We start from the raw sequence: 144,179 nt of genomic DNA on the forward strand, positions 1-144,179 counted from the left end.
CAATTTCATTTCTGCGGCTGTTCTACCATTCATGCCATTGACTCTCCTACATGTGGCTTCTAAATCTGTCATTTATTACAGGCTAATAATTTTCTTAGTGCAGCACGGTAGCGAAAACAAACATTGGCATACCAGCTAGGCTGCAGGAATGCTGATTGGGTCTTGCTAGTAGTCAAAGTACAGTGTATGAAAGCTGTGAGCTGCTAAAAGTTTGAAGCATTTTCTCATGCTGTATGTATTTAATTCCACAATGTGCAGGAGATCCAGCTGTCACAAGAAGAAGCTCGGAACCTCGAGCTGAATCAAGCAGCAGTGGCTCAGCAAACGCTGGCGACATGCATGGGCCAATCGGCTGACTGCATCAACTTTCGGCCAAGTCGTCAGACGGCAAGCATGAACGGAGAAGGGTCTCCGTAACCTCATTGAGCCGAAAGACGTCACGCACGTCCGTCCGGTGCAATACGGCATAAGGAATAAAACATGACCAAGATAGGTATATAGCTGTCATGAACAGCTACGGGCACAAAGTGTCAGTGCAGCATTGCGGTCTTGTGGTAGACTCTGTGTGCCCTTGCTTGGTTGGGTGCAACAGAAGACGGACTCGTGTACTACTCGGAAGAACTTTCATATGGTGTGTTGGAGGTCACGTGCCTCCATTCCCTGAGATACTCTGAGCCAGAGGAAGCGAAGAAAAGAAAGTTTTTCTTGGTGTTCAGAGAAAATCGTGAACCGCAGCTGTACAGAGAACATGAGTATTACGCTCACGTGCTTGGGCAGATGGCCTTCACTGGCTGCTTTTGGGGTGATTTTGTCTCGTGTTCGGAAAAGTGGATTGGCATTGAGAGCAATTGGTTCGACAGGATCGAGCAGGAGGATATTCTCAAAAAGATTGATGCCTTCTTTTTTGAGCACACGCTGCCCCATCTTGCCAGGCGGTAATCAGTGAAGCTTCCAGATTTTGGCTGCTTAGTGCGCCAAAGCTACACCTAACCTAAGAGGCGTGCTGTAGTGGAGGGCCCCAAATAACTTAGACGATCTGCACTTCTTTAATATTTGCCAAAATCTTGACACACTGGGGTTTTCGCTTTTCACTTGCAACTGCAAAGCAGCCCAAAAACTGAAAAAGGACCCACGTCGTAAGGCACATCAGCGCATGGCCTTAGCCATTGTGCCATCATGGCAGGTACCAGGCAGAAGGGCACTTGCTAGTGCATTGATAATTATTTCTGATAGTTTGTGTGGTAAGTCGAGTTTAATTTTGCATGTTTTGTTTATGTTCATAGAGGTCTATATTTAGAAGTCACATTGTAGAGTTAAGAAAGATGTACAAAAGTATTTTTGAGGTGCACAGAAATAAACTAAAAGTTTTCAATATTACAAACCCGTTCCTGGTGTGTTCTGTGTATTTGTACCCACTTATATCAGAATATTTTGTATTGCCGCCTAATATATCTATAAGAGTTCTTTGGAAAAGCTTACAAGAGATACAAATACTCAAATGTATTGTGGTGCTCAAAACTAAGCTGCAACCTTCTTCGAGTGGCAAAAGCTTGGCACTCAAAGAAGCTTTTCCACTTTGCCTATGTTCAAAGGCATCTGGAAGAGAAGCAGTTTAGCTTTGTAATCAAAGCACATGTCAAAATGTATTTTAAAAGCTTCCCACTGCACAGACACCTTTTTGTCAGTTTTGTCACAGCTTGTTCACCTTAAGTTCCTGCTTTTTTATCGTTTTGATTGATGCTTTGCTGCAGCCATGTATAATTAGTATTATTTCGAGCAACATGTGTGTCACACGGCTATGTCATATATACAAACAAAATAATGGTGCGCTGCCTCCCTTTAGGGAGTAGGCAGGAAAGGGAGGGCGAATTCAGCTTCGATAAATAGAGAATCAAAAAAAGCCTAGGGCAATTTGAAGCAAAACGGCCCAGGCAGTAGTTATCTCTCAATTTTTATTAACGGAAGGCACAGCTAGCCAACAGCTTACTCTAACTAGCTGTTCGAAACTTCCCTACGCATCACAATCCTTAGTTTAGTCACATCACAGCTGTCCCTCACAAGTAATCAGTAAGCTCTATTCATTGTTTTAAGAAACCTCATCCGCCAGATAACGTTTTTTTGTTGTTAAAACTGTTGTGTTCTGGAGGGTTCATAAAAAGAAAACACCACTGTTCATTGCGGGTGTATTTGATTTGAAATAGGACTAACTGAGGATCGAAAGACACGACAAGCACGGCAGCGCGATTCACTGCGCACAGCACAGGAGGCCGCCTATGGGCAGCTACCGGTGCACAGCGCAGAGCCACTTTATTGCTGGACATCGCTATAAAATGATCACCACAAGCCTTCAACCCTCGTGGGCACGGCGGACCCGGCGCGACCATGGCACTTAGGTCTACTATGTTCTGCCTCATGCAGGGCATTCTCGGATTCGCCATATTCCCAACAGCTGACCGTCTGCGAATCAGCAAACTTTGTATCAGCGGTGCGGACCAACGGATGCGAATGCCTCATCGCAAGGAGCCATTATCAATGAATGACATGACAAGCACGACAGCGCAATTTATAGTGCACAGCACAGGAGGCCGCCTATGGGTAGCTAGCTACCTGTGGACAGCGCAGAGCCACTTCATCGCTGGACATCGCTATAAAAGAATCACCGCAAGCCGTCGACCCTTGTGGGCACGGCGCACCCGGCGCGACCATTGCACTTACGTCAATTTTCTGCCTCATGCAGGTTAGTTCAAACGTGGGTTCGTTTCGTAGTGATTATCGCTGTATCTTGGTCTTGCCGTGCCCTCGGCGTTGTCGGAATATAGCATATGAGTGTTTTCGTGCTTGTCGGTTGATTTTATGCGGTGACTTGGAAACAAACCCTGGCCTCACCCAGAAAGAACTATATGAAGAAGTTCTCAACGGCCAAGCGAAAATTCACGATGAAGTGCTTGAACTAAAGAAACAGTTTATTGAATGAAAAAACGTGGTACATGATTTCATTACAGAACAAAAGGATTCCCAAGAAAGCAGCATTCCCAGTGAAAAGGTGGGAAGTACGGTACAATCACTGAAACACATTGTAAACTTTCAAAACAAAAAGCTTACCGACCTCGAAGACCATTCCAGACGGTCTAATTTAATTATTCACGGTATTCTTGAGTGCTCTAAGAAACTGATGCAACCCTGAGGGAAAAAGTGGTTAAGGAATTATTCACAGAAAACCTTGGTGTGAAATGTGGTTCCATCGGACATATACACCGACTAAGGAAACAAACTGGTAAAAGACCTATCATCCTTCACGTTCAAAACTTTAATGAAAAGAAAGTAATATTAGAAATTGCCAAAAACTTAAAGGATTGATGGTATCTATTCAGAATGATTATTCGCAGTTGACACTTACGAAACAAAAATTGCTGCGGGACAGTACTAAGAACAACAATCGACAAGAAAAAAAGTATCCTTAGTACACGACAGGCTTATAGTAGATAAAGATACATTCATTGGGATGAATAGCAAAACAGGTGAGTAAAAGCAGGAGACCATCAATCTTCCAAGCCGCACTCGTGACCTATTCCAGCACTATGTAACAAATAGTTAAGGCTACTAAATATCAATACCCGAAGCCTTGGGAATAAAACTGAAGCGTTCGAAGTGATTCTGCTGCAACATGACCCACACATTACGGTTGTTACCGAGACTTGGCTACACGAGCATTTGCCTAATAACGACGCCTTCCCCCCCATCCCACACAGTTTTTCGTAAAGACAGACACACTAGGGGAAGAGAAGTGGCTATGTTGGTAAAACAGTGTATCGATGCTGTTTTGATGGATGATCTTGTTGACATAGAACGCTTATGAATTAGGGCTACATGCTGGAGTCATTGTCTTGTTGTAATTAGGTTGCACGGGCCCGCAGACATTGCTCCTGAATACCTTAGCACACTGAAAAATTATATGGCCGAATTTGAGAGTAAAAAAGTCTTACTGATTGGTGACCTGAACCTACCTGGAGTTGACTGGGAGCGCCTTCACGCCGGCATTAACACTTCAAAACACGTTAACATAGTGTTTGACATCACGCTTATACATGACCTATTGCAGGTAGTTCAGATACCTACGCCCGTACAGAAGGATTCCACCTCAATATTAAATCTTGTGTTTCTGAACCGCAATTTCTGCGAATATACAGTAGAAGTAGGATAAGGTCTTTCTGATCATAGCTATGTCTTCGCTTCCTTTCCTCTTGTTCCACTAACTGACAACAGAAACCCAGTATTTTGCTGCTTTAAAGACATTTCCAGGGCTGATGATGCAGACATAATTAAACACCTAGAAACCATGTCTTACAAATTTTGATGACGTAAATGTTAGCGTGCTCTGGGCACGATTTAAACAAATGTGTCATTTTTGTTTAGGTAAGTTTGTGCCTTCCAAGCACAAAAAAGTTACCAAACACCATGGATAATTTGCAACATCATTCATATGAAGAGCAAAGTTAAGCGACTGAAAAAAAGGCGGGCAGCGACTGATTGATACATGATGCGCACAACAGTCTCGCTCAAACTGTGCGCAGGTATAGAGATTATTACTTTAAAACCTCATTACCTAACTTTATTGCAAATGACCCCAGTAAATTCTCAAATTTTATCAGTGAAAAGAAAAACACCTGTATCACAAATGTCAATTGATGAAACCAACGTCACTGATCAGAGAGACATTGACCGGCATTTTAATCAATATTTTTTAGTGTGTTCAACACTTCTGATTTCAACTGTATATGTAACTACAGCCTTTCTTTATGCTGAAGCACTGTATATTTCTTATCCAGGCGTGGTGTCTATGTTGCTAAATTTAAAAGCTAAGGCATCGTGTGGTCCTGATAACATACCAAACGTATTTCTACGACGGTGTGCTTTATCTCTAGCAAAGATTTTGGTTATCATTTTTCGCTGTTGTTTATTGTTGTGTTCCCAGCTGCCCGGTGACTGGAGGACAGCCCGCGTTGTACCCATCTTTAAAAAGGGGGACTGCTTAGCACTCGAAAATTACCGTCGAATCTCACTAACTTCACAATGTTGTAAATCTATTTAACTCATCATAGCTACTAGTATATACAAGTATGTTGAAGAACGCTATATATTAACCGTGTATCAACATGGTTATCGGAAAAGATTACCTAACGTAACTCAACTCGTCACACTGTTTCACTCTCTTGCAATAAACATCGATAGACACGGTAGGACAGATATGCTCTTCTTAGATTTCTGCAAATCCTTCCATAAAGTACCCCATACTAAACTCATTTCCAAACTTAGAACAATAAGTATACCCGAAATATTCGTTTGTTGCATTTCTGTGTATTTAAATAATCGCGAACAGTACGTTGATGTAGGGCGTCAATATTCGGACTGTTTTCCGGTCACATCGGGCGTACCACAGAGCAGTGTTTTGGGCTCTTTGCTGTTTCTATTATATATCAATTATATTGTTGATGTAATTCACCATAGTGTGGAAATAAGTTTGTTTGCAGATGATTGTGTTTTGTTCAATCAAATACGTTCCACTAACGATTTCAACAATCTGAGCACTAGTCTTTGCAATATATAAGAATGGTGCAACAAATGGGAAATGTGTCTCAACGCGAACAGATGTATGTGCCTTCCATTGACACGCCAAAAGAATCCACAATAGTATACATACATATTAGGGTCTTCACCACTGCAACAAGTAAACTCCAACAAATAACTTGGTGTGACACTCACTTCTAATTTATGCTGGTATCTCCATAATGATAATGTTTGTTCATCTGCCTTTCGCAAACTATGTCTTTTTAAACAAACTTCAAAATGCTTCCACGAATGTTAAACTACTTTGTTACGCAGCCCTTGTGCGACCAAAACTAGAGTACGCAGGCATAGTATGGGATCCGTATACAAAACGTAATATATACACTCTTGAGCGTATTCAAAGAAAAGCTGTTAGATTTATATTCAACAAGTACCCCAAGTTAGACTCACCCTCAGATTTAATGCTAGCCAACAACAATCCCTTACTGCAGATGCGAAGACAAAAAGCTAAATTAGAATTCCTTGATCAACTTTTGAACAAAAAAATTGCTCTAGACCCATCCCCATATTTGACACCACTTAGTAGCCGGCCCAGTCGAAACCACCACCCAAAGGCCTTGATCCCATATTTTGCCCGCACAGACCAACTGAAGTATCCGTACTTTCAAAGAACCACATGTGAATGGAACTGTCTTACTTATACAAGTGATGAATGAACTATCCTACTAAGCAACCTTCTTCGCTCTTTATTGTTTCGTTTGGCAATTATTTTATTTATAGTTGTATATGTATTACCACCCTGTTTGGACCTCGAATCTGTAGCATTGAATAAATAAAATAATGGAACTTAGTACAGTAAAAACTAGTTAATTCGAACATAAAGGTGGCCATAAAATTGTTCAAAAGAAGGGGAGTTTGAAATCGTGGCAAGGCAATAGAATGAATGAGCAACGTGCGCACGGGAAGACGCCGGCAACACTGTGGCTTCAGCAGCCATCTCATGATCCGGGCTCGTGCCAGCCCAGGAAGACACCAGCAACACTGTCGCTTCAGAGCTCTTAAAGTTAAAGCAGGCTCGTCTCTTGAAAGCAAGTGCGTGTGTTGAAAAAACCCCTTGCGCTTCATTGGTGCAGTGCAAAAATATATACTTTGTGATAAGTAGTAAATTGCAGTTTAGATGGAGCCGCGTTGCGCTCCGCATCCTTCGCAGGCATTCCGTCGTAGGAAAGTGGGCGTAATTGTTTAGCTTGCCACATCTAAAGCTCTTCTTGCGGTTCGCCACTCGACTGTTAATTGAGAGAAGACAGGAAGTTACTCAGGTTTGCCGTCACAGTCCAAATTTGATTAATCAGTGGAGCCAAGGTTAACGGTATGGCTCTATCAAAAATGTAGAATGCCTGTATCCGCTGTATCTGCCGCTCCACCTGTATCCGCAAAGCAGCCAAATCCTTTGTAGATTTCACTTCTTCAGGCGAGAATTTGCCATCCTTCAGGAATGGCAGCAGGTTCAATTTCACTTCAATCGTTTCCAAGAGATCATCGATGAAAAGCCCTCATCTGCCATAACAACAACGTCGTCAAACTTCAAGTCTAAAAAACCACTCCTGATCGCACACTCTCTGTCTCAGATGGATCCTGTGAAAAGCTCCGACACAAAGAGGACAAGGCCATTAGGCAGGATGCCGATGAGTTCCTTCATTATGTTTCTCTACTTGTAAGGGGTGTACGTTGTAAACTGTAGAGACAAGGATGACGGCACCTCGCATTGTATTGCCATGGCGTCCAGGATTACTCGCGTCGATGACTACTTTTCCTTAAACTCGGGTGGCATTGTAGCATTTACAATTCTTATGGGAGCTCACACAGGTAACAGGCTTAGTTTGGCATACTGGAAGTTAATCCACTATGTGTAAATTTGGGACACAGTTAACTGGGCAATGCAAAACCTGTGAGCGAAATCATCTTCAAACAGGCCGAGGCGCAGTCGCACTAGCACCAAAACCAGCTCATTTTCTGTGATTAGTTTTCTCTTCCGCCCTCGCGAAGATCTGGGTTCACGAATTTCTGATCGTTCTGAGCGTAAAAATTTGCACCTATCATCACCGAGGTTTAAGTATACCAGAAGTTTCTTAAAGTGGTTGTAGCTTGGCACCCAGTGTAAAATAACATGTCTTCGGCGCAATCCTTGAAGCATTCCACGGTGAAGACAGCCGTTCGTTCTCTTTCAGCAGCAAGCTGGCAACTCAAGTACGCCTTTTCTAAGCCCACTTGCCCGATCATTCCTTTTGCTGCAACAAGCTACTGCTTGATTTGACAGCACTCGTGTCGGGGCCGCGCTATTTCGTTGTTTTTCTGTTTTATCGTTTCGGCCAAACGTGCAATTTTACCTTCAAGTGACTTGTTTAGCCAAGTGGGTTCCTCTAAACCGACCTGTGCTGCCTCCACTTCGTCTGGGCTATGCATAGGCTCATCGCCTAGCCCTCCTGGGCCTAGAGCCGGATTTTGGCTTGTTACTCGTGGTGAAGCAGGTGGCCTTGGGGGCTTCCGTTCTTTGTTTTTCTTGGGAAGATAAAAAAAAACTGACGGAACTGTTAGGGTTAGGGTGTACAGTGGTGGTGCATTTAGGAAGGTGATGCACATGCAAACTCACCCAGCTCTTTTTGGTAAAGAGAGTGAGATACTCGCTTATGGTTCTGCATGTCAGGACAAATCTATCAGCGTGCAAATTAAGGAATGTTTTCTTATACGTTATGTTTTTAGTCAAACCTCTAGTACTGTTGCAACCGGTATTAAAATCGCAATTGCTTGCATTTGTAAAAATCATTTGATTGTAACTGCAACATGCATCTCTTCTGGCTTCAAAATATCTCAATCTCAGACTAGTTCGCCTTACGATGAACACAGCAAATACCTTATCAAAATTATTCAAAAAACAAAGTAAGGTAAAATCTTTTTTTGAGCAGTCGTTATCCTAGTGCACTTCTTAAGACTTACCTTAAAGGGGCAAAAAGGCAGGCTGTCCGGAGAACTTCTTTATTCAGTCGACGCCGACATGCCATGCGCAAGTTTAAGTTTGAGAAAGCGCATTGCAGTTTAAAAAGTTTCCTCATGACATGAACTGTTTACTCTAGAAAATACGTTTTATTTCTCATTTTTAGGGCAATAACTTGGGTACTTGGTGTAAACTGGATCATTGCAAACTGCGTAAAAATAAGCCAATGTAGTCGGGTCTACGTTCTCTGTGTGATCATACTTCGCCCAAATAGAACACATCGGTTTTTCTGTAAAGAAGTAAATGAATGTTTGCGTACCACATAATGTAGCATTGATGATTGATATGTGGGGTATTACGTCCCAAAACCACCATATGATTATGAGAGACGCCGTAGTGGAGGGCTCCGGAAATTTCGACCACCTGGGGTTCTTTAACGTGCACCCAAATCTGAGCACACGGGCCTACAACATTTCCGCCTCCATCGGGAATGCAGCCGCCGCAGCCGGGATTCAAACCCGCGACCTGCGGGTCAGCAGACGAGTACCTTAGCACGTAATGTAGCATACGTAAAAAATGACCAGTATCTACGAGCTCTGTAGTGAAGGACGTCGAAAAATGACAGTCTTCTCTCCGGAGGTGCTGTGTAGAGTTAGTCCATATGCTACCTTCCTACCTAAAGGTAGCGTATACGCCCTGCCGCGGTAGTGTAGTGGTTAAGTTACTCGTCTGCTGACCCGCAGGTCGTGGGATCTAATCCCGGCTGTGGAGGCTGCATTTTCTATGGAGGCGGAAATGTTGTAGGCCCATGTGTTCAGATTTAGATGCACGTTAAAAAACCTCAGGTGGTCGACTATTTTCGGAGCCCGCCAATACGGCGTCTCTCATAATCATATGGTGGTTTTGGGACATTCAACCCCAAAAATAAATCAAAGGTAGCATATAGAGTAACTGTAGTGCTATATGAGGCGACGCCATCTGGCAGTAGTGTGATGAAAGAAAAGTTTTTAGAACACAGAGCTACAGATAGGAAGCAGCACAAAGTCTCTTCAGCTAGAGTTACTGTATATGCTACAGTAGATACCTTGCGGTAGCATATAGAGTAACTCTAGCTTTAGCGAAGGTCCCTAGACAAAATAGGTTTTCAAGGTAGCGTTACTCATAGTTCTAGACGTCGTCTTCATCACTCTATCGCTTAGCCCTCTTTTTTTTACAATCCGTGCATTTAATTGGTGCATTCCTTGCACGTGATTTCGCAAATGGCTGGTGGTGTTATTTGGAGTTATGCAAAAGGATGAAAACGAGTACGTATGCTCATATGGCTCCAGCTGAATTCTCGCCTTGACGAAAGGCAAAATCGCAGCCAGGACACAAACTTGCAGAGGAGGAGTATTTCAAATGGCGACAAGGCCCCCAAGATTGCTTTGCGGTGCACATTCAAAGCAACAGCCGAGTTTTTCAAAAATGCTGGGTTGCAGTAAAATACCAGTAAACGATTTCGCTCTCTTCAACGCACCCGGCGATATTAGAGGTGGTGCACACCGCTAAGTCTAGCTATGAGTCATTTCACACGAAATCTTTCCTGGAACACCATCGACGTACGTCGACGTGGCTCTGCGAAGCGAGTTTATATGTCGGTTTTCATTGAAACACCGGGAGTGCGTCTAATGCATGTCTAATGCATGTCTAATGCCTGTCGTTAAAAATGTTTGTGTGTATACACGTACAGAACAGCTGAAGAGTTTAATGATTGCACTTTCAGAAATATTTCACGCTTGACCAATTCAAGCCACTTGTTCTTAAAAGCAGCATAAACAAGGGTAAACGCACTGCTTTGGGGTACCTCTCAGGTATAATTCTCACTTTCATAAAATGCCGCGCACTATGTCAGAAATACCTGGCATCAAGGTTGTCAAAATGTTTGCATTTTTTCAGAAAAAAAACTGTTATCGCAGTGCTGATAGTCAAGCGCACCAGTCTGGTCATAGTTTTTTCTTTTGCACAAGTTGGTTGTGACCAATCGTCATAACGTCACGCCTAGTGGTCGTTGATATGATCCAGCAAGAGGCACGTTCACTGTGTCACGTCATAAGCACGAGCAAAACACATTCGGAGACCCAGACCAACTATGATGTACGATGCGAGACGCCATGGGTAGTTGTGTGAAGTTTAGAACTGCATAACGTTGCTAGTTCAGTAGCACACATCTCACTTGCACTTGTGTTGTACCGTTTGTATTCAAATTGGTATTCATTGACTGTACCACTCACCTTTCTCATTTTGTTTCATTTACTTATATTCGCCGTAGCAACGGAACTAAAATATTCCCTTTTCCATGAAAGTTTTGAACCTTCTAGGGGGCTCTGCAGGAACATAAGCTGGAAAAGATACCTAATGACGAACAGCACCAGGATTGCAGCTGTAATGAAAAATAGGGCACTGTAGAACTACAATAGGCATGACGTCGTGAGAGAGATTCTGAAAAATTGGCATGGTACCGGGTTTGGTTTGACGTTCGGCAATGCGGTCTTGTGCGTGGAACCAGAAGTTTAAACAAGATTGGAAATTAAACAACGTTGCATAGGTAGACTTGCTTTAGGGGCGCACGGGGATACTCCAAATCTGGTGGTACAGGGAGACATGGGATGGACATCATTTGAATGCAGGGAAGTTAGCAGCAAGGTAGAGTATGAGGAGCGATTGAGAAAATGGGAGAGGAGCGTTGGGCTAGGAAAGTTTCAAGTACCTGTACAATAGGAATCTCGTTGCTAAATGGAGGAAACTAACTCAAAAATTATCAAGCAAGTATTTAGACAACAGCAGAATACCAAGCCAAAAGAAAACATCGATTAGGAAGAAGTTGAAAAAAACAGAGGGGGACAAGTGGAAGATGGGAATGCTTAACAAATCATCACTGGAGATCTACCAAACTTTTAAGCAAGATATTGCAGGAAAATCATCTACAAAATTTCTCGGGGTAGTTCTCTGCTCTTCGAGGCAAAAACGGTAGTATTGCGGACCAAGACGTACCGAGACAAATGTGAAGGCACAGGCACGGTATGTAGTGCGTATGGAGAGCCCCGCCGCGGTGGTCTAGTGGCTAAGGTACTCGGCTGCTGACCCGCTGGGCGCGGGTTCGAATCCCGGCTGTGGCGGCTGCATTTCCGATGGAGGCGGAAATGTTGTAGGCCCGTGTGCTCAGATTTGGGTGCACGTTAAAGAACCCCAGGTGGTCTAAATTTCCGGAGCCCTCCACGGCGGCGTCTCTCATAGTCATATAGTGGTTTTGGGACGTTAAACCCCACATATCAATCAATCAATCAGTGCGTGTGGAGAGGAAGAGGAAACGGCTTAACATTTGATACTGTTCTGTAAAAGGCTCCGCCTATAGTCGAAGATAATGGTGTCGAATTTTTCGAAGAATTGAAGTTTAGGGACAAAGAGGGCAAAATAGAGTCTTAACGGGTAGAAATAACCAGGAGGAAGCTAATTGATTTGTGGCTACAATCGATGCGCGAGTGACATTCAATGCTTGAACACAAAGTGATAGTACTTAACCTAATGGCTAGCTCTCGTGAGGCACCGCCTAATCTAAAGGGCACAGCCGGATACATCTATCGATCCATCCATCCTAGGAGGAAAGGTGAAGGTGTCGCTACCTTGGAAACTCATTTTAGCTTGGGACCTTAGCTTTAGCTATAGAGCCTATATGAGTGGTGATGTAGGCTCCCTGGCTTTAGTGATTTTTAGGAAACACTCCCTTAAATGTTCGTAGCGTCGCATGGTCAGCGAAGCGTAATAAATTCTTTTAAATAAAGAAGACCAGTTTAATAAAGAAGCCCACAACCTACTTTTTATGCATTGATGCTACACCTACAATACGCGCAATATATATTTGCTTTTGAGTGATATTGTCTTAAGGTTAAAAGCAGTCCCCAGATCAAAACGGGTGGGCGTTAAGGTTGGGATAGATATTCGGCGGGTGGCTGAATCGTTGCACGGGGTCACCAACACACAAACAAACGACTCAAAATTTCTGCATTGCGGTATTTAGAGAAAGGCTATAGTCTTGAAAAACTCTACAGCAGTGTTTCACCATCCAGATTGTTCTAGCTGAAAAATATTTAGGCGTAGTCACATTTACATGGCGAATTATGTGACTCTGCCACATAGGATAGATAGATAGATAGATAGATAGACAGATAGATAGATAGATAGATAGATAGATAGATAGATAGATAGCTAGATGAACGGACGGACGGATAGACGGATCCGTCCGCAGGCGCTACCCTGCTTGACCGACCGCAGGCGGTAACCCTACGTTTGTTACAAACTAATATGTACCCAAACCTGGCCAAGCTTCATGTTTACTATCCTAATCCGTACACCTGCGACACGAGCCCCTCATTTGGACACATGGCGACACTCGCGCACATGCTCTCGGAGTCTAAAACCCTTCTCCCGACTCTACCTCAATCAAGTAGGAGAGGCCCTCAGAAGCTGACTTCTTGCCGACCAGCGATGGGCCGTCCAGCAGGCCCATAAAGCGGCCGCAATGTACTCCCTGTGGGTTCCTACAATGGACACGCCCAATACACGCTAGGCTAGTTCTGCATGAGAAAAATATTTTTTCCATTTTGTTACATCACAAGTCTCATTAGCGTCTGCAGCACAAACCACGCCTCGTGGAGGCGGTGCTCTCAATAACATAAGAGGCGACTACGAGCGGGCCTAACGCGCGCTCGTCCCGCCATCTCGCTACAGATGACCAAAACACGCTGAATCTGTGGAGCTCTTGCTACCGTCAAAAGGTCTTTTATGTGTATAAATGTCTTGCCGTTAGCTTTGTTGGCTACATGCGCATCGTCGGACGATAAGCGCGATGAAAAGAAGTCAACAAGGCGCACATTGAGCGACTTATCGTTGCTATCGTGAACGCACGTGCTCCTAGGTCTTCGCAGAAGTGGGCACAGCTATGTAGGCTTTTCAATCGAAGGTAACCCGACCTTGTCGTCATTCAATAGACAAAAATTGAGAGCGAGGAAGAGACTTAGGAGGCCCTTCGGCCTTTTCTGACTGATTATAACGTGTCTGTTTCAGATGCGAAAGGTCTGTCTGAGGGCTGTTTGGTTGTTTCTGAGAAAGAGCTCACCCTTTTCAGCGTTCTTCACTACTCTTGATGATGAGGACAGGTGTATATCCTGTGATGTTTTGTTACTAGGAGCACCATGGCGGATTATCAATCAATGTGCGTTAAATGAGGTTCCAGTGTGTAATTTATCTGACGCGGACAGATTCACGGTACTCATGGAAGATTTCAACTGCGTATGTGATGCTAATGATCGTAATAATCCTTGTGGAAAGATACAGAGGAGGGACGAGCTTATATCCGGTATTGGCAATGAATAATTGACATCGAGGTTTCGAGTCGAGAAACGCCATATAGAAGAGTACAGGCCAGTTGTCGTGCTCGCCTTGACCAGATTTACGTGTCTTTATTACTCCTCTCTCGTAAAATATTGTGCAGCACCGAAGCTGTATTATTCTATGACCATTGTATTGTTCTTGTGCAAATTGGTGAAAATAATAACTCATGATTCCGCCACCAGTGGGCTTTTTGGAAATTGAACGTTAAACTCATGTGTGATCAGGAATTCATGAGTCGTGTCCTGATGGCAATGAGACAATATTTTTTACCTGGTTTGCATGTCTTGGCTGCTCGGAAGCTTTTTGAACAAGTTCGTATTATAGCCACAAAATTTGGCGCTTTTAAAGTCTTCTTATAGAATGATGAAAAGACACTTATTAAATGTCTCTGCGATCTTTGTGAGATGAAATGCGAAACGTCAAGAAACTACATTAACGATATTGAGAATATAAAATGCCAACTTCAAAGATATGATGCTGGTTGCTACAAGAACACGTATTTTATATGCAAACTCGCTAATTTTTAATTCTGAGCAGCCGACGCACAAAGCTTTACTTGATAAGCAACTCCGAGCAACTTTTAAAGTTATTTGGGACTTTTAATCTTACGGCGTGCTCAAAAAAGGTAAAAAAATGCATTACTTTGGCGTTCAAAAGGTACTATAACAGTTATTTAGCTTTCCTTCTGCTGATCCTGATGCTCACGTCAGAGCTAGTTTTGGTTTTCTTATGAACCTGTTGAAGGTCTATGATTGTGCAGTCAATAATGGACCTACTGCTATACAGGAAATTAAGCAGACAATTGACAACTTGCCTTTATTCAAGACACCTGGCCCTGATGGCATCTCAGGCGAACTTAAAAAGCTTTTTTTAAAAACAACGCTTGCTTCTATAGTGCTGGATATTTTTTCAAATGAGCTACGACATTGATGCACTCCCACAATCTTTTTGCGAAATTCACACTGTATGAATACCGACCCCAAATGATAACAACAAACTTCACTCCATCGAGGGACACTGACCTATAACACTGTCAGACGTGGACTAGAATTTTTTTTCAAAATTATTAACAAATAGGTTGTAATTAGCGATGTAAAACCTTAATGGGTCTGTGGAGTTAGGGATCGATCTCTGTGGAATCAGGGATCGAACATGTGGAATCAGGGATCGATTCACACAAAACAATATGCATGTCGCTCGTAAGGTGCTTCAATACTGTCGTAGTTACCTAAAACATCTTGCAAGGCTGCAGGTAGACCTTGCAGAAGCTTTTGATTGTGTTAGTCGTTACTTCCTTTTTTCTGTTCTCGAGGATGGCGATGTTGGCAAAGTTGTCTATAAAGGCGTTAAACTTTGCTGTAATGGATGCTCAACTCGTCTGATTGTTAATGTCTACTCTCCAAGCCTGCTTCCATTCGCTCCTTTGTAAAACAGGGATGCCCAATGTTACCTCTTCTGTTCGAACTTTATCAAGAACTACTGTGGCTAAGCATAATACGGTCGAGTTGCATTAGTGGCTCCAGTATATTAGGCAGTGAAGTTGAAGTATCAGCTTGTGCACGCGATGTCGCGTTATTTCGCACAGATAAGCCGAGTGTCATACTAGGTATTTACTAACAAAAAATTCGGCGTAGTATCCAGAGCTCGTTTAAATGCCTCTAAGCGTTTAGGACTATGGTTTGGCTTTTGGGGTAGCACGCCGAATCAGTTTGTAGGGATTAACTTGAAAGGAACTCCTCCAACATACCTCTGTGTGCTATTGCCTGCGTATAGATTCGGTGTTCATTACACGAGATAGCGTGTCGCTAAGCTTAAACGATTGGCCAGACATTTGTTCCCTATTGACTGTCAATCTTTGGGAGAGCTGAAGCTTGCAATAATTTCCTAGCAACAAAGCTTTACTATGTATTGCAGCTAATTCATTACGGAAGATTTGATATACAATGCATTTATCTCACTTTCGCTAATTTCATACGGTCTTCGACTTTCCAGGCCATGCGTCGTGACAACATATTCAAGCCAGGTAGTGAGGGTGGGCTATTGTTAAAACACCTTAGCTATGGCAATCAGTGTCTTGAGTCTTCTTTTTCGAATCATTTTCCGCCCTGCAATGCATTCACTCTTGCAGGTTACACTTGTTGATTGCTTACCAGACCTAATTGCTGCATAAAATATTTCCGAACGCCCGTGTTTGCGGGGATTCATGCAGGAAGTTTACTTCGCAGTTCTTTTCCTTAAAGTTCGATTTTCTGTCGAATACATGTACAAAGTATCGCGCAAGGCGCTGTATAAGGATCTACTAAGTATAATCTTCCCATCTCTGTCGTACCGTTTATTGTACTTTCAGGCCACGATGTGTTGAAGCGTGTGCAAAAAAAATGTACATTCCACCGAATTCAAAAACGTTCTTCCATAAACACCACTCTGAAACATTGCCGGAAAACACATGGTTAAAAACCCGCCGCGGTGGTCTAGTGGCTAAGGTACTCGGCTACTGACCTGCAGCTCACTGGATCGAGTATCGGCCACGGCAGCTGCATTTCCGATGGAGGCGGAAATGTATTAGGCCTGTGTGCTCAGATTTGAGTGCGCGTTAAAGAGCCCCAGGTGGTCGAAATATCTGAAGCCCTCCACTACGGCGTCTCTCATAATCATATGATGAGTTTAGGACGTTAAACCCCACATATCAATCAATCAACAAGGTTAACAAAAAGGTTTTTCGGTGCTTTTTTTAACTGCTATCTATATAATGTGCCGAAAACAAATTAACATTGCTCTGTTAACAGCAAAAATGTCATTCTGTTTTCGACGTCCTTCAACGAGCGCCGAAGAAACGTTTCATCCTTAATTCGCCCACTATACGTTATCTCCTACCAGCATCACTTGATGAAGTGCCATATGACAGGTTTTTCCTGATGGCTATGCACATCTTATGAAAGACACGAATACAGGACCGCAATGCCGAACCCATCACTTCTTTACGCATACTCCTCATTCAAATAGATTTACGTCGACCGGGACTTTAGACTGGACTGGTACTCTATCGTGAAGAGGTGTTTGGCCTCACCCCATCCTTGTTTGTATAACACGGTGTGATAAACTCTCGTTTTGAAGAATGCACGCTGTGTTAGCAATTGAGTGTTTATCAGTATCGCTTGAGCGCTTTTTGTCACCATTTGATTGTAGTTTTATTTGCATGATTTTTTTTCTTTATTACGCAAATAATTTGATAAATACCATGCAAGAAAAATTCGGCAGATCCTAGGTACCTGGGAATCAACGTTATGCAATACAGGCGGAGGGAATGTGACCGTTTTGCATTTTTATTGAGCGTCACGTCATGAAATGACATAAATGATATTTACAATTGATGCACGCACATATATATGTTGAAGAGTTGCAGATGTTTACATAACCAGCTGTTTCCACTTGCGCAAGGATGCCAACTGGAATGCGTATTAGCAACACCAGAAGCTGAAGGGCTGATGCTCGCGAGGATGCGAGCAACGATGCTAACTGGAATGCGCGTTAGCAACACTAGAAGCTGTTATGAAGCGCTGATGCTCACGAGGATGCTTGCCCTGGACTCTGCTACATGAATCAACTTCAGCGCATGGCAAATAACTACAAATGACATCAACCCGACGTGACGGCTGTACCAAAGCAGCACAGTGGCGATCAAAAATTTGGAGACCATGGGGGCGCGTGGCGAACAGCAACGCGGCGGCTTCCCATGGCTACCAGAAAAGCTCGAGGGCGCACACTGCGCAACCGCATATTTTTATACCTGCTAGCCTGCGCTTTCGCTCCCTTTAACTGCGCACATAGGAGAACGCCAGAAAAATCGCAAGATGTCACTTTCGCAGTTCCTGCGAAAGCCCTGAGAGATATCATGAGCAAAGTGTAGTGACAGTGCTCTGTGCGCGCCGCTCCTCAACTTTCGTTCCAGTCGTTCTATGCTGGCGAGAACAGATATGGCGTGGTTCGCCAAGAGGCACCATTGCTTGGTAATCTTATGATATACGTAGAATAAAACAACTGGCTCAAGGTGTGTTTTTGCCAAAGCGGGGCGTCAGAAACCAAGGCGTGGAAGCGACGCACACCAAACATTTTCACTATGAACTCAATTGCTAGATTCCGTACACAACTGTTGTGCACCCACGATCTCCGACTACAGCACAGCTCTGGCCGACCGGCACACCCTCCGCTATCTCCTGACGCCATGATGCTCTCGCTGAGTGGTACCCGCTTCTCGGACTCCTTCGACCATGTCCTTATCATTTCTATGTCATCTTTGCTTCTGTATGTGGGTGTTCTCATCTCTATTTCTGTCCCTTGAATTCCTCCTGATCCCCCTCCTTCGTGAGCCACTTGATGTATTTAAAAAAAAAAGATCAGGATGAGCACGGGGGATTGCCGAATAAAGAGAGTGATGTCAAGGCATCGGATGCAGCGTTTCTGTATGTTCTAAATACAACATAGTGGTGATGCGATTTCAACCCTTGCAAGAGCAACGTTCTTGATGATTTCTGCTATATAATCACAATGAGCGTTCCGTGATTACAACCACAACCACCTTTCTTGCCTTCGCCTTGTCATCCGGCTGTCCCATAGGACCAGTGGAAGCAGGCCTTTCAGTCGTACATGGTGGCTTCTGAAGCGTCAGATGTTCCAGCCGACCACCAGAAAGCGATCCTGTTCACCTGTCTTGGCATGGAAGAGCAGTGAATCTTCTTCCCATTGAAGGCAACGGGCTTCCAGTCTGGCTCTGCAACCGCAGTTATTCCCAGCTCTTTGGGTACAGGCGACACCGACTCGACAAACGAAGCGTATGACTGCAATCGCCATGCTTTCGAACCATCTCAAGCGTTCTCTCAACGTCATTGTGGCTCGACAAATGTTCAGTCGCCGTGCTCAGCATGCAGGTGAGACAGTGGAAAATTACCTCACTGCTTTGCAAGTTCTCATCACTGACTGTAATTTGGGAAGTCTCACTGATGAGATGTTATGTGACTAGCTCGTCTGGATGAATATCAATCATTAGTTACGTGAAAGTTTACTTTCTTAAGGCTTCTCACTGACGTTCTTACGAGCTATTACACTCGCTAACCAGTACGACCGAGTCGTAAGCCAAGCTGAAAAATTTTGCGACGATGCTTCTGTTCGCTACGTTAAAACATGCAAAGCTCTTCTCTGCCTCCAGAATGAAGAAATGAATGTACATATTGTGCTAAGTGCAAAGCCAAACCAATGGGGTATCCTGTACAAGGCACCACATACTTTCGAGATTGTTATCGTTGTGGGCAGCTGATCACCTTGCAAACAACCCTGGATGTAAGACTCGTCGGCGCAGATGTCATCTCTGCGAGAAGATTGGGTACTTATACGTTATGTGCAGGTCGCCTGGATACTCTGATAAAGTTCGACAAGTTGATGACGATGCTGACACTAGCACTCAGTGTAGCGGCAAAAGAGTTTGTGTTGTCAACAAGGGCCACAAGCATGGCATTTGCGCATTAATCGTAGTAGAAGGTCACACTATCCCGTTTTTAGCAGAGATAGAATCTTCTGTCACTATTTCGGTTGAATACCTCTATCGTCCGTTTTTTTTCGAGCACTTGCCTTTTGAAGTCGACTTGAGTGCAACGTTTCGACTACTACAAGTCAAAGATAACAGTTTTTGGATGTTGTGTCGTCTCAGCTGCGTTTCAAGACAGAACTGCTTGCATTCTTACGTATCTTGTATCTGAAGGCACAACTGTATTGGGCTTGGACGCCATTGCGGAAATACAGATGAACATTGAAGGTAAATCATTCCAGTGCCTTGCATTGTCTTCCAGCACTCCTACATTGCCAACTGAGCTACATTTCGAGTATGAACATCTCTTTGACCAACAGCTCGGATTGCCAAAAGATTCAAGCACAAATTCAAGGTTGGTGAGTTCATTCCAGCCGTTTCCAGCAAATTACAATGGCTTACGTTTACCCTACGTGAGCACGTGTCAGCTGAGTTGCAGATACTTCAAGCTCAAGACATACTCTAACGCGTTGATGCCTCTCAGTGGATTTCCACTACTGTAGTTGTTCGGAAAAAGGATGGTTAAAAAATTGTGTGTTGGTCTGTGAGAGCCTGATAAAGCTATACTTGTCAATTGTTTTTTACTACCACAGGCAGATGAGCTGTTGCACTGCTAAGCTGGCACCAAGCAATTCTCGAAGCTGGATTTGGCAAGTGCTTACTATCAACTTGAACTCTAGATCCTGAAAGTTGTGACCTGACTACTTTTATTACGCATGACGGTATTTTTGGCTTTAAAAGAGTATGCTTCGGCTTGGCTTCAGCGCTGTCGGCGCTTCAGAAAATAATGCATCTCATACTGAAAGAATGCAGAAGTGTACTTTTGCACATAAACGACATTATTGTCTATGACCGTTCTTGAGTAGACCTACCTGCAAACCTTCACAACGTTTTGCGGCGATTTTCTAAAGCAGACCTGAAACTAAATCAGAACTGCGTTTTCGACGTCACGGAACTCACGTTCCTGAGGCATGTTGCGAATGGCAAACGTCTGTTTCTGTTAGCGTCATCTATCCAAGCGATTAAAAAAGCTCCGGCGTCTTCAAACATTAAGGAACTTCGTTCCCAGCTCGGCCTGGCTGGAATTTACGCTAAGTTCATTCTCCATTATTCGGATGTTGCGGAACATCTAAGGGCATTGCATCGAGGCAACAAACCATTTGCTTGGACGTCAACTGCTGAAAAGAGTTTCGTCAGTTTGAAATTACTGCTGACAACTTGAAACGTTCTACATTTCTTTGATCTGAACCTTCCAGTCATCGTCACGACCGATGGCTCTGGATATTAGCTAGGCGCTGTGCTACAATAGGAGAGGAGGGGATTTCTACAGACGGTTTCCCTTGCCTCCCAGACATTGAGCCAACAAGAACAAAAATATTCTGCAGTTGAATGCGAAGCCTTAGCATGTGTTTGGGCTTGTGAACACTGGAAAGTGTACCTTTGGGGTTGCCTCTTCATACTGCGAACTGACGAAAGTGCCCTTGTTAGCTTGTTGTCTACTAGGGGTGCCGGACTTCGACAATTACGCATTTCACGTAGGTCAGCGCGACTGCTGTGCTACAACTACACTGTGGAGTACCGCAAAAAAAGTGATAATGTGGTGACTTATGCACTCCCTCGACAGCTTTTACCCGGAAAAACTGGTCAACTCACTGACGATCAATTGGTTTGCCTGCTTTTTCATATGTTAACCCTGGCAGAAATAAAAGCAGCGACTGCCTCTGAAGAGATAATCACAAAAGTCATGAAATTTGTTTTGTCATCTTGGCCTAAATAATCTCTGGAAACGGTGCGAATGACATCTTTTCATGAGCATGACAAACTACTCATTGTGCAGAACTTGCTTTACTGTGTTGAAACGATCGTAGCTGCAAGTAGCCTGACTCGTCGTTTGATGAAAGTCGCCCACGAATCCCATCCGCGGATCAGTCGTTCGAAAAGCAGACCGCGAGAGGTGTACTGGTGAACTCGAATGAATGTCCATGTAGAAAAACTGGTTAATACATGTCTTGCTTGCCAGTCGTGTGACAAATCTGCACGGCCTACTGAAGCCCCTATAAAGCCAGTAACTTTCTCTGACAAGGTTTGGGAGAAAAGTGTCATTGATATTGCTCGCCCTTTTGAGCGAGCTCTGATCGATCGCCATTATGTGATGACACTTATTGATTATCATAGGTATTGGCCAGAAGTTTTTTTTTTCATGACAAGTTTCTACAGCGACGATCACGAACTTCTTCTTACAAGTGTTGCCCATTCTGGCTACACGAATGAAATAATTTGGGATCACGGACCACAACTCAGCTCAGCTGAATTTGAGGAGTTCATTCGGGAACGCTGCATACGGCATTGCTTTTCTTCTGTCTACCACCCGCAAGCAAATGGTGTTTAAAAAAGGTTCAACAGAGCTTTCAATTGTGTTGTCCGGATGGCAGTATACGAGCGGCATGATATTCGTGTCGCCGTGATGGACTGTTTGAGCGTCTACCGCTGCACACCTCATGCCATAACGAGAGTGGCACCCACCGTTTTCCTGCACACACGACTGCCACCAATTCACTTAAGTGTTGTTGAATTACCGGATTGTTCATTTCACGAAAATACAGCACAGTCAATGAAACAGCTGCGTCAGCGTGTCCAACAGAAACAAGCTTCTTCCAAACTTTACACTGACTTCCGTCGTTGAGCTCGGACTAGAAACTTTGCCGTAGGTGACTACGCCCTTGTGATAAAGCTATCTGTTCACGGGAAAATATCCTCGCACTTTTCGAAACCGAAGAAAATCATTAGGAAACGAGGGCCAGCTTCATTTCTTTTGGAAGACGGTCGCACATAGAACTCGGCTAATTTTCAAGCAGTTCACCCAGAAGCCACGGGGAAGCTGATACACAGTCGGCCTGGAATTCTAAATTGGAATCTGCCCTCATCGGATGAACCTTTTCTAGGTTACGCACCTGCGAGTGAACAACACAACTGTCCACCTACGCCGGGGCAAGCGACAGCAGCCCAAACCAAAAACCATCTTCACTGCATTCAGAGCCATCTTCACTTCAGTTAGAACCATCTTCACTGCAGAACAAAAAGTCCAGCCAGCCGCCACGGAAGAGTCGACAAGTGAAAAAAAATCTCTATCAAAGCTAAGGGACTATTTGCAACACACGCGACTGTTATTTTTAATCAGCCGGGGAAATGATGTATATAGGAAAGATAGGAATGAGATCGTGGGATAGGAGAATAAAGAGAATAATGTCGATGCATAGTTTCTGTGTGTTTTGAATACAACACCACTGTAGAGGTGTCGCACTCCGATGCAGACAGTTAAGAGGCAAACTTTTATCTACTTTCTCTCACCTATAGATCACTTGCCCTTGCCACTACAACTCAGATTTATCAAGATAATATCGCTAAGCGCTTCGGCGGTGGCTACGAAAGCGAAACCCTGCGATTTTTCTGGCATTCGAGTGCGTGTGCAATTGAAGGGAGCGAAAGCGCCGGCTGGAAGATAGGAAAGAATCCACAATGTGAGTGCGTGCTCTCGAGCTTCGTTTTATAATAGCCTTGAGATTGTACCGTGGTGTTGTTCTCCATGCGCTCCCATAATATTCAGGTTTTTGATCGCCTCTGTACATATGCAATGTTTATCAAATTGGGTAGACAGCACTGCAACCACTAATTGGCGTTTCACGAATATTGGCGTTTATTTGAACCGTAGTTCTGAGACTTGGCGTATCTCTGTGGTAAAATGCTTCGTTGCCACGAAAAAGACTTCGGTTCGATTCCAGCTAGGACCGTGACATTTTTATTTGCATTCGTCAGTTTTAGGCTACCAATGTCGGATATTTCTTAACGCCCGCGCGTTAAAATTGTTCTTGTGTGTTCTCGTCGTTACTGAGTATATACAAAAGGTGTCAATCACCTGTGGCACATACCCACATACTAGCGGCACATACCCGTGGGTATGTACCACTGTATCGCGGGAAGTGGTTGACGACGTATGCGACGGGATTGTTACATTAGTCATGTCTTGACCAGCGCGTCTTATTCGTGAAACGATCTTACCCTCTCATGCTAATTTTGGTTGATGCCTACTTGAGGGGGTGACGACGAAAGCACCAAACCTAAGCAGATATAGATAGATAGATAGATAGATAAATAGATAGATAGATAGATAGATTGATATGTTCAAAGTCGCCAAAATTCGCTACGAAATGCTTCGCATTAAAAACAAACTGCGGTTCATGGAGCAATGATTGGCGCCGTGCGGTGCTGTTGAAAAGGTAGCTGGTTCGACGCCAACGGAGGAGCTTTTGCATATGGTTTCTTTTTTTTGCAATCTGCTGTATATATTCCAGAACTTGTAAGAATCGTGTTATTCGGGAGAGTTTCCGCAAGAGCCGCGAAGGCAAGCAAGACAGCTGAAGCACAGAAAAAAGAGACTGGGAGCTCAAAAGATGATCATCGTTGTCTTTTCTTTCACTGGCACAGAGCTGAAACCGATGTGCACCAGTAAAACTTCTGACGGCACATAGAGAAGTCATCCTGGCGACCTAAAGAAAAGACGCCATATGGCGGTCGTAGCACGGTTTAGGTCACGGGACATAAACTGTTTCGCGGTATCGGCAGCGACTATTGGGCGATAGGTGGGCCGTCTCGACGACATAGTTGACGGGAGATATCCGCTCCAGTGCGCGGTAAGGACTCTGGTACAGCGACAAAAGCTTGGTGGAAAGTCTGGGAGTTGTGGACAGGACCTGAAGCCAAATCAGCTTTCCTGTTCCTGGAGAGTATGGGCAGCCGACGCAGAAGCGTCATGACGGAAGCCTGATCTTGCGTGGTGAACGAGCGAGCCAGTTTAGGGCATTCTTCGGCGTAAGCGGCAGCTTGCGAGACGGGTTTGGCTTCAAAAATGTATGGTTGGTAGGACAGAATCGCATCCACGGAACATGGAGGCTCTCGACCATACAGGAGAAAGAAGGGAAAGAAGCCAGTGGTAGTTTGTGACGCAGAGTTTTAAGCATAGGTGACCAAAGAGAGTACGTGGTCCAAGTTGGTGTGGTCTTCTGACGTGTAAATTGCCAGCATGTCGGCAAAGGTACGATTGAAGCGTTCCGTCATGCTGTTAGCTTGAGGATGGTACGCGGAAGTGGTGCGCTGTACAATGCAGCATTCTTTGATCCGAACCTCGATGGCATTTGAGAGGAAGACGTGGCCATAGTCACTAAGTAATTCACGTGGGGCGTCATGACGCACAATGAGATGACGAAGAAGGGAACCACGTGACGTCTTTCGCAGTGGTGGCTGGTAGGTCAGATGTTTCTGCGTACCGCGTGAGGTGGTCGATGGCGGCTATTATCCAGCGGTTGCCCTCAAAATGGGTTGGGAGTGGAGCAAAGATATTGGCTCCGACGCTGCCGAATGGTCATACTGGGCAGGGCAGTTCCTGTAGAGGCCAAGTGGTGCTGTGAGTAGAAAACCTTGCGGGGTTGATATACAGCGCATGACTGAACGTACTGGAGAACGTCTCGACACAGGCCTCGCCTGTAGTACCTAAGCTGAAGACAAGAGTACGTCTTGAACGTGCCAGCATGACCGCACTGAGGGTCATCGTGAAAGGCGCTGAAAATGTCGGGGGATAAATAGGAGTCACCTGCGGCCTTCGGTTAGGTAATTGTGACAATACAACAACCCTTCAAGAAGTGCTAAGTGTTAGACTTGACGACGATGAGTTTATGAGATGGAGTTGGGAAATGTGAAGACAAAATGTCAAGCAGAGAAGCAATCCAATGATCTTTGCGCTGTTCCGCTGGCATGTTGGCGATTTTCAGTGATGATGAATGACAAGTGGAAGCTGGTGTGCCGGCAGAGTCGGAAGGCAGTGGCGATTTAGACGGGGCGTCAGCGTCTGAGTGTTTTTGAGCAGAGCAATGTATGCCACACATATCATATTCCTGTAGTCGTAAAACGCAGCGAGTGAGGCGTCCTGTCAGGTCTTTCAAAGACGACAGCCCGCATAGCGCCTGGTAGTCGGTAACAACATCAAACTGACGGCCATAGAGGTAGGTGTAAAATGTACCAATTGCTCAAACATTTGGCAAACACTCTTCTTCTGTGACGGAGTACCTGGACTCCGCCTTTGTGAGGGTACGACTGGCATATGCTAGAATGTACTTGTCAAAGTCGGGTTTTCACTGAACGAGTACCGCGCCAAAGCCAACACCTCTAGCGTTCATGTGTATTTCTGCAGGCGCCTGGGGATCGTAGTGGCGCTGAACTGGAGGAGACGGGAGAAGTAGGTGGAGCGTCGTAAATGACTAATCACAGTCGGCATTCCAAACTGAGATGTCGTTACTGCCGGCGATAATCTTTGCCAACCAGGTAGTCGCAATTTCCGGAGTCCTTCACTACGGCGTCTCATAGTCATATGGTGGTTTTGGGGCGTTAAACCCCCATATCAATCAAATAAGTAAACTTAGACAGGGTGGATATAATGGAGGCGAAATTGCAGATGAAGCACCGAAAATGTGAACGCAGCCGTATGAAGCTTCGGACTTTCCTTTGAGTGCTTGCCTTGGGATATTCGGCAACTGCGCGACGTTTGGCAGCATCTGGCGAAATTTCTTCTTTGGAGACGACGTGGCTTGAGATGGTAAACTGATGGGCGCCAAAATGACATTTATTTAGGCTTACCTGCAAGCCGGTGTTAGCGAGGAACTTGAGAACTTGCTCATAGCGAGCGATATGAGATGAAAAACTTGCAGAAAAAGTCATTACGCCATCTTAGTAGCATAGACAGTTCTGCCATTTGAGGCCTCTGACAATACTGTTCATCAATCTCTCGAAGGTAACAGGCACGTCGCAAAGGCTGAAGGACATGACGTTAAACTCGTATAAAGTGTCAGGGACAACGAACGCTATGTTCGGAAGGTCAGCTTCAGCCATGGGCACTTGCCAGTTGCCTGAGCGCAGATCCAGTAATGAGAAATTTTCGGCTCCTTGAATGCAGTTCAGGGCGTCGTCAATGCGGGGTAGAGATTAACATTCTTCTCTATAATCGTGCTTAGTCTGCGGTAATCAGCACAAAATGTTATTGAACCGTTTTCATTCCTCAGCAGAGCGACAGAAGAGGCCCAGGATTTTTTCGTTTCCTGAATCACGCCAGGTTGCAGCATTTAATAGACTTGTCTCTAATACCACGGCGTTCAGCCTTCGATCCTCGGGAGGGATGCTGTCGCAAAAGGGCATGGCGACCAGTGTAAATACAATGAACCACTGCAGACGTGCACCCCAATGATGGCTAGCCGACGTCGAAAGAGTCACGAAAGCGTTGAAGCAGCTGAACAGCCTTTGTTCACTGGACTGTCGTAAGCGCGTTATCATTGCTACGCAGGAGAATGTCTTTGACAGGGGATGTGGTAGCTGCGGCGCAAGTGATGGAATTTATCGTCAATGGTGCCTTATGACACGTTGCATCCAAATTGAAGGTGGTGTCAAAATTGTCCAAACTCTTAACACATTTGCCGCGTAACAAAGTTGCCGAGAAAGAAAAAGGATTGCACGCATAGACCACACCGGGACCATTCAGAAGGGTAACGATGGCAAATGAAAGTCTGAGGTTCCGTCGGCGTGCACCGTCTTCAGATGGTGTAAACAGGGCGGTCAATTCACAACGTCGAAGGAAACTAACACTAGGCTGGCAGAGAACGGAGAAATGATGGCGTCAGCAGTGACAACCAGGCACTCGGCAGGGTTTGTCGACGACTGTGGTACTAAAAGAGGACAAAGTGAGTCGAGCTCCAGCGCAGTCAACGACCGCATAATGTGTAGAAAGGAAGTCCAAACCGAGGGTCATGTCATGGGACATATGCGGTACGGTAGAACAATGAATCCCACAACGTAGAAAGCGTCATCAATAAAAAGACGTGCCGTGCAGACTAGCGAAGGTTTAACATGTTGCGAGCTCACCATCCATAATAAAAGATTAGAAATGGGTATCGTCACTTTCTGCAGTCTGCGGTACAAAAGTTCACTTCAAACAGAAACGGCAGCCCCTGTGTTGACAAAAGCGTTTGTCGTAACACAATCAATAATAACAGCGATTTCGTTTGGAGGTTAAAATTGAGGAGTTGAAATTTTTCATAAGGGTCAAGTTCATGCCTCAGGAACTGCGGCTCTTAGTTTTCCTCTTGCGTGGGGTTGGAACGGCGGTGCATAGGAGAAGTGGAGCGGCGCCGGGAGAGATGAGATTGACGTGATAGGGAACGGGCGTGGCGCTAATAAGTGCCTCATCAGTCGGCAGAAACAGGGTGTGCTGCTGTGGCATGTAGCCGAGGTTGGGGATGTCATTGCTTTCATGAAGACTGCGCTGACGACGACAGTGACGCGCAATACGACCAGACATAATGCAGGCTTCAGATAGGCCTGTTCTCTAGAGTTCGCCAAGGGTTGTGAGGCGGTCCGGGAGGAGAGAGGGGTTGCGCGAAAAAAGGGCGTATTGGGTGAGTAGGGCATGGCGGCGAGTAGAAGTTGGGGACTGCGTAGATGGTGCTGGCGTCGATCAAGCATAGGAACGAGCAACGGCCTCAGCATAAGTGAGAGCTGCCGCAAGCTGCGTTGATGATACAGGAAGTGGGAGCAACTCAGCAACTTGAGCCTGAACGACAAGACGCAGCGAGTGATCCAGTGCTGTGGGAATCTAAGCGACAGATGTGACAATAGAGAGCTGACGAGCCACTTCTTCCTCACGAATGTATTGCTTATTTGTGGCAGCAAGATGGATCTGTCACATCTTGTTGGGAGGTAGTGACTCTTCCTTCTGGTTCCTTAGTTGAAAATGAACACAGTGGTGATCAATCCAGACAGGGGTCGCAACACATCCAGGACACTGATTAGAAAAATATTGTAGTCATTTCTTTCGCGTATTCTGACAATGGCGAATCGGAAAGTTATCTAAAGAATTCGGAGATACAAGTACAGTCGTGGGTGTTACAGAGGTTATCACGTGAGCGTCAAGCCTGCCCATCGTACCAGAACGGTGAGAATCAAGATTGCTCATTCTTTCCTCCTTCATTGGCTGTCTCATGTCTGAACAATTGCCCTTAGACGAACTCTGAGCCCTATTTCTGAATTTCGAGCCGTCAGTTTGTCGCAATCAAGTGCATTTTCGTGGGCTCTAATCGACGCAGGTGAATGCAAAACTGCTGATAAAGATGTGGTAAATAAAGCTGGTGCACTCGGCACTGCCCTTTTGAAAGAGCTTCCTCAGGTACGAGTGATCAAAGCTTCAGGAACAGCAAAAAGAATGAGTGACGCTTATGTGAGATCAACCTTTCCCTCTAAAGGAAAAGTATTTTGCATAAGTCGGGGCGTTGTTGTATAGTTCTTGGTTCATGCTAGTGCGATAACCTTCAAATCGAGCTCGAATGTACACTCCAATAGCTACCTTGGGACTCTTTGTTTTCGTGAAAGGAGGAAGCAAGTGTTCTGAAAACTTCTATTGAATTTGGTGTCCTTAAATGCATTATATACATAAACATATAAAGAAAGCTTGCACTGAATAGAGAAGGTTCGCCCAACATTTATTAAATATTGGTACTGTGCTTTGCGTAGTTTACTGTAAAACTGAACAAGAGAGTTGCATGGTTCACAAAACAAAACTAATTGAAAGACAAGTATCTGACGAACAGTTTCTGAAGCCTCTAAAGTTATATATATTCGCCACCAGGGATGTCAGGTGTGACTCTTGTGTGTACATTTAACTACATTTCTAGGCTGGCGTCAGGATGAAATCGTCTTTGTTAGTTAGTTGCTTCATAGGCCACTTTCCGTATCCTCGATTCAAGAAGTGATCAAAATCTGGTGACGTCACAGCCAGCAGTGTTCAAATATAGGACGGCAATAACAGGCAGTACAAACAATTTTACAATTCCTAAAATGCAGCTTCGTGCTTTTAATACGCAGATAACAAATTTAATTCTGGCCTTAGCAGGAATGATGCTGAATGGTGGTGATCATACTAGAATTATAAAAAGATAAAGAATTTTAGCCATGCACTAAGACGTGCCTCGCAGACACTAAGGCAAAATCATTCTCGACACCTGGCAGCCTGTCTCGGTGGATACATGGCTAAGGTGCCCTGCTGCTGATTCGAAGGTTCATTTTAATCGAAGAAAAATGGTAGACGCACGTTTACTATACGATGTCAGTGCACCTTAAGAAACAACAGGTGATGAAAATTTCCGCAGCCCTGCACTCCGGCATGATTCATAATGATACCGTGGTTTTAGCATGTAAATAAAATACCATTGCTTTTATTACCTTACTGAGTCTCTGAGAGAACTGTTGAATAAGACCACATTTTGCGAACCATTGACGCCCTAACGCGGTCTCAAACCACAATTTTTGCTAGCATAAACAATTTCACCACATATTGAGACGTTCCGCACTACTTTACATTGGGAACAGGGCATTCGCCACTTCAAGTAAGCTCATAAATACCTGTGCACGGGACACCAAGGCGGCACTCACAGCACTCACTAATAATTGTTAAAAAGCCATGTGCGTCCAACATTGCCTCTTGTGTAACAATTTTTTAAATAAGGAACTTTTTTGCGTGAGTAGCCATTTTGAGCATCTATCTATCTATCTATCTATCTATCTATCTATCTATCTATCTATCTATCTATCTATCTTTATATCCAATTATCTGGTCATCTAGTTATCTAGTTATCTACCGATATAATTATCTAATTTTCTCTACGTGTAATTAGTTATTTATGTATTTATCTATCTGTTTATGTGTCTGTCTCTTTCTCTCTCTCTGTCTCTCTCTCTCTCTCTCTCTCTCTCTCTGTGTGTGTGTGTGTGTGTGTGTGTGTGTGTGTGAGTAGCCGCCTTCGTCGGTGTGCTCCTACAATCACCTGCTAAAGCAGGGGTAGCTATAATTATTATGCGAGAGCCTCAGGGCGTGAGGATATAGAAAGTCATGTCTTGGCACGAGCAATATGAAAATCTTGTCGTGTACGATGACAAGCTCTTTTCTTCAGTCATGTGTGGCGCATACATGTATATCATGGGTAACGGAACGTGGGTATGCGCCATAGGTGTTCGAAAGTTTTTCTTCCTAGAAACGGTGAGAACAGGCATTGATAATTTAAATATGAGAGCGTTAAGAAACAAGCTCACATCAGCTGCACTAACCGGACGAATGCAAAGGATAGCTGTTACGGCCCCACACGTAATTAATCTGCATGGCAATGAAATATTCTACCACCCCTCTACGTGGTGTCTTGAAACTCGTTTAGAAAAATACTTTGCGCAGACGTAATGTTAATGCGAAGTCAATTCTGCATGCAGTTCTGCCCATCTAATTTTTCCTATCATTACTTATATACTCCAATACTACAACATGTAGTCCAATGCTCCAATTCTTTATTTACTAAAATGTTTGGCGGTTTTGGGACGTTAAACTATCACGAACTTCAATGTTTAAACAATACCTACGTTTTCCAGTGCTACAGGCCTCACGCTGAACAGCGCAAATGGTATATAAGCGCCATATACTGAGATTGGTCGGCGTAGCAGTATCCAGGACTACCATTTCGCAAGCGCAAGCGCCAAATTTTGGCCTACCGCTTCGGTGGTTCGTGATACCAATGTTGTCTCGGCATCGTTACGTCATGCTAAACAACTAGTTATATAAAAGATATGCTGCTGTTCCACAAACATGTCTGTGCATATGGCACTTTTACAATGTTTAGCATCATTTCAAAATGCTTCGCTAAAAAAGCACCAAACTTAACTTCCTTCGACATGCTTCGCATGAAATTGATACCATAGTACGTGGGGTCTCCAAATTTGTGTTAGTGCTCTTATTGGAATCTCCTAACGAATAGCCCACCAAATTATCATTGCTTCGGGACCTTCGACGTACAGCTTGTGTCATTTCCTTGGCTCAGGTACGGAATGGTGCTTTAGATACATCACGGAAGAAATTACTCTGAAAGTGGCTGCAGTTTATGCTTCAGTGTTAGCATCTGTATTATTGTGTGGACTGATCATGCTGCAGGCTTATTATTATTTACACGATCTCTAGTCTTTTTTTTGTCTTGAACACTACGTCATCATGGATAAACCAATTGTTAGTATGAGCAATGTGTGCTGAAATCACTGAAATTGTAATTGTGGATTGCTCGTGGTAAACATATTTACACTTTTATGGAAAGCCTTTTGCATGAACTATGCAAATAGAAATGTGAAAGCGGTTTTCAAGCGTACAACGACTACTTATGGCAACTTTTGCTGCCACTGTCTCTAGTTGGCTACTTTGCCTTGTTTTTAATATTTTTTACTATTTTTCTATTGTAGACTTGTACAATGTTCGCTACCTATATTCTCAGCGCAGATATTAGCATGTATAGCACCAATAGAAACACTTGACGATTTCTAAAGCGCACCAAAGGAATAGGAGAGTGGTTTAATCACTTCATGTCTCTTCGAATATGAAGCAAGTGTATAGATATTTAAACTATATTAAAACTTAGACATTTGTTCGCACGAACACAACGAAAATACACATCCCACTACGTGCTATTTTTCAGCGCACCTCTAAATCACAAACGTTCTCAATTCTTTCTCCAGAAGATAAGCGTTCCATCTCATTGCTTAATTATTAAAAACATGCATCTGACCTCTTGGTCTGTTGTGTTAGCATATGTCAAACGTAATTATACAATAATGCATTTATTTTTGCGTCAAAATAATGCAAGTTAAGGGCTGGTGTACATACAGACCTTTTGTCCAATGGCAGGCCGTATCTTGAAGCTGCCTAAGCATTGTTTTGCGTCTTAATCATTTATTATTTTTTACAACTATCTGGCACTTTACTTTGAATATTCAACTGCCTCTCCACGGAAAGGGCGCACTGTCCACTGCATATACCCCTCCACAGTAATCTGAAAAGCAGTGTTCGGAAGTACCAACAGACTGTGTGCAGGCATTTGCACACAGACTGTTCACATTTCCACGCCACCCTTTTAGGCCGCTGAGTTCATTTGGATCCCCTTGGGAATAAATTTTCTTACAGATTCATGATTGAGTGCTATAACGTTCTTATAGCCCTCTCTTTTATCTTGATGGCAAAATTAGTCTTAATGCTTTTTCTATCTTTATTACGAAATACGACCACGATGGTTACCACCTACGACACAGGGGTTAGCAGCGACGTGCTACAATGATTATTCCACCGAGACAAGTGATGCAGCTGACATGATTGTTTCGCACACTTAAACAAAGGGCATAACATGCACAACCCCCAATGCAAACTTTTACTGCAGTTTAAATAAACAAGATCCGCATCACTAGCTCATTAGACAACAGTCTTTTCTCTGGCCAAATTTTAACAGGGGCAGTTTGGGCGGAGAAACAACACATTTTACACCTTGCACTGTAAACTATAATAGAGTGTCTTGTTTTTACGTTAAGAATATGTGCACTTACTCTGTACGGTCTCTATCAATTCGGTCAGCAGCATGTCATTCCATGTCTGATAAAACATCAGATACTGTTGCTTTGCGCCAACCTTTTTTCTCAGCGCACCTGCGTGATGTCATTCAAGATTTCACAGACTCATTAACAGTTGTATCTATCGGTTTCATGTGTGACCGACAGGCAAATACGGCTATAATGTACTGCACCCATGCCTGGAAACGCTAATCTTGCCAATACTGGCAGTGATTGGTTTAGTATTGGCTCGGGGAGCACGCGTACAAAGAAACTTAGGAAGTGTATTCCCTAGTTGTGGCAATGACAAAAATGCATGATTTTTGTCAGCCCAGCTGATATATTAAAAATAACATTGCCATACTCTACTTAGATGCAGCGCACAAAGAAATAAGGAAATTTCCAAGATGCAGCAGTGCAGCAAGTTATCCCACATTGTCGGAATCCAAGCATGTGGACACTGTCATTAAGAAGCTGTGCATGATGCATTGTGTAATGTTGAGTAACAATGTTGAAACATATCAGCTGCTCACCGTTCATAAATTGGCGCGGCATTAAAGAGCTTGCCATGTACGTCTACAGTGCCGTTATAAATGAGGGGCATCTTATGAATAGACGTAAGATCAGCTCTCACGTTGAAACAAAAATGTAGGTTGGATTATATATTTAATTTGGAAAGCTTTTACTAAGCGGCGAAAGTTGTAAAACAGCAAAACTTGACCATCCCAAAGAATATTCTGGTAGCTTCTAGGTGTTTTCTTGGCGATGTAGGCTCAAGTTTGCTTCAATAGGATGTTTCATTGTTTTAGCATGGTTACGCTAGGCCGTTTTTACAGCAAAATCTGCATATTCTGCTAGGAAAAATTAACTGTCCGACAGCGGTGTCACAAGCGGTCTTTATGGGCTGTGCTATCAGTTGTGACATTCTCATAGCCATACGCAATCACGCGCCTCTTCGGCTGCGTCGAGTGACGTGGTCAGTCTCGTCACAGCTGTGGCACCGACCACGTGCGCATGAGTTTCTCCTGAAAACTTTCGCTTGGGTATGGCACGGACAACTCTAGAAGAGGGCCAATAGTGAAAACGTGAGAGAGCTCACATTCATCGGACTGTTAGTGCAATCCTGGCACAAAAGAATCACAGCATATCTACGGAGTGAATGATGATGAGTTGGGTGAATATTCGAAGGATTTTGTTGGTAAACTTTCAATCATGCGTCTGTCTGTCTGTCTGCCCGTCCGTCCATTCGTCCGTCTGCATCTACTGAGTACATCAAACTAGGCGGTCACGTATGAGCTAGGAGAAATAGACCCACGCATTTCGAAGCTTCGCTCGTAAAACAGTGCTGACAACAACTATGTACCGATGATCACAGCCTTTCAAGCCGCGCGAAATCATGAACGGAAATGCAATCTCGGATGGTGGGTGGATCCTGCAAGTGACGGCAGCGAGTTTACTCGCGATGTCAGACGCTTGCAACAACGCTGCGCCAAACAATGAATGCATTGATCTTGAAGAAGAAAAAAATTCACCTAATTCCTTTTTGCCCTATAGGGAACACAGGGCAGTGTCTGCGCCGAAACAGTGGCGTTGCGGCGTCAGCATGATGATTGCGAGGGCGCTTTCTTTGGTGCGAACGCCTGCTTTCAGCGAGGGTTTCTGCAGCGACATTTTTGTTTCGGATTCAACGTCTCTGAACGCCAGTGATTCGAAAGCGAACACTGTGATTAATGCGTTAGGAAATGAATTTATTCTAATTACACTCCTCTTTGACCGTCATCATTTTAGGCAAAGTGTGAGGATTTCAAATAAACATTGTGGCAAACCCATGTCAAGCTTGTTCCTAACCTCAATAAAAAGCACCAGCATCTCATGAATTTTTGTTAATGTGTTCGGTGCAGTGTCTGGTTTAAAGCTCCACTCAACACTGGGGCCAAACGCTTTAGCTTGCACTGGTTAATTATTTGTACGGAGCGCTAGGGTGATGATTTCTGTACGCGGACCCTTTGCGCAGAGACGTCGGAGTTCATCCCACCACAAGCAGACACAGACACAAGGTGGTTCCCCAATCTCCAAAGACAGAAGCTCGAGCTGAAACTATGCCGTCGCTCTTCTCAAGGTCCACATGCACTTTATTGTTTGCGTATGTCTTCCATTGCTTCAGGGTATGTCCGCAGCCACTGTTTCTTTCCCCTTCTATATTGTTGTCCTTTTGTGTATACTCGTGGTCTTCGGCTGACCGCCGTCACTTCCCAGCCATTTCATCGCCTAACCGTTACCTTCAACTGCGCACGTCAAGACAAGTTTTATTGTGTGTATTGACGCCATTGCGTTATTCGAGTAATCGCAAGCATATCGCCGTACATGCAAGTCACAGTCGTGGTTTAGGAGGCACATTCCACAGACGCGTAAAAACTACGTCGGTCCCCAACATCACTGTCATATGAACCACGGAACCAAGTGCAAATGGCGGTAATTTGCGCCTTGCTGCTGAGACCATTCAACAACGCTGGGCTAAGGCTTGTTCATTCATTGAAGTTAACCTCTAAGAGCTTCTATGGTAATATAATATCACCATACATGCGTTTATTTTATGCGCAGGTTCTGTGAAGGGTCTTATAAAAATTATTTTTCTTTTAGAGGTTTCGCGTAGATTGTGAGTCGCCTGTATTGCATCACCACCTGCCATGAGAGTTACTCTGATTTTAAGCATAGAGAAGTACTGTGGAATAAAGTTGCATGGCCAACGGAGCAGGCATTTGCTGGAAGAACATTTTCCTGGACGAGTTGGTGCGTAACCTTGCTGAACATTTTAGGGGCGAAACAAAGGAAAGTTTATTGCACTTCTGACAAGTAATCGAATACATAATTCTTCTCCAACACTTATCACGGACACACGCGGTAAAGACACCGATGAACAGAAAAACACGTTTAGGCCGTACACTATAACAGAAGCGCGATCATTCGAACACTCGTTATACAAAGGCTATAAGAGCGCTGAACGGCCCGCGCGCAAAAGAGCCCGTTTCCGTTTACAGGCGAAAAAGGGTGCGATAATGGTCGGCGCTGTTCGGGCTCCAGAGAACTAAGGGGTTAATCCTTACAGAGAACGGATTCGAGACACATAATTATACAATTGACAGGGGGGGGGGGCATTGGCATTTTCCGTTGGCCGGTCAGGAAACAGTGGGACGCAGTGGCTGGCGTGCGCTTAAAAGGGGTTATCGGCAGGCGTAACTTGCCTTTTTGCAGGAGAAAAAACCTCGTATGCCAGCGGTGGAGAAACTTTTCCTCGCCGCTGGCTTCAAGTTGGTCTGAGAGGTGCCGCCACACCTTGTAGCGGATAGGAGCTACGGTCGGGAAATCCGCTCTGACCGGAGAGCGGCTAACCTCTGCGAAGCACCGTCGCTTCCAGACCATGAATATGGTGCACAGGGCCACAAACTTTGCAAAGGCGCCTTTGTTTCTGTTCAGGGCTGGGAAAAGACGGATTTTAAATTCCCTCGCAGTCAGGCGCCAAACCGGTTTGACCGCTGGGCACTCAAATAAGGCATGTGCCAGGGTCTCATCCGCGCGGCAATTGGGACAGCGCGGTGTAGGCGTGATGCCAAACTTGTGGAGGCGCTGGCGGGTTGGGAGGACGTTCCAGTTTTTCCTCCATGCGAAGTCTTGGGCGGACGAAGGGATGGCACGCCCATCTGTTTTGCATTTCCGCTTCCAGTTCCACGACCGTCGTCTCTCCTCGGGAGTTATCTGGGTGCTGGCGATTTCTTCCATAATGCGAGCAGGCGGAGTCTCATCTACGTCGCGCGTAGGGGACTTCTTTTCTAGTATGCGCATGGTGTTTGCGGCTGCCTTATAGAACGCGGAGGGAGTCTCGGCGAGTGGGGCGAGCGGCTGGTCGGAATTCAGGAACAATGAGTTTGTACTGCACCAGTAACGCATTAAGGGCCTCCCCACGTAATCAGGTGCGCGAAACAAGGCCCTTGCGGTCTTCAAGGCTAGCACTTTGCTCGCCGTCAGGACATGCGTGAGCCCGAGGCCGACCTCTGAAACTGAGAGTTGCAGGAGGGTTCGACGTAAGGGTGCGGGTTTGCCGTCCCACAGTTAGGCACCGATCATACTTGTCAATTGCGTCGCAGTCTTGGTAGGCATCACTCCTATTCGGCTTACATAAAAGGGAAAGGCGCAGATGGTTGTCATTGCGGCTATGGCCCTATCACGAAGCGTTAGATCCTTCGGTTGGAGGCGTGCTATTGCATCCTGTGCCCGCTCGAGCGCTCGTTGCCAGGTTAGGTCGGCGACGCCACCGCAGCAAAAGTAAATGCCGAGCACCTTGACGGCGTCGACCCCTTCCAACTCTCCCAGAGCGCCGTGAGGGAATTTTCCAAATGGTAAGGCCTTGCTCTTCCTCATGTTCAAGGCCGTGCCTGAGACTCAGCATAGTGTGCGAATGTTCGCCAAAACGCTGCAGGCTTTCCGGGTCCCTGACGAACAGGGATACATCATCAGCCTAAGCGAGGACCTTAATATTAAGCTCCCCCGTTAGCGGGAAGACTCTGACGTGCATGTTCCGGTCGAAGTTCACCAGCAACGGCTCAAGCGAGAGTACGAAGAGGGAGGGCCCTAGAGGGCACCCTTGGCGGATCCCTCTCTCGTATACAAAGTTACTCGTCGGGGTGCCGTTTACTACTACGTGGCATGTGAGGTTTCTGTACAGGATGGCAGTGGTGTCTACGAAGCATGTCGGGAACCCGAACTGGCGGAGTACCTTGATCATGTATCCATGGCGCACCCGGTCAAACGCCTTTGCCTGGTCCAAGGAGACAAAGGCTCTGGTCAGAAACTTGGCAAACATGTATTCGAAGGTATCCCTTGTTGCGGTAAGGTTGGCAAAGATCGAGCGGCCTGGAACCGCACAGGACTGCCAAGGAGCGACGATGGATGGCAAGAGGAGCTTTAGGCAGCTATTAAGGATGGAAGTGTAGTGCCATCATCACCGTCATCATTTCTCAATCACCGCGCCGCGCCTCTCGCACAGCTGGTGCTAGCTCGAGCTGCGCGAGGAGGAGAACGAGCTCACGCACCTGGCGCGTCGGACATGGACAGCCACCGCGGCTCCACTTCAGGCGAGGAATAAAGTGGCGAGATCAGCACGGCCCCGTTTGCCGCCTTCGACGCCGTCTCACGTCTCTCTTCTCTCGCCGCTACATTGGTGAGCCGGAGAACACGCCCTTCGCCGAGCGGCCCGCTGCCATGTTCCCGCAACTCTGCCCGCCAGTGCCGCCGTTCCAATCGACCTACCCCAAGGTATGGTTCATGCAGTTCGATGCCGTTCTGGCGTTCAATGGCGTCACGGACCAGCCGCTGATGCACGCCATTCTTCAAGACGCCCTTCCGGTAGAGTTGCGTCATCTCTCTGGCACTTCAACCTCCAGCCAGCAACCTTACGATGACCTCTGCTCTGCGGTGCTTGCCAGGTATGGCCTCACCTACCGCCCGCTGCCGTTCACCCGCAACTTACAGGTTTCGTCTGCGTCGCAGCGTGCGGTACCCTCCGGCCCGAAAGTCTTCACTGACCGGTACCTAACTTCCCCGACTACGTCTCCTACAACATCTCGTCCGGCCGCTATCAACGCGAGTCCCGCGTACGAATGCCCATCCGGCGAGGTTCAGAACATTCGTGCTGCACGCGACCAGTCAGCCACGAAATCCGACGAGCTTCTTCAATACGTTCCTGTATTTAACGACCGGGTTGCCACGAGGTGCATTTTTCCAAAGTCCTCGGCCGATTGTCCCTCGGGCACTCTCGCCACCCGCATGTCTTCTCTGGCCTACACAGACCACGATTTCTCAGACATGTCAGACTCGACGACGGCTTTATCGCCGCATGCCCCGGAGTCTGCCAAGACTACGGATATCCTCACGCTCACTATTCGCCCCTTGGTCACGGAGACTTAAGCGTCGACGATGTCCGAAGGCGCCTCCCCACCCATCTCGACGCTCTCTGCGTCCTGCCAGCAGCGACCATCTTCAGCCCCGCAGTCTCCCGCAGCCGAAGTTAAAGTCATAAGCCGTCAACCACAGCCAAACTTCCGAGAGGCTGCGACTATGACTGACGCAGCTGAGGACGACGTACCTGGCGCGCCTATGGCACTGCAGACTACATATGCCACACATGCTGTAGAGGTTGTCATCGATCATGCAGACCTGCACACCAACCCTCATGGGCGGAGAACCGATGGTCTTCCAGGTGTGCCACCCGATCCTCCATCAAAGCTCACGTCTTCTGAGCTTCACAACTATTCCCCAGAGCATTTGGCACCGGATGCAGTCCGCCACACAGGCTCGTTGGTAACAACAGCGACGACGTCGGTCCAACTGCATATCTGCCGCCCTTGATAGTATGCCAACGAAATCATCACGTTCGGCATAATACAGAGAGGCCCTTTTTCAAGCCTCTTGCTAAACAGTCATGTGTTGCAGCCTTGGCCTTCAAGACGGCGCAAACACCTACGAGGTTTTCCCGACGCAAGGGCCAACCACTTGCCGTGCACATGTCTAGCCGCAATGCACGGCGTTTCCGCATCCGTCGACTCGGCCACACGCCCCGGCACGCCGGTCGCAGTGCTACATGGAGGCCGGTGTTTCATCGACAGAGACGTCCGCACCAGCACGACCGCGACGCTGCTCCTTGTCGACAGCATGCGCGGCACCCTGTGCGCTGTCCGAGACCCCGCTGTGGCCGCGAAACTTCAGTGCTTGGTCATCATGGGTGCGTTCCGATCCTTCACACTATTTCACCCACATTGCCAGCGCAAGCTCTTCAGCGCCTGTCCACAGTTCCAGCTGTGGGCGCGTTTGTCAGCCGCGTCTACTCGAAACGGCGGGTGCGCAATCGAATGGTCCCGCCGCGTAATTGTGGGATGGACGTGTCTATGAACACAGCGACCCGGCACTTCCTTCTTCGTCCCTTGCGCTTCTCACAGAGTCGCCCACCGGAGACACACCGCCTACTGAGGGCCCATAAACGTTGACAACCTGGACTTGCCAAATGAACACTTTATGAATTGCCGTTCATGTATATAGCATTTGTCGCTCTCTTTCTTTTTCATATGCCTTCAAATCGCGCAAAGCGCTAGGGGGAGAGCCCTGTAGTGCCATCATCACCATCATCATTTCTCAATCACGGCGCCGCGCCTCTCGCGCAGCTGGTGCTAGCTCGAGCCGCGCAAGGAGGAGAACGAGCTCACGCACCTGGCGCGTCGGACGTGTACAGCCACCGCGGCTCCGCTTCAGGCGTGGAATAAAGTGGCGAGATCAGCACGGCCCCGTCTGCCGCCTTCGACGCCGTCTCACGTCTCTCTTCTCTCGCCGCTACAGAAGCAACCATTTTATAGTCCACGTTCAACAAGGTTATGAGGCGCCACGCCGACAGCGCCTCTTGCGGGGCTCCCTCTTTAAATAGGAGGACAATCCCCCTCTCCAAAGGAAGCGGATTTCAGTTGCTTCGTAACCACCATGTTCGCCAGTGCGACAAGCACTCCCTCTAGATCGTCGAAAAAAGTGGCGTAAAGGTTGGCTGTGAGACCGTCCGTGCCGGGGGCCGAGTTCGGGTGCATGCTTGTTATCGCGCCCCTAACCTCTTTCGCAGACACTTCCGTGCTCAGTAACGCAACCTCCTCTCCTCCCAGCCGTGGGAGGTGCTGGCAGACCTCTCTAATCTTATCTTCTCCACCAGTTTCTCCGTCGCTGTCGGCGTCCCAAAAAGGGCCGAGAAGTACTCGCAGAAGACATCGCGGATTCCCTCTGGTTCAGTTGCGAAAGAATCGTCCGGGCGTTTCACTCGGGTAATTCGTATGCTTCCATTCCCAGTTGTGTCACTGGGGTGTGCTCCAAGGTGGTTAATGGGTGCGCCCCGCTCCCCAGGCGGTCTGCGCGCGCGCTGTTGGAGCAGCCGGGCATACTCGACCTCCAGGGCGTTCAGGTAGTCGCGCATGCAAGTCGTCATTGTCTCCGCCCCCCTGACGATGCGTATTCTGCACAGGATCTCATTTAGTTTAGCGGTTATGCGGCGCTTCCTGGCCTTGCCTTTGTCTTGAAGAATTCCCTTCCACTCCACTTTCAAGGTGTCCCACGAGCATGGGGTTAGGTCCCGGGCGTTGCCACGGAGGCCCGCAGCCGCGCCCTAATGCGCTCGATGCTATCATCGTCTTGCAGGGACGCTGGATCCACTCGCCACCCATGGTCATCAGTACGGAGTCCAGGAGAGCCACTAAGCGTAGTGACAAGGGGGAGGTGACCTGACCGACTCGCTAGGTCTGCCGGAGGGGAAAGGACTTCGCCCACCTCGAGCAAGGAAAGGAGAAAGTCAGGGAGATACGTCCGATCTAATCGACTGGCTGTGAGATGAGAGGCTCTAGCTGCGACAAAAAGGTCGCCGTGGGCGATGAGCCACGCGTCGGATAAGCGAAGGTGTCGAAGAGTCTTCACGAGCTCTCTAGCATAGTACGTGGACCCCCGTCGGCCCGGTCCCCTGACGTCGCGCTGCGAGTCCACGACGCAGTTGAAGTCCCCCAGCAGGACGTGCGGGACGGGTTTCGAAAGAAGGTCGTGCAGCTGTTGGAAGAAGGTGTTTGTGTTCTTCCGCGTCGCCGGGGCGTACACGTTGACGAACCGAATCCTTCTTTCGCTGATGTAGAGGTCCAAGATGAGCGACCTGCCGTCAGCACCGAAGATGCAGAACGCCTTTTGCCGGAAGCGTCGCGTAGTAAAGACCACTCCCACTCCACAGGCCCTTGAGTTAGTTAGGGAGAAGAAAGCGTCCACCTGGAACTCGCGTCTGAAGGTTGAGACCTCTAACGGCGACCGGAAGTTAGTCTCTTGTAAAAAGAGCACATCAATACCCTGTGCTTGGGCGAAGGTCAGAATGTCTCGCTGTTTTGATTTGTCACGAAACCCGCGGACGTTCCGTGTGGCAAACTTGAAAGTTGACATGATCTGCTCTAGTGGGCGTGGAGAGAAGACTTGGGGTGAAGGAAGGGGTGGGAGGCGACCGCCTGGGCAGGGGCGACACGCTCGAAAGAGCTGAGCTTATGTAAAAGAGCGGGCGGCGCGGTTGCTAGTTGGGCTAAAGCCCTCAGTGGTTTAAGTGATGCGTCATAGGAGCCATGGTGCCGAATAATCGCAAGCGCAGCAGACAGCTGTGCAACAGATAAGCATAAACAAAAAGCATTGCCGTGGCTTCGGCTGGCGAAAGGAGCAGAGGGGGAAATGGAGAAGGCGGCGCGGCCAACGCTGATAGCAGAAACAAGCGTGGGGGGAGGGGTGTGTTGCGTCATGTTAGAAAGAGCAGAGCATTCGCGAGGAGGTGGAGGGGGGGGGCCGTGTTGCCGTGTCGCGGCGCCCGCTCTTGTGTTCGCCTTGAAGCAGACACGGAGAGGAAAAGAAAGGGAGGTGCTTTGGCGAAGAGCCTACCTTGTTTCGCTTGCACTTGAGGGCAAGTACCCTTTCCCTGGCGGTAGTGCGTCCAATTTCGGCGACTTCGCAATGGGAGGGGCATCGCTGTTGCTGGAACAGACGGGTGCTTTGGAGCGCCGAGGCTTGTTTTCAAGGTTCGTGGGTAGGCTCGACGGCAAGCTGGGTGACTTGTCCTCGCGTCTTAAAGGGGACCTTGATCTCGAACGCTTGCGCCTATCGGTCGGGGCTGCGCCGGCAGTTTGCATCTCGATGGAGGTGCACCGGTCCGTGCTCAATTGGCCAGTCTCCGGCAAGACGTAGCAGCCAGAGATTACGATGGGCACCTCCTCAGGGTTGGGGGGGAGAGCCGTCGGGGGTGGAAGTGGCGGGAAACTAATATTGTCCAAATCAGAGAATGCACGCTCGTCGTTCTCGGGGCTTGGCACCTGTGTTCGCGCTTCTTGTTCCTCGCTTGCAGGTTGTGACAAATCCCAGGAGTCGCGGGTGGATTCCGCAGAGCCGGATTCACGGCCGCTCGACTCGTCCGGGTCACCACCTGAACTAGTATTGCTCGTGTCGTCCCCCGCTTCGGAGCCTGCGTTCAAGGGAGCGGGGGTCGCTGATACGGTGCGGGCGTCTTCCGTCTCTCGGGGTTCTTCGAGCTGCCAGTGGTCCGGAACATTCGTTGTCGTGTGGGGCCAAGTCTTCGGTCTTAGGACCTGAAGCCCTGATGTCGGTTCAGTCCCGGTAGGCAGGCGAGAAGTGCTGGGGTGGTCGTTACCAGTAACTGGCCGTGTCTCGGGTGGAAGGTCGCGCGCTGCCGCAAGGTACGAGCGTTTGCGGAAACACTCGCGTGTGCCGTGCCGCCCGCCGCATCTCTTACACTCCTCGACACACCCTTCGGTGTCATGCCCAAATACCCCACATCTCTTGCAATAAGCGGCTGCGCCAGCCGTGGCCATGTGCCCCGGTTCGTTACACCATGCACACACTTTGCGCATACCGCGGTATTCACACTTGATACGGTGCCCCGCAATGGTTGTGAAGTTTGGGACTGGCCTACTCATTTCCATGCGCACTACTCTAACCCCATTAAGCTGTTTTGTCGGTTAAGAACTGATGCAAAGGAAACACTTCTTATCTTGCCGTACTGCGAAAGAGTGTTAATCAAGATCTCGTCTGGTATATATGCTGGAAAGCGGTATACGTTAACAAACGTAACTAGGGGTCCTACCGCTTCTACTGTAACGTGCTCTCGGTTAACCTTGAAGCCCTCTGCGAGCATAAGTTTTGTGGCCTGACTCGCGTTTCGGGTACACACAAGGAACTTCGTGCCCCCCATGTGTTGCAAGACTAACACACTATCAGGTCCGGCTGTCTCTTCAACTGCATATATAAGGTCGTCGATAGACACGTCCCCATCGGCGGCGGTGAACAGAAAACAGTGCTTTCTTACCGGGAGGTTGCTTGGGCTTGCCATGTCTGAAGGGGCATGTCCGCTGGTCTCGCGGGCGCTTAGCCGGCGGGACTAGGGAGGGCGACTTGTTGGTCTGGTAATGTGCAGATTTCTCTGCACTCTAGTGCACAGGGTGGCTCAGAGACCGCTCAGCGTCAGGTGGCACCAGGGCAGAAGGCTTCCGGGGCAGCAGACGGCGTCCGGGGACCTTGCGATGACTGGCATGGGGGTGGGAGGGGGGCTCCGTGTGGGAGGGCCGAGTCCAGGGGGTGGCGGCCGCTCGCGGTAGGGCGCGACGAGACTGCCACAGGTTGCTTCCTTTTTCCTTGAAGGGGACCGGTGGGGCAACGTCAGCGTGACGTGGCCCCGGGTCCAGCTGTGCGACTGGCGCGGCGAAATGGCTTGCTCGGACTTTGATCTTAGCGGCACCCGTTCGTCCCTCGTAGTCGTAGTAGTAGTCGTAGTGTGTACCCAGTCTAACATTCTGACCTCTGAGGTGGTGCCGGTGAGATATCTTTTTCTGTGCGTTGTTGAACAATAAAAAATTCACAGCGTGTGCGTTAACTAAAAGCCGACTTCTCCTGTCTCTCATTCCCCCATAGCATTCATTGGCATGTACTTTAAGCAATATCTGACAAGAAAGGGTTGCTACGCTATACTCGCTGGGCATAATCTTCTTTGTTTTAGAAAGGTTTAGCAAGTGTTGGGCTGCAGTGCCGTGAATACAGTGAACTAGTATATGCCATGAACTCGAGGTGGTTAGAGGTGCGAAGTAGACACGAAGCGCAAGTCGTTAGAAAGTGTGCGTGCGCGACCTCTCGTTTAGTCCTTGGAATGTCCACTGGATGGCGGTGCATATGCGGAATATATGATGAAAAGATGCGAGATCGTGGTACTTGGAGTGTTGAATAGATGGACGAACGGACACACAGACAGATGCATGGACAGACTCATGGATGGCTGCACCAACGGATGGACGCATGGACGGACGCAGTGGCGGATGCATGGACGAACGCAAAGACGGACGCACAGATGGACGTGTGGATGCACTAACAGGCGCACGAACGGACGGGCAATTGGACGCACGGACGATCACACAGACGGACGCATGGACGCACGGAAGCAAGAACGAATAGATGGACGGATGCTTCGCCCCACTCTCCATCATTCACTCCGTGGATATGCTGCCATTTTTTTTTATTTTGGGCTTTAAACTTGGAATATGAAGGCCGGGAAAGAACATAAGGACGTCTTTGCTCTTTGTTGGTAGTCCTGCTCAAAACTTTATTCACTGAGCCTGCTCATGAGATGTGCTTCGGAAGTCGGTGGCTGAGCGCTGAAAATAAACAAACATGATGTTCATTGATGGAGAGAAGCTCTAGTACTAAAATGCTAATTTGAACAGCACGGGGTGACCAAGAAGCCAGCTCTTGGTGAGGAAGGTACATGCAGTTCTGGCCTCCTCTTTCGAAAAGGCGCCGGTGATACAGCCGAGAATATGGTCGCATTTAAATGCCTCTCGACGAACGGCAGTTTTTGAGGGCACCTTGCCACACCACCCGCTAATAGGAAGTGACAAAAGACACACAACTGTCCGTTTGCATGGCTCTCTTGTCCTTTCATGGAGAAATTCACCGACAACTATAGTAGAACTGCGCTGTCATATGTGGTATGAAAGCAATGTGCTTCGTCAACACCATTAGCGCTAGTATATTTGCAGGATGGATGGCATCTAAGCATCATGTGAAACCTCACTTGAAGAGGCGTTCGAGCTCGTTGTGATGGTCTGCTCCCGTGGATGGTGATATTGATAGTGCTCCCGTTGATTGTATTGACAGGGAACCTGGTATTGGCCCCGAATTTTCTGGTGAGCTCCCACGTCTTTGTCGGTTCTCAAAAAAACTAACGACACCCCACAAGAATTCAGGACTATATACAATGTGTTCTGGTATGTGCCTTGACGGCTTTGTAATTATTTTTCTCGCAATATATATATAGTCCAGCGGGCACTGGCGGACTACCGTAGGTTGACAATAGTACACGTTACTTGAATCCGTCAAGGAATCACACCATATCTTAGTTTATGTAGTGAAATGCAATTTAAATGATTGTATCTTCAGCAAGTTTTTTTTTAATCCTCGACAAAAGCACATTTGCACCCGATCCTAAATTACTTACATTGACTGTAACTCACTGCATAGCGCATTTGTGTTGCATGAACGTACACCGTGACAAAATTTAATGCCTCTGGCACCATGATGATCACTTCAATGAGTACCATAACGTTTTGTTACATATCTTTACTATTGGCTTCGCCATCAGCAGCGCCCGCGGCGTGCCAGAAAAGCTTATTGGGGAGGCGACGATAGGCGTAGCCACAGTCGCAGAAGGTAAACAGGTGATGACTTTCATAAGTGCGAAGCGGAAGCGCATCTGTTCTTATAAAATATTTGATATTTTGTTTAAAAGCGGCGTTGCGCTTGGTAAAACCGGTCATTTTCTGTCTGTAAATACGTTTCCCCGCAGCAGGTGTAAATACGTTTCCCCGCAGCAGCTTGCACAACGCCACTCCTGATCACTGCAGTCTTAAGCAAGCATGTGTGGAAAAATACTGCTGTATTAACCATACGATCATGTATCATCGTTACGTTCTAATGCAAATAAATAGCTTAACAAAGAAACCCGTATTGCAGTGTATCTTAACAGCAGATGTTTTCTTCAGGTTTGATAACATGATCAAGTGTAGGTGTTTCGGTTTATTGCACTTTCCCTTTAACACTCTTTTTTGGACGTGCCTTGAAGTTTGTTCAAGTGAAGTTTCAGTGCATATAAAGTGCACACTGGAATAAATGAATCTTGCCTGACATAGGTTTAGTTCATGCGTTGCACTATGTCATGCTGCCTGCCGACCCTATAATGACTTTCGTATATACACTTCAACAGTAACCTTTCATGCAAAAACTGTACAGACTTGTAAAATTGCATGTGATACTTACATGTTACCGTTACATTCATAGTTATAAAGCACAATCTAGCTTGTATATCAAGAGGTAAAGTTCTGAAAGTGAGTCGGGTGAGCATTTTATAATGCGATCCGTAGTAGCAATTCAATGTCTTATTTACTATAAGTAATCAAAAAAGTGGTAGCTGGGTGTTTTAGTGCCCGTAAACCTTTACCGCAATAACCAACCAAAGAATAAGAATAGTTTTAGGCTCTCATGGGCTATTTGCAACCTACATTGCAAAATATTAGATAGCAAACCATATTTGACTTCTGTGCGGATATTACACCCTATTTGGTTTGTCTCAAAAGTACGTAACTTGTACTAAAAACTTTAAACACAGATTTCGAACCTCTGCATCTATATTCATCTTTTAAAAATAGGTGCCAAAAAAGAGGCCTCCAGTAACAAGTTCCTATATAAGCCAGGCTGGCTTAATCGTCATGAATTCTTGTTGCAACAGCAGTAAAAAAAGAGAGCTGGCTAGAAAAATGTGTAGCTCTTCTATGACGTACGATTACACAGTAGTACTCACCAACACAAAGCTCAGTTTATGCGTGTATAATGTTTCTCACTTAAACCATACAGGCAGTTCAAAGTCCCGTTCCATCTTCAATATTTTCACATGAATGTGACCACAAGCGCCTAATGCGTTTCGCAGCGGCTCTGCAATTTCGTCATTTCTGTTACCATGCGCCTGCTTTCTCTCTCTAAACATTCTTTCGTTAAACAATACAACTTAGAGAAACGCAACACCTGCAAAGAAAGTGTAGTGCAGTCCTTACAAAATCTGGAAGAGTGGCATTTTGAGAACCCGTTGCGAAGTTTGTTTGTTTGTTTGTCACCTAAAAATTTTGGCTCATAGCTACAAGGAGGATAAGACGTTGCAAGATTTTGGAGCTACCAGTATATATGCTTGCGAAATGCCCACTACTTCACTAAATAAATGGGTGGCTGACAACGATAAAGAATTACAGTGAACCCTTTTTAGGGGGTCAGGAAGCGTTCAATGAGCTATTTATAAAGGGAGAACGAATTGAGCTTTCAACCGGAATGATTGCCTTTGTTTCGCCCTATCCCGTGTGTTCGTTTTCGACGCTTGCTCCACGCCCTCAAGCACGCAGACCTTTTATTGGCTACCCGAGGCATGGGCCCCCTGCACTTTGGTGCCGGGCTTTGCCAGAGCAACATCAGAAGAGTGCGCTCCACCCAAAGCACAAAAAACTTCAGGATGGGTCGCTAACGCTGCACGACCAGCGGCCACGGCCTTCGTCCACAACTAAGCAAAGCTCGCTTTCAGGCGTGCACGAGGAAGAGTGCTCCATCACGGACATGCCAATTCGGGTGAATTGTGCAAGGACGGAAGAATTCTCCGCCTCCAATTCTTCTTGAAAACATCGAACACCATCGTCCTCACACAACTCGGATACGACGTGGAAAAAAAACTGGCGCCCCCACACCTGCTTCCGCTTCGCCGCCTCTCTCCTCAACCAGTCTGCGATACACCATCAGAGCCTGTGTCTCAGCCCACGGCACATCCTGCAGCAGTGGGAGAGCGAAGTGGCACTATTATTTTCCACGAGTGAGAAAGAAGACTAACTTTCTCGCCGTAACTACAGTGTACTAGAAGAGCGCAGCGGGCTTACTTCCCGGTGAAGAGTATGCGGTGGGTTGGCTCCACAAACGTCTCCAGTGTGTGTTTCTCACTTGGCCCGGGCGGCGGCGCTGACATCGCCATCAATAGAACTTTGTGTGAGCGTGGCAGCCGAAAGTGCTGGCCAACTCTTGCGCAGCAGCAGTTGTCGCAGCAGCACTTGTCTATCAACTCATAGAGAGTAGTGTAGTCAAACTGCTGCTACCACTGCAGCTGAAGAGAAAAAAAATTATGGTACACCAGCTTGCTGGCCCGCAGACTTCAAATGACCATAACCAGCGCGTGGTCAGAAGCGACTCCAGGCTCATTTACTATATTTCGGGCTATGTTGCACGAAAATGCGTTTTTAATGCTAGAACAAAATGCCAAGATTGCGTCAAGCTGCTCACCGTGACCTCACCTGGTGAAAGTTTTCAGATTGCTCGGCTAACAAACTATGGTGACCGAACAGGCCTCCTCCCTGCCTATAGTCAGCTGTACGGCTTTGTCAAAAAGCTCGAAGATATCTTCACAAATTGTTTCTGCCACAGTTAGCTGCACTCTGGAAGCATTATGGACATGCTGGCAGTTGTTCAACACAGACTTTCCATCAAAATTGGTTGGAGTGTGCATGCCGCTACTTTCACTGCGAAAGTAATGAATTTTTACGTTGTCACACGTATTCATTTTCATGTGAAAGAACTGAACAGTGACAAAGGAGGAAAGTGGCAAAGCGCCAAGGAGTTGAAGCTCAGCCGTTGCACATGAAGTGAATAAAGTGTGTGTAAACTAGGGGTTGAATATTTTACTTCAGTTTTGAAAATAAGAGCTTCTTGTCAGGAACAGAAGCCTGTACATAGGCCTAACAGATGTGTAACTGCATATTTATAGGTAATAAAAACCTAATAAAAACCCCGAGAAAACTACTGTGCCATGTGCAACAATCGAATTAGAACAAAAGATATTTCAGCTATAATTTTATTTCGTCATAGCAAAGGAACAAATTCAGCCAGCACGCCTGCATGTTCAAGCTCGGCTAGGAAGCGAGTGTGCACTGTTTTCTAATTATCTGGTGGAAGGCATGGCACAATCTTGCTACAAAATCACTTTAGGTTAGGTCCATGCAGCATGTAACCGTATATCTGCACACTGTAATAATTATAATATTATTTGGTGTTTAACGTCCCAAAACCACGACAGGATTATAAGAGATGCAATAGTGGAGGGCTCTAGAAATTTTCACCATCCGGGGTTCTTTACCGTGCACCTGGATCGAAGTACACGGCCGGTCACTGTATGAAACCGTATATTTTGAGGGGTACACCGTCCTTTTTGGTTCAGCAAGGTGTTATATTGGGGAAAATACGATGTGACCTGAACAAATGTAGTGCTTCTCAAAATGTGCAGAGAACCCGAGCTCCCCCGCCCTCAAGGAAAAAAAAAGCATTAACTGCGTCGCGGAGCAAGCATATCTGCATAAGGTGCCATCGGACTGAGTTTCGGCAAATGTATCGCAAAAAAGAAATAATGGTGAACTGAAAGCAACATACGCTCTCAGTACACTCAGAAGGAAGTCAATAGAAGCAAGTTTATAATACATATCAAAGAAACGCGCGTCGCAACTTGTATGAGCGGCCAGCAGCGAGCTGCTTCTGCAGGCGAAGCTTTTATCGAAGATGCCTGTGGTGCTACCTCTCTTATGCGACACCAACAGCTTCAGAAAAGCGGCGGAGTAAGCCCTTTGCCCTCTTCTAGTACAATGTACCGCTACCCACGACACCATCGGGGTTCTCCTGTCCAGCTTCGGCCACTCGACGCGTCTGGGTCAGTTTCTGACGCCTCCTCGCAGGAGTGGACATCAGTGATGAGGTTTTTTACTGTTCAGATTACGCGCACTTCGTTGCGTCAGGGACGATAACATTCGCAATATATTGGTGAGGCAGTTTTCTGTTCCTTTCTTCCTTAGTGAAAGCAACACACAAAAATAGACACACAAAAAGGATGCTACACGGGAACACAACGTGATACAACCAAAAAACACAGAAAAGCAACGCACATGCTGATATTTTAAAGGTGATGTTGAAAACATTTATTTGCCAAAATAAAACAAGGGAGGCAAGGAGTGACCGCCTCATAAGTGGACGGCACCCAAAACGAGTAGGTGGGGATGCCTAGTACGAGACGCCATTAGCGCCGGCTGCTGCCTGGGGTCGTCTAACCCAGGTCTTTTGGGGTCTGAAGGTAAGATCATTCATTTAGGGTCACTCCCACTCCTCCCGGGTAGGGTTGATGATAGGGGATACAGCAGGGTTGCACGGGCAGGCCTATACCATGTGGTAGATGTCCGAAGACTTTAAGCGAGAGTGTGAGCAGCAGCCGGAAAAGGTGAATTCAAAATGTTTGAAGGCTGCCAATCACAGCACACTGTTCTTAAAGAGTCGAAGTGAAAGCCGCTTCTCCACTTTAATTAGGCCTTTGTATTGACGTGAATAAATGCTGCGATCGAATTGATAATAGTCTACAATTTCGAGGAAAGCATACACCAAACTGAATTCAAGGTCGTATTGATTGCGGGAGGTGAGTGGAAAGGCCAGGTGAGGTGCTTCTGAGCAGGCACCCAGACTATACGGCGGGGTGCAAGGGCTCTCTGATGGACCAGCGTTGCATTAAGCGGTAGGCGAGGTGCGCGACACAGCCGTTCATGATGTTTTGGCAGGCCCCTCAAAAGCCGGAGATGAGGGTTTGCTACGTGGGGTGACAAGCAGTCAATGCAATGACAACTTCCTCCACGTAAATTATGTCCCGGGCTCATAATGTGAGCCCGTAAAATCTTTGGTTTGCGTGTACGACAACGGCCAAGTACCAGCCCTCATGGTGAGGGCCGGTGGTGTCTACGCAGAACACGTCAAATTTGCATCCAAAATAGCGGACCAGGGCTTCCGGCCGCGCCAGGCGCCAGCCATCGTGGTCTTCTTTTGTCATATTGTTTGGAAGAGCACGTAAAGGGCGCATCTCTACTTAAATGGAAATTGAACACGATCCTCCGTGATTTAAATGTGTTAAATGTGTTTGCGGGCTAAGAGGCGGCGCTCCTTCACCGTCTGTGAAAGTCGAGTGTACTGATTTGTGGGCAGGCCTCTCGAAGCTCCCGAAACGCATTCATTATACCCAGGCCTAGAAGACGCTGGTGATGGGTGTTTGCAGGGATGTCGAAGGCTGTTATAACAATTTTGTAATGAATAAATTAAATTACATCCTTGTCATGTTTTCGCAGGTTGAGGTATGAGTTAGGATCTTAGGTTCTACTACTTACGAATTCATGTGCCAGTCGCAAGGCATCTCTGCACTGTAGCACCCCGCCTTTACTAGAGACCTGGCGGACCATGCAGCCTACCTGGTCGGCCACCTTCCGGAGCTTGGCCAATGTGTTGTCTGACCGTCTGTTTTGACAAATGAAGAGCCCCAGAACCTGGATGACTTTTTGTTCGGGGATTGGACTTGTCTGCAGTGCGAGTTTAACTTGTCCCTGTACTTGGGATAGGGGCGTATGTGCACGAATTCTATTTTGGGTGGCGAGCACGGAAGGCCACACTGGTAAACATAGTGGTCGACTATGCTTGCGGCTTGCTGCAGGTTCGCCTCCATATCTTAGAGTGTGCCCTGCGGGGCCCAGATAGTGGTGTCATCAGCCTACAACCCATGTGAACCGAGAACGTCAGCCGCTGCACCGTGCTACAACAATTTGGTTGGAGCACTCGACAAGCAGCAGCACATATTGCTTCACTGCTCGTCTAAGCAGGGGATGCTGAAAACGAATAATGCCAAAAGGAACACCGTGTATCCAAACAACCTAGCTATCTTTTGACGAAGGGCGGCTGGTAGCACTCACCGAGTGAAGGTGCGAAAAAGATCTCCACTGCTGCCACAAAATGGGCACACTCCTCGCGTAGATAATTTTTTGAAGGACATGAATGTTATGGGCCGGAAAGTTCTGGCCAGGCGGTACATTAAAGAAGCACACTTGGCATCAAGAAAACTGGCAGTGATGAGCTTCCTGTTAGAAATGTAGCGGCACTAGTAAAATTGATATCAGTTCGCAGGTAGCTCTAGTGTCAGTTTATAGAGTAACTCGTCGAATTTGATTAAAGAAAATTCTACCTCAGGGTGAACCTTTTGGAGACGGGCCAAAGTAGAAGCGGCCCCTGCATACGAGGCAGAAGGCGTTCCCAGTCAAGGCACCGAGCTTGAAATTGCCTGAGGGGGGTGGGTAGCCTCACACCGCGCGCTCGAAAAATATGACGTAGAGCTTCGAGTGAGGAGCATATTCGAATCGAGAGTTACCCAAGTGCATATAACGTATATCGCTGTGGTCACAATGCCCAGGTCAGGAGTACAGGGTCCTCCTCCATTCCTTCGCAACTAGAGCACGAGGCGTGCCAAGTACGAAGATTAGCCACTCCAAAGAAAACAGAAAAGAGCCCGTCCAGGACTAGCCTGGTTCGGGGCTTAACAGGCACAGCGTAAGCTACATATGTATTAAAACTAAACAACAATGATCAAATTATGGTAATACTAGCTCTAAGAGGACGTGACAAAGCACTCAGTCACCCAATCCTGTTGTTCAGCATGTCCTTAATTAACCGCCAGTTTTCGGTAGTCAGGCCATTGTTTTTAAAATAGAACACCACTATGTGTAGCCACTTCTTTACGGGCAGGCAATGAACGGGACGTGGGCTGAAAGAAGCGCAGTTGAGATACACGACACTGTTTTTCGGTCTATTCAGCCTGGCGTGGCCCAACGAGCAATTTTATTTCATTATGTCAAAAACGGACCAAAAAGTTGCCTTGTTAGAGACACCATTGACGAGGTCATCTGTGTAGGCGAACATTGTCACTGGCGGTGATCATGGCGAAAGGGGAAATCAGCCGACGCTGGTGTCCTTGGAAATTCTCTGCAAGAGCGGCTCAAATGCGAGCACGTAGATAACGGGCGAAAGTGGATCACTCTAGCTGACTGCACGGCACACATTGCAAGGCTCCGAGATGCGATCCGAGATGACAAATGACGCAAAAATCTAGTTCAAACCCATTCGGCGTGGAGAAGCACTTCAGAGAGTACTCGCAACAATGCCTGCGCACTGTGCTTGCCGGACCAACTGCCGGTATCAGATTTCTTCCTGGCGCTGGTAGAGAACGCCGGGAAAACTTGGAAGAGAGAGAGGGGGATGCACTTTGGACGAGGTTCAGGGGGGACGCAACAAGGTTTTTGGTCCACGGCACGACCGCTACTCGTCTACGTTCTGGACCCACTCATAATGTCGGACCTTCGGCTCTGCTCCGAAGGCTCCTAGTGGAATTCTCGGCGGTCCTCCCGCTGTGCTCTCAAGTAATATACTTTGACTATCATTCATCTGAAAACATTGCTGTTTACCAATGTACAGATTGAACCTCCTTATTGACCGAAATGGAGTAATTTATGCTGTTGGTTCATGCATTTTATGTCTGTTTGACTTTTGAGCAGTTTTGCAGTTTGTGAATGTCTTTGACGCTTGTCGTAAGCCAGTATTGAAATGAGTGGCGTACACGCAATGATCTAACAATGGCTCAACTTACCATAGTAACATCCACGTAAAGGTGACAATTGTAGGCTCGTATTATTATATTGCATTTGCTGGGTCAATGTAGTTTCTGTAAGTTTTTTTGCATCTCTGTAGCATTTAAATTACCTATGTCTGTTCTCGTCATTTTTTTGTATATGAACTATGAATCACCTGTGGCGTACTGCACACCACGACCCGTCATTTACGTTTTTGTGCCACACGTGCCTGGAGAAGAGAGTTAGACGACGACCGTGACAAGACTTTCGCTTTTTTTTGTTATGAACAGCCAGACGTTATCGCCACCCTTTCACCTGCTCACGCTCACTTTGGTCTATCCCAAGTTAAGCCGGCAATCGCAAAAGTACCCAAACGTTGGAACCTAGATGAATGGATTCATGAATCGATGGATGTATGGATGGATGGATGTATGGATGAATGAATAGATGGAAGGATGGATAGATGGAAAGATGGATGGATGGATGAACGAACGAACGAACGGATGGACGGACGAACGGATGGATGGTAGATGAAAGAAAAGCAGGGAGGTAAACTATATGTGCATTCAGTTTGCTTCCCTACACTGGGTGACGGGGACTGAAAGATTAAAAGAAAGACATGAAGGAAAGAACAATAGAATACACGTGAGCCTAAACTAGACTGCTGCTTTTGATAGTTGTAGACGTAGGATGCTAACGATTCTTGTAGTTTATGAAGCAATGCTTCACATTTAAAAGTTATCTTCGAACATGGTTATTTGACTGCTACAAAATTAGAACTTAAAATATTGTTTGGGAAACATTATGGCAAAGTGCAGCGTTTCACTTCAAAGATTTTGCAAAATTTGTAAATGTCATGAAATATACATACTCGTCCCATGATTTTGCTTTTGACTGAAAAAAATAAGAAAATCATATCAAACGACCATTATTTTCGTGATCAGTACGCGATATCTGCAATAAACGCAGATTCCTAATCCTAGGTAACATGATGCCATTGCACGCGGTATGGTAATACGGGTATAACTGGTCCAACATAACATACATTAATTGTCCTTCTACCAATTCTTCACACGAATGCACCCACTAATTGACCAGAGCAACATCACTGAAACGTGAACCTGTAAACATATGGCGTATAAAAATGACCACGGTCGACACTGTCGCGCTATATTATCGTCCCAATGTTAAAAACACCTATTTCAGCCCTTTATTTGCCTATCTTTGAATTGGTGGATAGCGTATTTTTGACCAGAAGAGAAAGCTACACAAGCTTTTTATTCTGGGGTCATGCTATGTACAAACAAATCAGCACTCGTTGTCGTAATAGCAAGACACGGGTGCTCACGAAAATTGAACTAGAATTGTGTAGGCTTCAGCGCAATCTAGACAAAGACAATAAAAGACACACAGAACATAGGCGAGCGCGTCTTTACAACGGAGTTTATTTGCTCTTGAACAAACTTTTTATGCGCCGAACCTGCGTGTATTACTTGAGCACAGAAGAGCAAGATAAAACACGATATAAACGGAACCCAAAAACTATAAGCGAAAACAAAGTGCAATGCTTACGAGGGGACCAAACATCAAAGATAATGCACCCCTATATCACACAAGGCAAATTGAACCTCGAAATTAAGATTGTACATGATTTATACTCTAAAATGGAACCTTCAAAATAAACTTGACGAAGAGCAGGGCGTGAAATATTTAACTTGTCCTGGTGATAATGAAAGTGAGTGTCTAAAAGAAGAAGTGATAGAAACATGGAATCACGTGGGCATAAAACGACAAGACATCAGAACATAACAAAGGTAGGTTTAAAAGTTCTCACTAGTAGCTAAAAAGATTGGTTGCAGTTGTTACCCTGTCTGCGCAGGTAAATCATGACATTATTATTTTGCAGTCATGGTTGTCCTGCAGGAGTATCATGGATTTAGAAATATTGTTTTTTTGGTAATTAGTACTTCCACTTGCAGCTTTAAGTAAAATAAAACAGAATAAAGTATGGCAGACTCTCCTGCCAAGACAATTGGTATAACGAAAGTGCACCAGGACTTTACCGGATCACTAGTGACTGTTTCTTGGATATTCAAGTTTCAGAATGCGCGCAGTGTCTATCTGTAATAAACAGAGACAGCATCGTTTGATGTTAATATATCCATGTTGGCGCCTATTGACATATCTCCATGTTGACGCCTAATGCAGGCTAACTATTCATGTTGGTTAACCACATTAGATACCATTAAAATAGATGAAAATGTTGCCTTACACGTACACGCAGCCGATGCAGAATCTCGCACAAAATGCCAATGGACTGTGCATAACACTGCCACACAGTATTCATTCATTCATTCATTCATTCATTCATTCATTGTCATCATCTGTGGAAACAAACGACGTGGTTTTTTCCCCGAGTAGTTGGGTAACTTGCCTTGTTTTCGTTCATACACCAACACATAACACTTATCAAGAGCGAAATACATAGTTAGTATTTTGAATTTTCAACAATGCCAAGTACATGAAAAGCTGAAAATACCGGGGCGCTCACTGTCGGCACATATTGTCATTGTGTGGCCTTCGAAATAAGTGATGACGACGCCTCGTTGCTCAGGCCGTTTCATTTTACAAGGAGAGTGAAATCACAGAAAGTGACTTGCGAGCCAAAACAGCCTTTCTCATTGGATGGTGAGCTTGTGCTAAACTTACCATCCCGGGATATGCAAGTTACTAAAAGATCGTACGCTAAGCTTGGACATTCAATGAAAAAATGAAGTTAACGAAAACATTGTAAGACGTCCAAGAGACCAGAAAGTAAATGTAACACTCATGATTGCTCTTTACATATTGCTTGCCGTTACTTTGAACGGCGCTCGTGGGGAACGCGTGATGACGGCCACAAAAACAGCATTGAACACTTTTAACAGCAGAGCTGCATGTGTGCTGAATCCCAAAGCATCTTCACCTAGCGATTACATTACTGCGCGTAGACATGGCAGCCGGTCGCCGCTAGCGTATAGCGTAGCGTACTACCAGTACTAACACCGCTCAGCCCCACCTAGCATCAAAACACTCACGCTTTCTATCACGCGTGACGTCATGACACGGTACACAATGTGATTTCCCCGTTGATATGCGACTCAAGCCGCCCACGGACCACCACCTGCTACCCGTGAACCAATGAGTATTGGCGGCTGCCGATGAGCGTGTAGACAGAACGTCGCCAATATGCTTGTGGCCACGGAGTATGTCGATGTCGAGCACAAGACGTTAGATGCGACCCTTATCGTACAACATGACCGTACAGACTTTCGCGTACAACATGACCGTACAAGAAACATCGCATATAATGACCTACAAGCAGGTCTATAGATGGAGCCCTGCAACTACTCTGTCCGCCGTTTTACTAGATGCACTGATGAAGAAATCATCGACGTCACCGCCTACCTACAGAGCACCGAAGAAGCCCGACAACTCACCCGTCTGCGTATCCAGTGCCAGCAAAATACAGACAAGAATCGCTGCAACCTTCGACGGCACTTCGCGGAATACCAGCCTGGCAACCGCCTCTGGGCCTGGACACTGGTACTACGACGTGGACTATAGGTCGAAACCCCTTTGACAATTTTGTGGGTAATACAAGGTGCTTCGACAATTAGGAGCTCTAGAAGACAAGGTTATTTAGGACGCCAATACGAATCCTCAACGGCACCGTGCACTGCTCGAAGTCGTGCATGTCGTATGCCTCAAGCCATTTTACGCACCTTCAAGAACCAGGACTGAACTTCTCGATTTATTACTGTGCTTTCTTGTTTTTGCGTATTGTTTATTGTACTTTCATGTTCTTGTTTTATTAGTTGTTGCAAGCATTTTATAGCCTGTTCCCTTCAGGCATTGGACCGACGTTTTTTTTTTAAAGGAGGCATTGCCACACGTGTTATTTGGGCGCGGTTGGTTTAAGCTCACAAAGAGACTGATCAATACTCGGCTATGATTACGCGTGAGTATTCGACGAGCTCCATATTTGTAGTAGATCGTTTTGTTAAAATTGCGCACTAGACTCGAACACCAGTAGTGAGGCTAGAAATCTCGACATGTGATGTACAAATATCGGCAAGTCCTGACAATAGAATCATGGATGATCAATTCTCTGTTCGCCCACTATCAGTGCCAGTGTAGTGCTGTAATCTGACCTCCAGGGGAATAATCTCACGATGTCTAATTCAAGGGCATGTTCAATTCGGCCTCTCCTGATTGGCCTCTCCTGATTGGTCTTTATTCCACAACGGAGTTTTAACGTTACGTAGTTTTCAGAAATCTCGAAGCAAATAAAAAATTCGGAATGCGTGTACTACTAATGAATATAGCCCCTAGAGGTCCACTTTTAGAGGTCGATTCCTGAGGCCATGCAAGGACTCTGATCGCTTAAGCCCTTGATTTAGTTTTAACGTGGCCACCCACCTGACGCCTCTGAAACACCTGTACGGATTCACTTCGCTGCTTCTCAAATATTCCACAAATATGTGCGGGATTTACGTCTTAAAACCACTATATAATTATGAGAGACGCCGTACTAGAGGACTGTGGAAATTTCGAACACGTGTAGTTCTTTACCGTGCACCATATCTGAGCACATTGTCCTACAGCATTTTCGCCTCCACCGAAAATGCAGCTGCCGCAGCCGAGATTTGGTTCCGTGACCTGAAGGTCAGAATTCAAGTTCATTAGCCACCAAACCACCACGGTGGGGCCCTTCAAACATTTCAACACTCTCATACGCACGTTCAGAATATTCAAGTTTGTTTATAGTCATGTTACTTTGCACTTGGTCTATTTAGTTTTTTTCACGCTGGGAATGCGCTGGCTAGTACGGTGCGCGTACGTGGTCATGTGCGCCGTCATGTCACGCCTCAACGTTTTTTTTTCGCAGCTGAGTGAACTCCGGTGAATCGAACATTTCCACGAATTTTACACCACAAGAATAGCTCCAAAGTTGGATAGGTTCACACGATACTGTGAACAGTCCATGTCGCAAAAATTTTCATCGAAGCACAGAATAAAAATTGAGGTTGATTTTATAATCGAGCCAAGGCGCTATGTGTGGAAGTCGTGTGTACTACCACAAAGGTGCACCGGTGCTTGAAACAGCTTCGCGAATACAATCTGTGCAACTGCCACCTCGAGGTAACAAGTAGGTGTAGTTCCAGTACTGGCTAGCCCCTTTGAAAACATCAAAAGAACCTTTGCATATGTATTCTAAACACGCAGTGAGTTATAGTCAATCGTTGGTCGACTCTCGAAGAAATACTTCAAAAACTAACACATATGACGCATACCTTATTGCACTGTATGGTCAGGATTGTTTGCGTTCTTTAATGATTGCATCGATCTAAGCCTTCTCATGATCTACACTTATGGCACCACTTATCTTAATTAGCCTGCCAAGCCTTCGGTGTACGAGCAATGCACAGCTGTTAATTACTTGCTTAAACGAAAAAGAGAAAGATGCTGCATCGGCGGCTACTCTCTGAGTGCTTCTCATTAAAGAGATGCTTGCGTTAGATAGTACCTGGCCGATTTTCGAGCGTCACTTACCTGTTCTTTTTTCAATTGCAGTTGCCGGTGGATTACATCGTCCCCAAATTTTACAAATTTGGACGCTACACATGTGTACCAAGACTTCTTAAGTGGCCTGGAGTAACCCACAAGGTAAAGACTATTTTCTGATGCGGGTAACTGAAAAGAGAAGTGATTGTTTTTATTTTGGTTAACAGTATGACAAAAGTAGATCTAAAGAAATCGTGAAGCAGTTACACAGCCATTACAGTATTGAGTGTTGTGAGCAACATTACCTTGTCTTAAGTCAAAGTGGACGTTGGACAGCTACTTGACTAGAGCTAGATGAAAAACGAGGTGAGAGACTCACAGGCAAGAGAAAACTGCAGTTATGGAAAGTGATAATCATAGCTTCCATCAAAGAGAAAGCTGGTTTTCAGCTTTCGAAAAAAAAGTAGTCATTACCACTCAAGAGCGTTTTTCTGTCCCTGTTAATATCTGCCCATAATAATCTATAGGTACATGGGTCATGCTCATGAACTTGAGGCAGCGTGTTCAATTGCAGGCTTTGGCAGCTCTGACACAATAATTAAAATTAAAAGCACACCCGTGTATCAGAATTAGGGGACCCGTCAGTCAGCCTTAGAAATTCAGAATCTATTGCTCTGCTCTCACGTGTAACCCAAACATCGGGTTACCCAGCAAGCCGAGTAAGCAGCCAAATGCCAGCAAGCATTGGCCCAAAGCCGAGGGCCTCTCCTACGACATGGCAGTGCATGTAGTAAAGTTCATTCATCTGAGTTTGTCTGAAAACTTCATCTTTGATACTTTTAATCATTGCATTATAGTTTGGCAAGTCAAGCAGGCAAATACGCACCAAATTTTAGAGGGTTTACATAGGTATGGTTGGCAGGGTCGAAGCGTAAAGGTACGCTCACACTTTACGGGCACGCTGTCCACTTCGGCGGTGCCATAAGAAAAGCAAGGCCAAAAAGGGACATCTCTAAGGGGGGGGGGAGGAGGATTTAGGGGAGAAAAAGAGAACAGTGAGTTCCTTAACTGGCTCTAAGAGAGAAGACACCTCAACAGTAACTCACGAGGGATAGGGGTAGAGAAGAGATTAAAAGGATAGAAATTAAAGGTAAAGAGATAGAGATAGGGGAAGTAGAGAGCGAAGCGTAGGGACAGCGAACGACAAAAATAAGGAAAAGACAGGAAAGATGGACATGGTTGCAAGAATCTGAGGACGGGGCACTGCAAGTATGAACTCTTGTCGGCGTCAGGATATAGCGCAGGGTAAGTCCAGTAGGCCAGAGCTACGCTGTCGAAGATCGGTGTTAGGAGATGGCGTAAAGCCAGCCCAGTCGACCAGAGGTACGCTGACGCCGGGGATCGCGAGGGCAGAAACGGTCGGCACGAAATACAGCGAGCGAGTCCGACGAGCGCCCGCCAATCTGCTAGCTGCCGGCACAGCAGCTTATCGTTCCCGACAGACGGAGAGAGGAAAATGTATAGGTGCGGAGAAAGGGAGCAAAGGCCGGCGCCCATTGCTGGTTGGTTTCATGGGAGCCAGCGGAAACGGCAAAAATAGCTCATCGAGCGATTCGATGGGCAACGCAAGTTCCACGATGCTCTGCGGGAGAAAGAGAGACAAACGGCGTCCCGCAAGCGGTGAGCGGCTTGCGGCTGAGTGTCGCGCCGCAAGAGCGTTCGTACCGGCGGCGTGTTTTGGTGTCATATCCCTAGAGATATATGGGAAAAATGCGGTGTCGCTAATATTGGCTGAACGAGGTCAGGTAATCTAAACGTGCTTCTGGTTTGCTGTGTTGATTTTTGTTAATTATTATCCAGGTTGGCAGCGCGCACAGAGTGGATTTGCGAGGCTGGTTGAAGCCGTACGCCGTAGAAATTCGCGTCTTTCGCTGACATGTGTTACGCGCGGCAGTGCAGATCGTTTCACGACAAACGCAGTGGCGCTTAACATTATACCTGGAGTGGGTAGGGAATGCCCCTTGGGTGAGCAATCATGTGTTTCACACCACGCAAGAAACTTTCATTTGCGCTGCCGCACTGAAGCCCCGCTCCGTACAGATTGAGCCATCCGCGCGCCGCAGGCATGAAGGATGACAAAATGTTCGGGGTTTTTGTTGCCCAAAACTTTCTCGGCTCTTGGAAATGTAAACGCGGATCGTTTTGCAATGGATGACGTGGTGCATGCGCGAATTGTGTCGTGATGGGCGAAGTGGTGCACAACATAAATCCGGGAGTGTCTGCATGCCCATTTGGCGTGATATTTATCATGAGATCGTGTGTTAGTCATGACGCAAGAAACCCTAGGACTTGATTTTACTCGCCTATGAACGCAAGCTCATTCAACTACGGTGTAAAAAGTACATGAGGCGATTTGTGAATATTTGTTCATTTGTCACAACTAGGCTCGACGTCTTGTTATTAAACATGACACTGTAGAAGTTTAAATAAACAAATGTGTTTCAGGAATAGCGTCATTATAAACTTTCAAACTGCTTCTGGTAAGTGTACGTTATTTGGAAAAATCAGGCAGCCTTCATCTCTCACACTTTCATGTAAACTAATCCAATGTTTATCTGTGCTATGACTTGAGCATGCTATAAACACCTTACATGTCCACGTTCAATGCATCGATCCCAGTGATTGAAGAATATATAATCAAGTAGTAACATAAATAGATTGCCCATGAGGACCGTAAACTCAAAACCAAAAAAGGAAAAGTACATTAAAGGGCTTGTTTTCTTTGTTAAACACAATAATAATGGGATCGAAGAGGTAACCAGGCCAAACAAAAAGTACACTTAATGGATTGTTTTCTTTGTTAGACACGATATTTTGATATCTTATAGACAATTGGGCTAAATGGCATGATAATCTGTTAAATTTCATTATTATTGTGTCTAACAAAGAAAACAAGCCCTTAAATGTACTTCTTTCCTTCATTCATAATGAGGGACTCATTCTGACAGAGTTGGTGCCTTCATGTAGTATACGAGAAATTATTGAACAGCTGCCAACTCATAGTAAGCTCACGAATTACGCGACGCGAAAAAAAGACAAAATAGTGTTCCACTCTCACCGTCATGGCTACTGACCACGCTCCTAAATTTAATTTACATATACTCCATTAAGTGGACAGGGAGGTGGCCATTGTGGTAGCTCAGTTGGTAGGGTATCGTACATGTTACTCGAAGGTTGCAAATTTGGTCCCTCGCGTCGGCAAGTTATCTTCAAGTCAAATTTTCTTTCTTCACATTTACATTACAAAACGAAAACAAGGCATATTGTGGAGCGAAGGACCTTCAACAAGCTCAGTAACGTGGGCAGGAAAAAAAATAAAAGAAAACGTGAGTGCCTGGGAACATTTGGCAGACGTCGATTCATGAATTATGCATGAAGAATGTAGCCATATTTGAAACGTCCTGCAATGTCGATTGTGATATCTAGCAGTGGGAACAAGTTTGCTGTAAGAAATATCTGAATATGCACCTTTCTAAAACCACCTTTCCAAACCTCCAGGAATCACACAGATCAATGATGCACATACCATGTGGACTCACAGGGCCAAAAAATGACATATGCCATGGTATTTGAGCACGGGCTCTTCTCAAATATTGCATCATTATGTAAGGTTCACTAATTACAATGCGAAATCCCATGCCCACCCCGATTATGTTTCCTTTAAACTCGTCTAACAGAAAAGTACATTGTTTATTCAGATGTAAGTATTACTTGCCCAGCAGGACACATTTCCTAAATAAAAACAAATGACAGCACATACATTTGTAAACGCAAAACCTAGAGCCACTTTGACACTTAAACTTTAAGCTATTTTTCTCCATATTAGATTTCTTATTCTATTACATACTGCTTCTAGTTTTTCATCAGCCTAGCTTATTACACAACTAAGTATATTGCTAGTACAATATTATTTACTAAAGATTCAGTACTTCTTTAAAGATGTGTTGTTAACTTAATGCAGCTTCTTGATGCAGGCCGAAAAATCATTGAAGTTGCTTCAGTAAGCTATTGTCATCTGTCATTACAAAATAAGCACGATGATTGATATGTGAGGTTTAACGTCGCAAACCCACCATTTGATAATGGGAGAGGCCGTATTGGAGGGCTTCGGAAATTTCAACCTTTTAAGGTTTTTTAACGCGCACCTAACTCTGAGCACACGAGCCTACAACATTTCAGCCTCCATCGGAACTGCAGCCGCCGCAGCCGGGTTTAGATCCCGCGACCTGCGGGTCCGCAGCCGAGTACCTTAGCCACTAGACCACCACAGCGGAGTTACAAAATAAGCACCTGTTTTCTAAGTGGGTAATAAGTTGTACAGATGTTGTAGTAATTTTTTTCAATGTTGAAAATTTTTGGATAAAATGAATCAAGATCATCAACTGGTCAGGTAAGCTCTCAATTGAATAAATTACGATACATTTGACATTACCTCACGCCAACCAGTGTCTTAAGAGACATATGTATAGGAAGGGAACTTGAAAAGGCATTTGTATTTTACACCGATAACAAGGTGCTCTACAATTGCCATGGCATGATGAACAATCAGTATTCATTAGGAATGCTTCCAGATTTGACGTAATAATGTTACCTGTAATGAATTGGACAATACTAATTCAGAAGAGACAAGTTGGCATGAGCACTATAATAACAGAGCTGAGCTAGTTGATTTTTTCTTCCTGCTAAGAGACGGGACATGCAAACATGGACACAAGAGAGAAATAAAGAAGCTGACAAATGCTGACTAACAACTGAAAACATGCACAGCAGCAGAAAAGAAAGCACACATTCGAACTAGCCTGCGTATGTCTCGTGTGTCCATGTTTGCATATCGCATATTTTAACTTTTCGCTTGTGATACGCTTGTGATAACTATATACGAGCGGTAAGGATTTGAAATTACGCATTTTCATTTCAGCTCAAGCACTTAGTCATATCTCTATTGCTTCAGTGCTAAAATGCTGCTCAAGTATTTTTTCCTTTAGAACTGTGCAATATGAAAGCATTTCTTATGAAACGTTTGTACATAACCTGCAAGTATCTACCTTTCTTGGGATAGCTTACCAGGTAAAATGATAAGCATTGAGTTGCATTTTAATAAAAAAACTAAGCTTTCATAAGTAATTTATGCTTCTATATCCACACACATACATAATTTTACGGAAGAAATTGTGTTTCTAAGTTGTCCTACGTCTCAAAAGACAAAACTTACTTTTCAGCGACTCTAAGGTCACCTAGCGTATTTTTGCGTGCCGAATTGTGTACTTTTGTCTTTTTGTAAACACCATATTCCTATTACAAATGTGTATCTGGTGTGGTTGCTAAATAACTGAGACATTTTTATGGGTAGGAGCAGTTAATCTGGTAGTATCCTTGTTGTAAATATTGGTGGGTGTTGGGCAAAGCAGTACAAATTAGTCCCGAAACAAATCAGATTTTGAACAAGTTTGCTCACTATAAGTATATGAAATATACATTTCATTCATTACAATGAAACTTGGTAAGTGTTAGGTCATCATTTATGGCAATAGGGGAAAAAGCATCAAAAGACACTCGGAGGGGGCAGGGGAGGGCTTCGTGTTCTCCAATCTAATGTTATATGGCATTTCCAGTGGAGTGTCCTGGATCTCTTCTGAAAATGAAAATAGGAGCAAGACAAAGGCAATTAAAAATCATGCAGGGTCTTTCATGCAGACATGCAGGGTCTTTCTAAGCTTCCACAGCATGAAAAGCTTTGTAAAGTATTCCTCTTTGAGCATCTTTAAACCAAAAGCAAGTTTCTTTTTTCATATCGTTGCTGGCAGTAACTTTCACACCTACCAAGCCAAAGGGAACATGTTTCCTTCTGAACTATATTTATTAACAAATAAACCCCTCTCCGCGCAAAGTGTCACACATCATAACTTGCATTCTCAAAAACTCCGTGAAGCAAGGCTTACAGCAGGCGTTATACTAGTGGTAATAATCAATACCAGAATATTCAGCACTTTATCAAACTTTAAATTCAGGCTCTAAAATTACGCCCTAGTTTTATAAATAGATGTTCACATTGCATTATAATTTTATAGTAACTAGTACACTACAGTCACACATGGCATAGGACCCTTCAGGTTGGCTGAACAGAAAGGAGCAGGTTATAACAAACTGTGTAATGAGCTTAGAGATAGCAGGCAGTGAGCTATAGTAACTTCAACAATATATAAGCCCTTGAGATGTCTGTTTCTATCGGTGCTTTTTGTTGAACTGACAAAATTCAAAAGTATGGTTTGAAAAAAATCACCACGAAAAAAGTGCCTTGCACAAGAACAAATGGGTTAAAGACATCAGGCCAGTGCGGACGACGTAGCAGTATCCCAGCATAAGGTGGAGGAGTGGCCTTCCATAGAGTCTTCAGCAAGCTCCCATGGGGTGCCACCATATCATTGCTGGCAGTATCTTTCACAACTACCGAGCCACACTAGCTAGGTATTCAGTACACTAATCGCCAACTTTTGGCATAACAACAAAGTACCCAGTGTGAATCTGTAAGGCGTTAGGTAGCTTGCACGCTTCGTTGATGCTGCGGCCAATGATGATGAGGATGGTGAATCATGGTTCGGTCCTTCGTAACGAGTGGAAAGCTTTCGACCACTCACTCATAAAGCAGTTCACATGAAGTGAAGTCTAATAAGAGAAATAGGGTGGCAAAGGACCCTTGAGCGACCGCGTGGCTTAGCGAAAAACAGCACACCATCACAAAACAACTAACATTGAAACAAGTTTGTCTTGTCTTAGTTTACGTGCGGAGCACTGAAAACCACAGCGTAAATTGCACATGCGATACAGCCCACTTACCCATATCCTGAAAAGTCGAAGTAGCGCGTCTTCTTCACCGGCCGGCAGTGCACACGAAAGCATAATAAATAAAATATTGGAGCACACCAGCTGCATAAGAACGCAACTAGTTTCATAGACACCGTCAGTGAAAAGCCCGCACGTTTCGGTGGAATTTCTACGGCATAGGGCTTCAACAAGCTTCCCCAGCATATTGCAAAACTAGCGGTAATGCTTACATCTATGTGCACCGCCTTCTTGCTAAAATAGCAAAAACAAACAAAAAAATACCGGAAGTGCGTTTAGATCACGTGATAGCTTTCCGCCATTAGCGGTGCCAAAATTTCCTCATACATCTCCTGGGATATGATACGAAAACACCCGTACCAGTGGCAGCCGTTTCACGACGCTGCGCGGGAGGAAAGGCTGCTGACCCGCAGGTCTCGGGTTCGAGTTCCGGCTGCGGCAACTGCATTTCCGACGGAGGCGGAGATGTTGTAGGGCTGTGTGCTCAGATTTGGATGCACGTTAAAGAACCCCAGGTGGCTGAAATTTCCAGAGCCCTCCACTATGGCGTCTCTCATAATCATATGATGGTTTCGCGACCTTGAACCATACGTATCAATCTATCAATCAATCATCCACGGGAGAAAAAGAGAAAAGCGGCGTCCCACGAGCGGTGAGTGGCACAGAGAAAGAGAGAGCAGGGAGCAGCGCGCGGCACTCTCCGGCAAAAAGGCAAAAAGAGATTATTGGGAGTGGTGCCGAGCGGCGCGCGGCCCTCTCAGGCAAAAAGGCAGAAAGAGAGAGCAGGGAGTAGTGGCACGCACCGCTCACGGCTGGCGGGACACTGTTTTTAAAGACGATAGTCTTTCTTGGGGACCTTCGAAGAAAACATTTTCGTCTGTCTATCTGTCTGAACATTGTCCACTCTTAACGGAATCGGGTACCTGAAATGGCCCACCCCGTGCCAGTGCCCACCAATGTCGCTCAAGGTTCAGCGTTCATACTTTGGCGATTGTCGATTTAAAAGCAATTATTGCGCATGTCTGGCGCACCATAACAACACGCATATATTCTACGTTTGTGCCTTTTACTAGAAAAGACATACATAGGTAACTTTAAGAACCGTAGCGCTTATCACGCTGCGCTGAACATGCAACGCTTGCACGAACAGGCGAGCGTTTCCAACGCTTTGCTAAAACGAGACGGTGGTGGTACCTAACCGTCGCCTTGCGTTCTACATCTTATAACCTCTTAGAGGGGTGCACACACTTGTCTCAGAGCCACGCGTTCCGTTTTCCAATAAAACTGTCAGATGGCACAAATGTCTAACGTGTGACGTGACTTGATGCACTCGTTCGCGTCTGCTGCATGCTCTAGCCGCTCTAACGCAGCGCCTCCAGAATACCATTCACCAGTTTTCTTGCGCAGAACATCAAATAAATGTTTTCTTTCCACACACGACTATCGTCTTTCGACGACATTTGCAGATTACATGCAGATACGGGGCCATTTTTTTCTCTCTCTTCCGCGGAGCGTCGTGAAATTCCTGCCGCCGACCAAATAGCTTGCTCGGCGATATTTTCTGCTGCCACAAGCTCCCGCGCAAGCAAACCACCAATGAGCGCCTGCTTTTCGCTCCTTCCTCTTCACATCACTGCCGCCTCCTCAACCGCGCCCTTTGTTCTCTCCACCTGTCGCGGAGAAGGCAAGCCACGACCGCGAGCCGGCGGCTAGCAAGTGACCGCGCGTGCCTCGACATGTCCATTCTTGTCTCGCTTTATTCGTGGCGCCGCCAATGTGGACAGCGAGCCGCTGTCTACCGAGCGATGCCACTGACAGGTGGGACGCCGCCACGGCATGCTTCCCGCCAGCGTGCACGTACCTTAAAGCACCGAGATAAGTGTTGCCCTGGCGCTTGCAACTATTCGCAATGCCATGGCCTATAGGTGGCGCGCCGTGCGATCCAAGATGGTTGCGTAAGAATGATCAACCCGTCAACTCGCATAGTAAAAGACAGAATGCACGGACGTTCTTCTTGTTCTGCTTTCGCCGGATGAACTCCTGATCGTGAAATGAACGTAAATTGAACCAAAGTACTTCCCCAACCGATAGGAACTGCTGAATGTTTGCTACCTCATTTCTTACCGCAATGTAAATGGTATTGGTGTCAGCTAAGTGACCATGTATAAACGATGATTTGAGTAATCTTGTGCGTAGTACAGAAAAGTGTGCAAACCAGAATTCACGTATGAACTGAACGAAACTCCGAGATCAATTGTGCCGAGCCTGTCTGGCAGATTTGTCGCAGTAGTAGGGCACTAGCGAATAGCGTGCCGTCGTGGCAGCACAGCAAAGAATGTTTAACGTAGCAATGGTTTGCAATCATGTTACGTCGTCGTTACTTGCGCTGTAAGCATCATGGAGCTGCTTATTCAACGGAACACAAGCATTTACCTTCCCATTAGGTAGCACTTGTGACACAGCCATGCCCACTTTCTAACAGTGCGCAATTCCCTGTACTTGGATGTTGCAAGTTTCATGAGCCTGATCTGAATAAGGAAAAGCGTACGCTTTTCGCAACGTCAAAATTTCGAAAATTTGTTCAGCAACAACGTCGTTCGGACGACACCAGTGGTGTTCAGGAGAATTCAGCGTGGACTGTAGCCATAACTGCATATTTCCTTGCTCTAACCATTTCACTTCGCTCGTCGAGCTCGAGCGTGCTGGTGGTATGCGGCGCTTTGTATTATCCACTGTAATTTTGGTACATTCAATGCATAAGAAAAAGTATGGTTTTATTTTGAGATCCTTGAGGGATATTCTATAATAAATACAATCAAAGTGACGAACATGCTAAGCATTAACGTATGGTGTGACGTGAAGTGCGACTCTCTGCTGGTAAGCTAGCAGATGATCATTCATCGTCGCTGTCACTCTCAACGCGTCGACAACCATCCACGTCTAGTGCCAAATCTTGGACGTCAAGACGATTTCTTTGAACACACTGAAAGTAAACTGGCGAATCCTCTCCGCCAAACGACTTCAATAGCACTAACAACGCGTCATTCACCACGCGAAACACCCACGTGGCGTCACTCGCCAAGTTTATTTGGGGGTGCGCCGGTGTGGACACTGCAGAGATTTATTTCGCTCATAAAGTTTCCCACAATACTTACTACAGAGAACTCTGGCGCTAGTGTCTATGGGAGCTGCAACACACGGCGCTTCAACGAGCATGAGAATGATGGGTAGTACACACATTTGTCTAATTTTCGTACTTCTGGCCTGCCGTTGGTTCCGTGTATGTTCGTGTGGCTTGGAGCTGTTTTCTTACGAAACAAGTATTAGCAAATGTTCAGTGGTTGCGCTTCACCATTTTATTTTTTAAGACTTACTTTCCAAATTGGCTCACGAAGTTCAAAAGGGTTCAATCTTTCTTTCAAAACAAAACTGAAACACAGCAATAAACAGAGCCGCAAGTACAATTCGCCACCCGCAAGTACGAAGACTACGCAAATGTGTGTACTACCCATCATTCCCATTGTCACTGAACGATCGCAGCGCCAGAGTGCCCTCTAGTTAATTTTGAGAAACTCTATCATTTCGCTCCGACAATCGGTAGAAAGGAATAGCTTGCAGTGGGCTGTCATTTATCCATGAATGTAAAAAAACAAGCGGAGCAGTGCATGTAGGCCAAGGTATGGAAACGCTAATTGCGAGCCTGCGCTAATTTGGCGTACAATGGATGTTATGGGGTTATGGGAATCATGCACTAAAAAGCACGTATGAATGCTATGCGCGCGTAAAACAAGGCGAGTTCTAACTGGAATGTTCTGAAGATAATATTTAACTGTCCAATGTGGCTGCAGAAATTCTTGCAAAGCCGATATGTGTTCTCTGCGGGCTATAATAGAAAGTGTGAGTTCCCACGAATTTTCACCAAAACTTCGTGTCTCGCACGAACAAATCAGATTTGTCGTGTCAAGAGCAGATCAATATCTTCCCTGAAGCATGAAACATACAAAGTGGTTTGTGTTAATTTATTGCTAACGCGTTAACACTGTGGCTAGCACCACCGAAAAAGGGAAGCATTTGGAGCGTCTGCCTACTGGTAATTCTTCAGAGGACGCTCCTGAATTCGACTAGGCGGCACGACAGTCTATGAACATTGCAAATTCTGAAAACTTCCATATCGTGTGGTGATATCGACCAAATCGTCACTAAACGCACACATCACAAGGAAACGCTGCTTTATTTCTTCTTTAAGCTCAGACAGCACTGGTATATCCTGTAATTTTGTTGAGGGATGTCATTTCTGTGGACTCGTCAGCCAGGACTTCTATTTCGAGATTCCGATTAGAGGCTATGAAGATGTCGTTCCTTGATAAATTAGGTCAAAAACATGCAGCTCTTTCATTTTCATCTTCGGTGGTGAGTAGGCTTTCAGTGTGTGGCATTCAATAGACGGGAGCAAAAACGCATTGTTTTTGTAGCTTCAAAAGAGATACTTAACTAAGTGAAACGCATTTTTTGCATACTGCAATCACGAATTGCATATATATATATATATATATATATATCAGGAACCCGGTAAGCACGAGCCACATGGACGTCAACGTCTTCTTTCACGCTGGCACACAGCTGGCGCCATTATGCTCCGGTACAATTACTACCCGCGCAGAAAAAAGCCAACCTGGCGATCTACGGAAATGATACGGCAGGGAGGTCAAAGGACAGTTTGATGCGTGATACGTGAACCGTTTCACGCCCACGGCAGCGTAGGTCCGAAGGTGGATCAATGGGCTCAGCTTCATAGTTGACGGGAGATGTTTGTCGCACCACATGGTAGGGGCCATGGTATTTAGATGACAGCTTTGGAGAAAGACTGGGAGGGGTAGACGGGACCCAGAGTCAAACACACATTCCTGGGTAATAGTGAGAACTAGACGCAGAGACATCGTGGTAAGTTTTCTGGCGCCATTGGTCTTGCGCGGTAAACGAGCGAGTGAGTTGACGGCACTCTTCGGAATAAGCAGCTGCTTCGGAAACAGGCGTCACTTCGAAAACATCAGGTCTGTAAGCGAGAATGGTGCCCATGGAACGCGATGGTTCACGTCCATACAGGAGGAAAAAAGGAGAGAACCCGGTGGTTGTTTGTGGCGCAGAGTTGTACGCGTACCTTCCAAAAGGGAGCACATGTTTAGAATTAGTGTGTTCGTCAGACGCGTACAAGGCAAGCATATCTCCAAGGGTACGATTAAAGCGTTCTCTCGTGCCATTGGTTAGAGGATGGTATGCCGAGGTTTTCCAAAGCACATTGTGACATTCCTTGAGCAGCTCGTGGACGGCGTTCGAGAGAAACACGCGTCCATGGGCAATCAGTAATTGACGAGGTGCACCGTGCAGCAAAATCAGGTGGTGAAGAAGAAAGCATGCAACGTCTTTTGCTGTGGTAGCAGGCAACGCAGATGTTTCAGCGTGGCGTATCAAACGATCGACGGCGACAATAATTCACCAGTTGCCTCAAGGAGTGTTAGGTATAGGTTTATAAATATCAATTGCGACGCGGTCGAGTGGTCTCGCTGGACAAGGTAAGGGTTGCAAAGGGCCAGTTCGAGCAATAGTACCACCTAGAGCGCCATTTCATCAAATAGGAATAGATTTATTGGGGCCCTTTCCGCTATCATCTGCCGGCAACAAGTGGATCGTAGAAGCCACCGACTATTTGACGAAGTACGCCAAAACAAAAGCGTTACAACGTGCTACGGCTTCCGACGTCGCCCAATTCTTTATGAACCAGATCATACTTTGACATGGCGCCCCATCGTGCGTAATCACAGGCAGAAGAAGAGCATTCAAGGCCCTGCTCTTTCATGACGTATTCAAGCTCAGCTACACGAGCCAACGCAAGACCACGACATATACGCAGAGTGACGGCTTGACAGAGCGACTCAACAAGGCCATCGCTGAAATGTTATCCTTGTACGTATATGTCCAGCATAAGACCTGGACCAGGTGGTACTGTACGTCACATTCGCGTACAATACTGCCGTCCAGGAAACTACGCGATTCATGCCTTTCCGTCTTGTCTATGAACGTGAGGTCCAGACCATACTGGATGCGATTCTTCCAGAAAATTGCGAATCTTTGATCACTCGTGACGCTGCGCAGCTTCCCACTACGCCAAAGAAGCACGCCAGTTAGCACGCCTACAGATTACGCACCAGCAGAGTACAGACGCATGCCACTACAACCCTCACCCTCGACAAGTTGAATACCATCCAGGCGATCAAGTTTAGGTGTGGGCTTCAGTCCGACACTAGGGATTGTCAGAAAAAACTGCTCAGTCGCTACTTCGGACCGTACAAAGTGTTGCGACGTGTGAGCGATATGAACTGCGGGGTAGTCATGACGGCGCCTTCTCGCCACGGTGGTTAAGGCACATCTCGAAGATTGTGCACGTAGTGCGACTGAAGCCGTACTTCACGCGGTAGTGCGACTGCATATGAACCTTATTGGTGTTTTTTGTATGCGTAGATTTTCAGTTTGTTCGCCCCGACTTTGCCTTTGTACTGTCCGAGCCTAAGAGTGATGCCATTTTTTTCAGAGGGGGAATATTGCCACTTGGACGCAGGCTACGGTGAGCTAAAGCCATGGCTGCCCACAAGAATGGAAGAGAATGTTTTGGGGCAGCGCGTGCTCTGGTTTGTTGTTGATATCGAAGCAGCCATCTTGCCAGTTTTTCGGTACGTCTCAGTTCTTCCGAGTTGAAGACCTTTTGTAGCACGTGACAATATAGAGAGCGGTAAAGTGGGGCCAGAAAGAGCACATCCAACACAGCTTATTATAGGTTTTTTCTTGAGCTATAGAACAAGTACTTATAGGATAATCTGCCTGTCAGGGAACGCAATGATCGGCATACTTCATGCATGAACCCTTGCAGATTGGGAGGCGATGCAAAATTAGCAGATACCACTAAATTGATAAAACAACGGCGAAATTCACTTGTAGAAATGTTCGAACAGTGGGTGAGCACAGTTACGAAAATAGGAAAAGCACCACATCAGTTGTCTTATAAAGAAGTGTACCAACCCAAGACCACCTGCGCAGACAGGTCTAAAATTATTATTTCACCTCATCGGTTCATAGGTTGAAAACCAAATAAAGTTAGCAAATATACGGGGAAATTTATATATGTAAAGCGACAAACAACAAATTATTTTCAGAACACAGAACATTTTTGTTGGCAAAAGCAGGTCGCATCTCTAAGCTTTGCCAAAAATAGAGATTATGAGGAATAAACTTCAGGACATAGGGTGGGTCTGGGCATAGGGTCTGGGCGTAGGGCGTTTGAGGGTGGGTACACGCTCTTTCCAATGATGTACACTTAATTAATATGCATCTAATGGTCCGCCTAAGTATTTTGGCGGAACACAAGTCCAATCTATACCCTGAAACTCGGTTGGTTTATAAGTCCATTGACCAAACCACACTCCCAAGCTTTCAGAAAAGGTAATTAGATCTTCTGAAGCTTTTCAAAGTTCTCCGATTGTTGACACTACCATTTTTATACTAGGATGATCTGTGCAAAAGAACGCTAGGTCATTTGCATACGCCAATATCTTTACCTGATTCCCATAAGCCCTAAAAATACGTACGTTACTAGATCGAATAACACATAAGCACAGTGGCTCCAAGTAAACAGCAAAAAGCACTGTTGGCACTGAACAGCCCTGTTTCACAAACGAGTTAAAAACACGGGTTTCTAAAAAAAGGCACTAATAATTAAAGGGCTTGAACCTTCATTGTAGCATAGTTTTACACCTTTAAATATAGTGGAGTCAATGGTGGCATGTTCGAGAAAAAAAGAGAAAAGAATGGCGAACCTGATCAAAGGCTTCCGCTTAGTCTACTTGTAGTATCGCCAGTTGTTCATATGAGTGTGAACAATACTGTGCGAGCGACGTCTATATTAGTATGTATTGGGCAATATTTTAAACAGCACGTCTGATGGGCACCAATAAGTATTGACATTGCAAATGAAAGTCTGTTTGAAAGAACCTGTGCAGAAATTTTGTTGTCAACGTTGCACAATGTAATTGGTCGTAGCTATACGTCAAGAACTTTTTCTCAGAGCGTTTTTGGGTTAGAACAGTGTGGTATTTAGTAAAATAGCGAAGAAGCGTCTCCAGATTCAAACTCAGCGTAAAGATGTCGATCAGTGTAGCACAAAGCATTGATTTAAATGCTTTGTAAAACTCGCCGGATATTCCATCAGGTCCTGGGATTTTCGACAATGTTAACTGTTCAATGGCAAGTTCTATATTTTGTATATTGATTGACTCACTAAAAATTCACATTCCTCGATAGTTAGAGGAGCCAAAAACGACAAAAAACTGCGTCACCAGATCTTCCTTTTGTTTTTAGAAGAGGCGCCGAACAATTATTGGTAATAAGTTTCAAATTCTCACATACTTTCACTGAAATTTTTTAAAAATATTCCTCGCGAGAGAAGTTCCGCTATGAACTTTATTTTAGCGTTGTGATAATAATAAATTAAGGCATGATGTTTGGGCTTCTCCGAATGAAATATATGAGAATCGCGGTATCCAACACTGGCACCTCTGTAACGTAAAGCGTCATACTTCTGGAGTGCGTTTTTGGCGTTAGCGATTTCGGCTTTATAGTGACCAGAGTCCTTAACGTCAAATTCGTATTGGTTTTGAAAAGTTTGCTTTAGCATATTTTGTTCTAATTTTCTGTAAAATCCCCTCGCATATCTAAATTCTTTGGCATTGCCCGAACTTCTTGTTTGAATAATTCCAAGAGACGAAGAAATGCATGTCAGACGACAGACACTTTATGAATGCTACGCTAGCACGTGCATTGCACTCATGGTCACTCACAATTTAAGAGTTCAGTTTCTGAAGTGCCCATTGTGGTCTGTAGTTAGATCTTTCTTTGCTACCTATCTGCCCCACAACAACGCAGTGATCAGAAAGGAAATGGGCTCTATTTTGCATGACATATCGCGGGAATTAAGTGGTGCCGAAACGTAAATAAGGTCGAGGCGCGTATGTGTATTTCCCTTTGCATGCATATACGAGGGCAGGTCATTGGGTGATTCTATGTGGACTTGTCCCACATTTTCAACTATAAGCGAGGGCACATCAGCACTCCTGTCATTGCGACTAAGCCCGGTCCTATCGCATGGATTGCAGAAGCAGCTTAAATCGCACATGACCACAGTGTTACGGTCTGGTTCTAACAAGGTAGCCAAATTTTCAATGAAAATTTTGTGCAGTGGTGCATCGCTTAAGTCATACACGTTCATTAAGCTCTATGGCAAACCATACAACACAAAGTTACATTGTATCAGCCGCCCTCCCTGGTCACACTATATGCTATAGAATAATACGGTAACCTCTTCCTGAGTAACAGCAGGCAGCCCGCGGAAAGGCCCACAACATGCGACACAAATACATCAAATACAGAAAGACAAGGGCGCGTGGCCCTCTCTGTATCCACTAAACTCTCGATCCTCGTTTCTTGTACGGCGATGAAATCGAGCTGTCGGCTGAAGAGCAACCGGTGAAGCTGCACCTGCTTCTCCTTAGATTGTAGTCCACATACGTTGACCATTGCAAAAGTGGCTCTCGAGTGCCATGGTGTCTGGATTCTTTTCAGAGTTGCATTCACCGGTCTGGTGGAGAAGGGGCGTGTGAATGCGCCCTGTCACCATTACCTGGCCTCCTTGATCTTGAGCGTCTGCACTTTCTTGCAGCCTGTGATGACTTGCGACGATGTGACTGACGGGGACAGTCAGTCGAGAGTCGTGGAGTTGGCTGATACTCCGCGTTTATTTATGAACGTGTCGGTGCATCCTCGTACATCATTAGCAGTAACTCGGTGTCTACTGCTTCATTGTCAACACTGCTTTCAAGGCTTTTCTTACGAATGTCTTCTGGCCCAGATGTGAGTACCGCCTGCCTTTCGCCACCGTCTTTCGCGCTATCTTTTTTCGATGCTTGTTGCGGATGTCTCTGCTACAGCACAGCCATTATCCTCGTCTTTCGTGGCAGCACAAGGTTCAATAACAAAGGTATGTTGAAGGTCACTAGTTGCTTCAAGGACTTCCGTAGCATTGATAATGTGTTCTTGCAAAGCATCACCGGGCAGCCGTATGCGATGGCGCTGTTTGTTGGCGTACGTCGTCACACATTCATCAGCTGCGTGTCCACATCGTCGTCAATTCCCGCAACGCGGTGTCCGGCAGTGGCGACGAATGCTTCCTACATTGCTGAAGCGCAGGCATAATGGTGATTTGCCAGGATTGAGACCAGGCTTTGTAGACCGGAACCCGACAGTACATGTGAGATGTCGCACACACGGACTGCATCCACCAGTGTCAATACGTCATCTCCATCAAGGGTACGCATCTGTTCTATTTCTGACACTCTCCAAGTTTCAGCTGTAATTGACTTCATCTTTCCGAATGACTGCAGGGCTTCGTGCACATAGATATCTTCTAACGTTCAATGAGCCTTAATAAGTTCATTTCAATTTCAGTGCGCTGATGGTCTATCGCAACACTCTTTCGACCTCGAACGAAATATTCACCTTACTCTAACACCTTTGTTTTCGCTAGTGCTGTCCTGCAAGTCACCATCTAAACGTGGGACAATTGAAACTGTGCAATCTATCTTACATCTGTAAGGTTTTTAATATTCCGGATGGCATCTCGAAAGTCCTAAGCTTGATATGGACGACCAGGCACGCTTAGGCAGGGTTGATGTCATGAAAGCAATCGCGTTATTATCACTTATAAAGCGTTTTGAAACAGCGAAAGAACAACCAGTCGTCACACATATGGGAGTAGCATAACGAGTGGGCCATCCAATGCTTTATCCTATTCCAAAAGCTTGTTCTTGCTCCCCTGTTAACTATAGCACATACCCATTTCAGCCATAATTCCTCATTATCGGCAGCCACTGCATGAACAATTGGCACGGAATATTTTGCAAGTGTTTAGCGGATACCATGTTTCTCAGAAGAATGACGAAAATAGCATAGCGAATGCTGGCCGACTACCCAAAAGCCTATTATGAATGTTCTAGTGAGTATAAAGCGAGTGTGCTTGCAGTGGTTGCCTAATGAGTATTTTAAAAAGGCTCCGAAAGGCTGTTTTTCTAGCTTTCGCTGTGACTGGACTGCGCCTTAAGCGCATTGATTGATTGATTTGTGGGGTTTAACGTCCCAAAACCATTATGATTATGAGAGACGCCGTAGTGGGGGGCTCCGGAAATTTAGACCACCTGGGGTTCTTTAACGTGCACCCAAATCTGAGCACACGGGCCTACAACATTTCCGCCTCCATCGGAAGTAGCCGGGATTCGAACCCGCGCCCTGCGGGTCAGCAGCCGAGTACCTTAGCCACTAGACCACCGCGGCGGGGCGCGCCTTAAGCGCAGGCCTGGCGTTTTTTTTTAGGGGCAGGTTGAGACAGAAGTTAAGTTTTCCAGGCCGAACAGGTAAAACGAAAAATATTCGCGTTCATCTGCCCTATCTCTCAAATGAAACGCTTCATTCTATCTCTATCTGAAGAACAGTTTTCGAGCACGAGAAAATATTTGGCCTGGACAATGCAAGAACGCAGAACTGTGAACAGAACTGGGGAAAAATTCATTTAGTCTCAGTGCACACGTCGTGACGCCCCACTTGCATCACATGCCGTTACCTCTGGCCAATATCGCTGACGTGCATGTAGGGTAAACTGGTCGACCTTCGCTTATATATCCCAGTATATGATGAAAATGCAGTTGAGAGGTGGTGTGATGTTAGTACCTTTTATTGCAAATAAATTTTGTTACGTAGTAGTGAAGTTGTTTTTATTGTGTGATTGAGGCTGTTTTTTCTGAAGCAATGCATGTTTATGCAATAGATAAACTTTGAAAAATGTTAACTACAAAAGTTGCAAAATAGAGTGGCAAGTACAAATGAAAAAAACAAAGTAGTAACTTTTCGCGAAAAATGTTTTGCGAAAAAGAATGAAGGTACACTCTTCCTAAAGACAACCTGGAAACATACAAACTGTAACGAGAGAGGAAGACGGGACGGCGGCCAACGTGGTCATGTCGTTCTCTCGCCACTTCATTCCACGCCTGAAGCGGAGCCGCGTGGCTTTCCACGTCCGGTGGTGGTGGTGGTGGTGCTGCAGCAGCCGGAGTTAGCCTGGCCTGCGTGGCCGGAAATTGTTCCGCCTGAGCATCTCCTGAATTTGGAAAATGTCACCACGTGTCAGACAGCCCAGTGTCTTGCAGGAAGACCAACAAAATTCGTTGCACGTTCCTCCTAGTTGCCGCGGGTCTTTCAGGAAAGATGACGTCATCAACTGTCCGGTGTCTATGACAGCCTTTTCGCAAGGTGCGGATCATCGCTGCTCTTTGCACATCAAACTGTGGGCAAAGCCAAATGAAATGTTCAATATCACCGATGTCACCACAGAACGCACAGAACGGGGAAGCGTATCTCCCAGTCTTGAATGACCAGGCTGGGGTGCAGGCGGAGCCGGTTCTTATGCGGTACAACAGCGTCGCTTCTTCACGAGAAAGTCCAAGAATTGCCCCGCCACGGTGTTCTAGTGGCTAAGGAACTCGGCTGCAGATCCGCAGGTCACGGGATCAAATCCCGGCTGTGGCGGCTGCATTTCCGATGGAGGTGGAAATATTGCAGGCCCTTGTACTCAGATTTGGGTGCACGTTAAAGAATCCCAGGTGGTCAAAATTTCCAGAGCCCACCACTACGGCGTCTCTCATAATCAAATAGTCGTTTTGGGACGTTAAACCCCACAAATCAATCAAGTCCATGAATTACACATGCTTGGTGTGAAAACTTGTAGATCGCCTTGAAATGATTGCGTATCACATCTTTGTTGTTCTGGTAAGTCTTGGGAGTTCTTACTTTTGGAAACGATGTACGTGCTTTGCATGCAAGGGAATCAGCCTTTTCATTGCCCTCAATGCCAACGTGGGATGGGATCCACTGGAACTTTAAATTAAAACTCTTGCCATTTAGGTGTTTGATTAGTGCCAGAGACTGCCTGGTGAACGTTTCTTGAGGCAGGCCACGATGCAGTCTTTGTGGCGCGGATTTGGAGTCCGTCAGCACTACAACATCTCGTGCAGAAAAGGATCGCAGTTTTCGCAAAGCCGCCGTGATTGCAGCGCTTTCTACCGTTGTGAACAAAACCATGCGATCCAGGCGGCCCGACCATGACACGCCAAGGCAGGGAATCAGAAAGCCGCTGAGCAGCTATCCGCTTGTGTGTACAATGATCCGTCGGTGTACACTTGTACGTGGCTGCGGTACATAGGGCTCAAGTGATCCAGCGCAAGAAATTTCGCTTCCGCGGCTGGAATGGTGCGCTTCGCTGGTAGATTGGGTACGCTTAAGTTACACGCAACATCCACAAAAGACCATGGCGGGCCCATAGGGCGCTGTTTAGGCAGTTTCAAGCCTAAATATTGAAATTTGTTTAGTGCCGCGTTGAAATGTGAGCACGTTCTTGCTCTTAGCCGCCGGAGAAGCGCCGTGCCTGCGAAGGACTCGCCTAGTCTTGACAGCTGCGTCAATAAGGCCCGAGATGCCAAATGGCTGAGCGGAAGAGACTCGGCTTTATTGGTGACCTTCGTATTTGAAGCCGCCTGAGAGACTCCCATCGCCAAGCAAAGACCCTTTCTGTGCACTGCCTCTAGGCGTTCGAACTGGCTTGGTGATGGTGATATCAGGGACAGCTGATAAAGAATGCGGCTTGTTATAAGCGCATCATTCAATTTAGGCATGGACATAGGATTGTTGCCCCAACAGACCCCTGCCATGCGACAAAGAGCGTTGATCCTTTGCACTGATGCAGTGACTATACCATCAACCGCACGTCGCCATAATAGCTTGTTGTCGATGGTAATGCCCAGGAAACGGACACTTGTTGCACAACGAATTGAGTGGCCTTGAATATTCAGCGACAGACGTGTTGACCTCCGTCGCACTCCCAAGAAGAGCATGAAGGCTGATTTTTCCACTGATAAAGATAGGCCGAGTGTCAACAAGTGACGCTCAATGATTGAAATAGCGCTTTGGGCTATCCGGGCCAAACGTTTGTGTTGCTACCCCGAGATCCAAATGCAGATGTCATCGGCGCACATAGATATTTTAACTGCTTTCAGAGCTAAGTGCGGAGTGTCAGGAAGGCTGGCCATGGCAGCGCTAAAAAGCAACAGAGATAGAACACTTCCTTGTGGGACGCCGAGGGAAACGCGTCTCTCTTCGCTCGTTACATTTCCAAGCTTAACATGGACACAGCGGTCTCTGAGAAATTCATGTACGAACCGAAGAGCATTTTCTGACAAACCCATGGCTTGGAGCCCGTTCACGATGCCTGCCTGAAGCACACAATCATATGCCTTGGCAACGTCTATAAAGACGGCGAGTGTCGAGAGTCCGCTGACGCGATGGTGCTCGATGTGGCTTAATAGGTCCAAAACACTGTCCTGGGCACTCAGTCGTGAGCGAAATCCGGTCATACACGATGGCCATCGCCTTCCTTGTTCAAGGTACCAAGTTAATCTTGTACATATTAATCTTTCCATCAACTTAGATACGCATGATGTAAGAGATACCGGTCGATATGACGCGAGGCTCGCAGGATCTTTTCCGGACTTTAGGACTGGCACCCCCCATGCTGTCTTCCAAACAAATGGGATCTCTTCCGTGCTCCAGACATGAATAAATATGTCCAAAAGGGTCCTTTTTCGCTCGTATGGTAGATTTGTCAGCATTTAATTGCTGATCAAATCGGGACCCACGGCACAGCGTCTTCTTAATTTGCTAAGTTTCATACCCAGCTCTCGGAAGGTGAATAGCGTATCCATCGGGTGAAAAACTGGGGTGACAGAGGAATCGCCGCTCCTGCTGATCTACCAGATGTGTACACGTCTGCAAAATCCTCTGCAAGGGTTTGCAAAATTATCCCTTGTTTCAAAGCGAGTGCTTCAAATGGCCTGTGTTTTCGGATCTTCCAAGACAGACTATTTATAACTTCCCATATCTTGGTCAAGGGCGTAAACGTTGATAAACTCTCGCAGAAAGCGGCCCATTGATTTCGTCTTAATTTTTTTTGTATGGCGACGAATCGCAGCGTTTATCCTGTTATATTCGGTTTTCGCAGACTGATTTTCTTTTGCTCTCACTATTTTCCGCTCCGGCCGTCTACGTGCTGCGCAGAGGTTCTTAAATTTCAAGTCAGGAGCAGGAAAATTGTCGGGAAGTTTCAGCAACAAAGTTGCTGCTCGCTTGCTTTGCAACATATCTGCGAACAGCTCACCAGTGGATTTGTCCAACGCTTCTCTATAGGTGTTCAGCGTGTTACATTGCAGCGTGTTACATTGCATTGTCTACCAGCAGTTCGAAATCCCAGGATATTGGTGGAGCTGGGGAAATGGTCGCTGCCCATCCTGTCTGGAGCCGTGGTCGATGATACCAGAAGGTTCGTGGAGTGAAGTACAAGGTCTATTGCACTCCATGAATCTGGTGGCCTGAAAAATGTAGGTTTGCCATCATTCGCCACACATAAGTAGGCAGCATCCGCAGCGGCTAGAAGTGCCTTGCCTCGAAAATCTACACTCTTATCTCCTCAGAGTGGATGGTGCACGTTAAAATCACCACAAATTATTCGAGGAGCGGGAAATCGAGCGCAAAGGTCATTTAGTAAAGTCTTTATGAAGACCTTTTTTCGTGGGCTTATGTACATCGATACCACACTCAGTTTTCGGTTTCCCAGGCACACTTGCACAGCAGTGACTTCCAATGAGTTGGAACAGAGGTCTTGCACTGGTAAGGCGACGTGAGGTATTTCCCGCGTTATGTATATGATTGCGCTTCCATTTGCAAACGACGTTATACTCGGGTTGCTGTGTCGGGTGTGCCCTGGGAGCGTCCTTGCATTCGGTAGACCGGCTTCAGAGAGGGCTAGAATCGGTATTGGAATGACGCGCAGGAAAAGGTTGAGTTCGCACAGACGTTTTAGAAGACCGGCGCATATCCATTGCATTATTAAGGGCACTTGTGAAGGACGAAAAAGACCAGGAGAACGAGACATTGCCATTATTCTACTGTGTGATTGTGGAAGCAGAGCAAAGTAACACTGACTCTAGAACCAGAACTGCTTCCAACATATCCTTCGTTGAACTCGCAGGCATCTTAGCGACGTGTGAACGTAGTGCGGTGAACAGAGCGCGAATAACGTGCTCGAGGTTTTCTTGCTGTTTGCTTCCAGATGGTACTTGAGGTGGGCTCAGTGCATCAGCGTAGGTGCGCTTGGCGGACTTTTTCGTGATATATTTCTCACCAGCGTTTAGCACTTGCATTGACTCAGTACCAGCTCTTATCGTATTAGGCGCGGAAAATTTTCAGCGTACTCGTAATCCATACCGCCATGTTGTGGCGCACCGGACGTCTTCTTTGTGAGCGATGGTTCGTTCACGGTATTCGGGCCAAGGACAAACGTCTTATTTCATCGCTGCGCAGCTGTTCGTGCTGGAAATTGACCGTAGCTAGCTGGGTGGTCGCCACCACAGTTTGCACACAGAAGTTTTTCTTTACTTGTACACGTCTTAAAGTCATGAGGCCCCCCACAGCGCTTACACTTTTGTTCCCCACGACAGTGCTTAGCAACATGTCCAAAACGCTGACATTTAAAAAAGCGTGGCGGCATCTCCACGTAGTCTTCCAGCTCGTGTCTGGTGAAGCCAAGGTTGATCTGCTCTGGACGTTCCGAATTGGGAGCGACTGTGAGAACCACAGAGTCAGTGTGCCTTGATTCCCACACGGAGGATGAGGTTTGCACCCGTCGTATGATTCTTCTTGCGTGGTATACTCCCTGAGGTCTCAGGTAGATTAACAGCTCTTCGTCCGAGTACCATCTTGGGACCCCTTTTATAATGCATGTATTTTTCATGTAGCTGTGTGGTACACCGGCAGATATGGCAAGGCCGCAGATAGTGTTGGTCTCTAGAAGCATGTTAGCTTGTTGTTCTGTCTCTATATCCAAGAGCAGGGCTCCCTGTGCTGTGAAATGGCTCTTAACTGGGGCTCCACCGAGAAGCGTTTCAATTTCCGAGTATAGGTCAATAGGATTCACTTGCCTCAAGTTAGCTCCTTCGTATGTTGGAGCAATTAACACAGCAATGCCCACCGTCCTGTCCTTGCGATGTCACACAAGGCGGAAACCACCCTCGTCCATGTCTACATCTGTGAGGTTCGCCCCGTTGTGGTCCGCGATGACACTTGATTCGTCCTCTGATTCAACGCTGTGTTGTCGCTTGCAGTCAGGTATGCTTGCGCAAACCAGCTGGTGCTTATGACCTGGTGTCACACCTTGGGAGGTCGTGACGGCGCTCTCCCTGATGCTTGTTTCATTTCTTCTAGCACCTTTCGACGCGGCGGGCTGCGCAGCACCCGTCGGTCGCCGATACGGCAGGTATCTTTTCGAGTCACCCGACGTCTTGAGCAGTGCTGAGCCGTAATATAAACAAAAATAAACTATAAATGCAGACAGAGCTACTTAGCCAAGCAGCAAAAGCTTCGTCGTCTTCTTCCTCTCTCGTCTGACACACCAAGTGCGCTAGCTTGTTCTAATCCTCGCGCAGCTCGAGCTAGCATCAGCTGCGCGAGAGGCGCGGCGCGGTGATTGAGAAATGATGATGGTGATGGTGGCACTACAGGGCTCCCCCCCCCCTAGCGCTTTGCGCGATTTGAAGGCCTATGAAAAAAGAAAAAGAGCGACAAATGCTATATACATGAACGACATTTCATAAAGTGTTCATTTGGCAAGTCCAGGCTGTCAACGTTTATAGGCCATCTGTAAGCAGTGTGTCTCCGGTGGGCGACTCGGTGGGCGACATCAGGTGCGCGAGAGGTGCGGCGCGAGGATTGAGAAATGATGATAGTGATGGTGGCACTACAAAACTGTAAGCGCGTAATTTGTTTGAAGTATGACGATGAGCACCGACAAAATGCACCTGTTATATTAGCAATGAGATCTGATACAATAAAATATGATCAGGAGAAGCATTCTTATTGTTGTCTTCGAGAGTACTTAAATTTGCTCAATCATTAAAAAAAGGCTTTCAACTTTCGATTTTTATATATATGTAAAACGTCCCTCCATTTTGAACGTTTCTCTGCACACGGAGGTGTGTTTTTATGGCGTATGGGTTGTATGATATCGGCGTACATGGAATCGACTTCCTGGTATTGAACGCTAGTTCTGTGATTTTGTGTGTGTGTGTGTGTGTGTGTGTGTGTGTGTGTGTGTGTGTGTGTGTGTGTGTATGTGTGTGTGTGTGTGTGTGTGTGTGTGTGTGTGGCCGGTTTACGAGGCTAGTTATTCTCATGTACTCGCAGACTGTATACATGATTTAAGGAGTACGCGTATCTTCAGTGTTCTCAGATTTCATGCCTCTCACATGGCTTCCAGTTCTCATGTGTAATTACTTTTTTACTAAACTTCAGGAAGCCATCAGATGAACCCTTGCGTCACCAAAAAAGCTGTTGAATGGGTCATCTGGGATGGTGAACAGTTGTTCTCGGTGGCCACGCTTTCTTTGTCGTGCATCGCTTTCCAGCATTCTGGCCGTCATTTCGAAGTGCTGCGCTTTAAACTTGGGTGCTGTTGATTTCATGTGATCTGTCGGCTTGTGTTTTATTTTTTGTGGCCTTTTGCATATTTGTTTGTTCTTGTCTTCTTTGCCCAAATGTTGGGTAATCTACTAGAAATGATAGCTTATTTTGAATTATTCAAAGAATGAGAACTCCCTTTATTTCTTGAATTTCATTTGCTAGAGCTCTGTGAAAAAAGTACACAGTAACTCTGCAGTGCTTGCATAAGAGTTGAGAACTTTCTCTAATGAAGGCATGGCACGGTTAGCATAGAATAAATTCACCCAAGAGCAAACACGTAAAAATTACTGATACATCGCACTGAAATATTCTCTGGACGAAGCAAGGACATTCGTAAATACATTAAAGGTGCCCTACCAAACGCTTCAGATAGCCGGAGTGAAAAACCTGCGAAAAATTCTCTGCAGTTGCCACATAATCACTTCGTCCAGCTGGAGCAAAAACCACTAAAAAATGCTTCGGCGATGCTCCGCAATTACTGCCGCTGACTGGAGTGAAATATAAGTCACAAATGCTCCGGTTGTGCCTTGCAATGGGCCAGGTCGGCCAGAGTAAACCCTTTTATCCGGAGGTCTGGATCAAAAATTACTCCATATAAGGGGTCGCTAGACACAAGTGTTTTATTTTACTGTGACCTCCGAGTAGTGTTTTACACTGGCATATGGAAGATTCAAAGGATATAAAGTGAGAATGGGTCACGTACTGCTGCGTGCTCGTCAAATCCTTGGTGATTGTTTTAGGATTGTAGATAGCTGCAACTGATTGATTACCGTAACGCCACTACTGCCATCAACGTCTTAAGACGATTCAAAGGATATAAAGTGAGAATGGGTCACGTACTGCTGCGTGCTCGTCAAATCCTTGCTGATTGTTTTAGGATTGTAGGTAGCTGCAACTGATTGCCTACCGTAACGCCCCTACTGCCATCAACGTCTTAAGACAATACCTTCGGCTTACATCGTTCTTCGAATGCTACAAGTGCCAAGGTAGCGATGTGAAGCGAGCCTTCTTTGTATTTGGTGGACCTGCACTGTGCAGGATTCGGAACGAGCAGGTTCCCTTGGATAGCCTGACTTATGTCGCAGGGATTATGCCTCCGGAAGCGCATCGGTGACCCCCTCCGCGGACATGCCATGGTAATGTTCTTACTGAAAACTGACGCTACTGCAAAAGAATATTTTCTACTACCACTCTGGTGCCAATTTTTACCGCGGAGTAATCGCTCTTCACTGGGTCAATTTTTTTTACATTCCGGGGACTCAGGTACCACAATCTCCATGCTAAGTGACTCAAACAATTAGGTCGTGGCATCATGACCGAACACGCGCGTAGTCTTCTGACCTGCGCCTCGTGACTGCGCCGCGGGGCCTAATCGAACTCAACGGCAGCGGCGGCAGACAACTAAGGTGCCACGCGTGACACGTGTTTTGATATCATAACAGCTGTAAAAACAATACATTGTTTATCAATCCGCACAAGACATTGCACTATTTCTGTGAAGCCCTGTTTTACTTTCGCGTATAATACCCAATCCTACATCATAAGGATCAGCCATATTTTTTATCTTAGTGATATCAGTTGTTAGTTGGCGATAGCCATCGCTATCATTGCCCCAGTACGCCTATACAAAGCAAGTACTGTGATCTGTAGTACTTCTGCGAGCAACAGAGTGCATGACGCATACAGAGATTTCATGTGCATGGGAACTGCTTCAAGCTGCGCAACCTTGCATTTCTTCTTTTTGGCGTGGCTGCGTACTCACCTTACTATGCTCACCCGGAATCTAGATTCTCGTTGTACCCGAGTCCGTAGCGCCAGCCTGAACAGAGCAGTCCGTGGCGAGGGGATACCACTAGTACCCTAAGCTGAAGACCCAAACAATCATTGTGGGGTAATCTTTTCTTCAAATATGTAATATTTTTATTGAAGTGAAACTTAGAAGTGGTGGCACCTAATTGTAGGTGACGTCCTAGATTGTTTTCGTTCTGAAGTATTTTACGCATCGTTATGGTAACCCTTCCGGTCAAGCCAACTGAAGCTCTATTAGGAGCCTCTAAAACTGTCAAAAAAGGGTCATAGTGCGGGTACTCGCTTCGGTTATCTTTTGACCGTTTGTAGAATGTATAAGCAGGAAACAACAGCCAAAATTTGTTGGAGCGTCCCTTTATTCTCATGAAGCGTCTTTAGACTGGCTTTCGTGTTGAAGACATCGACGTATACGTAGTACATATCTCATGTCTGGCGGTCGGTGCCTTTCCTATACGCTGTGTACTCTGGCGTTGCAGCCCACCGTCGGCGCGATGGTGGCCGGCGGTGACTGCACCTCCGCTGTGGTCTCCACTGTTTTGTTTTCTTTTTTTTCAGTGTGTTGCAAGTGTTGTAGTTTCATGTTCCAGAAAGTGTGCTCTTGTTCGTTTGCGGGACTCGCCATATTGTACGCGAAGGCTTTGGGCTTGAAGTGGCGTTTGGACGACACCATATTCAATGAGATGAAGAATCGGACAATAAACACCTGTTGGCGTTCAGTTTACGGGGCTCCGTGGCCTGCGCACGTTGAAAGCAAATGAGGGGAGTGGCAACCTGACCCATCACCCGGGGGAGCGAAGTGGGCCGCTTAGTTTTACTCAGTTGAATCAGTTCCGTATTTGTTTCGAGTGCAAGGCGGTTGCCTTGCACGTTTCCGACTAATACAATCGCTGAAAACTGTTGATGTTAAATGGCAGAACGAATTACTTCCCTATTCTCGCCCTAATAAGCCGCTACTCGTCTACATTGCAGAAGGAACGTTGTCGCATCATTTTCATTTTATTGTGATAGCAGTTATATAGACACTCTCGGTAGTATTGCTGCCAGCGTCCATTCCTGCATCACCGTTACTCACCGTGTATGTATACGTATCTATTTAGATGAAAATTCAAGAAAGAAACTAGATCAGGAAAAGAGTTTTGCGCGCGGAATCCAACGTGGGGCCTCTGAATCGTTTGTGCGCGGCGCTAACCTCTGAGCCACGAAAGAGCACATCTAACGTTCGCACTGCAAGCTATCTATATTTGCATCTACGACTTACCTCTGGTGACGGGCATCTTTAGGAAACTATCGTGCTTTCAACATTACCAGCAAGATGGCACAATGAGTGGGCGTCGCCACATTGTCACGGGACGCCAGCACGCGCTGACGCCTACTTTACCCCGCAAAGAGGGAGCAGGGTAGACGCTAACGCGCGCACTTATCACGCGGTGGGGACAATCGAAGTCTTGGCTGGCCTTAGGCTTTCACCGGAACAATTATGTTGTAGTTACCGGGTGCACAATGGTTGATGTAATTTCATTTCATTTCATTTCATTTCATTTTATTACCTTAAAAGCCCAACAGGGGCTAATTGTGGCGCAGTCTCCGTTTGCGAAAAAGGCACGCTTTCCCGACACAGCGAAGTAACAACTTAGACGCTTAGTCACGTTCAGCTCTACATGTGAGTTTGTTTTGTTCGTGATTTGTGCGTGCAAAATGCGGGGCACATTTCGATTTATTTGCCATTCTGCGCATGACCTTCCGATTTGTTGCTATCACGTTTATTACTTCACCTTTGCGGCATAGCTGTGACTTTTTTGAAACAGAAGCAGCTCAGCGAGCTATCCTATAGAGCTTGCGCCTACACTCCATGTTGGTATTGTGACTTTTCATATAAACTTTTCTCGTGTCTTGATCTTTACTAAAGTTTCGCTATTGTTGCGAAACACATTTGAGGTTTTCTAATAGTTCAAAAACACATAAAAGAATGCTTACAGGATATACGAGTGGTTTGTCAATGAATCCACCTGGACGGCAAAAAAAGAAAGAAAAACAGCATTCAAATCACGTGAGATGTCTCATATTAGTGAAACCCTCATGAATTCGCAAATAATGTGTAAGGGTTCAGGGCCGTCAGCTTTAAAGATTTGCAGCAGTCCATACAAAAACTCCAAGAATATTCTTAATAGAAATAAAAAAAATTATGGAACTCATGAGTCGCCACACCACCCAATAACCTATGCTCAGGCAGGAGTACACCACGCGTGGGCACGCCCGTCCATCACTGAGTGTCTGGCCACCGGGTTGGCAGAACATTTTGAAGTACATGCCTGTGCTACGCACATCGCTGGTGCACAGCACGTGTTGCACCAACCGCGCTATGGGCGGGAATCTAACAACTGTTCTTATTGAATTAAAAGGTGTAGATATTCTATGTCTGGAGGTCTGATTTTTTGGTTACGGTGCTCCTTGCTGTTTGAAACTGTGCTCCTAAGCTGTCTTTCATTCCCTAGAATAGTCTATTCATTGAGTCATTCAATCGGTGGATGGATGTTAAGGCCAACATGAAAGACGGCGGCCGATTCTACTCAAAAGCAGCCTTATAGGAACATAAAGGCAGACAGAGAAAAGTGAAAAAATAAATCAGCAGCTAAAACACAACCACGCCAAGCATTGCTTGTCCACCATAAGAACAGGTTGGTAAATTTTTGATCCACTCTTGTCTGTATTTATAGGGGCACTTATTTCAGTTCTATTTCAACGATCAGCAGTGAAGAAGGACTCGATATTTGCTGTAGGCTTCTTTTTCATCAGATAAAATATAAATCACCGTGATTGGATATGTCAGATTATGACAAACGGTAACAAGAAAACAGTACGTCCGTCTTTTGTATTTAAATAAGAAAGTAGTTTTAGCCTGTGCGTTGAAGTAATGTGATTGCTCACAAAAGAAGCGCGTCCACCTGTATACAATCAATCCTGACATGCTTTTCTTTAGAATTTAGGTGGCGTGGCATGAGACGTACGTCAGAAAGATTTCCGGGATGTTTTTTTTTCGAGAGGGGGGGTGATGCATTCTGGTAGAGAATCAACGCGCTAGCACAGGGAGGACAGTGACTGGGCAGGCAAAGAACTTCATTAATATCCGGAGGTGGCGCTGAATCCCCCTTAGGGGGTGACACCGCTGGGCCACTCCCACGACGGGGCGGGGAGGTTAAACTCCACGGCTATGTCGTGGGCCCTCTGGATGGCCCTAAGCTGGTCTCCTTTGTCGTGTGAGGAGACAGCTCCAGTTCACCTCTATGGAGGGAGACTCGCTGCTCTCGCGCAACGCAGGGCATTGCCACAGCATATGTTGGAGAGTACATTTGGGATGACCACAGCGCAGGCACCTTGAATCAATGCCATCTATGTGTTTCGACCAAGTTAGGGGCGATGCATATGCCTTCGTCTGTAAGAGTCGTATAGTTATAGACTGAGGTCTTGTTAAGTGTTGGTGCGGGAGTGGGTATTTCCGCCACTCCAACTGGTAGTGTTTGAAAATTTTACTAAAAACTAGCAACGGGTCTCTGAAGAGACAAGTGACGTCCTCAGCTTTCGAGTGGCTCTCCCCGGCGTGGAATGTGAGACCTCACGTCCAGGAGTGAGCCAACTCGTTGGCATTAAGGATGGTTCCATGTACGTGTCGGCCAACGGGCGCCGAGAACCAGATTATGTGTTTTTCGCCGGACCAATTGGCAGCAGATAGAACGCGCGCGGCTTCCCAACAAACTGAGCCAGTCATGAAGGCCCGTGCGGCTGCGCGCTAATCCGTGTGAATGGTGGTGCGATCTGTGGCAGCGAGAGCTAGTGCCACATCGACCTGCTCGGCGCGATCAGCGTTTGAATTTATTAAAGTCATAAAGGACAAGTGTTCGCCTTTGAATGTTGTAATCACTGAGACAAAGTGGTCCGTAGAGTGAGACTGCGCTGCGTCTACGAAGGCCACGTTATCCTCCATAGCGGCTGCGGTACTGAGTACGACTCGCGCCCGTACCTGACGTCTCCCAACGATATGTGTGGGATGCATGTTACGGGGTATCGGGGATACTGATAATTTTGCGCGCAAGCCTTCGGGGAGCTGCCACAGACATTCTTGGGATACGGGAGATTTTAGCCCAAGGTGGGCTAGTAACCATCGCCCAGCTGCAGTGGAAGACAGTCTTACAATTTGAGATACTTTTTGAGCTTGTACAATTTCAATTAATGTGTTATGAATGTCTAGCTCATTGAGCTTGACCGTACGGTAACTGCCCGGTAACCCGAGCACCAGTTTAACGGGCCGGCGGTTGATCACGTTGAGACGGCGTATGTCTCCTTTTTGCCACAGGTGGTATGGAGCCACATAGTTGATGTGGCTATTCAGGAAAGCGTGGAACAGTCTGCGGAGATTCTCCTAAGATAGTCCGTCACGCCTGTTAGCTATTCTGTTAAATAATTTAGCCATTGCTTCGGCCTTCCTGGAAATATGAGAAATACTGACGTCATTACAGCCGTTGGCCTGAATGACCACGCCAAGTATGCAAACTTGGTCCACCGTGAGGATGGGTGTACCATCCGCCGTCAGGAATTGATCCTCACGTATGTGTCTCTGCGCGCCTTGTATTTCGGGTGGCATAGAAGTAATTGTGATTTCTTTGCGGATAGCGAGAGACCAGCCTGTCGTAAAAAAATTTGTACCATCTTTACCGTATCTTGCAGTCGCTCCTCGATATGGCCGTCACTGCCACTCGTACACCAGACGGTGGTGTCGTCTGCGTAGAAGGCGTGACTGATGCCGTCGGTCCGTTAGCGTTGTTGCGACAGAGCGCGCATGGAGACGTTGAACAGGAACGGAGAGATCATGGCCCCTTGAGTTGTGCCCCTCGGTCCCAGGTTAAATTTCTTCGAGCCTATCGAGCCGAGTTGAGTTGTAGGCGCCCTGTCGCGCAGGAACGCGTACCTAATCCTGCTTCGCGAATCGAGTCATGGATATGAGTGCTTTCGCGGTCGAATGCCTTCTCGACATCGAGCGCTGGAATGGCTCTCGTGTCTCTGGTGATTTTATCCATGAGCTTGTAGTTGAGCATTAGCATAACACCCTGCGTGGAGGAGAACGAACGAAAGCCAACTTGTTTGGTCGGTAGAATCTGGCGCTCCTCAACGAATTTTGTGACTCGATTGAGCATTACCTGCTCGGCCACCTTAGCCACGCAGAACGTGAGCGAGATGGGACGAAGTGAGCCTAGCGCTAACGGTTTACCCGGCTTAGAGATGAGTGTGACGGTTGCTTCGCGCCATTCAAGCGGAACGTTGGAAGTCTGCCACATTTTGTTAATGTGCTCGTTGAGAACTTTTATGTTGATTGATTAATTTGTGGTGTTTACCGTCCCAAAACCACCATATGATTATGAGAGACGCCGTAGTGGAGGGCTCCGGAAATTTTGACTACCTGGGGTTCTTTAACGTGCACCCAAATCTGAGCACACGGGCCTACAACATTTCCGCCTCCATCGGAAATGCAGCCGCCGCAGCCGGGATTCGATCCCGCGACCTGCGGGTCAGCAGCTGAGTACCTTAGCCACTAGACCACCGCGGTGGGGCGAGAACTTTTATGTCCTCCTCGGCAAAACTTGTGAGATGCTTACTCTTTATGCCATCCGGGCCAGGCGCTGAGCGGCAGTTGAGTTCAGAGATGACAGCCCGAACCTTGGTGCAAGTGAAGGAGGATGCAAAACGATCGTCCACCGTATCATCCGGGGCAGGTGGGTTCGGTACATAGGTAACGCGTAGCTAGCTCGTCGGTGATTTGAGTGTCGGTCTTACCCGAGATATTGAGTTTGTGCATTAGTCTGTCTATCTTGAATTGTTGAGAATCTTTCGACGGTTTGTCACCTATTCGGTTTTTCAACAGGTTCTATTTGGCCCCGTTTCGCATTTGACCATCAACCGAGGTACACACTTCGTCCCATTGCTGACGCTCTAGGTTACGGCAATGTTCTTCGATTTGATGATTAAGCTTAGCTATCTTTTTACGAAGGTTGCGATTCAGCGTTTGTGTGGGCCATTTTGTGTAGAGTGATTCCTTAGCATCGAGTAGGTGAGCTGGCAGGCTATCCATGCACTTGACCTCCAGTTCGGTTTCAACGACTTTGTTCGAATGTGAAACGACCTTTTTTACTTGTGCAAGGAGTTCTGATAGGGTTTTGTAGTGAGTGTCGTCGCGCTTCTTGAGCTCTCGAAAGCGATCCGAGTTTGTTATGCGAAACTGCCACAGTTTTGGTGTAGAAACGTTTACGATCTTTTTTAAGTTGTAATGGCCACTTCCCAGGTTATCACTCAGGTTAGTCCACGTGGGTTGTCCCGCGTGCCTAACTAGAGTGAGGTCCGGGGTGCTATCACGCGTAACTGAGTTACCTACCAGTGTAGTGGAAGTGGAATTGGTTAAGAGCGTGAGCATATGTGTATGCATTTGTGCTTCCAGGGTATTGCCCTTACGGGAAGAGCCGGGGTACCCAAAGTCGGGGTGCGTGGCATTAAAGTCTCCAGCGATTATCAACATATGGTCTCCTGCAATTTTTCTCGCTCGCTGAAAGAGGCCCTGAAATGCAGTTCGTTTGTTTTGGGGTGTACTATATATGTTGAGAATAAAGACTGACTGTTTAAGCATTGAGTTTAAAATTACCTCTATCATAATGTGTTCGTATTTGAGATCGGGGCGGACCTCTTGGAGAACATATGCGTACTTTTTAGAGATGAGCGTCGCTATTCCCCGCGTCCCCGCTCAATGGTCCACATTGGTGTGATAGGTAGGCAAAATGTGCTCGGTGGTCAGTGTTTCTTTTCATAGAATTACGGCAGGCCGATTGGCACTAGAATGAATGAATTGTTGCAAGACCGCCTTCTGCTTGAGAAAGTTAAAGCAATTCGACTGCCAAATTACAAGATTGCTTGTGTTAGCCATGATTACTTCATAGGGGTTGTCGCACGAACCGCCGCGTGCTGTTCTTCCAGTATTTGTAACCACGCGTGAAGTTCGGTGAGCTGGAGGGTGTGTTGGGTCATATCAGCAACGCCGTCTATTGCAATGTCTGCGTGTATGCGAGTAAGTGCCTCCATGAAATTAGGCACAGTAATGCGCTCTTCCGGGGGTTCTCGTCCACGCGACGCTTCACATCGCAATTAGCGTTCAACGAGTTAGTGGAAGCGTGTTCAACGACCGGAGCGACGGGCGTCAGCGTCTCGACAGCGCGTTCACTCGCCTGCTGCATGTTTCTAATGAGTGCTTTGAATTCTTTGTTTTCTTTTCTCAGCAACGCTAGCTCGCGTTTGAGCTCACGAATCTCATCGTTTTCATGCTGTGGCGAGTTACCCTACCACGCATAACCGCGAGTCTCACTTTTATCAGTAACTATCGGCCCAAGTAGGCGTTGCAGTCAGGTTCTTGGTGGTGGTAGGCTGGTGCTTCGTCGGTGGAGTCGGGGCTGGTTGCTTGGGTGTCAGCTATTTTATGGCCGAATCGCCTTAGGTCTGTTGGTTGTTGTTATGCCGGCGTCTGCAACGGCGTCGACGTCGAACGACGTAAGGGACTTGGGCATGTGCAGGCAATTCGGCATGTGCCAAATTGGGCATGTGCATGATTTGGGCATGTGCGGTCGCCCGTAATGTGGGCCTGGCCGCACAACGCGCACTTGGGTGTCCCACACTCATGGTCAGTTCCGGTGGGTTTGATACGGCCGTGATCACAGACTTTCTCAGATGGGGTAGTGCAGACGTCTTGTCAATGCCCAACGCGGCCGCAGTTGCGACAGATGTCGATCTGTCGCTTGTAGAGCGTGCAACGCAGCAGGAGCATACCGCAGCGCACATAGTTAGAGTCTCTAGGTCCATAGAAGAGAATGATGATAGTGGTTGTTTCCTTGATTCGTCGTACCGCCATTAACGTGGGGTTATGTGATGAGATGAACAGGCGTTGTAGCTCAAAGTCTGGAAGGTCAGCGTCGACCCTTCGAAATACGCCTCGGCTGGTGGGGCGAGATGCCGTTACGTAAGCGGATAATAGATCTTCTTGCTCCATTATAACAATTCCTCATACTAATGCGTACGCTTCGGTTGTTTTTATATTTGCCGTGTTGATCAAAAAGATATTCTGTGTGTCGTTAGTGCAAACGATATCTTCCTCTGCCGCCGTTGCGGGAGTGGAGCAGCGAGTATTACAGCTTGCAAGAACTTAGGCTTGTTGCACCTACGTACAACCAGGCCACCTCCGGGGCGGACGATGACACGGTGGTGATCCTTCGGGAGTGGGGGGAGTCGGCTGGCGGCTGCAACCTTCGTCACAGCTCCGGTTCACACGGCGCCAATGCGGCCGCTGGCTGGCTTGCCGGTGGTAGTAGTTCAAGACTTTGCTCGGCGTCGGATTGCGTCAATTCAGCAAGGTGCGCTGGCTTCTTCTTCAGTGATCGTTTCTCCGTCCACCATAGCTTCGGGCATGATGACGGCGAAGGGGCGAGACGCGCCGGCGCAGGGGTCCATAGTCGTGTTGAGCCTACTCGAGGCTTAGCGAGTGATGGCAAAATGTTGGTTGGAAAGAGAGAGAAGTGGGATGGCCAGGGCCAAAAGTGGTATCTGGGTGTTCCTCTAAACTTAGCGAAAACGTTGGTGAAAAATTAGGAAAGATTGCACTCAGCAGACCAGCAAGAGGTATAGCAGAAGGCGGAGCCGATGCGTAGACGTCCGCTCGTCTTAACGCCCCCTTGTTGTCTCGACAGTGACTAAAGTCGCCCTTCGAAGATACATGGTTAGGCTCATTGTTTCAAGCAGTGCACCAATGTGCCGTTGAAGGTGATTGGAAACCTAATTGCAAGCTGGGCTTAGAGGGCTTATGAGACTCTAGTCAATGTCTAAAATCTATAATTTATTCTTTCCCCTGGCTGAAATGCCCGTCAACATAGCTAAAAACTGTGATCCAGGAATTCCTAGTTTCAGAACTACCAGTCGGTTCGCACTTGTCGTTCATCACATTTTTCTATATGACTCAAACACTCGGCAACTGTGTGCCGGTTCCTTCCAGATACAAGTTATAACGTTCTTCGAAGCTAGCTTTCCCTGATATAAAAAGTACTCGGAGAGCTCAGGCGATTGAATGGCGTACACCAGCTCAATGTTTCGAGAATTTAAACAATTGGTTAGTGTTAATAATGACTTTGGCCTCACAACGCTACCCAAAGAGTAATATCAGAGGGCGCGCAGCTACCTAGACATAACCGCATGCATTGCAATCTGAAGGCAATGGTTTTATAGTTTCATAAAAAGCATAAGAGTGAGATAATGTATGTCTTACCTAGGTTTTGTGAATGGGCTTTTATAACGTCCAATGGCACCTTAAGTTTGCATAGCTCAGGGTTTAAAGTGCGGTTCACGCATAGCGTCCCCGAGCCGTTCACAACTAAAGACATAAAAAAGAAGAATATTCACAAGAAAAGTTTGCATTTGTACAGCCCTAAAGACTTTTATTAACGGTGTTGAAAAAAAAACTAATCAACTTTTGACCTACTTTGTTTACGTGGATAAGGCAAAACAAAATTATGCGCTGGTTCTTCACCAGGAACAGCTATCTACAACACCTCTTGAAATCTCTGTCACCTTCAATTTCAAAATAGTGGGCTGTGGAAAAACTGTGAAATGTAGAACACGAGATTCTATAGTCTATAGATGCTTGTGAAATGTATTTAGAAAACGTTTCAACCATTGTCTTAGGAATCTGCACAAGAGGAAAGTGAAATGCATTTTCACAAAAGCAGTGCTTGTTGTGTAGTGATAAATGAGAACTTGGAAAGTCTCTTGGTGTTAGGGAGCTAATGTATGACTTGACGCGGATACGCCATTGTTAACGCATAGTGTCATATCTGAATTGTGACGAATATGCTCGTGATAATGATTAAGCCGCTGTGGCAGCTTCGCATGTCACCGCATACGTGGGCACCACGCACCGTTCCTGTCATACAAATTTGGCATAAAACAAGACATAATAAACACTGGTACTCAATAAACGCGTCTTTATGGTGTCATCAATTAGAAGCGAAGCGCGCGTGGTGTGTGTTCTTGAGTACAAGGAAAACCTGAGCCGGAGATCGTGCATACACTACCACTCTGTGACTCAGCAACAAGGTAAGTAGATGTTCTTAGCTTGAGCCCCAAACGCACACAGACTTTCCACATCCAACTGGCTTCTCTCTCGCTCCACCTAGGCGCGACAATTGCCTTTAAACATCACTGCCTTATTGCAGAGCTTACTGCAGCAGTTTTGCTGATTGGTGTTCTTGCTCTTGCTCCCAAAGTAGTCGGCGGCACAGCACTGTTGGCGCAATTGGAAGCCACAATACTCTAACAACGAGCCATCACGCGCTAACGCGAAGCGACAGGCGATAACATAACGTCGTCGGTGACTCCCCAATGCGTAGTCTGTGTTCTTCGCTCTGATTGAAACGCTTTATTCAATGCATCCAAAATCGCCTTTCGGCGCGCAATCTCGGATGCAATTCTTTAACTGTGTAACCGAAGAGTCAATCTCTATCAGCGCTAGGAAGTGTCCTGTCTCATTATACCTTTTTACCCCTGACAGACATCTGCGAAATTCCACTCAAACAGCGAAGAGCACTGCGTGAGAGCGCATGTGCATGTGATATAAGACGCATTTTAAAGTTCTACGTATCTGCATCGTCAGAAATCGGTTTGTAGAGCATCGGGCGCTTGCTGTCACGGGCTGGAGAGCCAGAGGCTTGATTCCCGACAGGAGAAGTTTTTAAACGCGAAGCATTTCTTAGCGGACTTCGGCGACTTTGAGCGTATCTATCTATCTATCCAGCCGCCTACAACTTTTAACTCTCCTGACTGCTTCAATAATGATATCGATACCAAACTTGGTATGGCATAACATATGTCTGTATGAAGAACATATTTGACTAGTCATAACATGAAAATCATAATATGTATGTCACGAATGTCATGAATTACATTTCCTTGTCCTGCCACTCTAGCGGTGGTTTCGTTTACATAGCATGTTGCAAAAGTGTTGTGGTATGACATGATTGCTAGACAAACGCAAGCGACAGACACTAAAATAAAAAATGGCAGCATATTCACGGGTGAATGATGGAGAGTGGAGCGAAGCATCCGTCCGTCCATTCGTTCATGCTTCTGTCCGACCATGCGTCCGTCTCTGTGACCATCCATGCATCCATCCGCCCGTCCGTGCATGCGTCTGTTCGTGCGTCCGCACGTCCATTCATGCGTCCATCCCTGCATTCGTTCATGCATCCGCCTCTGCGTCCGTACATGCGCCCATCCGTCCGCGCAGCCATCTGTTCGTCCGTCAATGCATCTGTCTGTGCGTCCGTTCGCCCATCTAATCAACACTCCAAGTTCTACCATTTCGCATCTTTCCATCATAAATTCCGCACATACAAGCACCGCCATCCAGCGGATATTCCAAGGACTAAACGAGAGGCGGCACACGCAAACTTTCTCACGGCTTGCGCTTTGTGTCTACTTCCCACCTTTAACCACCTCGAGTTCATGGTATATACTAGTTCACTGTAATCATGCTATTGCTGCCCATCGCTCGCGAAACCTTTCTAAAACATAGGAGGTTACGCCCAGCGATTACAACGTAGCAACCCTTTCTTGTCAGACAGTGCTCAATGTACGTGCCCATGGCTGCTAATGGGGATGGAGAGGCAGGAGAATTCGGCTTTTAGTTAACGCGCACGCTGCGAATTTTTTATTGTTCAGCAACCCACAGGAGAAATCTCCCAATGGCACCACCTTGCAGATCAAGCGTAATACATGTTACGCACTACTACGAGGGACGAACGGGTGCCGCCTTAAAGAGCTTCGCCCCTCAAATCATGATATGCGTGTCCAGTGAGAACATGAATACACGCCGCAGTGAACGCACCAATACGTTTAGACGTGACACGGTGCGCGTGCTCCCCGGTGTTCGTTTGGGCGCGTCACGCCGGTGTTGCCACGCCAGGCGCTGGGCCTGCCATAAACTCGCCGGCGCGCGGCGCGTTGCGTTGCTTTGACTCATGCACGTTTCAGTGCGCCCGGCGTCCCTCCGTCCCGAAAAGAGGGAGACGCAGTGTTGTCTGGGTAACGCATCGGCGCGAAATGCAGCATGTCGTGTTTCATACTGGTTGCCGTCTGGCTGCGCCGACGGACGAAGTTCGTGCCGGTCGCACCTGGCGTCGGACTATAGGGTGCTCGTGTTTTGCTAACGCAGCGTCGCTGTGCCCAGTATGCGCGCCTCAATGCTAGATTGGAGTATATTGGGCACTTTATGATGCACTCGTGGCTGTTTCGCAAGCTCCCCATATACCAAATTTGGTGTTGCGTGACGTGAATAGGTGACGAAGGTGCACGACACATCCAAACATAATAATCATGACACGGAAGTGATGTACGGCATCATTTACTTCCACTGCGTAACGTCCTGCTGACTTTAAAGAGACATATAAACCTTTCTTATTTGTGCTTCGCATATCATCGATTCCCGCTGTATATGGGATCTGCCCATTTTTTTTTCTTTCTGATTTGAAGGTGTTAACTTTATCTACGACGTACGCATGCTTAAATTACGTCACTAAGGTCTTGGTAGACCCTACACAAAATATTTTAAGATGAAAGTGCTTTTGGCGGGTTCCACAATGGCTCCGCTGACGTACATATGTTACAGGAGTCACGTTGAAAATACATACTTTAGATTGCAAAAAAAATCACAAGGCAAGCATCTGTTGACAGATACCAAACCAGCAACCTCTCGCTTCTCAGCACACTGCGCTAACCACTACGCCACAGAGCGTACGTGAGTAAGTCAGTCAGTAAATCATTTTCACTCATGGATTGTTCTGAGCAGCCGGTGCCTCTAAGGGTGCGGGTTGGCTGCAAGCCACACTCACGTTAGGACAGGAAGGGGATGTCCCTCCTCCAAACTGCGGGTGCTCTGGGCAGCCCGAGTTCGGACCTCACGGTCCTAGCTAGTGGTTGCAGTCTTCCAGGTATCCTATATACTGAGATACTCTATGCAGCGCCGTGCATTGCCAGAGCATGTGGAATAACGTGCATCGTCTCTCGTCGCAATGAGGGCAGTGAGGCCTAATACTCTCAATAAACTTATTGTCAACCAAGGGCGATGGGTTATTACTGGTTTGCAGCATTTGTATATTCTTGACTGGGCTCTCGAGAGTGGGGCTACGGGAATCTAGGCATGAATAAGTGATAGCGCTGTAGAATAAACCATGCCAGTTAAGGGTTAAAGAATATATTTGCGGCACAGACTAATTACTGCCTTAGTGTTCCTGGTGAACGCACCAGTTGTTCTTCGTCTTCTTTTTTGTGTGTCCATGCACAGGCTCGCGGCTTTGCACACTAAAGAAATAATCAACATTCTCCACCTCTGTAAAGGCGCATAGTGCAAGCCTTCTAAAACAGTGAAAGCTCAATTGGGTAAAGATGCTGGACAGCTCTTCGTATGACAGATTTGTTAGCTAGCTTCACTGAACAGGCTCTGACGATCCCATTCTGTTATTGGTGTAGCTCTATGATTTTTCCAGTACTCCAAAGCTGCTGCGCTGTTTTATCTTCAAAGACGAGCACTAGTTCCCCTTCTTTAAGATGGTTCGAATTTTGAGCTTGGATACTAGCAAAGTGTCTAGTTGACCGTGCGCGATGCATCCATTTTCTTGTATGTGAGGCTTTCGAGCTTGAAAGGTTGACTTCTTGTTGGTTGTAAGGAATAATAGTGACTATTTCACCAGTCAAAAAAATGAGCTGGTGTCAGTACTTCAATTTATTCTGTCGACGATGATGAGTATGTGAGGGGCCTCGAATTTACCGCGGCTTCTACCTCGTATACCAATGTGGTCAGCTCTTCAGACGTGAGCCTTTGCTGGCCAAGAATCATCCGTACAGTAGACTTCACTGTGTTGAACATTCTTTCCCAGGAGCCTCCCCACCACGCTGCCTTCTCTGATATGAACTTCCATTCGAGCCTTCTTTGGTAGCAGTATTCTTGAAATTTGCCGTTGATTAACATAGTTGATAAGGATGCGATTTGCTTCGAAGTCTTCTTGAAGGTTTGTGCATTGTTGGTAAATATAACACCCGACAATCGACGGCGGCAGGTGATCCTACGAAAAGTCAGCATGAAACTGTCAGCTCATACATTCGGTATCAACTCTAAGATTATAGCTTTTGTGACCGCGCACGTGAACAGAGCTATGTAACTGTTTGTAACAAAATTCGTTTTTCACGTACAGCAGACGAGAAAAATCCATTCTCACAGTTTGAAAAGGATCGGAACGAGACACTCTTTCTTGTGGTAACGGGGCCACAGAGGCGCTCACCGGTTTGGCTCTGTACTTCGCACATAGGTTCCATCCCCCAATAACTTTCTTCGTGAACTGTCGGCCTCGGGGTATCCAGAAGTTTTTTCTAATTTCAGTTAGCGTGTATTGTACACCTCCATGAAGAATGCGTCATTGACAGTTACGGACGAGAAGCTTAGTGAAGTCATGATGCGTAGGCAAAAGAACAAGATGTTTCAAATTTTCAGTTTCTAGTGCTAGTTGTAGCCTGCCTCTTATACGCAGTCACCTTTCCGCATGCAGAAAAGGATGGAGTGTCTTGACACTGCAACGTGCATTTAACAATTGCCCCTTGTCGAGCTCGTTAATCTCTTGCAAGTATATTTCTGATTGCGTCACCCTAATCCAATCGTCTTAAGCCTTATTCATGGCCTTGTCTGATATGCTCGACAATTTCTCCCAACGGCGCGAGTTCCTACAACTCTCGATGAATATAAAGACCAAAACTATGATTCGCAGGACTCGTGTAAGACTAAAGTATCTTCCCAGGTCCTATATTGGAAAAAACGTCTTCACACTTAGAACTTGCACGACGCTCGATTCGCAAAAGTCTGTTTCTCCACCTGGCGCATTCAGTGTGTTCTTCGGTCATGCTTCTTCCTCCGCTTTTAACCATGATGGACCCTGCCACAATTGTTGGTTGTGGCTCAGTGATTGCAACGATCTGCCCCGTGTAAGAGAATCTGTGGGTTTATCATTCCCAGGACAATGTTACCATCAATTTTTGTCAAAGCTACGTTGAATTTCTGACACCCTGTTGCCTACAAACTGTTGCCATTGCGATGTCGCTCCTCGGTTCAATGTAGGGTGACGGTATAATTGGTCCAGCTCACGTTTGTATTCTGTTGAAATGACTTGAAGGTCCTAATAAGGAACGTGGCCAGTCTAATTGCAAGCACCGCACCAAGGAGTTCGAGTCTGGGTAGCTTAACTGTCTGTAAAAGTGCGACTCTTGATTTAGCCATGAGAAGGGTCGTTGTGACGTCTTTTTTCAGTCCAACATATCTCAAATAAGCGCAGGCTTCATAAGCTTTATGACTGGCATCACAAAATAGGTGTAGTTGTGCAGTTTTATCTCCTGTCAAAGCATCCACCCAACGGTTGATGGCCGTCTCATGAATGTGTGGTAATTCCGAGCACCAGTTACTCCATTGTATATCAAGACCTTCTGGTAGCTCATCATCTCAATCAACTTTCCTTTTCAACAGATCTTGAAAAAGTATCTTAGCTTGAAATCATGAAAGGTTCTATCACCCCCATAGGCTTGAATATCCTTGATATCGTCTGTAACACAGACCTCATGCACGGCTTTTTTTCTGTCTGCAAGTATCCAAGCGCTGACTTAAAAGCAACTGTCATAACATCTGTGGACTGGTTCCATATAAGGCCTAGCACTTTGACGGAGCCCGAAGAAATGTCAGGTTCTTCGGTCTCCGAAAACAGCTGACGTAGAGCCATCGAGTTTGACACCTATTTCTGTAGGCTTATATCTGCAGACTTCATCAAGAAGTTAGCTTCTCTGTTGATTTGTTGCGCTTCTCTCTCCGTTCTAGCTTAGATAAGAAGATCGTCTACGTAGAAATATTGAGCTACTCTCTTGGCTGTAGACTGCAGTTTGCCCTTTACAGACATCAGGTGTTGTCGCAAAATGGCATTTAAAAGAAATGGACTCGCTGTGGTCCCGAAGGGAACTCTGGTCAACCTCTATTTTTCTATTTAAAGTTTTGAATTCTCTGTTGTTGGAATGTCTTTAGACCAGAGAAGCCGCAGAGCGTCTCGGTCTTCTTTTCTGATGCCGATATGTAGAAAGTTTTTTTTTTATATTGGCCGTTAAAACGATTGGACTCGCCCTGAACCGTATGAGAAGAGCCACCATGTCAGTCAGCAGATTGGGACCTTTTTCTAAGCAGCCATTCAGTGAAGAATAATCAGGCTGATGTGCTGACACGTTGAAGACCACACGTGCTCTTGTAGTCATAGATTCACTTCGAACGACGGCATGATGCGGCATATAATAAATCCTAGATGATACCTTGTAACTTTCGTCAGGTTCGGTGGACGCCCATTTAGCGTGTCCCATCTTGATATAATTGGTTATAGTCGATGCATAGTCCACTGCGAAATCTCGATTTAGCTTCATTTTCTTTCCGAGTGAAAACAATCTCTTTAATGCTTCCACTCGATTACTGTCAAGTTTTGTGCTTTCGTCTTTTCATGGGAGACTGACCTCATAGCGACCATCTACGAATGAGAGTCTTCTCTGAAACTCCTCCTGGACTGATGCATTGCGTTTGGCTACGCTGTCATCGTCTGGTAGGCTTACAACGCTCTCAAGTTCCTAGAACTTTCATAGAACCTTGTCAGTCATTTCACTCGAAGTGTTCACACGTAGTACGCTGACTGGGCTGGCTAAGTTGGCCGATGTACTGAAAAAGAGCGGTCCTTCGAACATCCATCCAAAGGTAGAACCAAGGGAGATCAAGTCGCTGTTAACAGAGTAACGCAGAGTCTCTGCAGTCATAAACTTCCACAAGTTATCCGCTCCAAGTAAGAAACTTACTACAGGTACAGCGGCCATTCCAGGTGAAAATAGCCTGTGAGCGATTGGGCACAGACTTTTTTCTATCTCCCTTATGAATTCATGGTTCACTGGTACCTGAAATACGTCGTTGCAAATGAATGGAAATTCGATAGCCTGGATGAAGTGCTCTAGATTGTCGTACTGACTACGCAGACGAAGTTCAACGACGCGGTGCAGCCTTGAAAGGGGCCCAGTCTGTCCAAAGTTGTTGAGACTCCGGCCAATTTCACCCAGCTCTTTCAAGCCGAGAGTCTTCGAAGCATCTTCACGCATAAATTTGTGTTGGCTGCCCCTGTCTGCTATGCCACGAATGTAGGTGCACTTGGTGTGCCCTATAAACCACAATGAAAATGTTTGCAGCAAAACTTTTGTGCCTATACTTGTGTTGGAACTCTTATGAAGGCTGTTCGTTGTGACGGTGCTTGGATTGCTTGTAAGTTCAGCATTCTTAGGCTTCCATGTCGGGTCACACATTGGAGAGAATTGTCTTCTTTTGCATTTTCCGCATTGTTTTTTTTTTCACGGCAGGTTTTTGCGTGGTCGCCTTCCATGGTGTAACGAAAACAGCGCTTTTCGGCCGTGAGCTTCTTCAGCTTTGACTCCCTGCTTATATTGCCAGTACACTTTCCAGTAATGTGGTTCCATGAACTGCAAAAAATGCACACCTTGTAGTTTATCTTCAGGGACGCGCATAGAGCTGCTGCTCGCGGTGGCTGAAACGAGGGAGCATTTTTCACGCAATGTCGGACGTATCTGTTTTCTATATTTTCTTTGCTTCTAATTTGCTCACGACGTTCTACGTCTTCTTGAAGATACTTGAGTAGATCTTGCAAGTCATCGTCTGCGCAAATGCCCCGGCTGCTTTCACGTGCCTCGTTACAAGATGATGTACTCCTGGGCATATACCGGTGGTATTCAACAACGATGTTTGTCGGCAAAGCTCTGAGTGATAAGTCGGTCATCATAGTCGCGTAAGTATATAGAAGAACTAACGTTGAGACCTTTCAGTCCACGTATGAGACACTGAACGAAATTGTGCAAGGTCCTTAAACCCAGGACGTCTTTGGAGCGTGTGATGTTTGGTAGTTCTCGTAAGCGTCGCAGGTGCTCCGGAACTCTGAGGCGCTAGTCCCGAAAACGGCTTTTGAGGATCATCTTAACACTCTTCAGTCGCTTTAAGGCCTTCAATCGCGGTTGCCACTATACCATTCAGTGGGTTTCTTAAGTAATAAAACTTCTCTCCCTTCGTGAGCCCTTCACTCTGGTGAACCGATGCCTTAAATTGTTCCCAGAATCCAGGCCACTTACAACTTTCTCCAGAGAATGCTTGCAGCTGAAGCGCTGGTAGCCTTATAGATCGTTGGGCACGCGTCTCATCCCGCTGCGGAAGAATAGGCGTTGCTATCGGGGACACGGAGATGAACGGAGACCAATTAAGTTGCAGATCGCCTGTCTAGCCTTAATTTCTCCGAGCGTTCCTCTGAGAGGACCTTGATACCTCACGACCGCTTCCAATTGCACAGGGAATTCATCATCGTTGACGTACTCTTCTATAACCTCATAAAACTTGTCTAATTCTGCATTGTTCGCTTCCAGTCGTTCGACAAGGGACGCTATGGAACCGATGTTGTCGCTTTCTAAAACGCTCCTAGCTTCGTTGATGAGGTGCGTATTCATTTGTCGACGCGACGTGCGCTTTTCTTTTAGGCGGCTCATTGTTTCTCTCACGTGATTTTTGTTGCTCACCTTCTAGAACTGGCGTTCACTTGCGTTGGTGGGCTGTTAGGAACCACAGTCCCTGCCTGGCTTTCTGTTGCACAGGTAAACGTGTCGTCTTATCTTTCACCAGCAGCGTTCGGCAAAGTCCTCCGCTTGCTTTCCGAAAGGTTGTCTTCCAGTAGGAGGCTCCTGGCGAGAACTCCCGTCGGGTATTTGGCACCACTTGTAGAATAAACCACGCCAGTTAAGGGTTAAAGAATATTATGAAGTCTTGGTTTGGATTACCTTTTATTAGGCCCGAGGAACCGGCAGCCGACAGCTACGATGAATGAGCCAAGATGATGATGCTATGCGACAACGATGGGGATGCATGAGCCACACATGATAATGATGATAATGTACCGGTGAAGAGGATGCGTATACTAAATGCCCACATCAATTCCCCCCACGTGAAAGCGGCCAGCCTGGCCGCGGCAAGTCAAGGGGACAAAGAACGTCGCATGAAGGGCTTCATACGGGAGATATGGACGACCTCTGTAGTTCGATAACGGCGATCTGCTGGGGCTACAAGTGGCGTCACGCGATAATTCACTGGTGAAGTCTCTTCAAGAACTGTGTACGGCCCAATAAACCGAGGCTGAAGTTTGTCGCACAAACCAGGTGTGCGAACAGGCGTCAAAAGCAGCACTTCGTCTCCAGGTTGGAAGGATACATCACGATGCGATTCATCATAAACTAGCTTTCTGTCTTCCTGGCGGGCTTCAGTGTTTATACGAGCTCGTTGGCGGCACTGTGCGAGTCGTGAAACGTATTCCTCTGAAGAGGATGGAGACGAATTCGCTTGGCAGGTAAAGAAGGAGACGTCCAGGAAAGAAGTAGGGGAGCGTCCATAAACTAGGTAAAATGGCGAGTAGCCGGTTGTTCGCTGAATGGCCGTATTGTAGGCGAAAGTGACGAATGGTAGAACAACGTCCCAGTTTTTGTGGTCTGGTTGAATATAGGTGGCGATCATGTCGGCAAGAGTGCGGTGGAATCGCTCAGCGAGGCCGTTAGTCTGGGGATGATAACTAGAGGCAATCTTGTGAGTTGTGCCGGAGGCCTGAAGAAGTTCGTTCACTAGTTGTGAAAGAAAGGCCCTTCCACGGTCACTGAGCAACACACGTGGAGCACCATGACGTAGTATAATGGCTCGGAGAATGAAATCGGCAATCTCAGAAGCTGAACCTGTTGTAACGGATGCCGTCTCGGCGTAGCGCGTCAAATGGTCGATGGCTGTTACTATCCACCGGTTTCCAGCAGCACTGACTGGGAGGGGGCCATAAAGATCGACGCCTACAACTTCGAATGGTGTGGCTGGGCATGGAAGAGGCTGTAGTTTACCGGCGGGAGCAGATGTTGGTAGTTTTCTACATTGGCAGGTAGTGCAGGACCCGACGTACCGAGCTACGCTAGTGGTAATGCCTGGCCAATAAAACCGACTTCGAATGCGATCGTAGGTTTTATGGTAACCAAGGTGACCAGCAGTCGGATGGTCATGAAGTGCCCTGAGGACTTCGGACCGAAGCGATCGGGGTAGAACGGGAACCCAGCGCTGACCGTCAGGATGGTAAATTTTGCGGTACAGCACCGAGTTGTCCAGCTTAAATTGCGAGAGTTGGCGACGGAGCCTTGCATTAGGTGGACGGGAACTGCCAGTGAGGTAGTGTGTAATACGTCGACAGTATGGGTCAGCCAACTGTCGAGAAGGAAAATCGTGCGGGTCGTCCGAAGGCAGCTGGTCCATAGAGGCGAGAGAGGAAACCGCCGTAGACGTGGACTCCGAGGGCGTGTTGTGCAAATTGACGGCGGAAACCCCGAGTGGAGTCGCTGGTAGTGGGCAGCGAGAAAGAGCGTCGGCGTCACTATGCTTCCTGCCACACTTGTACACGATCTCAAAATCATATTCTTGGAGGCGTAGAATCCAGCGTCCGAGGCGTCCCGACAAGTTCTTGAGTGTCGAAAGCCAACATAAAGCATGGTGATCGGTCACAATGGTGAAATGGCGGCCATGCAGGTATGGACGAAATTTCTGTACTGACCAAACGATGGCGAGGCACTCCTGCTCGGTGATCGTGTAGTTCCTCTCGGCTGCGGAGAGGACGCGGCTGGCGTATGCAACGACTCGCTCTCGCGAAGAGTTGTCGCGTTGCAGGAGCACGGCTCCTAAACCGCGGCCGCTAGCGTCTGTGTGCAGGAAGGTCGGTGCATCATCGTGAAAATGAGCAAGTACAGGGTCGGTCGTGAGGGCACTCTTCAACCTGTCGAAAGCTGATTCACATTCCTGAGACCACTGAAAGGACATACCGGAAGCAAGTAGCTTATGAAGTGGTGCGGCTATGGAGGCAAAGTTTTGTATGAATCGCCGAAAGTAAGAGGCGAGACCAAGGAAACTTCGCAAATCTTTTGGTTTGTCAGGGCGAGGGAAGCGGAGCACTGCCGCAGTTTTATCAGGGTCTGGGCGAATGCCGTCCTTGCTCACAATATGACCGAGTACCTTGATAGATCTGCTGGCGAAATGGCACTTTTTGGTGTTAATTTGAAGACCAGCGCCCGCAAGACAAGTCAGGACCTCGTCCAAGCGTTGCAGATGTTGAGAAAACGTCGATGAAAAGACAACAATGTCATCGAGGTAACATAGGCAAGTCTTCCATTTCAGGCCACGCAGCACGGTGTCAATCATGCGCTCAAAAGTTGCGGGCGCATTGCATAGACCGAACGGCATAACATTGAATTCGTATAGGCCGTCCGGGGTTGCAAACGCCGTTTTTTCTTTATCATCTTCGTGCATGGGGATTTGCCAATAGCCTGAACGCAAGTCGAGGCTCGAAAAGTATTCAGCACCCTGTAAGGAATCTAGGGCGTCATCGATGCGTGGCATGGGGTATACGTCCTTTCTAGTGATCTTATTGAGTGCTCGGTAATCGACGCAAAATCGTACGGAACCGTCTTTTTTACGTACCAGAACGATGGGCGACGACCAAGGACTGGTTGAGGGTCGGATTATCTCCCGTTGGAGCATATCGTCTACGTTTTCTTCAATAACTTTTCGTTCAGCTAGAGAGACGCGGTACGGATGGCGGTGCACAATGGATGTTCCGTCGGTCTGAATACGATGTGCTGTAGCAGATGTCTGGCCCAGGGTGGATGACTGAACGTCAAAGGAGTTTGCATGCTTTTCCAACAAATCAAGCAGCTGCTGCTTCTGTGAGTCATTCAAGTCTTTGTTGATGGCTGCTGTAAAGGCCGAGGAAGCAGCATGATCTGCAGGATGGCCTTTAGAGGAGACAGGGGTAAGAGGCACAACGCAAACAGGCTGCAGATTGGCAACGCAGGCGACAGTAGTGCCCCGTGGTAGTAAAATTTTATCTTGTGTGGTGTTGGTAGCAGCGAGGACAGTTGATTCATTGTTGAAGCGAGCCACCCCTGATGCCAGAACCATGCCTTTATTAAGGCAATACGGTGACGGAGTGACCAAAATGTCACCAGAGTCGACGTCGTTGGACAAAACTGTCACTAATTGATGTTCGTTTGGCGGTAACTCGATGTCTACTGCAGCGATGAGCCGAAGTGGCCTGTAGGTTTCGTCGTTGAGCAAGTGGTCCGTGTCAGTAAGATGGACGACACGTTGTGCACAGCAAATAGCCGCAGAGGCAGAGGAAAGAAAGTCCCAGCCTAAAATGAGTTCATGGGAGCACGGGGATAGCACAGCAAATTCTATATGATGAAGAATTTCGTCGATTAGTACACGGGCAGTACAAAGAGCGGAAGGGCGAATCATTGTTCCCTGGGCTGTAGCCAGTGTCGGTCCATCATAAGGCGTCGTGACTTTTCGAAGACGGGCACACAAATCAGCACGAATAACAGAAAACGCAGCCCCAGTGTCCACCAAAGCATCAACGTCCACTCCCTCAACTGTGACCGCAATCATATTGTAGGGGCGCGCAGGAGGAATTGGAGTCTTGTGTTGGAATGCAGTTTGTCCTCCAAAAACTGTATCGCTTAGTTTTCCGGACGCCGATCAGAAGTAAGGGTAGCGGGCTGAAGAGGGGAAGAAGAGCGACGGTAAGGCGACGGTGAACGGCGTCGGGTTGATCGGTGACTACTGCGCAGTTCACCCGATGCTGGCGGAGATGGAGATCGACGCGGCGGTGACGAATAACGGCGACCCTGGTACAAGGCTCCTGCGGTATAGTCCCGTTCGCGTATGTCGTACCCTCGGCGCTCGTCTTGCTGGCGCTTGCGGCAAAAGCGTGCAATGTGACCACGATAGCCGCAATAATAGCACGTAGGCCGAGTCGATCGATGATGAGGGTAGTAGCTTGCGCTAACTGAAAAATGAACAGGACAAAAAGAAAAATGAACAGGACAGAGCTAATTGAAATTTAGCGGGAAAAGATGTGAAGGAGATGAGGACTCCCCTCCCCCCAAGTAGAATCGGGAAAAATGAAAAAAATTCAGGTGTTTGTTGAAAAAGTTCGTCTTGCTGCTAATATGTTTGGCCGAGTTTAATCTCGAGCGATGAGCATCTTAATGAGGGTGTCTTGGAGTTGTTGCTTTTTTTGTTTCTTGTGCGGACAATAGTGACAGGGCGATGATGGCTACCTCGCAGCTGGCGTGCATGAAATAATTTCACTTCCAACAGCATCGGGTATCTTGTCATCACGAATACTGGCCAAGCATCTACAATAAATGCGACTGGAGGGACACCACCAGCCACCGTTGCGATGTCACAGACATAGATAAGTGAAGTAACGAGTGCTTGTAGCCCACCATATTAGGTGGAAAGGAGAAGTGGGTTGAAAACCATTTTATCATGACAAAGCACACACTGGTTATGTAAATGAAGATGACTTTAATGTACAGCTGTTCGGCAAGGTGATGTGCTTGCATGATGCACTTCACCGCGAATTCCCTGAATTTTTTTCTTTAGTAACGTATACTGTACTTACATTAGGCTTTACGACAAAAGCAATTAAAGCTCAATTTGATCGCGATCGTATTAAGGTATTCCCTAACTCGGGAGAGTGCAAGGCTCATAGTAATAAAACTACCTGCTCCGAATTGAAAACATTTCCAGCTTGTTGGCGTTTATGTCTCGGGGCATCTATTGCCGGCTTATTTTTATACCACCAGTTCTTATATTATTTAATAAATTATTTTGTCGAGTACGATTGAGTGTCCGAATACTTTGCCCCGGCATTGCACGCGATGGTCCTGCAAGGAAATTCCATACTGCTGTTGCAGTGCAGTTGTATGCGTGAAAAAATAACGTTCTTCTTAAGCTCCTGGTATAGTAAAATTGTTGGGCGCAGTGAATAAACAAACGAATGATCAATGAATAAACATGCAAAACGTAGCTTACAATGGCCACAACGCAATTCTGATACAGTCGATCCAGTTATAAGCCTAGAGTGTTAAATACTGATTATAACCTAACGCTAAACTTTGTGCAATAGAAAAACAATGATCTTTTACAATATACTCGACGTCTTTTTCACTGTTTTCAAGTATAATCGCTGTGTGGCACATGGCTTCTGCGGAGTATTGCATAATCCATCATTTTTTAATTAATATTTTATTGTGGCCTCACACTAATCCTGCAATAGTGGGTGAGGCGATTCTTGACTCGATCGACTATCGACTCGATGTAAATCGAGAACCTACGTGTAAAAGGCCGAGCGTGCTTCTTCAGTCAATATACCAGTAGTTTAGGAGTTTCAAAACTCTCGGGTAACAAAGGCGTTAAGTATTATATCATGCCACCCACCACTACTTGGTACCAATGGCTCTAAACACCACAATTTCCAGTATTTGATTGGGTGCAGCGTCTTATCATTGTGCAGCATGGTATAGTTGCCAATTCAATATCTATTTTTTAGATTTGCGTTGGTGCCGAGGCCCACTGAGCTGTCCATTTTCCAGAGTCCCGGGTGGTGTTCATACAGTTATCTACCGAGCTCGTGAAGCAATAAAACGTACTCTTTCAAAGATCCAAACAACAACTAACAGGTCTCTACAGAAATCCGCGAAATGAGTGCGAAAACTTCTCGACAGAAATATTATAATATCTGAGTTTTTATCTTAGAATAACGAAATAAACATGTGCGATGCCGTAACGAAACACGACAAAAACTTTGAGCTTCGGATATTCTTCGACCTGCCCTGTTTATAGGAATATTCAAGTTCATAGTTGAAATTATGCTGATTCAGCATAAGTTATGATAAAATGTGGTCTTTTACGTCCCATAATACGATATAATTATGAGGCATGCCATAGTGGAGGGCTGCAGAAAAATTTAACTATCTGGCAATTTTTAACGTGCACTGAGATCGCGCAGTGTCATCGCGCAGTATACGGCATGTAGCGTTTCACCTTACTCAAATTGCAACCAGCAAAGCTGTGGTTCAATGCGCCACCTTTGCGTCAGTAGCAAAGAACCACAACCGGAGAACCATCATGAGTGGACGAGACATCATGCTTCAATTAGAAGGCCCAATTACGAGACTTGGAACCAATTTGAACAGCACAGAAAAACAATTGAAGCGCAAAATCCTGTGCCCTCTGCTCCAGTGGTTTCGGATTTTCTGGAGCCTTTTCAAATATCAGCACCACATCTGAGACTATAGTCAGCTGCAACTTAAGGATAAATACACGCTCCACACGCAGCATTGCAGCACGCCTGTGACTCATCTGTGAAAAAGAACAATGATGGTGATTTCTGTTCTAACCATAAACGCATTTTTGAGGGTAGTGCAAATAATGCATATTGTAAATTAAAATTTCGTCGTTCCTTGCTAAATTGTTACGTTTCGCAGAGCAACCAAGTCAGAAGTTTTGGTGAAATTCGCCGAGAAGTGAAATAATTCAACCGAAAAGTAGCGAAATTATCACGAGTTTGTACGGGCAAGGGATATGACTGAAACTCGCGAGATCTCCCTGACGTCACGTAAATGGCAGACTTCACTTTGGTGAACTATATAAGAGAATTCTGTCTGGGTGGGACGGCAACTTCTGTGGGCTGAGCTTACATTTATTCTTAGGTTGTAGCCGTATATATTCATTGCTGAGACGCGCTCAGACTTCGTGTCTGACTCAGCACCTTTCATACAGTGGCTTGTCTGAGGACAGAGTGGCTGAGCGCAGAATAAGAAGCAGCAGAGCAAGGCCACCTTTTGTGTCCCTTCACGCTCCTTCAAATAGAGCGCGGAGTTCTCTCGCTGCATAATTAGCATTTTACTGCAAGTCATACGATGAGAAACGTTATCGAACGCACCCATCGAGCAACGCATATGGTCTGCTTGTTTGATGTCTGCTTCCACCACCTTCATCGACCCCGCTTGCACGCACTAGGCCGTGGGAACAACAAGGCATGCTGGAGTGTCATTTAGACGTCAATGCGGGTGCATCCACGTCATTTAGCGCCACCACTGTCAAAAACCAGTAGAACGGACGCAGGATATCACATATCAATATACATCATCATCATCACCATCATCATTTTCATGATCAGCCTGTCTACGCCCACTGGGGGACAAAGGCCTCTCCCACGTTCCGACAGTCGACTCGATCCTAAGCTTGCTGCAACCATTTACACCCACAAACATCCTGCTTTTATATGCCCATATAACTTTCTTTCTCCCCTTCACTCGCTTGCATTCTTTTTGAATCCAGTCTTTGAGCCTCCACGACCAGTGGTTATCTCACATGAGAAAGACTTGTTTGTCGTGTTAGTTAACATCAATGAGGTACTTATGAGCGCAAATAAAAAAACAGACTCTAGAAAAGATGTAGGATAGAGCAGGAAGGTCGGTGCTAACCTTTTTAGCGCCTGCCCTGTCGCTCCTTTCCGCATGTTTTCAAGAATTTGTCGTTTTGATGCCAAGCAGCTATTTGACTAGCCTGTATAACGCTGTGCTTCCGTGCATCAACACTGCGCATGCTCACGTTTCGTGCCGCGTGCTCACGTCTCGTGCTGGCCCAGGAAGACACCCCAATAATTTCTCTCCCCTTCCCCTTTTTTACATTGCCAAACTGACACAGGCAGCCTATTTTAGTGAAAAACCAACTGCTCGCGCTGAAAAACCACTCACTGGCCACCACGCATATGTAGATACTAGATCGCGCGTTCAAAATTCAGTCAAGGGCGTCTTAATCGGCTATCGCTTTATAAGCGCCAGCGTCAACGTTGTCGCCAGTGTAAGCGTAAGCGCCCGCTGCTTCGCACCTTCAAATGGTTCTCTTTAGTGGGAGATGGTTGAAGTTTTTTTTACGTTTTCGCGCTGTTATGTACCCTATCGGTTATCTTGCCTTCTTGTTACATGCCCTGCCCATGATTATTTCTTCTTGATTTGAACTAAGATGTCTTTAACACCCCTTTGTTCCTTGAAACACTCTAATTTCTTATTGCTGAATAGGGTTACACCTATAATTTCCTTTTGTTCCACTGGTATGTAGGTTTTTGTTCCGCTGGTATGTATCAGGAAGAGGCAGCTGTTATCTACCTTCATCTTGAGAGATAATGCCGATCTACTATTATTGATTTGGGAATGCTTGCTGAATGTGCTCCACACCAATCCTATTCTTCTAGTTGCCTGAATCTTGTGGTTTGGCGCCACTATTTATTAATGTACATTTAGCGCTCAACTACCACTGTGATGGCACATTTCAGTTTCGTTTTATAAGGGGCCTATGACGCAAGAATAGTCCACGTATTTTATTACCGTTGCTAAGCGAACATTAACCTTCAGCACATCGACTAATAGAAAACCTGCACTTTTTTGTAGCTACCTCAATCGAGATTACTTGAAGAGGCTTGATTTTAGCTTCTTGTAAGTGGGTAAAACATTGCTAGGAAGCTCACCTGGACAAAAGGACTCCAAGACCGTTCCTTGAGAAGCTGTAATGACAAACAGCATAATAAATACTGCGATCATGAATTAGCTGGTCATATTTTATCATTCGTGTTTGCCTGAGACACAAGGCTGTAATCTTGTGTAGGAAAATAGAAAGACTATTAGGCGAGTGAAAACACATGGCGTATATTTATGGTTTAGAAACTGCAGAGTAAAAATTGTTAAGTGAAAGCAAATCACTTGGTTAGCGACTAACCCTTTTAGCACTGAGATCACGATTCACAGCCTAGGAATTGCGTGTTCGATGCTCCTCTATTGAAGCTACGATGCAAGACAGTCCTGCGTCTGTTTTAATTTTCTAGGTTGTTTTTTTTTTGTGCTCTATCCCCGGGAGTGTCACCCAACATCACTCGTAGCGGTGGTGGCTAGCCTGGCATAATCACTTCTAATGTTTCTCTGAGTATTAAACGCGACACGTAATGCTCTTTATTTCACTGCTGATCAGTAAACCGACGTAGGATGAGTGAGGAAGTAATAACTATGTCCATCGAAGGGGTGAAGATTGCGCCCTTTTGAATACTGCTGCAGACCGTCAATAGACTGTCTAAAACTCTTTTTCAAACAGTCTATGGCTTCACTAGAAAAATTTCATATCACACTTTGTCGACAGAAACTGCAGAGTTTTTTGGTAATGCTATGAAATAAAATTATGACGAATCCTTTCAGCGGATACCTGCTCACTGTGGCATAAAGGGGAACAAAGAGGCTGCGGCTAGAACCGAGTGAGTTTTCAGCTGAGGAGGTCGCTAGTTTTTTGCACTCCCGTCCTTTTCTTCATAGTATCTCCACGCACTTTTGCGCGCAGGCATTTTAAGGGCTACAGATTTCACAACATAGAAGCCACCGCATGAAGGCAAACCAAGAAAGCCGCTCAGGCAACCTCGGCATCACCATCGGTGCCCACACAGCAACAGCAGGAACCACGGAAGTCTGCGCGCTCCAAATACAAACCCCGGCCTCAGGGAAACAGCTGTTGTGACACTGCTACCATCATCCAGATTCCGAGCGAATGTAATGATAAAACCGTATCTCTCATCTCTCCTGCCACGGCCGTGGTTTCCTGCAAGAAACACCCACGTCGTCATTGTTACTAGAATGAACACCATCTCCTCTCCCCTTCTAGTCCCAATAGCCGACGAGCAAATGGCTCCCTCCCCAAGTGCTTGCGTGCCTCCAAGTGTCACTCCGCACTCTAACCAAAGCCACCAAAACCTGCAAGTCATTGGAGGTTTAATTTCTAGCGACCGGGCGGCCACTATCATTTATCGATCAGTCAGAAAAAAGGCCAACTTCCTGGCTGTGTTTACCTCGCTGACAGCCTCGAGGCGGTTAAAATCGCTCGGCACGTTTTGTCATGTGAAACTACCATCGCACGTCCAGTGTTACCTCGATGAAAGCCAATCTTCACTTACCCACTCTCTCACTGCGGCGTAAAATATCTCGCCTTTGCCTGTTCCATAAGATCTTTCATTGTATTCCGTCTTTTAGCAACACTCTTTTCCAGCCCCCATCGTACGTTTCCTCACGCAACGATCATCAGTTTAAAGTGGGCGTTCCTAGCGCCCGCACGAATTTATATTTTAAATCATTCATCCCAAAAACTGCAAATGAGTGGAACCACCTTCCCGCCCCTATCGCTGCTATCACTGACCTCACTTTGTTTAAAAACGCCCTCTCTAACCATTTCGCGTAAATTCGCCACTTAAGTGACGCTGTGTTTTCTCTTGTTAGTTTTTTTGTGTGCGCGTGTCATTCAAAGACGCAACCATGTTGAAAATTGTTGTTACAACCACCCTGCCTCTTCTTCAAATCACGCAGTCTTTCTTTTCTTTTATGGTTTTCAGACCGCCATTGTGCGCATATAATTTTGATTTGCTGTATTTCCTGATTTTCTGTACGATGTATACCTGCTCCTCTCTGGAATGCTTCGGCCTTGAGAGTAAATAAATGAAATGAAATGAAATACCCTTATCGAAACGGCTAGGAGAGCTAAAAGTTGTAGGCGGCTAGATAGATAGATAAATCCGCTCAATGTCGCCGAGGTTTCGCTAAGAAATGCTTTGCATCTAGAACTGTCCTTAGGGTACTGTCAAATACGAGCTCAGCTGGGAAGCAGGACGCGTCTGTACACCAGGCAACCGCGTAAACCAGTTTGAACAGGTTAACATATACCGGCTGTTTTCGACGGGGGCATAGGGCTTACGAGGTCAATGCGCAATGACTAAACCGAGAGTCAGGAGGCATGAAGGTGCCATGCGGGCTGACCGTCTTGCACTGGACTTTTGTTAGCTGGATCTTGAGGCTCGTGTCCAGCGCTGGACGTCGATGTGTATTCGAGGCAATAGATATCACCCTGTGATGAGGTGCTGAGTTGCGCGTATACCAGGGTGCGACAAGAAATGCAAAGCTTCGAAATCTATGCGGCGAAACGGTGCTTGAACGTAAGGGCGTAGACAACCTGTAGATATATAGAAAACGAGAGAAATCTCAAAGACTGGAAGTTGCACATCTTCGAGCTTGAGGAAGTTCTCTTGAACTCGATATCGCAACACCTGAATTTCTCTGTCGTCCTGTTCTGCAGTAGCCATGGCTTCAAATCAACTGGTGGGCGCTGATCCATAGTTGCGCTGATTTCTACTCTGAGAAAGTATGTCAGCAACGGGGCTGTCTTTGCCACTGCATGATGTGCCGAATGTCACTCGCGAACTCCGATATGCAGGCAGTCTGGCGGATCTCACGTTGGGTGTGAGCAGAGTTGGTAGCGGTCGATTGACGCGTAAGCGGCTTGTGGTCGGTGAGCATATTGAACTGCCTACCTTCTAGGAAGTTTCGAAAGTGCTTCACAGCCAAATAGGCTACGATCAGTTCACGACTGAATGTGGTTTAACGATGCTCGGTCTGTGAGTTTCCGTGAGAAGAAACCGACCGGCTGCCAAACTCCGTCGACCAACTGTTGCAAGACTGCTCCTATGGTGACTTTCGAAGCGTCTACTGTGAGTGACGTCATGGCGCCGCTTTTTAGATGCGCGAGGGGCGTTGCGTTACCCAGAGTTTCCTTGATGAAACTGAAAGCTGTCTCTGAACTGCCCATCCAGAAGATTGAAGCATTGGGCTTTGTTTGACCGGATAGAAGTGCATAGAGTGGTTGCGTGATGGTGGTGCAATGAGGAATAAACCACCGGTAATAGTTGGCAAGCCCGAGGAATTCACGTAGTTACTTCGTAGTTGTTGGTCAGGGAAAATACACTATAGCCTCGATACGCGCGGCTGGTGGAGAGATACCATGAGAATCCATGCGATGGCCAAAGAAGTCTAGTGAGGAAACGCCGAACTCACTCCTTGGTCCATTGACGACTAGTCCATATTTGCGGAGTCGTGTTAAAACCGGACGCAGGTAAAGTTCGTGATATTCTGCAGTTGTGCTGAAAAAAAATGTCGTTGATGTACGCGAAGCAGCAGGTCACACGACGAAGCACCTGGTGCATGAACCACTGAAAGGTTTTCGCGGCGTTTCGTAGGCCGAAAGGCGTACGCATGTACTCAAACATGTCAAAAGCTGTTATTACGGCAGTATTCGGTCCGTCGGGGGGCTCGGCAGGTATTTGGTGATGTGCCTTTACTAAGTAGACTTTGCTGAATACAGTGGAACACCGCAATGTCGTGAAGTCTCGGATATGTGGTATCGAATAGCAGTCCGGTACCGCCACTTTGTCTAGGGCGCTGTAGTCACCACATGGTTTCCTGTCACCTGAGGGCTTGGGAACTATGTGTAGAGGTGACGATCGGGCACCGGAAGAGGGGCTGACGTATCCGAGTTCAAGCATGTGCTCGAATTCTCGGCGTGCACTCTTGTAGCGATCAGGAGTGAGACGATGAGCACGTGCCAACACCGGCGCTCCTACTTTCACTATGCGATGAGTGAAATTGTGGTATATCGTGTATTCAAGAGATGGAGCACAAAAGAGGTCGAAAAGTTCTTCCAGAAGCGTATCCCATGGAGGGGAGACTTTGGCATGATCTTGCACGAGAAGCAAGGGTGGCAAACTTGATGTCACGCCTTAAACTGTGAAGAGGGTCTCAGAATGCACGCGACCGCTCTGTTGTAGGTCCACTACAAGCTTCAATTGTGAAAGGACATCCATACCGATGATGGGTACACGCATGTCGGCGATTAAGAAGATCCACCGAAACATGCGTCTCAGGCCGATGCCAAGTGTAACAGGTCCGTAGGTCCGCATGTTCCAACCATGACCATGGTGACAGATGGTGAGGTCTGGCGTCGTCGGTGGTCCTCCAACGTAGGAGGAGTAACACAGACTCCAGCACCTGTATCGATGAGGTAGCGGACTTTGGTGAAATGGTTCATGACGTGGAATAAGCGGCTGTAAGTCGGGCCTGCAAAACTGGCCACAGTCACTGCATGGCCCGTGTGTTCCTGCAAACTAGCATGGCTGTTTGCAATGATGGGCTCGATCTCCGTATCGGTGGTGGTACCAGCAGATGCTGAGAGGCTGACTTGGCGACCTTTTGCGGTTTTGGCGCGGATGTCGTGACGCGTTACGATGATGGTCTATCTTGAGCATGCTCAGTTCATTGGCCAACTGATCTACCTTGCAGTTGAACTCCTCGTTAGTTTGAAGAAGGTGGTCCAAGTGGTCATCACGGACCGGCAAAGAGGGGGTAGATTCACGTGGTCTCTCGATTGCAAATATGGACAAAGCACCGATATTTATATTCTTGTCGGCCAGCCACGCGAGTGAGTCGAGGGTTCCTCAAGACGATAACTTCAAAATCATCTGCACCTGCTGTGGCAGTCGCTGTATAAAGAGTTTGCGTAGGAAGGATGTGTCAAATGCAGCAGAGTGGTCCTCAATCACGTCTCGCATGCGACGCACAAACTCCATGGGTGTTTGGTCACCGAGTTCTTCAGAGGTCCGCAGCTGCTGCTGCCCACTTTGATTAGACTCAGTTGTCCGGCGTATGAGCTTCTCTTTACGGGTGTCGTAGGAGTTGTCAGGAGGTGGAGCACGCATAATGTCTCTGACGATGGCGATGACAGCAGGTGGTAAAGCGCCGACGACATGGTCGTACCTCACTGCTTCCAACTTTAATTGGTATCGTAGGAAGAGTGGCTCGACGCTTAGAAAGCAGTGTTCAGAGTCCGCCTGCCAAAACTCCAGGAGCCTGAGAGTAGCGACGACACGGTCAGGTACCTTGAGATTTAACATTGTGTCGCTGTTGAGTGGTTTGTCTATGGTCAGCCGAAGTGAACGGGGCTGAAGGCCATCAACGTGTTCACCGAAGAGTCTGAGCTAACGAATAGTACAGGAAGAGAGCGGCCGAAGAAGAGCAGTGGCCATGGCATGCAGCCAGCAAGAATCAGAGTTGCCAGTGACGCTCGGTGCATTGACATAATAACAAGTAGATGCACGTTGCCACTCGAAGTTCCGGTCACCACTTGTAGGAAGACGTTAAGCATTTGGTTTTCCGCATTTTTTTTTCATTTATCCCTGCTCTGGAATGCACGTCCATAGACGCTGTTGTTCTTGCTGGCGTCTTCTTCCTTCGCCTTGCCCGAACACGTGGAGCAGCTGCGGCACAACTTCTTCGTCTTCTCCGAGACACTGACAGCTTGCTAAAGACCTATGAAATGGCACCGTTCAATCCCTTCGAGGACCTAGTCGACAACAGTTCCTCACCAGTGCCACTTATGCCCCTTGTTTGCAGAGGCAACTGCTTCACCCTCACCTTTGTGGAACCACGATCTCCACTTACATCCTGCTGTATAGGCAAAGGCACCCTGTTCACTAACGCCAGCCTCGACCCCTATCATTTCCCGTTGCGGCCGCTTCGGTCACGCAACTGCCACTTGCTCACGATACGAACGATGCCTGCGCTGGAGCGTCAACCACATCTCTTGACCTCGTGAAGGGTAACAATCATTTTGAATCAACTGTAGCGAGAACCATGTCGCAATTGAACCGTGCTGCCCTTCCTGCCTGCTCCACCGCAAGGCCGCGGTCATCACGGCCCCAGCTGACGGCACTCTGACTTGTTTCTAAGCTATTGAACAAGCAAAACGGAAAGGTGAGTGAGTTGGTACTGATCCGTAAAAACGTAAATGTAGCGCCTCACAACGGAAGTTTCAATGCTTTAACCAGAAATATATGCCATACATTTTGAGCTCAACGCAATCCCGTGCATGCCGTGGCAATGTGTTGTCCGTGTTATTTCGCGCTACATTTACGCTGCTGTTGAACAAGCTGGTGCCCTTGGAAACAAGATGAACTGTTCGTCAGTCATCAAGGGACGATCGTACCAGGATGTGGTAGCTGGTGCTGAAAGAACGGCCCCGGAAGACGCCCTTCTGCTTGTATTGAGCGTGCCCGTCGTCTGCACGAGCAAAACGATGGCATCGCCTTCTTGCACGACCTATCCGGGCTCTGCCGCTGTAACCACACGCTCGACGGCGACATAGACACTAAGTGCTTCCTCAATTACGCGGGAGTGTGCCGTCTTCTTCAAGAGCTTGACGACAACACCGACGCATTTCTCCATTCCGCCGGCCTCTTTCGTCGCCTCTGAGAACTCGACGATGGCACTGGTTGCTTCCTCGACCCACCGGCCCCTGCCGGCGTCTCAAGGGACAGGCAGATTGCCATACTTGTTATGGCAATTGCCTGATTATTAGGTCCCCCCTGCCGACTTTACAGTGCGACATTACTGTACAAATGTTTTGCTCGCCGTGCCAACTTCGGAGCAGTTCTCTGATGTAACGCTGCCAACAGGGCCCACCGGACTTACCACGTGAGTTTGGAACAACCCGCTCTTTGTCTTCCTTTTGCCCGTGTTAGAACTTGCACACCACTCTAACCCCGGCATTCTTGGTGGTTTTATTAGTTGGCTGCGCGTAGCCGTGGGTGTTCTTGCTTGTGTGCGGTGGTCAGAACGAATGCTTTTTATTTTACCCTTCTCTACTCTTCCTTCCTTTTGAGAGCTTCTGTTTCCTGAGTACCAGCGGTAACACTTACGAAACGCTAGCCAAGCCAACCAAGTGGAAGCACCGACAGCGGATGGCCAACGCTAGCGAAACCTCGACGTCGCCGGCATCAACAACGCCTCAAAAGCGCCGCACGCAAGCGCCGTACTGCGCCAGCCGGTCGGAAGGCGCCTTGATGCGCCAACGCTGATCGCATCTGCGCATGATGAGAGCCGTCCGCGAAGCCGCCAGCAAAGCCGGGGTCAACGCCGGCTTCCGACGAGAGTTCGTCCAACGTAGCTTGGGTCAGAATTACGACGTGTGCGACCGTCTCTTTGACAACCTCCTGTCCTACGTCAGTTCCGTCCGCAATCGCAAGCAGCTGGAGGCAGCGAGTGAAGTGATTTGACGCGAGTTCGCCTCGTACCCGATCAAATCTGTGGTCTCCGCCACAGGCGAGGAGTATCTAACTTCGGGCAAGGTTCTGACGATAAGCGTCATGCAAAGTTACAGCTACCCGCCCCGCCTGCGAAAACTTCGCGAGCTCAACCTTTTTTCTAACGCTCGCGTCGACGCTTGTTTAAACCGGGTCAACACCGTGCGCACCGCTGCTGCTTCGCATCCTATCAAGATTCCTTTCGGGGAGATGGTCCATAACTTTTCATCCTCTTTGCAAGGACAGTACTTAGCACGTAGTAGTCCGCCCCAGTGTAATTAGTGCCACAGCTCCCAGCTCGTCGATGGCGACTATCATTTTGGCGGTAACGTCTCAATTACTGTACCTATATGTCCTGGCGTAATTGAATTTGTCGGGTCGGTTCAGTGATGAGGGGTCTTCTACTTTCTGAGCGTCAGCGGCATTGCCTCCACAGGTCACTGGCTCTAGTTTCCCTACCACGAGCTAAGTGATTGAGGTTTCGGGAAAATGGATGACGGTCACGTACTGGGCGAACGGTAGTGCATCGAAACGGTCGTTAGTGATCCCCTATGCCGAGTGTCTTGAACTGCATAGCGCGAAGACAATATCTCTAGGATTTCGTTAGGGCGCTCAGTGTTGCGAGGTCAGGGTGCTTTGACTGTGGAGCCAGGCAGTCCCACTCGACGATAATGACATGCTTGGCAAAGGTGACCTGAATCGCCACAGTGTTAGCAGAGGGGCCAATGGTGTGATCTGCCGTGCGTCGAACATCACTCTTACGAAGTGTTGCTTCCGGTCTTGGTGGCACACAAGGCCGAAATGCCGAGGGCATCATGAGCGTATGAACAAAATTTCTGCGTCCTAAGTCCTGTCGCACTGCTTGAGCTTACTTCAACTGAGGTTCAGCTTTCTGTTGCGCTCGGTGCAACACCTTAGGCTGTGATTGAAAAATAGCTTGCCACGCTTCTTCACGCACATCACCCGCGAGTGAGAGTATCACTAGAATACCTTAGGTAAGTTGCATTTTTTGTAGCTCCTCATTTACGACGGTCCTCACCACTTTCGCAGAACGTCAATGTTGTTGTTGAGGGTTACTGATACCACGCTAGCTGGACAGACGTGTACGTACATGTTGTACTGTAGTGCATGGTGATGCAGTGGTCTCTTTGTTGTGGTTGCCTTTCGTTTCAACTCTGCTACGGTATGCGGATGATTAGACAATAGGCCTGCGAAAATTTCCTTCTCCACTCAGCGCATCAGGTGCCATAGCTTCATCCCCTCGGCCATGTTTGGTTTGGATTGGCGGAAAAGCCGCGACATGTCGTGAATGTTCATAGCGACGCTGTGATTGTTCTTTTGGTTTCTTTCCTGCAGAGCGACCCCGGCCTTTTCTCTGCAGTCCATGTTCTGGTAGGTAATTAATGTCTCCATTCGGAAGTCGTCTCGGCTCAACAATGATGCTTCATTGTTTTAAAACCATGTAGCCGCGTACTCTCGCAGCGCCACAGAGGCGTTAGGAAATTTTATGCCTTCGTCAAACCGTTCAAGTTGGCGACACGCTCGAAGTCAGCAAGCCAGTTCTCGGCATCTTCCTAAGTGTCGGCGTGGAAGACCTGTGGTATCTGGGGCGAATCCATGAAAATATAGCATAGAGATTGTGTCACTGGAGCGGCCGTCATGGTGTTTTTCGCAGCCTTCGCTGCACTTGATGAATAAAAGAGGAGACCAAACTCTGACTCCTCACCTTGCGGACGGCGACACGTACGTTGGCTGACAGGCGTCAATTACTTTGGCTTCTGCCTTGAGAGATCCGGACTTGGCTCCTTTGCCTGTGGTGGATATGCAAACATATCCAGCACCTCCACAAGATGTTACTGCTAGAATGCGTCTTGGTAACGACTATTTATTGAGGGCGAACTTGTGTCCATGAACTTAAGAAAACAACTTTACACAAACTGTTCCTCGCTAGCAAGCACGAACTTCTTCGACAGCTTGCTCTCTCATGCACCCGCGAATGGATCACACCATAAGTCGTTAGACGTCCTTTTTTAGCGGGTGGTGTAATTTCACGCGCCGTCTGCAGGGGCATTGCGCGCTTTGCTTGTTATTCCTTTGGCGGCACTTATAACGCAAGATCGCGGTGCGTCTTCGGAGGATGACGAGCAATTTGTGGTGATATACATGTATTTTTACGCATGACAATATAGAGTGCTCTTCTTAGTTTTATTTGTTAAGGAACGACCACCTTGGTGGAGGCAGGGCAGATGAGACGGCTTACCACATGCCAGGATTGCTTGCAACCCAACAGACCGAAGAGCTCCGAGTAAAGCTGTTCCCACAGCTGGTGCACTCAGCGCTGCAAGAAAGTGCAGGCGTTAATGCGTGTCATGTGTTTCATTCTCTTTCCAGAAGTGCTCGTAACTCTGCTGCTAGAGTAGGCACATTATATTGACAGAGTGTTAGTACTCTGGCTGAACGAGAGTGAACAAGATGCCTCGCCATAGTAGGTGCGTGCTTCTGAATATAGTGCACATACTATCTGTGGGAGTTACGCTATTCCTACAAAATGTTACAATCTGGTTGGCACAGAGTGCAGCAACTCCCTCCAAGAGTAGAGTCGCTTTTGCTGCCAGGAATAACGCTAAAAAGAATTGTCAAATTTTTTTTACTGTTTAACGGTGAACTTCCAGCTCAGATTTGGTGAACTTGCATCAAATTTCAGGGTGTAATTCGGCACACACATTAAAATCGCACAAATGGAGTTTCTTAAAATATTACCTACAGAGGAATCTGACGCTATGATTGTGTACCTCAGTAGGAATTATAAAAACTACAGGCTTCGAATTTGATAGGTTTAACTAGCGAACTGTCTATGAATTTTTTACTAGTTTCATTTTTTTCGCGCAGTGAGGGTAGTGGGGTCCGGTGAACAAGGCTGAAGCAGTGCGCTTGTTTTTCGAAAAGGCTGACTACCTCGAGATCTCCTGAATGGCTGTGACGTTGGAGCTTTACGAGTCCTATTTGACAGTTTAAACGAAGCTTCGTCCACTCACCGCGGTGCACAGATCTAGCGTCTCATGCCAGTGCAGGATAATGCCCCGCGTTCATGTTTTCAGGAGCGTATCTTTACTATAATTGTTTGAAATCAACTGCAAAGCGATGAGGAAGCTAACTAGACACACCAACACGCTCCGCTGTCTTGACTTCACAACAAAGGCAGAGATGGGTTTGGGGCAGATCATGGAGACCACTGGGACAGACACACCTAGCATCGCAGAAGAAGAAACGGCAATTGTTTTTCACCTAATACTGTACTGTTACTTTCATAAATCGATAATACATACCTTCCTAAGAAAAACAAGCATGCTTTTTCTAGAGTTGTAAAAAAGAGTGGATTGTATCTTGGTGCCAAATATGAAATGCAATGACAGAGCAATGCGCACTCTTGTGGTTAAATATTCCCAGTTTTCATTTTTCCTGCTTGGTTGCAAAAATTTTTCGCAGTAAATTTTTTATACTAATATTTGAGGCAAGTTTCAAATAAACGTAAATTCATATCACTTTGCTTTACACACACAAAGAAGTCTTGCGAGTTTCAAGAACGTAATATATCCGAAGCAGATCCAAAGCCTGTACTTCTCATAAATATTATGGGGGTACAAGCGCCACTGAAGGAGCCCGCGTAGACACTGGCACCAGATTCTCCTCTAGGTAATATTGTTGTATCAAACAAAATGATCGTACGCAACATAAAAACACTGAACATGCATTTTCGCGCTACGCACAGCCATACATACAGCAAGTGGTGCTTATCCTAATTATAGGCCCCTTCTTGTGAAGGTGGACTGATATCGCTATTGCGCGTGTTTAAAAAAGCAAATATATATCTAGCACATGTAAGTATCTGGTGATCGCTGCGGACCATGTAGATAAGTGGATCCTGATTCAAAAGGTGTCATGGCATTCGAAGCTGTTTTTCTTACCAAATTCTAATTATTAGCTGCCGTTCTTTTGCATCAGTTCAATGCAGTAAAGCCACTCATGCCCAAGTCTGGGAGCTGTAGCTAGGCGCCTAAAAACGGAGTTTGTACTATCTTTTAGCAGTGCTGGCCGAGAAAAAAAAAGTCATTGCTTTACTGGAAATGCAAAGAAATGAACGCGATAGCAACGAATTCAAAGGTCAAGCACAGAATGGAAAGAAGACCAAAACATGCCCTACGTTCCTCACGCACAAATGACGCATAAAACGTACTCACAGGTACAGATGCACGCGAATAAGCGTATTGTTTGTTACTTTTTCTGTGTTTGAAGAAAGCACAATTTTTTGCAAATGGAGATTGCAATGATTGCTGTGACGTTTGTGCATCCGGTAACTACAGGAGATTCGTTCCAGGTAAAGCCACCCACCACTTCTACAAATAAAGCGAATAAGCCTCCTTCTGTGGAGGAATGGCCCACGCTCCCGACCAGTTCTTCTACCAAGGAATCTCAGCAGGTGGCGGCCACACCTGAGCCATGTGCAGCCTTAGAAGATTTGTCTAAAACAGATCGTCAAGTGATCTCGGTGCTGCGTTTCCTCACGGTAGCCATCCGAGCAATATTAGCTGACATGAAGACAGCATCTGCTCGAAGCGCACTTGGAGTATTGGACGTCATAAGCCCAGTGCTTGCATATCTCAACTAGGAAAATTGCTACACACACCTAATCATTTCGTAAAGAAGTCGAAGCTGCATCCGTAATCCAATGAAACACCAGAGAACTGAAATCAGGCCTTACAGATTTTCGTCAGTTTGTGTATACTACCGTGCTGTCACTCATCGTCATTCATGAACCCAGTTTGTCGAAACCAATAACACTTTCAGGGTACGAAGCCGTCTTCAAGAAACGGTGCGCGCAGCAAAACCATCGTCTTTTTTCGTCGTGAACCGACTTATGTTGTGAAACCAATTGAGCCTCACGATGACAATCACTATGCCTGCATCACTGTGAAAAAGAACAAACTCATGTTTACTATCATGGGCTTTTATATATCGCCTTCAAATAATCTCGATTCCAGAAGACTAGCAGATATTTTGAGAGTGTGTTCTGCATCGTGGGTCATCAGGGTGATTTCAATGCGGATCATCACGCTTGGGCATGTACGCGGACAATTGCAAGAGGACGCAGGTTAGCGAACATCGCCTACAACTCTTGCCTTACTCTCATGAACGACGATAGCCCCACTTTTTTTTGAGCGGTGACATACGGCCACTGTTTTGACTTAGCTTTTGTTGCCAACTCTTTCGCGAGATGTGTAAAGTGGTTTCCAGATGTTGAGATACGGGAAGTGATCACATTAAAATATACCATAACATCAAAGGCTTGTCTAGTTGCGGTCCATGACGACCATTCGAGCAGTCCAATGCACCAACTTCAAATCTGACATGGAAGATGCTTGCAGCGATGACTTATGATCTGGGTTAGAGCAAACAAGAGCACAATGGAAAACGCCACTCGCACAGTGACTATCTCTTCCACACTAAATTACTTTCACATAGATTTGGAGTGACTCTGAGCAGTTTGACGCCAGGCGGAGCGTCGGTATCGGAGCACAAAATCAATTCACGATCTTCGGGCAGCCAGCAGGATGCAAAAAAAATTCAGCGTCGCATAAATATATCAGCGTCAGAACGATGGACAACGTTTTGCCAGTCACAAGACCGTCGCAAGCCACTCTCACACATTTGGAAAACGGTGAAAGGTATGCGTTACCCTATGAAAGAGCGTTTTCCATTCAAAGCGCTCGCACTCTTTCAAGGGTGGCAAGGCATCGATGTCGCAGAAGATTTCTGTGCCCAAACCGCCAACCAAACCACTCGTCCATATTATCCAATGCGAGGTGACGTCCCCCGTTTCCGTGACTACCACATGGACCTTCATTTTACAATGAAGGAGGTCGAGGCAGCACTAGATTTCTGCAGGCGTTCAACTTCTCCGTGTCCAGATAGTATTTCGTACCAAGCCTTGTGCAACCTTGGGGAAAGTGCAAGAATGGAACTGTTGAGCATTTACAACATCTCGTGGCAGGATGGCAATGTTCCTGACGACTGAAAACTAAGCCGCTTGGTGCCAATCTTGAAGAAGGGCGAGTTCCCACTTGAACTCGCCTCATTCCACCCAATAGCACTGGCCAGTTGCGGAGGAAAGATAATGAAAAGGATGATACTAGGCCGCCTGAAGTGATATCTTGAATACTATAAGATTAATCCGAATTCCATGACTGGTTTTCTACGTGACTGCTCTTCTATTGACAATGTCGTTGATCTAGTTTCGTAAGTTCAGCACGAAAGATTCCGTAAGACCCTATTTACAGCTTTGTTTCTAGATGTGAAAGGCGCGTATGATAATGTACTACATGAAACCATTTTGGGTGCTTTTGGGGTGGTTGGCCTTGGTTGTGGAGTCTTTCGGTGGATTTCGAATTACCTGCTTGCAAGATCACTCTGTGTTAAGAGAAGATGGCCCAACTACGCGACGCTATACTTCCAGGGGTGTTCCTCAAGGCGGAATTCTTAGCCCGATGCTATTCAATCTTGCACTAATTAGCTTTTCGGAATACTTGCCAAGTACCATTAGGATCTCACTATACGCAGATGACATCCGTGTCTGGAATTCGGCAGTCACACGTCTTCAGATCCGTTCTCGGCTTTAAAGAGCAGCAACTATGATTGCCAACTACTTGCTGAAACAAGGTCTCAGCATATCACCAGAAAAACGTGCGCTGGTTGCCTTCACTCGCGAAGCAATCACTCCTTATGTCAACTCAATGTGCAGGTGACCCATTTCTTACGCCAGAGTTCACCGGTTTCTGGGCATAATTCTTGATAGGGACCTCTGTTCGAGTCCGCATAGGGCCTATATGAAGAAGCGCCTGGCTGCTATTTCCCAACTGTTCGAGTTCCTGGTAGAGAAGACGTGGCGAACGTCAGTAGACGCAATGATGGAGCTTTACAAAACCCTGTTTTTCGGTTTTATTAGATATAGCTTGCCATGCTGAGCAATATATTCAAGACCAATGTCCGTGTGCTACAGGCAGTACAAGCCCAAGCACTCAGAGTGGGCCTTGGTCTGCCCAGATGTACAACAGAGGCAACAACTGCAATTGCTATTGACTATCAAATACAAACTCACATTGCTGTAGAAGTCCTGAGAACGTACATCAGACATTTTGCACAAGCTCCCTGTTTTCACCTTGCACTGTTGCCTTCAGAGAGGCGTCAAGCATCGTTCGCCAAAATGATTGTGTAGAACGAAAAAACTTTTCTCGGGCTTCACTCCTGCATTTAAACCATCGATACCCCCTTGGCGTCTTATTCTGCCCACAGTGCATCTTAGTGTACCAGAGATCCAAGGAAATCTGAGCTCTCATCGCCCGTGCTGAAACAACTGTCTCTTCTTCTTTTGCGCGAGAAATATTGAGACAGTGCCCAATGGCTCCAGTAACCCCAAGTGTTCGTCAGCTGCAGTAGTTGTCTCGGCAGGAGGTGTTACCATCAGCTTTAGGACTGACCACTCCACGGCATCTACGGCAGCGGAACCAGCTGCTTTGCGCCCTGCCCTTTCTATGGTCAATCGGGAACCATCGCAACGATGGTCGATTTTCGGCGACTCAAGGGCTGCCCTACAATCTGTGCTCTCAGCACTGCGTGCCGGGCCGAACGCACAGCTTGTTTTCGAAATTTAATGCCTTCTCCACACTTCACACGAGAAAGCGCATCATGTGACGTTTCAGTGGCTAGCAAGTTGCTACGGCGTCACAGGGAACGAATAAACCGATACTGCCACACTGGCAGCTCTTGAAGGAACACAAGAAGAAGCCATACCATTTTCGGGGAGGATGCCAGTAATCTTCGACGACTTGCGCGTGAAATCACGTTTTCACTAAGGTGCCCCCAAGCAACCAGACCATCCAGGCAAATCGTCAACACCACCTGCCCTCTTTAAAGGCTCTCCGCATTCCCACTGGGCTTGGCTGAAGAGAAGCTGCTCTTTTTCATCGCTTATGGCTAGGGGTGGCACTTACAAAATCCTATTCAGTTGTCACAGGAATGGCCAACAGCTCTCTCTGCAATGCCTGTCGTTGCAAAGAGACGCTACATCACATTCTGTGCCACTCTGTGTTGTATGACACCCAGAGACAGTCACTGGCGTCCATTCTTGTGCGCATTGAGAACAGCCGAATTTCTGTGGACACTATTCTTTCAAGTGACTGAGAGAAGACATTGCAACAGAAGGCGACAAAAGCACTGTTGAAATTCCGACGCGACATGGACTTAAACAAGCGGCTGTAACAGCAATGTCACGCACCGTGAAAGACAAGACTGGAGGACTATGACTGAGTGTTCACGCGTGTGCTGCCTAATGCTCTGTGTTTATCTCTCTTCCCTCTCTCCTCTCTCGCTTTCATCTCCTCCACTCGCCTCCCATGCACAGGGTAGCAAATCGGCTGCCTTCAGGCTGGCTAACCTCCCTGCCATTCTTTCCCTCCTATTTTCCTTCCTTCCAGGTAAATCCCGAGGCCAGCGAAGGATTACGACCTTCTCTTTTTTGCCGCTGCGACATAAGGGCGCGTGAGGGAGCGCCGCTCTCCTTCTCTAAGCCGGGCAAACAAGGCGTAGGAGATTAGAGCGGGTGCGGTTCCGCGGCCATTGTGCCATCTTGCTGGTAATGCGGAAAACACAATGCCCCTCCCCCCCAAGATGCTCGTGAGCAGCGGTAAGTAGTAGATATAAGTAGGTCGCCGATTGAACGGCGAAAGATGTGCTCCAGGATGTCTCGGTGGTTAACGTCTCGCTTTCACGACGAGGAGGTCCCAAGTTCGATTTCGCACGCCGGAGTGTTTTCTGTTCTAGATTTTTTCTTTCTTGCATTTTCATATAAATAGATACGTATATATATATACATATATATATAAATATATATATATATATATATATATATATATATATATATATATATATATATATATATATAATGAGATATAACAGACAGTATTGCCAAGGAATGTACAGGGGAAGTTATTAACATTAATGGAATGTAAATAAGAAGAAAGAAAAGTGGATGAAAAAATTACCAACTGTAAGCAGGAATCGAACCTACGACCTTCGAATTACGCGTTCGATGCTCTAACCACTGAGCTATTACAGCGGCGCTCCCTCCATCCACTTTTTTGGGTTTATCTGTGAATTTAGAAGTAGGAGCGACAGTCAGCGCCATCTATAAGCCAAACAACGAGTGTGAAAACACTCTTATGCGCATGTTTGGCGTCACGTAGCACGTGAACTTATTATGAGCGGGCAGCTGATTAATTGTCCCTCTTATACAACCTAAACACACCAAGTCTGCCAGTACGAGACCCTCGTTCAATGAAATAAGGGAAAGAAGTGTATACCTAAGGGCTCGTTTTCCGTGTTTTTAACACAATGATAATGAGATATAACAGACAGTATTGCCAAGGAATGTACAGGGGAAGTTATTAACATTAATGGAATGTAAATAAGAAGAAAGAAAAGTGGATGAAAAAATTACCAACTGTAAGCAGGAATCGAACCTACGACCTTCGAATTACGCGTTCGATGCTCTAACCACTGAGCTATTACAGCGGCGCTCCCTCCATCCACTTTTTTGGGTTTATCTGTGAATTTAGAAGTAGGAGCGACAGTCAGCGCCATCTATAAGCCAAACAACGAGTGTGAAAACACTCTTATGCGCATGTTTGGCGTCACGTAGCACGTGAACTTATTATGAGCGGGCAGCTGATTAATTGTCCCTCTTATACAACCTAAACACACCAAGTCTGCCAGTACGAGACCCTCGTTCAATGAAATAAGGGAAAGAAGTGTATACCTAAGGGCTCGTTTTCCGTGTTTTTAACACAATAATAATGAGATATAACAGACAGTATTGCCAAGGAATGTACAGGGGAAGTTATTAACATTAATGGAATGTAAATAAGAAGAAAGAAAAGTGGATGAAAAAATTACCAACTGTAAGCAGGAATCGAACCTACGACCTTCGAATTACGCGTTCGATGCTCTAACCACTGAGCTATTACAGCGGCGCTCCCTCCATCCCAAACACTCTTATGCGCCAAACATGCGCATAAGAGTGTTTTCACACTCGTTGTTTGGCTTATAGATGGCGCTGACTGTCGCTCCTACTTCTAAATTCACAGATAAACCCAAAAAAGTGGATGGAGGGAGCGCCGCTGTAATAGCTCAGTGGTTAGAGCATCGAACGCGTAATTCGAAGGTCGTAGGTTCGATTCCTGCTTACAGTTGGTAATTTTTTCATCCACTTTTCTTTCTTCTTATTTACATTCCATTAATGTTAATAACTTCCCCTGTACATTCCTTGGCAATACTGTCTGTTATATCTCATTATTATTGTGTTAAAAACACGGAAAACGAGCCCTTAGGTATACACTTCTTTCCCTTATATATATATATATATATATATATATATATATATATATATAGTGCATGACATCGACTTCGACTCCGTCGTCAAAATCCAACCGAGAGTGTCCATGTTATTGCTATCGCAATAAAAACCGGCGGACGTTCTGATCCGGCGTACAATGCGACTTGCGTGGCTCCAGCGTGTACTAGTACGCCAAGAAACCAAAACTCAAACGCATCTCTAGCAATCCTTACAGTTTTGCTTAGCTCAGCTACACTATAATGTAAAGGTGAGAGGCTGGTGAGGTGCTCAAACTTCAACCTCCGAGAGCCACATGCGCCGAGAATGGTCCGACTAACTGTGACCTGTACGGGTACGACTCCAAGGCCCCGCCGCGGTGGTCCATTGGCTAAGGTACTCGGCTGCTGACCCGCATGGCGCGGCTTTGAATCCCGGATGTGGCGGCTGCATTTCCGATGGAGGTGGAAATGTTTTAGGCCCGTGTGCTCAGATTGGGGTGCACGTTAAAGAACCCCAGGTGGTCGGAATTTCCGGAGCCCTCCACCACGGGGTCTCTCATAATTATACGGTGGTTTTGGGACGTTAAACCCCACATATAAATTAGGTACGACTCTCAGTGATTGGAGGCTTAGCTTACAGACCGAGTCCATTATACATGTCACTGGCACTTCTCGGTTTGATGATACGGAATTCCGAAGAGTAAGAATGGCTGTACAGTATAGAGCCTTGCCATTGGTTAACCTGAACAAACGACTGAAGGAACTATTGTGTTTGCTTAAGGTGTCCGCAGAAGGAGCGATGAGCACATATGCGAGCGCATTCTGCCAACGCACACTGGCTGCACCAAAATCCACCGGGAGGACTCGCACCCCTTCAGCATCTCATGCATGCAAACACAGGACTGTCATTTGGTACGAATCAATGAAGTAACGTGATGAGATGCTTTCGTGCCGATTCAATTTGTTTTTCAGCAATCGGCTACGGAGTTGCACCTCTCGGTTTACACGTGCACATCAGTTACGATAAGCCTCACTTATCAATCACCATATCATCGCTTGCACAAGAAAATGCACGTTCACAAATCAAGTGCGTACTAATCGAAGATTACAGTCGACATAGAGCTTCTGTGCGCGTCAACTTGAAGACACAGCGAGAAACGTCTCTTCGACTCGGAGGTAACACCCGATAAACCATCTCACCTCCTCGGTAATTTTTCTGATATCTTTTTGTGTTTGATTTCAAAAAAGAAGTTGGTATTTTGGATAGCGTTATGTCATACGTAGCCGGCCGCAGTTTCCCTGTTATGAAGACGCATCGCGTCTGTCTTCAAACATGTACTCGGAAAGCAGAACGACGTGTAGTGTGGGTCGTGTCTCTCGTAGCAGTAGTAAGAGCAGTAGTAGCCACTTTACTTGATTTTAGGAATTGTAGCTATATGGCATAAATGGGTTTTCTATAGTTGATTATTTCGCATAGCTGACGGATGAACCAACAGACAGACAGACAGACAGACAGACAGACAGATGCCCTCACGGATGGACTCATCGACGGATTCAGAGATGGACGATCGAACCCATGGATGGATGAACGAATGGACGCCTCGCCCCACTCATCATCAATTACTTCATGGATATGTTGATATTTTAAGCAGATTTTTTTACCGCGCAGTCAGCGTGGTTGGGCGTGGCGTAGTGGTAGATTTCTGGCTTAAAAATATGGAAGTGACAAGTCTGAATTCTTAAGTTTTTTTTATAAAACACATTCCTTCTTTAAGCCTTGAACTTGTAGTTATTCTAGTAGCAATAATTCTATGCCATAACTAATTCGTAAATTAGTGTACTTGTTTGAAGTTGTCGATTTTCCTTCCTTCAAATGTGTAGCGTTTGTCGTTTCGAGAACGAAGCGTTCACAATTACCAAATCCTGCTTTTGGCATCGCTGAAAGTTATCCTATCAACATAAATGCTTAGATGGGTATGATTACGAGAGAGTTACCTCCTTTTGCGGTGTCGGTGGTACGATCTAAGTGCTAGCCAGTACTTCGTCCACCTAGGAGCCATGCGAGATCCATTTCATGCCACGTCGGCACGATATTTGCATAGAGTGGAAACTCCACCTGTGAAGCTGAGCGTTCACAGCTTCTTTTACTCTCCTCTCCAAAAAAGAGTAAGTTCAGCGGCTAACTATGTATTACTCTCCCACAAAGACAAAGAACTCTGGTAAGAGGAATAGATTTGCTCTGCTTTTGACGCACTCTCTGTACGTCTGTGAGAAGTGAGATGCTATAGCGTAAGCTATAGCTGCGTGATTGCTTATGGCAATGGTTGATGAGGCCCGCATAAAGAGCCCGGAGGTGGCCAAGGGAGAGCCGACTGCTGGGTGGTTCCCCTAGGCAAGATTGAACGGGATGACCGCATAGACGTCCACCACCTACAGGTTTGTTCCCGACAAACTTTTTCTGATATTGAGGGTGGTGGTGTGCAGCCAGCGTTCTTGAACATGCCTCACACGCTATGGCGGCCCGCGTGTTCGTGAGGCTTCCACGGGGAAGTGCGGAATAGCCTGGCGCTGACATAGTGGTCCCTTCAGACAGGCTCAGGCTCGTTGGACCAACTCGCGTCGTGCACGCTGCTAGGAAGCGTTAGCTCCGGGGTGGCATCTCAGCACATACTCCGCGAATTTAACGCGCGCCTTTCCGCGTTAAATTCGTGGAGTCTGTGAACAGAGAATAGTTGAGGTCTTGAGTGACCTGACGCAGCCTCCTTCTGGGCCCGAGACATTAACTTCTCAATGTGTGAGGCCTAGCCCAGCAAATTAGGTGCTAGATTCATTAACAATTTATTTATGCTACTTCTGGATGAACATTATCCTGAAACGCTATTTACTAGAAATGTGAATCTTTTTTGACGTATATAACCTCAGGTGGCGGAAGCGTACAGTCACACCAAGTGTCCATTGATCTAAATTTTACAGCCAGTCAGTTGTTTAAAAGCTCATTCATTACAAAACGCTCAGAAATATTTGAACGCCATGCACCACTGATCCATTACGAAATTCAGCAGCTCTGCAGGCTAGCGTGTTACGTCACGGACGGAGAGTGGGTACTTAGTTGATTCGCGAATGGAAGAACTATAGCGTCATGGTCACTTCTCCACAGAGCTTTTGCAAGATGTTATATTGTAGTTTAGACGCCCAATTTCTGGCTTATAGACGTTACTTTTTTGCAAGAAACTTGAGGTTTTCACCAGAAAACCGCACCAGGTAATCGACGGATTAATTTATGTGAATTGGGCCACGTCTTGCAAGGACTTTAGCTGTAGAATGCGGATCAGAAGCGTCGTCTAACTTTTTAAGACCAGAGTCGTGTTAGTCTGTACTATTTAGTTATTTCACTCCGGGTCTCCTGGAAACTGTGAAAATACATATTCTAGTTTATAACACGTCGAAGTAATAACGCATATCAAAGAAATCACTTACCGTTTAAGCCGAGCTTGAAGACATATATGAACAGTGCACGAAAAAGATAAAGTCTCATTTTTTTCTCAGGTGGCAGTGATAAAGGTACACGCATCCAAATTATTGTTCTATTGTTTCGCGCTTAACTTATACGCATTCACTTCTAGCCAAATACGTCAATGCTGCTACATACAGGCCAAATGAACTTATATTGGAAAAAGAGCAGACACAAATCACTCAAACTGTCCTCGCGTGTTCAGAAAAAGTGTTTATTCATTTTGAGCGCTTCGTACACAATTATGAGAAAGCAGGGAGCCGTCCTAATGAACAAATGAAGTAAGCAACGACTGAATTGAAGTGGGGCAACATAAAGGCCAATAAATTATGATTCTTATAAGAAAACGTTCACAATGTAGCCCGTTGATGCAGAAGTCATCAGTGCAGAAATATTGCCGAATTGTACATGATTGGACAGCCTGACTCATTTCTTCATGCACACGTGTTTTATATTTGCAGTCACAAAAATGTAAAGGACAATGCAAATCAAATGAAAGAACCTTGGGCACTCTTATGCTTGACGATTAAATGTCGAACACGATAGCAATGTCTTTTTGATAGTGCGTCAGGCAACGGATCTTGTACATCTTTGTCCACATTTTCATTTTTTGTCGTTGTTGGTATACTTGTGTTAGCGCATTTTGATGCATGTTGTTCCACATCCTCACTGTCTGTTTGTTGTTGGTCTACTCATGTTAGCCCATTGTCTCGCATCTGGTTGCACATCTTCACTGCGAAATTTCACCGTTATTTATGGTTGCTCTACACCTGGTAATATTGTGTTTTGAGAACGCATTGCAGTTGTAGATTTTTTGTGTCGTTTTCAGTGTGTGTATTGATTTGGTTATGCATTCTTTAGTGCACACGCGCCTATACTTAAAAAAAGATCTTTTTTTTGCATAGTATTACTTCCTTACAAGTTTTCTGACTTCTTTATGGCGCAATCAAATTGATCCAATGTTCGCATCTATTTATCATGTCTGTGACGATATAAATAAACACAAGAAGGGTGCGCCCTGTTGTACCCCGTATATAACGAGTGTCATTTTTTATGCATTGTGTTCCCTGACGAAGGCCGGACCCCAGCTGAAACTCTGGAATGAAAAAAGTTTTCGCACGTTCGACCATAATTTTGAAGTTTGGAAAACACTGGCTCCACAGAAACTTTCTCTCTCTCTCTCTCTCTGCACACACACACACACACACACACACATGCACACACACACACACACACATATATATATATATATATATATATATATATATATATATATATATATATATATATATATATATATATATAAAGATGGATAGAGATGTTTAAGCTGTCTTTGCTTCGCATTTAATGAGCTAAAACACAAATCAAGCAAAAAACAGTCACGCACATGGGCATCTATAAATATAAAAGCTCCTAAGTTGAATATTCTTCATCAAACTTTTACAGTGCAAAAACAGAAGCATGCTTGATACATGACCTTCGAAAGCTATTATTGCGGAAATAATAAAGAAAGAACATGACGTCAGAACATTCCATTGCAAGAAAAAAAACGACGCGGCGCGCCTGTGAGTTCACCACTGGGACGCCTCGACAGAGTTCTGCATAGCACGTAGACATCTTCGTAAATGACGGTTATAAGAAGGCTAATAGAAGTCAGCCGCAAAATGTCACGCTAACCAGCGCCTGTGACCAGTTAATTTCATTCAGAGGGCCTTTCTTGCGCCCCAACAACTAAGAGTGTCCTTGCCTGGGGATTTCACGTCGCTTTTCCATTCAAGATTCAGATTTTCTATTTACTAGGTCGAATGGATGTAATGCACAGCACTGCGTGGCCAACTCAACTTTTAACGCGATAGCGTTAAAGATCTTGTGTCGCGGATATTCTGCCGTCGGCATCGGCACCGTTCGTTGTGAGCGATAAATCCTCCGTGAGTGAGAATTTTAGAAAGAAGGAAATAAAATAATGAATAAAATTTTCGGTCCCTTTACGGATCAAAACAAGGCCGTTTGCGTGGCAAGCAGGTGTTCTACCAAAAAGCAACGATGTTACTTGGAGCTGTTTTGGGAAAAAACCCTATCTAATTGTCATGTAGTGGAAGGAGTCGTTATAACGCATTTTGTTCACAGGTGTCACGACGAAAACAAGCCCAGTCGGCGATTTGTGGGTACATCCTGGAGGCCATCAAACTACGTCGAAAAAGGCCGGAATAGTGCAGCAATCACCGCTAAAAACTCACCGGAACTTTCAAACGGCTCCAAAATGGACAACTATGTCCAATTAGCGGAAAACGTATGTTTTCCAGAGACGTTGATCAAGCAAACATCTAGCGCTATATATTGTTCTGCCACCTGTGAGGCATTGTGAGACTCTTTATGGCCTACGAAATGGCAAGCGCGTGGCGTGTATCTTGGATGCCATGCGACTCTTGGTTTAGATCAAAAACTTGTATGTACCATTCTCGCGCGGGCGCGTGTGCGTATGTGTCTGTGTGTTAGTAAACGCTGACGCTTCTACAGGCGCTCGTTTGTGTGCATGCGTGTGTGCGTATGTGTGTAACGAAACATAAATAAGGATGCGCTTAGCACCCGCAGGTCGCGGAATCAAATCCCGGCTGCGGCGGCTGCATTTCCGATGCAGGCGGAAATGTTGTAGGCCTGTGTGGTGAGATTTGTATGCACGTTAAGGATTCCCAGTGGTCAAAATTTTCGGAGCCCTCCATTACGGCGTCTCTCATTATATGGTAGTTTTAGGACGGTAAACCCCACATATCAATCAATCAAGTATGCACTTAGCAACTGAAGGGCTCACTAGGGCCGGATTTTGATAGAACGTCCAACTCTTAAGCTTCGCCTTTAGGCGAAGCTTAAGGGTCTCCTAATGTTTTATTGTGCACACATATTGCTACAATAAAAAATAAATCATTTTTTGTGTTTGAATTTTGTCGAGACATCAGTGACCAGCACAAAAGAAACACTCGGCCAAGTAGCTGTGGTCCTTTTTACAGCGCCTGTACGCTTCATCCTATTTAATGTGAACCTTTTGAAGAACATATATATTTTGATGTTTTTAAAAACTAGTTTTACTTTTTGAAGAGAAAGAAAGCGAAGGATATATATATATATATATATATATATATATATATAGAGAGAGAGAGAGAGAGAGAGGGAGAGAGAGAGGTTGCTCTACACGGTAGCTATTCGCAGTCCTGTCCGTCCTAGCAAGGAGGGCCTCCTTAATGTTGGGTTTCAAGCTATGTGGGGCAGCCTTGAACTGCTCCTTATGGGTTATACTTTTCAGAGAGGCGGGGTGCTTAGTAATTATAGTAGTGCTCGATTGGGATAGGGATATAAAAAAGATATTTGATGCCGTCGTCATAAGAATCGGTAAAACACAAGAGTAAAACGTATCTTTACAGTATAGTTTATCATTTTTGTAGTGCACACTGTTTCTTGGTATTTGACCACTATAACACCGTTGAAAGTGGATGCATACATGTTAATGCTTAGTCATACATCCTCATCCTATGACTGATATCAATCAATAACAATTAAACAAACATTATTGATCATATGTGAGTGTGGAACCAGAGAAAACTGTGTGAAAGCAAAAAAAAGGTGACTGGACGCCAAGATTGAGCTAAGGCCCCATACTCGCCACATGCAGAATAATTGCAACGCCCCGGCCCGACCAGAGGCAAACGCAATGCACGTTGTGTCTTGTCTGTTGGCCGCCCGCAATTTTTTGTGGCGCTAGTTAAATTGCCGAACGTGGAAATAGAACATCTAGACGAAGCAGGAGCGTTGCTGTATGCGTTGCAGAGGTAAGCTTTGTTATGGATGAATGCTGTGAGCGATAACGGTGCTTGAAGTGATATCGCCACCTGGGGGTTGTTCGCATTGACAAAGTTGCACATACTCCTGGTATATTCGTGCCGAATGAGGTGGAAGCTTAGAAACAATGCCTCGATGGAACTAATCCTAGATCTGACCAACGCCTCCTAGAAAACGTTGATCTCACGGTCATGATGCAATACTGCACTTTAACACGAACGCTGAGAGGACGCTGAAAGGATTACTTTGAGGGGGTAAATGCATGTGACCACGAAGCGCTAGATAGCATGCCCGCCATCTGTGGCCGCGCACCCAGAGTTCACGGTTTCAACTTCTGACAAGAAAACTTCTTTTCTTTGTCTTCTTATCGCGCGTTATCTTTCACTCACTGTTTTGTAACGCAAATATTTCATTCAGATATTGGTGGCCGTGGCGTAAAACACTTTTGCGTTCAAAAAATACACCATCTCCCGCTAAGGGTACCATGAATAAATGCGAAGCACCGGGCGTAAATGTTTACACTAGTGGCAACGTTGACGCCGGCGCTCATCGCGGCGTTACACCGGAGAGAAACCTGTGCAGCTGCTAATAACACAGTGATGAACCAGTATGTTCTACCGGAACATGCCAATCACTGCTAATGAGCAATGAGAGACAGACGACTCCGATTGGACACAGAGATTCGAAGCCTGCTTTTAGGTAACGCGCGCGCTGCGAATTTTCATAGTTCAATGACGCACAGGGGAGCTTTCCCATCGGCACTACCTTGAAGGTCAAGATAGAGTGCCCATATAAACAGAGTGGCCAGTGAATGGTAATGCAGTAGAAGCAGTTGGTTTTTCCATTTAACTAAGTAAGAAACTCGGTGCTTGACACTGCCCTCGTCGGCGTAGAAAAGGAGCGCTGAATCGAAAGAAGGCGAGAGTAAAATGAAGAGAGAGGAAGAAGAGACGTGCATATAAAATGGTGTTTTAGGTATCGTGAGAAAAACTGCCTAGAGGGAAGAGGGAAGTGATCGCATGTTAGCACACGCTCCCGCGTCAGTATTGCGAAATGAGAGAGGGGGCTCATAAAACAGGAGAGAGAGAAAAAGCGGACCCGAATGCTCAGTAAGGGTGGTCACGCGGCACACCAGACTGAGCTCCACGCTAAGCTGCTTCCCATCTCAAACATCTGGAATTCATTAAAAAAAAGCTGTGCGTCTCGTACGCAATAAATATTGCCGCGCGTATGTGCCAGTAACGGCGAAATCGAAGCAGCGCGAGTGCCATTGACCTACCGAAGAGAGAATGAAGGTTGCTTTGGTAGTTTCGGTTTGGTGCACTAGCTCTCGTTTGGGGAGTACTTGCCGGAGTTTTCGTGTTTACAGCCAAATTTTATTTTTCCTATTGTTTTTACAGCGGTATTGTCGATCCGTCAGTGCCTTTTGCGCTTTAAAGTTCAGCCATGCCATATTCCTCACCTGGACAAGGGGCTTTCCTCTGATCCACTTCTCGTCCACCGCGGGAAGCTCCATAGACCTGTTCTTGCGTAGTGATATCTCCTCACTTCCTGTGGCTTTGGGGTCGGCCAATAAGGGTACCAGTAGGATGGAGAGTCTGAAAGTAATATAGGCAGAGCTGCAAGCAGACACTGCTTATTTTCAGAGTATCTCAGAGGTCCAACATTTTGGCAAGGGTGCTATCATCTACTACTCGTCAGACCAGCTTTGTGTTCAAGACCTCCTGAATCATTCTATGTTTGCCTCCTATCCGCTGAGCACATTCATCATTTCTCTCTTAGCATGCCTGAAAGAGCTTGGTTGAGGCATAGACATTCATTTGACTTCATCAGAGGTATTGGAGATGCTCGCTGTGGCTGGTGCAATCTCCGTTCATAGGTGTACTGGCGTGGTTGGGAAGACCAAAGGCCCCACGTAGTCGGTGATTGTGCCAATTCCCGGATGGAGTCGACCAAAGTAAATTAAGGCGTGGCCCCTTAACTGACATAATGAACTGCTTTCTCCTCGACCGCTGCAATGCGTAAAATGCTTCCGCTATGGCCACACGGTGAAAGGCTCTAGGTCCGCTCTCAAATGCTGTATGTGCGGGGATCCTCACAACGACAGTGTGGGTCAAAGCCAAAAAAATGTCTATGCAATAGAGCGCACAGTGTGCACAATTGATATCGCTCTGCTAAGGCTCGAGAGATCCAAATTCTCGAAATCGTAGATCGGAGACGCTGCGCCAGAAAAGAGGCCTTAGCTGAAATTCAGACAAGAAGTCATGGTTATGCAGGGGTAGCAGCCTGTCAAACCACGTCGACGGATGTATCTTTGTTCCATTCCATAGTGGAAGTGGTCGAAAGAGCTATGGAGAAGGCTGTAGAGCGCCTTGCTGCAAACATTTCAGAGGCTACGTCTAAAATTTTGACCAATTAAATGGCTCATATTTTTGGAACGCCGGCAAATATTATAATCTCACAGACTGCAGAGCTTCTGCGACCGAATACTGAATTAGATACTGCAACCGCGCCTGTTGACTTTGTCCCTGCAGGACCTTCTTTAGATGACAACCAGAACCAAAGGATTGATGTAATTGACGAAACTGAGGAATCTGATGGCCAGGATTTTGGCTCCATATCTACAAAATGCACTAGGTCTCTTCTATCGAAAAGAACAACCTCGCTAAAGCATGCAAAAAAGCTTAACAAAACGCTTAAATAACAAAGCAAACTTCTTCAAGATAGATTTCCTTTAAAAATTATTTTGGATAAGGCATTCGCGAAGTCAATTCTTTCAGAAAAGTAGGGCCACTTGTGATTTTTTTGGAACTGTAGATCAGTTTACTTTGCATTACCTAATTTAGTGTAATTGTCTTCCTAATTTAGCCCAGATATAACCGCATTACAGGAAACAAGGTTCTCTGTAGATAAACCATTTCATATAACCAGTTGCAGTCCATTTAGACTAGACCACACGTTGAAAGGTGGAGGACTAGCAATTTTTGCCTCTAACAAAGTCAACTTAGAGGCAAATATTTAGTGCAAATATATGTCCCCAGAATGTGATTTTTTCGCAATAGACGGTCACATTACCCGGCTGCCGACATTTCTCCTTAGTTATTGTGTACTTTCCGGACGATGGACACGACACCAGACGTTTGGATACTGCAATCAGATTGATGTAAAGAGAAAATGGTAGTCGGGGATTTTGACTCTCATTACAAGTGTTGGAGTTTGAAAACTGATCAGTGTTGAAAATGTTTGTGGAAGTGGGCAACAGATTATAACCTTTTGTGCTTAAACGCCAGAACCCCAACATTTATTTGTAATCGATGTGGATCAGCCTTAGAGTAGGTTTCACATGTTCGACTATTTCTAGCTCGTCCTGGACAGTGCTAGACTTTGCTACAAACAGTGATTCTTTTTATACGTTTTGAGATTTTTTACTTGAGAAGCTCTCCTTGCTCTGAAGGCAGAGTCTATGCGGATTACAAAAAATTTGAAAATAAGCTGAAGTCAGCTTTGTCTGCTTCCTCCGACAAGATTAACCATGGCAAACTGGTGAAGTTGGACGCAATCATTAAAAAATCCTTTACACAAGCTCAATTTACTGTTGAATCAGCCAGGAGGGTGCCCTCGAGTATTTGGTTGAACAAACATTGCATACAAGATCACCGCCATCGTAAGGCAGCTTGTAAGTACCCCACTCACAATAAATCCCCAAAAAGCTGAGCTGATATAATGTTATGGCAGCTAGTTTTAAACGCACAGTCGCTAAGGCGAAAGAGGAATGTGATCGCAGACATTACGACTTCCTTTAAAAACCGAAAAGTAAGATATCACAGTTTCGGTTTATGAGGAGAAGGAAGATGCTTCCATTACCAGTAATATCGGATTATGAACCTTGATCATCAGCGCAAGTTACTAAAGCTCCAGATTTATTCGCTAAAAGCTTGGAGGGTAGATTTACATCAAATGCATGTTTTAAGTGGCAGAATCCTACAAACCAGGATGAATTTGAAAATGTTACAATGTTTGAACTAATCCGCGTTATAAAGCAGTTACCCCTTTCTGCACCGGGCCCGAATGAATCACAGTGCCTCTGATCCAAATACTATTCAAGATATCCACCTGTGAAATTTTTAAT

The 144,179-nt window shown here is 46.3% G+C and overlaps 2 protein-coding genes across 2 annotated transcripts; both read right to left on the reverse strand.

The window, feature by feature from the left end:
- Positions 1-8,684: 8,684 nt before the first annotated feature.
- On the reverse strand, positions 8,685-118,674 carry LOC119185560 (japanin-like-RA1). The gene is made up of 9 exons (XM_075870029.1): positions 118,599-118,674; positions 114,799-114,834; positions 96,513-96,617; positions 89,147-89,178; positions 59,798-59,938; positions 55,074-55,096; positions 46,968-47,029; positions 33,054-33,152; positions 8,685-8,846 (listed from the first exon to the last, which is right to left on the reverse strand). The coding sequence occupies exons 1-9, from the start codon at positions 118,672-118,674 to the stop codon at positions 8,707-8,709; spliced, it is 714 nt and encodes a 237-aa protein (XP_075726144.1). The 3' UTR covers positions 8,685-8,706.
- Positions 118,675-119,622: 948 nt separating this feature from the next.
- On the reverse strand, positions 119,623-120,078 carry LOC142767788 (uncharacterized). The gene has a single exon (XM_075870030.1). It carries the CDS (start codon positions 120,076-120,078, stop codon positions 119,623-119,625), a length of 456 nt encoding a protein of 151 aa, XP_075726145.1.
- Between the last annotated feature and the right edge of the window lie 24,101 nt (positions 120,079-144,179).

Source organism: Rhipicephalus microplus, chromosome 7, assembly GCF_043290135.1.
Source record: "Rhipicephalus microplus isolate Deutch F79 chromosome 7, USDA_Rmic, whole genome shotgun sequence".
In the NCBI taxonomy this organism is placed as follows: Eukaryota; Metazoa; Arthropoda; class Arachnida; order Ixodida; family Ixodidae; genus Rhipicephalus; species Rhipicephalus microplus.

Bases quoted from the DNA above. Each gene is read 5' to 3' on its own strand.
- LOC142767788 (XM_075870030.1), bottom strand. From the start codon at position 120,078: ATGTTAAATCTCAAGGTACCTGACCGTGTCGTCGCTACTCTCAGGCTC.
- LOC119185560 (XM_075870029.1), bottom strand. From the start codon at position 118,674: ATGCTTGAACTCGGATACGTCAGCCCCTCTTCCGGTGCCCGATCGTCA. The intron at 89,179-96,512 runs GTAAGACATACA...TTTGCCGTCCAG, and splicing joins AGCCCATTCACAAAACCTAG to GTGGATTCATTGACAAACCA. The intron at 47,030-55,073 runs GTATGTATATTT...ACTCACTTTCAG, and splicing joins AAAGCAAAATCATGGGACGA to AACTTTACCTCTTGATATAC.